The sequence below is a fragment of the Pseudorca crassidens genome, chromosome 10 (assembly GCF_039906515.1).
Source record: "Pseudorca crassidens isolate mPseCra1 chromosome 10, mPseCra1.hap1, whole genome shotgun sequence".
Lineage (NCBI taxonomy): Eukaryota > Metazoa > Chordata > Mammalia > Artiodactyla > Delphinidae > Pseudorca > Pseudorca crassidens.
Window position 1 is genome coordinate 47,351,122 of NC_090305.1, and position 144,179 is coordinate 47,495,300.

Genomic DNA, 144,179 nt, shown 5'->3' on the forward strand with positions numbered 1-144,179 from the left:
GTTGCTTCGCTAAGTCTGTCATGAGAACACCTGGACGTTAGCTTGAGGCTAGAGGCCCCATGTGGTGGGCCCATTCCCTGAAGACTACTGAAGGATGACCACCTACCAAGGGATGGCAACCTCCAAGCTTCTTGCCTAGAAACTCACATCATCACGATGGCAATTGTGTTACGAAGAGAAGCTGTGCAGCAACAGCGTTTCTTGGGGAGAATTGAGCCTGCGGCTCTGTAAATGCCGGTGAGGAAAAGAAAGTTTCACTCGCAGCCTTACTTTCAAAAGGGACCACACAGAGCATTCACCCTGCTGTGTCTTTCTCTAGTTTGTACTCCCAAGGTGCGTTAGAAGGGAGATACTTGAGTTGTTTCACTTACCACATGCTAGATGTTTAGCAAAAGAAGATCTTTACTGCCCTTGTTTCGGCATATGGTTGTCCTCAGCCGAACACTTCTCTCAGCTCCTAGAAGCGACGGGCGGTCCATCGTGTACATCTTGGATCCCAGTGCAGACCTGTTTGTCCTAAGACACCAGAAATGCTTCCTACACTTAAAGCACCGCTTTGACAAACGCTGCCTGGAACCTGTTGCCTGCCTCTCTGTGTGACGAACAAAACAGTACCTTAGCTTGGGGCCAGTCCCCCTATATGTTTGGCTTACTCACCGACGATTGCTGAGGGATGAGCACCTAGCAGGGAGTGCAAGGCCACGTATGCCTCACGGGGTTGGGGGGGGGGAAATCACTTGTCCTCACAAAGGCAATTCTGCAATGAAGAAAAGATAGGCCACTACACTGTTCATCAGTTAACCTTGAGGCCGCGTGTCGTCATTCCAGTGTGGTAAATAAACTTCCCATCACGCTTCAGTTTCCAAGTCGAGGGCACAGCGCCTTATGCTGCAGTGTCTGACTCCCTACTGGACGTTCAGCTGACCAACTACACCCTTTAGTGAGTAAACTTTGTGATACACTTTGTGATATGGGGTCGTGATTGTGGTGAAAGGATGAGCAAGTCATGGGTTAGTGAGGCCGGTTTGTACAATGTATCTCCAGAATACCTGGCTTTCAAGGGAGAGCCCGAAATTTTTCAGGCTACGCTGAAAGTCCAGTGGCCGCCTGGGGTAAATTGCATCACGTGCGAGTTCCCTGAAGGCGGGGTCGAATCACTGTACGTTTTGTGTGCTCTGGGTTCGGCGGAAATGCAGACACGTTTTGCATGAAGGAATGAACAGAACGCTGATAGCTGGCTCTTTCTAAGCTATCCCAACCTAGGTGTTTCTCTGACGCAGCCCTTCACTGCCCATGACTCGGCATCTAGCTGCTGCCAGCGGTGCATTGCTCACAACTCCCTGAAGACACAGGAGGCCCTTTTATCCGTTTCGGATCCTATTGCAGACCGGCGACTCAAGAGAGACCTGATATGCTTCCTAGGGTTCAAGAAACCCAGGGACTTAGGCTGCATGGGGTCTGTTGCATGCCTACCTCGTTCATGAGAAAACCTGAACAGTAGCTTAAGGCCAGAGGCCCCGTGTGCTTCTCCCCTTCCCTGAGGACAACCGAAGTAGGAGCACTTACCGAGGAACGGCAACATCCAATTTCCTTCCAGGAAATTCACTTGTCATCACAAAGGCAACTGTGCAACAACACTGTTTCCCAGGGAGAACTGAGCCCGCAGCTCTCTAAATCCCAATGAGGAAAATAAAGTTTCCCTTCAAGCCTTAGTTTCAAAATGGACCGCAGACCATTCACCCTGTGGTTTCCGTCTCTCCATGGCACGTCCAAGGTGCGCATAGCACGGAGATACTACAGTCGTTTCAACTTGCCGCATCCTAGCATTTGAACCAAAGACGCCCTTCACAGCCCTTCTTTCGGCCTATAGTTGCCCTCAACTGAGCTTCGCTCACAAGGCCCAGAAAGGACGGGCAGTCCGTCGTTTACATCTTGGATCCTAGTGCAGACCCCCGTGTCCTAAGACGCCAGAAACGCTTCCTAGATTTAAAGCACCGCTCTGACAAACGCTGCCGTCAGCCTGCGGCCCGCCTATGTCTGTGACGAGAGAAGTAGAACGTTGGCCTGAGGCGAGTCGTCCAGGGTTGTGGGCGTACTCACGAACAATTTTGGAGGGATGAGGACGTGGCAGGAATTGAAAGCCAAGTGTTCTTTCGTGGAGGATAACTAGTCCTCCCAAAGACGACTGTGCAGCAAAGAGAAGATGGGCAACAACAGTGTTTAGCAGGTAATCCTGGGGCCGCAAACTCTCTACTTTGCAATGAGGAAAATCAACGTTCCCAGGAAGCCTCAATTTCCAGCAGCACAAAGCAGCGTATTAACAAGTCGCATCGCACTCTCTCTTGTACATCCCGTGGACACAGTGGCTCGTGACACTAGAAACCATTGCCATGCTGGGAGTCCTGACTGTGGTGTAAGGATATCAAGGTGAGGGCTTAGTTAGGCCTAGGTGACAGTACTTCTCTAGACTATCTACCAGTTCGGGAAAACCCTGTAGGTTTCGAAGCCGGACTTAAAGTGTAGTTGCCGCTTGAGGTAGACGGACGTCGTGGAGCCGCTCCCAGGAGCAGTGGTAGGCTAACTGTATTTTCTCCTGCAGCTCACGGTTCCTCCAGAGCGCAGACACCCTTTGCATGAAGGAAGGCATGGAACGTTGATAACTGGGTTGCTTTCAAGCTATCGCAATCCAGGTGTCTAACCAACGAAGCCCTTCACTGCCCGTCAGTCGGCATCTAGCTGTTCCCGACGGTAGATGGCTCAAGGCTCCACGAAGACACAGGCAGTCCTTTCTCAGTACGTTTTGGAACCTAACGCTGACAAGTGAGTCCAAAAGAGAGCTGATATGCTTCCTAGAGTTCACGAACCACAGGGACTAAGGCTCTATGCAATCTGTTGCTTCGCTAAGTCTGTCATGAGAACACCTGGACGTTAGCTTGAGGCTAGAGGCCCCATGTGGTGGGCCCATTCCCTGAAGACTACTGAAGGATGACCACCTACCAAGGGATGGCAACCTCCAAGCTTCTTGCCTAGAAACTCACATCATCACGATGGCAATTGTGTTACGAAGAGAAGCTGTGCAGCAACAGCGTTTCTTGGGGAGAATTGAGCCTGCGGCTCTGTAAATGCCGGTGAGGAAAAGAAAGTTTCACTCGCAGCCTTACTTTCAAAAGGGACCACACAGAGCATTCACCCTGCTGTGTCTTTCTCTAGTTTGTACTCCCAAGGTGCGTTAGAAGGGAGATACTTGAGTTGTTTCACTTACCACATGCTAGATGTTTAGCAAAAGAAGATCTTTACTGCCCTTGTTTCGGCATATGGTTGTCCTCAGCCGAACACTTCTCTCAGCTCCTAGAAGCGACGGGCGGTCCCTCGTGTACATCTTGGATCCCAGTGCAGACCTGTTTGTCCTAAGACACCAGAAATGCTTCCTACACTTAAAGCACCGCTTTGACAAACGCTGCCTGGAACCTGTTGCCTGCCTCTCTGTGTGACGAACAAAACAGTACCTTAGCTTGGGGCCAGTCCCCCTATATGTTTGGCTTACTCACCGACGATTGCTGAGGGATGAGCACCTAGCAGGGAGTGCAAGGCCACGTATGCCTCACGGGGTTGGGGGGGGGGAAATCACTTGTCCTCACAAAGGCAATTCTGCAATGAAGAAAAGATAGGCCACTACACTGTTCATCAGTTAACCTTGAGGCCGCGTGTCGTCATTCCAGTGTGGTAAATAAACTTCCCATCACGCTTCAGTTTCCAAGTCGAGGGCACAGCGCCTTATGCTGCAGTGTCTGACTCCCTACTGGACGTTCAGCTGACCAACTACACCCTTTAGTGAGTAAACTTTGTGATACACTTTGTGATATGGGGTCGTGATTGTGGTGAAAGGATGAGCAAGTCATGGGTTAGTGAGGCCGGTTTGTACAATGTATCTCCAGAATACCTGGCTTTCAAGGGAGAGCCCGAAATTTTTCAGGCTACGCTGAAAGTCCAGTGGCCGCCTGGGGTAAATTGCATCACGTGCGAGTTCCCTGAAGGCGGGGTCGAATCACTGTACATTTTGTGTGCTCTGGGTTCAGCGGAAATGCAGACACGTTTTGCATGAAGGAATGAACAGAACGCTGATAGCTGGCTCTTTCTAAGCTATCCCAACCTAGGTGTTTCTCTGACGCAGCCCTTCACTGCCCATGACTCGGCATCTAGCTGCTGCCAGCGGTGCATTGCTCACAACTCCCTGAAGACACAGGAGGCCCTTTTATCCATTTCGGATCCTATTGCAGACCGGCGACTCAAGAGAGACCTGATATGCTTCCTAGGGTTCAAGAAACCCAGGGACTTAGGCTGCATGGGGTCTGTTGCATGCCTACCTCGTTCATGAGAAAACCTGAACAGTAGCTTAAGGCCAGAGGCCCCGTGTGCTTCTCCCCTTCCCTGAGGACAACCGAAGTAGGAGCACTTACCGAGGAACGGCAACATCCAATTTCCTTCCAGGAAATTCACTTGTCATCACAAAGGCAACTGTGCAACAACACTGTTTCCCAGGGAGAACTGAGCCCGCAGCTCTCTAAATCCCAATGAGGAAAATAAAGTTTCCCTTCAAGCCTTAGTTTCAAAATGGACCGCAGATCATTCACCCTGTGGTTTCCGTCTCTCCATGGCACGTCCAAGGTGCGCATAGCACGGAGATACTACAGTCGATTCAACTTGCCGCATCCTAGCATTTGAACCAAAGACGCCCTTCACAGCCCTTCTTTCGGCCTATAGTTGCCCTCAACTGAGCTTCGCTCACAAGGCCCAGAAAGGACGGGCAGTCCGTCGTTCACATCTTGGATCCTAGTGCAGACCCCCGTGTCCTAAGACGCCAGAAACGCTTCCTAGATTTAAAGCACCGCTCTGACAAACGCTGCCGTCAGCCTGCGGCCCGCCTATGTCTGTGACGAGAGAAGTAGAACGTTGGCCTGAGGCGAGTCGTCCAGGGTTGTGGGCGTACTCACGAACAATTTTGGAGGGATGAGGACGTGGCAGGAATTGAAAGCCAAGTGTTCTTTCGTGGAGGATAACTAGTCCTCCCAAAGACGACTGTGCAGCAAAGAGAAGATGGGCAACAACAGTGTTTAGCAGGTAATCCTGGGGCCGCAAACTCTCTACTTTGCAATGAGGAAAATCAACGTTCCCAGGAAGCCTCAATTTCCAGCAGCACAAAGCAGCGTATTAACAAGTCGCATCGCACTCTCTCTTGTACATCCCGTGGACACAGTGGCTCGTGACACTAGAAACCATTGCCATGCTGGGAGTCCTGACTGTGGTGTAAGGATATCAAGGTGAGGGCTTAGTTAGGCCTAGGTGACAGTACTTCTCTAGACTATCTACCAGTTCGGGAAAACCCTGTAGGTTTCGAAGCCGGACTTAAAGTGTAGTTGCCGCTTGAGGTAGACGGACGTCGTGGAGCCGCTCCCAGGAGCAGTGGTAGGCTAACTGTATTTTCTCCTGCAGCTCACGGTTCCTCCAGAGCGCAGACACCCTTTGCATGAAGGAAGGCATGGAACGTTGATAACTGGGTTGCTTTCAAGCTATCGCAATCCAGGTGTCTAACCAACGAAGCCCTTCACTGCCCGTCAGTCGGCATCTAGCTGTTCCCGACGGTAGATGGCTCAAGGCTCCACGAAGACACAGGCAGTCCTTTCTCAGTACGTTTTGGAACCTAACGCTGACAAGTGAGTCCAAAAGAGAGCTGATATGCTTCCTAGAGTTCACGAACCACAGGGACTAAGGCTCTATGCAATCTGTTGCTTCGCTAAGTCTGTCATGAGAACACCTGGACGTTAGCTTGAGGCTAGAGGCCCCATGTGGTGGGCCCATTCCCTGAAGACTACTGAAGGATGACCACCTACCAAGGGATGGCAACCTCCAAGCTTCTTGCCTAGAAACTCACATCATCACGATGGCAATTGTGTTACGAAGAGAAGCTGTGCAGCAACAGCGTTTCTTGGGGAGAATTGAGCCTGCGGCTCTGTAAATGCCGGTGAGGAAAATAAAGTTTCACTCGCAGCCTTACTTTCAAAAGGGACCACACAGAGCATTCACCCTGCTGTGTCTTTCTCTAGTTTGTACTCCCAAGGTGCGTTAGAAGGGAGATACTTGAGTTGTTTCACTTACCACATGCTAGATGTTTAGCAAAAGAAGATCTTTACTGCCCTTGTTTCGGCATATGGTTGTCCTCAGCCGAACACTTCTCTCAGCTCCTAGAAGCGACGGGCGGTCCATCGTGTACATCTTGGATCCCAGTGCAGACCTGTTTGTCCTAAGACACCAGAAATGCTTCCTACACTTAAAACACCGCTTTGACAAACGCTGCCTGGAACCTGTTGCCTGCCTCTCTGTGTGACGAACAAAACAGTACCTTAGCTTGGGGCCAGTCCCCCTATATGTTTGGCTTACTCACCGACGATTGCTGAGGGATGAGCACCTAGCAGGGAGTGCAAGGCCACGTATGCCTCACGGGGTTGGGGGGGGGGGGAAATCACTTGTCCTCACAAAGGCAATTCTGCAATGAAGAAAAGATAGGCCACTACACTGTTCATCAGTTAACCTTGAGGCCGCGTGTCGTCATTCCAGTGTGGTAAATAAACTTCCCATCACGCTTCAGTTTCCAAGTCGAGGGCACAGCACCTTATGCTGCAGTGTCTGACTCCCTACTGGACGTTCAGCTGACCAACTACACCCTTTAGTGAGTAAACTTTGTGATACACTTTGTGATATGGGGTCGTGATTGTGGTGAAAGGATGAGCAAGTCATGGGTTAGTGAGGCCGGTTTGTACAATGTATCTCCAGAATACCTGGCTTTCAAGGGAGAGCCCGAAATTTTTCAGGCTACGCTGAAAGTCCAGTGGCCGCCTGGGGTAAATTGCATCACGTGCGAGTTCCCTGAAGGCGGGGTCGAATCACTGTACGTTTTGTGTGCTCTGGGTTCGGCGGAAATGCAGACACGTTTTGCATGAAGGAATGAACAGAACGCTGATAGCTGGCTCTTTCTAAGCTATCCCAACCTAGGTGTTTCTCTGACGCAGCCCTTCACTGCCCATGACTCGGCATCTAGCTGCTGCCAGCGGTGCATTGCTCACAACTCCCTGAAGACACAGGAGGCCCTTTTATCCGTTTCGGATCCTATTGCAGACCGGCGACTCAAGAGAGACCTGATATGCTTCCTAGGGTTCAAGAAACCCAGGGACTTAGGCTGCATGGGGTCTGTTGCATGCCTACCTCGTTCATGAGAAAACCTGAACAGTAGCTTAAGGCCAGAGGCCCCGTGTGCTTCTCCCCTTCCCTGAGGACAACCGAAGTAGGAGCACTTACCGAGGAACGGCAACATCCAATTTCCTTCCAGGAAATTCACTTGTCATCACAAAGGCAACTGTGCAACAACACTGTTTCCCAGGGAGAACTGAGCCCGCAGCTCTCTAAATCCCAATGAGGAAAATAAAGTTTCCCTTCAAGCCTTAGTTTCAAAATGGACCGCAGACCATTCACCCTGTGGTTTCCGTCTCTCCATGGCACGTCCAAGGTGCGCATAGCACGGAGATACTACAGTCGTTTCAACTTGCCGCATCCTAGCATTTGAACCAAAGACGCCCTTCACAGCCCTTCTTTCGGCCTATAGTTGCCCTCAACTGAGCTTCGCTCACAAGGCCCAGAAAAGACGGGCAGTCCGTCGTTCACATCTTGGATCCTAGTGCAGACCCCCGTGTCCTAAGACGCCAGAAACGCTTCCTAGATTTAAAGCACCGCTCTGACAAACGCTGCCGTCAGCCTGCGGCCCGCCTATGTCTGTGACGAGAGAAGTAGAACGTTGGCCTGAGGCGAGTCGTCCAGGGTTGTGGGCGTACTCACGAACAATTTTGGAGGGATGAGGACGTGGCAGGAATTGAAAGCCAAGTGTTCTTTCGTGGAGGATAACTAGTCCTCCCAAAGACGACTGTGCAGCAAAGAGAAGATGGGCAACAACAGTGTTTAGCAGGTAATCCTGGGGCCGCAAACTCTCTACTTTGCAATGAGGAAAATCAACGTTCCCAGGAAGCCTCAATTTCCAGCAGCACAAAGCAGCGTATTAACAAGTCGCATCGCACTCTCTCTTGTACATCCCGTGGACACAGTGGCTCGTGACACTAGAAACCATTGCCATGCTGGGAGTCCTGACTGTGGTGTAAGGATATCAAGGTGAGGGCTTAGTTAGGCCTAGGTGACAGTACTTCTCTAGACTATCTACCAGTTCGGGAAAACCCTGTAGGTTTCGAAGCCGGACTTAAAGTGTAGTTGCCGCTTGAGGTAGACGGACGTCGTGGAGCCGCTCCCAGGAGCAGTGGTAGGCTAACTGTATTTTCTCCTGCAGCTCACGGTTCCTCCAGAGCGCAGACACCCTTTGCATGAAGGAAGGCATGGAACGTTGATAACTGGGTTGCTTTCAAGCTATCGCAATCCAGGTGTCTAACCAACGAAGCCCTTCACTGCCCGTCAGTCGGCATCTAGCTGTTCCCGACGGTAGATGGCTCAAGGCTCCACGAAGACACAGGCAGTCCTTTCTCAGTACGTTTTGGAACCTAACGCTGACAAGTGAGTCCAAAAGAGAGCTGATATGCTTCCTAGAGTTCACGAACCACAGGGACTAAGGCTCTATGCAATCTGTTGCTTCGCTAAGTCTGTCATGAGAACACCTGGACGTTAGCTTGAGGCTAGAGGCCCCATGTGGTGGGCCCATTCCCTGAAGACTACTGAAGGATGACCACCTACCAAGGGATGGCAACCTCCAAGCTTCTTGCCTAGAAACTCACATCATCACGATGGCAATTGTGTTACGAAGAGAAGCTGTGCAGCAACAGCGTTTCTTGGGGAGAATTGAGCCTGCGGCTCTGTAAATGCCGGTGAGGAAAAGAAAGTTTCACTCGCAGCCTTACTTTCAAAAGGGACCACACAGAGCATTCACCCTGCTGTGTCTTTCTCTAGTTTGTACTCCCAAGGTGCGTTAGAAGGGAGATACTTGAGTTGTTTCACTTACCACATGCTAGATGTTTAGCAAAAGAAGATCTTTACTGCCCTTGTTTCGGCATATGGTTGTCCTCAGCCGAACACTTCTCTCAGCTCCTAGAAGCGACGGGCGGTCCATCGTGTACATCTTGGATCCCAGTGCAGACCTGTTTGTCCTAAGACACCAGAAATGCTTCCTACACTTAAAACACCGCTTTGACAAACGCTGCCTGGAACCTGTTGCCTGCCTCTCTGTGTGACGAACAAAACAGTACCTTAGCTTGGGGCCAGTCCCCCTATATGTTTGGCTTACTCACCGACGATTGCTGAGGGATGAGCACCTAGCAGGGAGTGCAAGGCCACGTATGCCTCACGGGGTTGGGGGGGGGGGGAAATCACTTGTCCTCACAAAGGCAATTCTGCAATGAAGAAAAGATAGGCCACTACACTGTTCATCAGTTAACCTTGAGGCCGCGTGTCGTCATTCCAGTGTGGTAAATAAACTTCCCATCACGCTTCAGTTTCCAAGTCGAGGGCACAGCACCTTATGCTGCAGTGTCTGACTCCCTACTGGACGTTCAGCTGACCAACTACACCCTTTAGTGAGTAAACTTTGTGATACACTTTGTGATATGGGGTCGTGATTGTGGTGAAAGGATGAGCAAGTCATGGGTTAGTGAGGCCGGTTTGTACAATGTATCTCCAGAATACCTGGCTTTCAAGGGAGAGCCCGAAATTTTTCAGGCTACGCTGAAAGTCCAGTGGCCGCCTGGGGTAAATTGCATCACGTGCGAGTTCCCTGAAGGCGGGGTCGAATCACTGTACGTTTTGTGTGCTCTGGGTTCGGCGGAAATGCAGACACGTTTTGCATGAAGGAATGAACAGAACGCTGATAGCTGGCTCTTTCTAAGCTATCCCAACCTAGGTGTTTCTCTGACGCAGCCCTTCACTGCCCATGACTCGGCATCTAGCTGCTGCCAGCGGTGCATTGCTCACAACTCCCTGAAGACACAGGAGGCCCTTTTATCCGTTTCGGATCCTATTGCAGACCGGCGACTCAAGAGAGACCTGATATGCTTCCTAGGGTTCAAGAAACCCAGGGACTTAGGCTGCATGGGGTCTGTTGCATGCCTACCTCGTTCATGAGAAAACCTGAACAGTAGCTTAAGGCCAGAGGCCCCGTGTGCTTCTCCCCTTCCCTGAGGACAACCGAAGTAGGAGCACTTACCGAGGAACGGCAACATCCAATTTCCTTCCAGGAAATTCACTTGTCATCACATAGGCAACTGTGCAACAACACTGTTTCCCAGGGAGAACTGAGCCCGCAGCTCTCTAAATCCCAATGAGGAAAACAAAGTTTCCCTTCAAGCCTTAGTTTCAAAATGGACCGCAGACCATTCACCCTGTGGTTTCCGTCTCTCCATGGCACGTCCAAGGTGCGCATAGCACGGAGATACTACAGTCGTTTCAACTTGCCGCATCCTAGCATTTGAACCAAAGACGCCCTTCACAGCCCTTCTTTCGGCCTATAGTTGCCCTCAACTGAGCTTCGCTCACAAGGCCCAGAAAGGACGGGCAGTCCGTCGTTCACATCTTGGATCCTAGTGCAGACCCCCGTGTCCTAAGACGCCAGAAACGCTTCCTAGATTTAAAGCACCGCTCTGACAAACGCTGCCGTCAGCCTGCGGCCCGCCTATGTCTGTGACGAGAGAAGTAGAACGTTGGCCTGAGGCGAGTCGTCCAGGGTTGTGGGCGTACTCACGAACAATTTTGGAGGGATGAGGACGTGGCAGGAATTGAAAGCCAAGTGTTCTTTCGTGGAGGATAACTAGTCCTCCCAAAGACGACTGTGCAGCAAAGAGAAGATGGGCAACAACAGTGTTTAGCAGGTAATCCTGGGGCCGCAAACTCTCTACTTTGCAATGAGGAAAATCAACGTTCCCAGGAAGCCTCAATTTCCAGCAGCACAAAGCAGCGTATTAACAAGTCGCATCGCACTCTCTCTTGTACATCCCGTGGACACAGTGGCTCGTGACACTAGAAACCATTGCCATGCTGGGAGTCCTGACTGTGGTGTAAGGATATCAAGGTGAGGGCTTAGTTAGGCCTAGGTGACAGTACTTCTCTAGACTATCTACCAGTTCGGGAAAACCCTGTAGGTTTCGAAGCCGGACTTAAAGTGTAGTTGCCGCTTGAGGTAGACGGACGTCGTGGAGCCGCTCCCAGGAGCAGTGGTAGGCTAACTGTATTTTCTCCTGCAGCTCACGGTTCCTCCAGAGCGCAGACACCCTTTGCATGAAGGAAGGCATGGAACGTTGATAACTGGGTTGCTTTCAAGCTATCGCAATCCAGGTGTCTAACCAACGAAGCCCTTCACTGCCCGTCAGTCGGCATCTAGCTGTTCCCGACGGTAGATGGCTCAAGGCTCCACGAAGACACAGGCAGTCCTTTCTCAGTACGTTTTGGAACCTAACGCTGACAAGTGAGTCCAAAAGAGAGCTGATATGCTTCCTAGAGTTCACGAACCACAGGGACTAAGGCTCTATGCAATCTGTTGCTTCGCTAAGTCTGTCATGAGAACACCTGGACGTTAGCTTGAGGCTAGAGGCCCCATGTGGTGGGCCCATTCCCTGAAGACTACTGAAGGATGACCACCTACCAAGGGATGGCAACCTCCAAGCTTCTTGCCTAGAAACTCACATCATCACGATGGCAATTGTGTTACGAAGAGAAGCTGTGCAGCAACAGCGTTTCTTGGGGAGAATTGAGCCTGCGGCTCTGTAAATGCCGGTGAGGAAAAGAAAGTTTCACTCGCAGCCTTACTTTCAAAAGGGACCACACAGAGCATTCACCCTGCTGTGTCTTTCTCTAGTTTGTACTCCCAAGGTGCGTTAGAAGGGAGATACTTGAGTTGTTTCACTTACCACATGCTAGATGTTTAGCAAAAGAAGATCTTTACTGCCCTTGTTTCGGCATATGGTTGTCCTCAGCCGAACACTTCTCTCAGCTCCTAGAAGCGACGGGCGGTCCATCGTGTACATCTTGGATCCCAGTGCAGACCTGTTTGTCCTAAGACACCAGAAATGCTTCCTACACTTAAAGCACCGCTTTGACAAACGCTGCCTGGAACCTGTTGCCTGCCTCTCTGTGTGACGAACAAAACAGTACCTTAGCTTGGGGCCAGTCCCCCTATATGTTTGGCTTACTCACCGACGATTGCTGAGGGATGAGCACCTAGCAGGGAGTGCAAGGCCACGTATGCCTCACGGGGTTGGGGGGGGGGAAATCACTTGTCCTCACAAAGGCAATTCTGCAATGAAGAAAAGATAGGCCACTACACTGTTCATCAGTTAACCTTGAGGCCGCGTGTCGTCATTCCAGTGTGGTAAATAAACTTCCCATCACGCTTCAGTTTCCAAGTCGAGGGCACAGCGCCTTATGCTGCAGTGTCTGACTCCCTACTGGACGTTCAGCTGACCAACTACACCCTTTAGTGAGTAAACTTTGTGATACACTTTGTGATATGGGGTCGTGATTGTGGTGAAAGGATGAGCAAGTCATGGGTTAGTGAGGCCGGTTTGTACAATGTATCTCCAGAATACCTGGCTTTCAAGGGAGAGCCCGAAATTTTTCAGGCTACGCTGAAAGTCCAGTGGCCGCCTGGGGTAAATTGCATCACGTGCGAGTTCCCTGAAGGCGGGGTCGAATCACTGTACGTTTTGTGTGCTCTGGGTTCGGCGGAAATGCAGACACGTTTTGCATGAAGGAATGAACAGAACGCTGATAGCTGGCTCTTTCTAAGCTATCCCAACCTAGGTGTTTCTCTGACGCAGCCCTTCACTGCCCATGACTCGGCATGTAGCTGCTGCCAGCGGTGCATTGCTCACAACTCCCTGAAGACACAGGAGGCCCTTTTATCCGTTTCGGATCCTATTGCAGACCGGCGACTCAAGAGAGACCTGATATGCTTCCTAGGGTTCAAGAAACCCAGGGACTTAGGCTGCATGGGGTCTGTTGCATGCCTACCTCGTTCATGAGAAAACCTGAACAGTAGCTTAAGGCCAGAGGCCCCGTGTGCTTCTCCCCTTCCCTGAGGACAACCGAAGTAGGAGCACTTACCGAGGAACGGCAACATCCAATTTCCTTCCAGGAAATTCACTTGTCATCACAAAGGCAACTGTGCAACAACACTGTTTCCCAGGGAGAACTGAGCCCGCAGCTCTCTAAATCCCAATGAGGAAAACAAAGTTTCCCTTCAAGCCTTAGTTTCAAAATGGACCGCAGACCATTCACCCTGTGGTTTCCGTCTCTCCATGGCACGTCCAAGGTGCGCATAGCACGGAGATACTACAGTCGTTTCAACTTGCCGCATCCTAGCATTTGAACCAAAGACGCCCTTCACAGCCCTTCTTTCGGCCTATAGTTGCCCTCAACTGAGCTTCGCTCACAAGGCCCAGAAAGGACGGGCAGTCCGTCGTTCACATCTTGGATCCTAGTGCAGACCCCCGTGTCCTAAGACGCCAGAAACGCTTCCTAGATTTAAAGCACCGCTCTGACAAACGCTGCCGTCAGCCTGCGGCCCGCCTATGTCTGTGACGAGAGAAGTAGAACGTTGGCCTGAGGCGAGTCGTCCAGGGTTGTGGGCGTACTCACGAACAATTTTGGAGGGATGAGGACGTGGCAGGAATTGAAAGCCAAGTGTTCTTTCGTGGAGGATAACTAGTCCTCCCAAAGACGACTGTGCAGCAAAGAGAAGATGGGCAACAACAGTGTTTAGCAGGTAATCCTGGGGCCGCAAACTCTCTACTTTGCAATGAGGAAAATCAACGTTCCCAGGAAGCCTCAATTTCCAGCAGCACAAAGCAGCGTATTAACAAGTCGCATCGCACTCTCTCTTGTACATCCCGTGGACACAGTGGCTCGTGACACTAGAAACCATTGCCATGCTGGGAGTCCTGACTGTGGTGTAAGGATATCAAGGTGAGGGCTTAGTTAGGCCTAGGTGACAGTACTTCTCTAGACTATCTACCAGTTCGGGAAAACCCTGTAGGTTTCGAAGCCGGACTTAAAGTGTAGTTGCCGCTTGAGGTAGACGGACGTCGTGGAGCCGCTCCCAGGAGCAGTGGTAGGCTAACTGTATTTTCTCCTGCAGCTCACGGTTCCTCCAGAGCGCAGACACCCTTTGCATGAAGGAAGGCATGGAACGTTGATAACTGGGTTGCTTTCAAGCTATCGCAATCCAGGTGTCTAACCAACGAAGCCCTTCACTGCCCGTCAGTCGGCATCTAGCTGTTCCCGACGGTAGATGGCTCAAGGCTCCACGAAGACACAGGCAGTCCTTTCTCAGTACGTTTTGGAACCTAACGCTGACAAGTGAGTCCAAAAGAGAGCTGATATGCTTCCTAGAGTTCACGAACCACAGGGACTAAGGCTCTATGCAATCTGTTGCTTCGCTAAGTCTGTCATGAGAACACCTGGACGTTAGCTTGAGGCTAGAGGCCCCATGTGGTGGGCCCATTCCCTGAAGACTACTGAAGGATGACCACCTACCAAGGGATGGCAACCTCCAAGCTTCTTGCCTAGAAACTCACATCATCACGATGGCAATTGTGTTACGAAGAGAAGCTGTGCAGCAACAGCGTTTCTTGGGGAGAATTGAGCCTGCGGCTCTGTAAATGCCGGTGAGGAAAAGAAAGTTTCACTCGCAGCCTTACTTTCAAAAGGGACCACACAGAGCATTCACCCTGCTGTGTCTTTCTCTAGTTTGTACTCCCAAGGTGCGTTAGAAGGGAGATACTTGAGTTGTTTCACTTACCACATGCTAGATGTTTAGCAAAAGAAGATCTTTACTGCCCTTGTTTCGGCATATGGTTGTCCTCAGCCGAACACTTCTCTCAGCTCCTAGAAGCGACGGGCGGTCCATCGTGTACATCTTGGATCCCAGTGCAGACCTGTTTGTCCTAAGACACCAGAAATGCTTCCTACACTTAAAGCACCGCTTTGACAAACGCTGCCTGGAACCTGTTGCCTGCCTCTCTGTGTGACGAACAAAACAGTACCTTAGCTTGGGGCCAGTCCCCCTATATGTTTGGCTTACTCACCGACGATTGCTGAGGGATGAGCACCTAGCAGGGAGTGCAAGGCCACGTATGCCTCACGGGGTTGGGGGGGGGGAAATCACTTGTCCTCACAAAGGCAATTCTGCAATGAAGAAAAGATAGGCCACTACACTGTTCATCAGTTAACCTTGAGGCCGCGTGTCGTCATTCCAGTGTGGTAAATAAACTTCCCATCACGCTTCAGTTTCCAAGTCGAGGGCACAGCGCCTTATGCTGCAGTGTCTGACTCCCTACTGGACGTTCAGCTGACCAACTACACCCTTTAGTGAGTAAACTTTGTGATACACTTTGTGATATGGGGTCGTGATTGTGGTGAAAGGATGAGCAAGTCATGGGTTAGTGAGGCCGGTTTGTACAATGTATCTCCAGAATACCTGGCTTTCAAGGGAGAGCCCGAAATTTTTCAGGCTACGCTGAAAGTCCAGTGGCCGCCTGGGGTAAATTGCATCACGTGCGAGTTCCCTGAAGGCGGGGTCGAATCACTGTACGTTTTGTGTGCTCTGGGTTCGGCGGAAATGCAGACACGTTTTGCATGAAGGAATGAACAGAACGCTGATAGCTGGCTCTTTCTAAGCTATCCCAACCTAGGTGTTTCTCTGACGCAGCCCTTCACTGCCCATGACTCGGCATGTAGCTGCTGCCAGCGGTGCATTGCTCACAACTCCCTGAAGACACAGGAGGCCCTTTTATCCGTTTCGGATCCTATTGCAGACCGGCGACTCAAGAGAGACCTGATATGCTTCCTAGGGTTCAAGAAACCCAGGGACTTAGGCTGCATGGGGTCTGTTGCATGCCTACCTCGTTCATGAGAAAACCTGAACAGTAGCTTAAGGCCAGAGGCCCCGTGTGCTTCTCCCCTTCCCTGAGGACAACCGAAGTAGGAGCACTTACCGAGGAACGGCAACATCCAATTTCCTTCCAGGAAATTCACTTGTCATCACAAAGGCAACTGTGCAACAACACTGTTTCCCAGGGAGAACTGAGCCCGCAGCTCTCTAAATCCCAATGAGGAAAACAAAGTTTCCCTTCAAGCCTTAGTTTCAAAATGGACCGCAGACCATTCACCCTGTGGTTTCCGTCTCTCCATGGCACGTCCAAGGTGCGCATAGCACGGAGATACTACAGTCGTTTCAACTTGCCGCATCCTAGCATTTGAACCAAAGACGCCCTTCACAGCCCTTCTTTCGGCCTATAGTTGCCCTCAACTGAGCTTCGCTCACAAGGCCCAGAAAGGACGGGCAGTCCGTCGTTCACATCTTGGATCCTAGTGCAGACCCCCGTGTCCTAAGACGCCAGAAACGCTTCCTAGATTTAAAGCACCGCTCTGACAAACGCTGCCGTCAGCCTGCGGCCCGCCTATGTCTGTGACGAGAGAAGTAGAACGTTGGCCTGAGGCGAGTCGTCCAGGGTTGTGGGCGTACTCACGAACAATTTTGGAGGGATGAGGACGTGGCAGGAATTGAAAGCCAAGTGTTCTTTCGTGGAGGATAACTAGTCCTCCCAAAGACGACTGTGCAGCAAAGAGAAGATGGGCAACAACAGTGTTTAGCAGGTAATCCTGGGGCCGCAAACTCTCTACTTTGCAATGAGGAAAATCAACGTTCCCAGGAAGCCTCAATTTCCAGCAGCACAAAGCAGCGTATTAACAAGTCGCATCGCACTCTCTCTTGTACATCCCGTGGACACAGTGGCTCGTGACACTAGAAACCATTGCCATGCTGGGAGTCCTGACTGTGGTGTAAGGATATCAAGGTGAGGGCTTAGTTAGGCCTAGGTGACAGTACTTCTCTAGACTATCTACCAGTTCGGGAAAACCCTGTAGGTTTCGAAGCCGGACTTAAAGTGTAGTTGCCGCTTGAGGTAGACGGACGTCGTGGAGCCGCTCCCAGGAGCAGTGGTAGGCTAACTGTATTTTCTCCTGCAGCTCACGGTTCCTCCAGAGCGCAGACACCCTTTGCATGAAGGAAGGCATGGAACGTTGATAACTGGGTTGCTTTCAAGCTATCGCAATCCAGGTGTCTAACCAACGAAGCCCTTCACTGCCCGTCAGTCGGCATCTAGCTGTTCCCGACGGTAGATGGCTCAAGGCTCCACGAAGACACAGGCAGTCCTTTCTCAGTACGTTTTGGAACCTAACGCTGACAAGTGAGTCCAAAAGAGAGCTGATATGCTTCCTAGAGTTCACGAACCACAGGGACTAAGGCTCTATGCAATCTGTTGCTTCGCTAAGTCTGTCATGAGAACACCTGGACGTTAGCTTGAGGCTAGAGGCCCCATGTGGTGGGCCCATTCCCTGAAGACTACTGAAGGATGACCACCTACCAAGGGATGGCAACCTCCAAGCTTCTTGCCTAGAAACTCACATCATCACGATGGCAATTGTGTTACGAAGAGAAGCTGTGCAGCAACAGCGTTTCTTGGGGAGAATTGAGCCTGCGGCTCTGTAAATGCCGGTGAGGAAAAGAAAGTTTCACTCGCAGCCTTACTTTCAAAAGGGACCACACAGAGCATTCACCCTGCTGTGTCTTTCTCTAGTTTGTACTCCCAAGGTGCGTTAGAAGGGAGATACTTGAGTTGTTTCACTTACCACATGCTAGATGTTTAGCAAAAGAAGATCTTTACTGCCCTTGTTTCGGCATATGGTTGTCCTCAGCCGAACACTTCTCTCAGCTCCTAGAAGCGACGGGCGGTCCATCGTGTACATCTTGGATCCCAGTGCAGACCTGTTTGTCCTAAGACACCAGAAATGCTTCCTACACTTAAAGCACCGCTTTGACAAACGCTGCCTGGAACCTGTTGCCTGCCTCTCTGTGTGACGAACAAAACAGTACCTTAGCTTGGGGCCAGTCCCCCTATATGTTTGGCTTACTCACCGACGATTGCTGAGGGATGAGCACCTAGCAGGGAGTGCAAGGCCACGTATGCCTCACGGGGTTGGGGGGGGGGAAATCACTTGTCCTCACAAAGGCAATTCTGCAATGAAGAAAAGATAGGCCACTACACTGTTCATCAGTTAACCTTGAGGCCGCGTGTCGTCATTCCAGTGTGGTAAATAAACTTCCCATCACGCTTCAGTTTCCAAGTCGAGGGCACAGCGCCTTATGCTGCAGTGTCTGACTCCCTACTGGACGTTCAGCTGACCAACTACACCCTTTAGTGAGTAAACTTTGTGATACACTTTGTGATATGGGGTCGTGATTGTGGTGAAAGGATGAGCAAGTCATGGGTTAGTGAGGCCGGTTTGTACAATGTATCTCCAGAATACCTGGCTTTCAAGGGAGAGCCCGAAATTTTTCAGGCTACGCTGAAAGTCCAGTGGCCGCCTGGGGTAAATTGCATCACGTGCGAGTTCCCTGAAGGCGGGGTCGAATCACTGTACGTTTTGTGTGCTCTGGGTTCGGCGGAAATGCAGACACGTTTTGCATGAAGGAATGAACAGAACGCTGATAGCTGGCTCTTTCTAAGCTATCCCAACCTAGGTGTTTCTCTGACGCAGCCCTTCACTGCCCATGACTCGGCATCTAGCTGCTGCCAGCGGTGCATTGCTCACAACTCCCTGAAGACACAGGAGGCCCTTTTATCCGTTTCGGATCCTATTGCAGACCGGCGACTCAAGAGAGACCTGATATGCTTCCTAGGGTTCAAGAAACCCAGGGACTTAGGCTGCATGGGGTCTGTTGCATGCCTACCTCGTTCATGAGAAAACCTGAACAGTAGCTTAAGGCCAGAGGCCCCGTGTGCTTCTCCCCTTCCCTGAGGACAACCGAAGTAGGAGCACTTACCGAGGAACGGCAACATCCAATTTCCTTCCAGGAAATTCACTTGTCATCACAAAGGCAACTGTGCAACAACACTGTTTCCCAGGGAGAACTGAGCCCGCAGCTCTCTAAATCCCAATGAGGAAAACAAAGTTTCCCTTCAAGCCTTAGTTTCAAAATGGACCGCAGACCATTCACCCTGTGGTTTCCGTCTCTCCATGGCACGTCCAAGGTGCGCATAGCACGGAGATACTACAGTCGTTTCAACTTGCCGCATCCTAGCATTTGAACCAAAGACGCCCTTCACAGCCCTTCTTTCGGCCTATAGTTGCCCTCAACTGAGCTTCGCTCACAAGGCCCAGAAAGGACGGGCAGTCCGTCGTTCACATCTTGGATCCTAGTGCAGACCCCCGTGTCCTAAGACGCCAGAAACGCTTCCTAGATTTAAAGCACCGCTCTGACAAACGCTGCCGTCAGCCTGCGGCCCGCCTATGTCTGTGACGAGAGAAGTAGAACGTTGGCCTGAGGCGAGTCGTCCAGGGTTGTGGGCGTACTCACGAACAATTTTGGAGGGATGAGGACGTGGCAGGAATTGAAAGCCAAGTGTTCTTTCGTGGAGGATAACTAGTCCTCCCAAAGACGACTGTGCAGCAAAGAGAAGATGGGCAACAACAGTGTTTAGCAGGTAATCCTGGGGCCGCAAACTCTCTACTTTGCAATGAGGAAAATCAACGTTCCCAGGAAGCCTCAATTTCCAGCAGCACAAAGCAGCGTATTAACAAGTCGCATCGCACTCTCTCTTGTACATCCCGTGGACACAGTGGCTCGTGACACTAGAAACCATTGCCATGCTGGGAGTCCTGACTGTGGTGTAAGGATATCAAGGTGAGGGCTTAGTTAGGCCTAGGTGACAGTACTTCTCTAGACTATCTACCAGTTCGGGAAAACCCTGTAGGTTTCGAAGCCGGACTTAAAGTGTAGTTGCCGCTTGAGGTAGACGGACGTCGTGGAGCCGCTCCCAGGAGCAGTGGTAGGCTAACTGTATTTTCTCCTGCAGCTCACGGTTCCTCCAGAGCGCAGACACCCTTTGCATGAAGGAAGGCATGGAACGTTGATAACTGGGTTGCTTTCAAGCTATCGCAATCCAGGTGTCTAACCAACGAAGCCCTTCACTGCCCGTCAGTCGGCATCTAGCTGTTCCCGACGGTAGATGGCTCAAGGCTCCACGAAGACACAGGCAGTCCTTTCTCAGTACGTTTTGGAACCTAACGCTGACAAGTGAGTCCAAAAGAGAGCTGATATGCTTCCTAGAGTTCACGAACCACAGGGACTAAGGCTCTATGCAATCTGTTGCTTCGCTAAGTCTGTCATGAGAACACCTGGACGTTAGCTTGAGGCTAGAGGCCCCATGTGGTGGGCCCATTCCCTGAAGACTACTGAAGGATGACCACCTACCAAGGGATGGCAACCTCCAAGCTTCTTGCCTAGAAACTCACATCATCACGATGGCAATTGTGTTACGAAGAGAAGCTGTGCAGCAACAGCGTTTCTTGGGGAGAATTGAGCCTGCGGCTCTGTAAATGCCGGTGAGGAAAAGAAAGTTTCACTCGCAGCCTTACTTTCAAAAGGGACCACACAGAGCATTCACCCTGCTGTGTCTTTCTCTAGTTTGTACTCCCAAGGTGCGTTAGAAGGGAGATACTTGAGTTGTTTCACTTACCACATGCTAGATGTTTAGCAAAAGAAGATCTTTACTGCCCTTGTTTCGGCATATGGTTGTCCTCAGCCGAACACTTCTCTCAGCTCCTAGAAGCGACGGGCGGTCCCTCGTGTACATCTTGGATCCCAGTGCAGACCTGTTTGTCCTAAGACACCAGAAATGCTTCCTACACTTAAAGCACCGCTTTGACAAACGCTGCCTGGAACCTGTTGCCTGCCTCTCTGTGTGACGAACAAAACAGTACCTTAGCTTGGGGCCAGTCCCCCTATATGTTTGGCTTACTCACCGACGATTGCTGAGGGATGAGCACCTAGCAGGGAGTGCAAGGCCACGTATGCCTCACGGGGTTGGGGGGGGGAAATCACTTGTCCTCACAAAGGCAATTCTGCAATGAAGAAAAGATAGGCCACTACACTGTTCATCAGTTAACCTTGAGGCCGCGTGTCGTCATTCCAGTGTGGTAAATAAACTTCCCATCACGCTTCAGTTTCCAAGTCGAGGGCACAGCGCCTTATGCTGCAGTGTCTGACTCCCTACTGGACGTTCAGCTGACCAACTACACCCTTTAGTGAGTAAACTTTGTGATACACTTTGTGATATGGGGTCGTGATTGTGGTGAAAGGATGAGCAAGTCATGGGTTAGTGAGGCCGGTTTGTACAATGTATCTCCAGAATACCTGGCTTTCAAGGGAGAGCCCGAAATTTTTCAGGCTACGCTGAAAGTCCAGTGGCCGCCTGGGGTAAATTGCATCACGTGCGAGTTCCCTGAAGGCGGGGTCGAATCACTGTACGTTTTGTGTGCTCTGGGTTCGGCGGAAATGCAGACACGTTTTGCATGAAGGAATGAACAGAACGCTGATAGCTGGCTCTTTCTAAGCTATCCCAACCTAGGTGTTTCTCTGACGCAGCCCTTCACTGCCCATGACTCGGCATCTAGCTGCTGCCAGCGGTGCATTGCTCACAACTCCCTGAAGACACAGGAGGCCCTTTTATCCGTTTCGGATCCTATTGCAGACCGGCGACTCAAGAGAGACCTGATATGCTTCCTAGGGTTCAAGAAACCCAGGGACTTAGGCTGCATGGGGTCTGTTGCATGCCTACCTCGTTCATGAGAAAACCTGAACAGTAGCTTAAGGCCAGAGGCCCCGTGTGCTTCTCCCCTTCCCTGAGGACAACCGAAGTAGGAGCACTTACCGAGGAACGGCAACATCCAATTTCCTTCCAGGAAATTCACTTGTCATCACAAAGGCAACTGTGCAACAACACTGTTTCCCAGGGAGAACTGAGCCCGCAGCTCTCTAAATCCCAATGAGGAAAACAAAGTTTCCCTTCAAGCCTTAGTTTCAAAATGGACCGCAGACCATTCACCCTGTGGTTTCCGTCTCTCCATGGCACGTCCAAGGTGCGCATAGCACGGAGATACTACAGTCGTTTCAACTTGCCGCATCCTAGCATTTGAACCAAAGACGCCCTTCACAGCCCTTCTTTCGGCCTATAGTTGCCCTCAACTGAGCTTCGCTCACAAGGCCCAGAAAGGACGGGCAGTCCGTCGTTCACATCTTGGATCCTAGTGCAGACCCCCGTGTCCTAAGACGCCAGAAACGCTTCCTAGATTTAAAGCACCGCTCTGACAAACGCTGCCGTCAGCCTGCGGCCCGCCTATGTCTGTGACGAGAGAAGTAGAACGTTGGCCTGAGGCGAGTCGTCCAGGGTTGTGGGCGTACTCACGAACAATTTTGGAGGGATGAGGACGTGGCAGGAATTGAAAGCCAAGTGTTCTTTCGTGGAGGATAACTAGTCCTCCCAAAGACGACTGTGCAGCAAAGAGAAGATGGGCAACAACAGTGTTTAGCAGGTAATCCTGGGGCCGCAAACTCTCTACTTTGCAATGAGGAAAATCAACGTTCCCAGGAAGCCTCAATTTCCAGCAGCACAAAGCAGCGTATTAACAAGTCGCATCGCACTCTCTCTTGTACATCCCGTGGACACAGTGGCTCGTGACACTAGAAACCATTGCCATGCTGGGAGTCCTGACTGTGGTGTAAGGATATCAAGGTGAGGGCTTAGTTAGGCCTAGGTGACAGTACTTCTCTAGACTATCTACCAGTTCGGGAAAACCCTGTAGGTTTCGAAGCCGGACTTAAAGTGTAGTTGCCGCTTGAGGTAGACGGACGTCGTGGAGCCGCTCCCAGGAGCAGTGGTAGGCTAACTGTATTTTCTCCTGCAGCTCACGGTTCCTCCAGAGCGCAGACACCCTTTGCATGAAGGAAGGCATGGAACGTTGATAACTGGGTTGCTTTCAAGCTATCGCAATCCAGGTGTCTAACCAACGAAGCCCTTCACTGCCCGTCAGTCGGCATCTAGCTGTTCCCGACGGTAGATGGCTCAAGGCTCCACGAAGACACAGGCAGTCCTTTCTCAGTACGTTTTGGAACCTAACGCTGACAAGTGAGTCCAAAAGAGAGCTGATATGCTTCCTAGAGTTCACGAACCACAGGGACTAAGGCTCTATGCAATCTGTTGCTTCGCTAAGTCTGTCATGAGAACACCTGGACGTTAGCTTGAGGCTAGAGGCCCCATGTGGTGGGCCCATTCCCTGAAGACTACTGAAGGATGACCACCTACCAAGGGATGACAACCTCCAAGCTTCTGGCCTAGAAACTCACATCATCACGATGGCAATTGTGTTACGAAGAGAAGCTGTGCAGCAACAGCGTTTCTTGGGGAGAATTGAGCCTGCGGCTCTGTAAATGCCGGTGAGGAAAAGAAAGTTTCACTCGCAGCCTTACTTTCAAAAGGGACCACACAGAGCATTCACCCTGCTGTGTCTTTCTCTAGTTTGTACTCCCAAGGTGCGTTAGAAGGGAGATACTTGAGTTGTTTCACTTACCACATGCTAGATGTTTAGCAAAAGAAGATCTTTACTGCCCTTGTTTCGGCATATGGTTGTCCTCAGCCGAACACTTCTCTCAGCTCCTAGAAGCGACGGGCGGTCCCTCGTGTACATCTTGGATCCCAGTGCAGACCTGTTTGTCCTAAGACACCAGAAATGCTTCCTACACTTAAAGCACCGCTTTGACAAACGCTGCCTGGAACCTGTTGCCTGCCTCTCTGTGTGACGAACAAAACAGTACCTTAGCTTGGGGCCAGTCCCCCTATATGTTTGGCTTACTCACCGACGATTGCTGAGGGATGAGCACCTAGCAGGGAGTGCAAGGCCACGTATGCCTCACGGGGTTGGGGGGGGGGAAATCACTTGTCCTCACAAAGGCAATTCTGCAATGAAGAAAAGATAGGCCACTACACTGTTCATCAGTTAACCTTGAGGCCGCGTGTCGTCATTCCAGTGTGGTAAATAAACTTCCCATCACGCTTCAGTTTCCAAGTTGAGGGCACAGCGCCTTATGCTGCAGTGTCTGACTCCCTACTGGACGTTCAGCTGACCAACTACACCCTTTAGTGAGTAAACTTTGTGATACACTTTGTGATATGGGGTCGTGATTGTGGTGAAAGGATGAGCAAGTCATGGGTTAGTGAGGCCGGTTTGTACAATGTATCTCCAGAATACCTGGCTTTCAAGGGAGAGCCCGAAATTTTTCAGGCTACGCTGAAAGTCCAGTGGCCGCCTGGGGTAAATTGCATCACGTGCGAGTTCCCTGAAGGCGGGGTCGAATCACTGTACGTTTTGTGTGCTCTGGGTTCGGCGGAAATGCAGACACGTTTTGCATGAAGGAATGAACAGAACGCTGATAGCTGGCTCTTTCTAAGCTATCCCAACCTAGGTGTTTCTCTGACGCAGCCCTTCACTGCCCATGACTCGGCATCTAGCTGCTGCCAGCGGTGCATTGCTCACAACTCCCTGAAGACACAGGAGGCCCTTTTATCCGTTTCGGATCCTATTGCAGACCGGCGACTCAAGAGAGACCTGATATGCTTCCTAGGGTTCAAGAAACCCAGGGACTTAGGCTGCATGGGGTCTGTTGCATGCCTACCTCGTTCATGAGAAAACCTGAACAGTAGCTTAAGGCCAGAGGCCCCGTGTGCTTCTCCCCTTCCCTGAGGACAACCGAAGTAGGAGCACTTACCGAGGAACGGCAACATCCAATTTCCTTCCAGGAAATTCACTTGTCATCACAAAGGCAACTGTGCAACAACACTGTTTCCCAGGGAGAACTGAGCCCGCAGCTCTCTAAATCCCAATGAGGAAAACAAAGTTTCCCTTCAAGCCTTAGTTTCAAAATGGACCGCAGACCATTCACCCTGTGGTTTCCGTCTCTCCATGGCACGTCCAAGGTGCGCATAGCACGGAGATACTACAGTCGTTTCAACTTGCCGCATCCTAGCATTTGAACCAAAGACGCCCTTCACAGCCCTTCTTTCGGCCTATAGTTGCCCTCAACTGAGCTTCGCTCACAAGGCCCAGAAAGGACGGGCAGTCCGTCGTTCACATCTTGGATCCTAGTGCAGACCCCCGTGTCCTAAGACGCCAGAAACGCTTCCTAGATTTAAAGCACCGCTCTGACAAACGCTGCCGTCAGCCTGCGGCCCGCCTATGTCTGTGACGAGAGAAGTAGAACGTTGGCCTGAGGCGAGTCGTCCAGGGTTGTGGGCGTACTCACGAACAATTTTGGAGGGATGAGGACGTGGCAGGAATTGAAAGCCAAGTGTTCTTTCGTGGAGGATAACTAGTCCTCCCAAAGACGACTGTGCAGCAAAGAGAAGATGGGCAACAACAGTGTTTAGCAGGTAATCCTGGGGCCGCAAACTCTCTACTTTGCAATGAGGAAAATCAACGTTCCCAGGAAGCCTCAATTTCCAGCAGCACAAAGCAGCGTATTAACAAGTCGCATCGCACTCTCTCTTGTACATCCCGTGGACACAGTGGCTCGTGACACTAGAAACCATTGCCATGCTGGGAGTCCTGACTGTGGTGTAAGGATATCAAGGTGAGGGCTTAGTTAGGCCTAGGTGACAGTACTTCTCTAGACTATCTACCAGTTCGGGAAAACCCTGTAGGTTTCGAAGCCGGACTTAAAGTGTAGTTGCTGCTTGAGGTAGACGGACGTCGTGGAGCCGCTCCCAGGAGCAGTGGTAGGCTAACTGTATTTTCTCCTGCAGCTCACGGTTCCTCCAGAGCGCAGACACCCTTTGCATGAAGGAAGGCATGGAACGTTGATAACTGGGTTGCTTTCAAGCTATCGCAATCCAGGTGTCTAACCAACGAAGCCCTTCACTGCCCGTCAGTCGGCATCTAGCTGTTCCCGACGGTAGATGGCTCAAGGCTCCACGAAGACACAGGCAGTCCTTTCTCAGTACGTTTTGGAACCTAACGCTGACAAGTGAGTCCAAAAGAGAGCTGATATGCTTCCTAGAGTTCATGAACCACAGGGACTAAGGCTCTATGCAATCTGTTGCTTCGCTAAGTCTGTCATGAGAACACCTGGACGTTAGCTTGAGGCTAGAGGCCCCATGTGGTGGGCCCATTCCCTGAAGACTACTGAAGGATGACCACCTACCAAGGGATGACAACCTCCAAGCTTCTGGCCTAGAAACTCACATCATCACGATGGCAATTGTGTTACGAAGAGAAGCTGTGCAGCAACAGCGTTTCTTGGGGAGAATTGAGCCTGCGGCTCTGTAAATGCCGGTGAGGAAAAGAAAGTTTCACTCGCAGCCTTACTTTCAAAAGGGACCACACAGAGCATTCACCCTGCTGTGTCTTTCTCTAGTTTGTACTCCCAAGGTGCGTTAGAAGGGAGATACTTGAGTTGTTTCACTTACCACATGCTAGATGTTTAGCAAAAGAAGATCTTTACTGCCCTTGTTTCGGCATATGGTTGTCCTCAGCTGAACACTTCTCTCAGCTCCTAGAAGCGACGGGCGGTCCCTCGTGTACATCTTGGATCCCAGTGCAGACCTGTTTGTCCTAAGACACCAGAAATGCTTCCTACACTTAAAGCACCGCTTTGACAAACGCTGCCTGGAACCTGTTGCCTGCCTCTCTGTGTGACGAACAAAACAGTACCTTAGCTTGGGGCCAGTCCCCCTATATGTTTGGCTTACTCACCGACGATTGCTGAGGGATGAGCACCTAGCAGGGAGTGCAAGGCCACGTATGCCTCACGGGGTTGGGGGGGGGGGGAAATCACTTGTCCTCACAAAGGCAATTCTGCAATGAAGAAAAGATAGGCCACTACACTGTTCATCAGTTAACCTTGAGGCCGCGTGTCGTCATTCCAGTGTGGTAAATAAACTTCCCATCACGCTTCAGGTTCCAAGTCGAGGGCACAGCGCCTTATGCTGCAGTGTCTGACTCCCTACTGGACGTTCAGCTGACCAACTACACCCTTTAGTGAGTAAACTTTGTGATACACTTTGTGATATGGGGTCGTGATTGTGGTGAAAGGATGAGCAAGTCATGGGTTAGTGAGGCCGGTTTGTACAATGTATCTCCAGAATACCTGGCTTTCAAGGGAGAGCCCGAAATTTTTCAGGCTACGCTGAAAGTCCAGTGGCCGCCTGGGGTAAATTGCATCACGTGCGAGTTCCCTGAAGGCGGGGTCGATTCACTGTACGTTTTGTGTGCTCTGGGTTCGGCGGAAATGCAGACACGTTTTGCATGAAGGAATGAACAGAACGCTGATAGCTGGCTCTTTCTAAGCTATCCCAACCTAGGTGTTTCTCTGACGCAGCCCTTCACTGCCCATGACTCGGCATCTAGCTGCTGCCAGCGGTGCATTGCTCACAACTCCCTGAAGACACAGGAGGCCCTTTTATCCGTTTCGGATCCTATTGCAGACCGGCGACTCAAGAGAGACCTGATATGCTTCCTAGGGTTCAAGAAACCCAGGGACTTAGGCTGCATGGGGTCTGTTGCATGCCTACCTCGTTCATGAGAAAACCTGAACAGTAGCTTAAGGCCAGAGGCCCCGTGTGCTTCTCCCCTTCCCTGAGGACAACCGAAGTAGGAGCACTTACCGAGGAACGGCAACATCCAATTTCCTTCCAGGAAATTCACTTGTCATCACAAAGGCAACTGTGCAACAACACTGTTTCCCAGGGAGAACTGAGCCCGCAGCTCTCTAAATCCCAATGAGGAAAATAAAGTTTCCCTTCAAGCCTTAGTTTCAAAATGGACCGCAGACCATTCACCCTGTGGTTTCCGTCTCTCCATGGCACGTCCAAGGTGCGCATAGCACGGAGATACTACAGTCGTTTCAACTTGCCGCATCCTAGCATTTGAACCAAAGACGCCCTTCACAGCCCTTCTTTCGGCCTATAGTTGCCCTCAACTGAGCTTCGCTCACAAGGCCCAGAAAGGACGGGCAGTCCGTCGTTCACATCTTGGATCCTAGTGCAGACCCCCGTGTCCTAAGACGCCAGAAACGCTTCCTAGATTTAAAGCACCGCTCTGACAAATGCTGCCGTCAGCCTGCGGCCCGCCTATGTCTGTGACGAGAGAAGTAGAACGTTGGCCTGAGGCGAGTCGTCCAGGGTTGTGGGCGTACTCACGAACAATTTTGGAGGGATGAGGACGTGGCAGGAATTGAAAGCCAAGTGTTCTTTCGTGGAGGATAACTAGTCCTCCCAAAGACGACTGTGCAGCAAAGAGAAGATGGGCAACAACAGTGTTTAGCAGGTAATCCTGGGGCCGCAAACTCTCTACTTTGCAATGAGGAAAATCAACGTTCCCAGGAAGCCTCAATTTCCAGCAGCACAAAGCAGCGTATTAACAAGTCGCATCGCACTCTCTCTTGTACATCCCGTGGACACAGTGGCTCGTGACACTAGAAACCATTGCCATGCTGGGAGTCCTGACTGTGGTGTAAGGATATCAAGGTGAGGGCTTAGTTAGGCCTAGGTGACAGTACTTCTCTAGACTATCTACCAGTTCGGGAAAACCCTGTAGGTTTCGAAGCCGGACTTAAAGTGTAGTTGCCACTTGAGGTAGACGGACGTCGTGGAGCAGCTCCCAGGAGCAGTGGTAGGCTAATTGTATTTTCTCCTGCAGCTCACGGTTCCTCCAGAGCGCAGACACCCTTTGCATGAAGGAAGGCATGGAACGTTGATAACTGGGTTGCTTTCAAGCTATCGCAATCCAGGTGTCTAACCAACGAAGCCCTTCACTGCCCGTCAGTCGGCATCTAGCTGTTCCCGACGGTAGATGGCTCAAGGCTCCACGAAGACACAGGCAGTCCTTTCTCAGTACGTTTTGGAACCTAACGCTGACAAGTGAGTCCAAAAGAGAGCTGATATGCTTCCTAGAGTTCACGAACCACAGGGACTAAGGCTCTATGCAATCTGTTGCTTCGCTAAGTCTGTCATGAGAACACCTGGACGTTAGCTTGAGGCTAGAGGCCCCATGTGGTGGACCCATTCCCTGAAGACTACTGAAGGATGACCACCTACCAAGGGATGACAACCTCCAAGCTTCTTGCCTAGAAACTCACATCATCACGATGGCAATTGTGTTACGAAGAGAAGCTGTGCAGCAACAGCGTTTCTTGGGGAGAATTGAGCCTGCGGCTCTGTAAATGCCGGTGAGGAAAAGAAAGTTTCACTCGCAGCCTTACTTTCAAAAGGGACCACACAGAGCATTCACCCTGCTGTGTCTTTCTCTAGTTTGTACTCCCAAGGTGCGTTAGAAGGGAGATACTTGAGTTGTTTCACTTACCACATGCTAGATGTTTAGCAAAAGAAGATCTTTACTGCCCTTGTTTCGGCATATGGTTGTCCTCAGCCGAACACTTCTCTCAGCTCCTAGAAGCGACGGGCGGTCCATCGTGTACATCTTGGATCCCAGTGCAGACCTGTTTGTCCTAAGACACCAGAAATGCTTCCTACACTTAAAGCACCGCTTTGACAAACGCTGCCTGGAACCTGTTGCCTGCCTCTCTGTGTGACGAACAAAACAGTACCTTAGCTTGGGGCCAGTCCCCCTATATGTTTGGCTTACTCACCGACGATTGCTGAGGGATGAGCACCTAGCAGGGAGTGCAAGGCCACGTATGCCTCACGGGGTTGGGGGGGGGGAAATCACTTGTCCTCACAAAGGCAATTCTGCAATGAAGAAAAGATAGGCCACTACACTGTTCATCAGTTAACCTTGAGGCCGCGTGTCGTCATTCCAGTGTGGTAAATAAACTTCCCATCACGCTTCAGGTTCCAAGTCGAGGGCACAGCGCCTTATGCTGCAGTGTCTGACTCCCTACTGGACGTTCAGCTGACCAACTACACCCTTTAGTGAGTAAACTTTGTGATACACTTTGTGATATGGGGTCGTGATTGTGGTGAAAGGATGAGCAAGTCATGGGTTAGTGAGGCCGGTTTGTACAATGTATCTCCAGAATACCTGGCTTTCAAGGGAGAGCCCGAAATTTTTCAGGCTACGCTGAAAGTCCAGTGGCCGCCTGGGGTAAATTGCATCACGTGCGAGTTCCCTGAAGGCGGGGTCGAATCACTGTACGTTTTGTGTGCTCTGGGTTCGGCGGAAATGCAGACACGTTTTGCATGAAGGAATGAACAGAACGCTGATAGCTGGCTCTTTCTAAGCTATCCCAACCTAGGTGTTTCTCTGACGCAGCCCTTCACTGCCCATGACTCGGCATCTAGCTGCTGCCAGCGGTGCATTGCTCACAACTCCCTGAAGACACAGGAGGCCCTTTTATCCGTTTCGGATCCTATTGCAGACCGGCGACTCAAGAGAGACCTGATATGCTTCCTAGGGTTCAAGAAACCCAGGGACTTAGGCTGCATGGGGTCTGTTGCATGCCTACCTCGTTCATGAGAAAACCTGAACAGTAGCTTAAGGCCAGAGGCCCCGTGTGCTTCTCCCCTTCCCTGAGGACAACCGAAGTAGGAGCACTTACCGAGGAACGGCAACATCCAATTTCCTTCCAGGAAATTCACTTGTCATCACAAAGGCAACTGTGCAACAACACTGTTTCCCAGGGAGAACTGAGCCCGCAGCTCTCTAAATCCCAATGAGGAAAATAAAGTTTCCCTTCAAGCCTTAGTTTCAAAATGGACCGCAGACCATTCACCCTGTGGTTTCCGTCTCTCCATGGCACGTCCAAGGTGCGCATAGCACGGAGATACTACAGTCGTTTCAACTTGCCGCATCCTAGCATTTGAACCAAAGACGCCCTTCACAGCCCTTCTTTCGGCCTATAGTTGCCCTCAACTGAGCTTCGCTCACAAGGCCCAGAAAGGACGGGCAGTCCGTCGTTCACATCTTGGATCCTAGTGCAGACCCCCGTGTCCTAAGATGCCAGAAACGCTTCCTAGATTTAAAGCACCGCTCTGACAAACGCTGCCGTCAGCCTGCGGCCCGCCTATGTCTGTGACGAGAGAAGTAGAACGTTGGCCTGAGGCGAGTCGTCCAGGGTTGTGGGCGTACTCACGAACAATTTTGGAGGGATGAGGACGTGGCAGGAATTGAAAGCCAAGTGTTCTTTCGTGGAGGATAACTAGTCCTCCCAAAGACGACTGTGCAGCAAAGAGAAGATGGGCAACAACAGTGTTTAGCAGGTAATCCTGGGGCCGCAAACTCTCTACTTTGCAATGAGGAAAATCAACGTTCCCAGGAAGCCTCAATTTCCAGCAGCACAAAGCAGCGTATTAACAAGTCGCATCGCACTCTCTCTTGTACATCCCGTGGACACAGTGGCTCGTGACACTAGAAACCATTGCCATGCTGGGAGTCCTGACTGTGGTGTAAGGATATCAAGGTGAGGGCTTAGTTAGGCCTAGGTGACAGTACTTCTCTAGACTATCTACCAGTTCGGGAAAACCCTGTAGGTTTCGAAGCCGGACTTAAAGTGTAGTTGCCACTTGAGGTAGACGGACGTCGTGGAGCAGCTCCCAGGAGCAGTGGTAGGCTAATTGTATTTTCTCCTGCAGCTCACGGTTCCTCCAGAGCGCAGACACCCTTTGCATGAAGGAAGGCATGGAACGTTGATAACTGGGTTGCTTTCAAGCTATCGCAATCCAGGTGTCTAACCAACGAAGCCCTTCACTGCCCGTCAGTCGGCATCTAGCTGTTCCCGACGGTAGATGGCTCAAGGCTCCACGAAGACACAGGCAGTCTTTTCTCAGTACGTTTTGGAACCTAACGCTGACAAGTGAGTCCAAAAGAGAGCTGATATGCTTCCTAGAGTTCACGAACCACAGGGACTAAGGCTCTATGCAATCTGTTGCTTCGCTAAGTCTGTCATGAGAACACCTGGACGTTAGCTTGAGGCTAGAGGCCCCATGTGGTGGACCCATTCCCTGAAGACTACTGAAGGATGACCACCTACCAAGGGATGACAACCTCCAAGCTTCTTGCCTAGAAACTCACATCATCACGATGGCAATTGTGTTACGAAGAGAAGCTGTGCAGCAACAGCGTTTCTTGGGGAGAATTGAGCCTGCGGCTCTGTAAATGCCGGTGAGGAAAAGAAAGTTTCACTCGCAGCCTTACTTTCAAAAGGGACCACACAGAGCATTCACCCTGCTGTGTCTTTCTCTAGTTTGTACTCCCAAGGTGCGTTAGAAGGGAGATACTTGAGTTGTTTCACTTACCACATGCTAGATGTTTAGCAAAAGAAGATCTTTACTGCCCTTGTTTCGGCATATGGTTGTCCTCAGCCGAACACTTCTCTCAGCTCCTAGAAGCGACGGGCGGTCCATCGTGTACATCTTGGATCCCAGTGCAGACCTGTTTGTCCTAAGACACCAGAAATGCTTCCTACACTTAAAGCACCGCTTTGACAAACGCTGCCTGGAACCTGTTGCCTGCCTCTCTGTGTGACGAACAAAACAGTACCTTAGCTTGGGGCCAGTCCCCCTATATGTTTGGCTTACTCACCGACGATTGCTGAGGGATGAGCACCTAGCAGGGAGTGCAAGGCCACGTATGCCTCACGGGGTTGGGGGGGGGAAATCACTTGTCCTCACAAAGGCAATTCTGCAATGAAGAAAAGATAGGCCACTACACTGTTCATCAGTTAACCTTGAGGCCGCGTGTCGTCATTCCAGTGTGGTAAATAAACTTCCCATCACGCTTCAGTTTCCAAGTCGAGGGCACAGCGCCTTATGCTGCAGTGTCTGACTCCCTACTGGACGTTCAGCTGACCAACTACACCCTTTAGTGAGTAAACTTTGTGATACACTTTGTGATATGGGGTCGTGATTGTGGTGAAAGGATGAGCAAGTCATGGGTTAGTGAGGCCGGTTTGTACAATGTATCTCCAGAATACCTGGCTTTCAAGGGAGAGCCCGAAATTTTTCAGGCTACGCTGAAAGTCCAGTGGCCGCCTGGGGTAAATTGCATCACGTGCGAGTTCCCTGAAGGCGGGGTCGAATCACTGTACGTTTTGTGTGCTCTGGGTTCGGCGGAAATGCAGACACGTTTTGCATGAAGGAATGAACAGAACGCTGATAGCTGGCTCTTTCTAAGCTATCCCAACCTAGGTGTTTCTCTGACGCAGCCCTTCACTGCCCATGACTCGGCATCTAGCTGCTGCCAGCGGTGCATTGCTCACAACTCCCTGAAGACACAGGAGGCCCTTTTATCCGTTTCGGATCCTATTGCAGACCGGCGACTCAAGAGAGACCTGATATGCTTCCTAGGGTTCAAGAAACCCAGGGACTTAGGCTGCATGGGGTCTGTTGCATGCCTACCTCGTTCATGAGAAAACCTGAACAGTAGCTTAAGGCCAGAGGCCCCGTGTGGTTCTCCTCTACCCTGAGGACAACCGAAGTAGGAGCACTTACCGAGGAACGGCAACATCCAATTTCCTTCCAGGAAATTCACTTGTCATCACAGAGGCAACTGTGCAACAACACTGTTTCCCAGGGAGAACTGAGCCCGCAGCTCTCTAAATCCCAATGAGGAAAATAAAGTTTCCCTTCAAGCCTTAGTTTCAAAATGGACCGCAGACCATTCACCCTGTGGTTTCCGTCTCTCCATGGCACGTCCAAGGTGCGCATAGCACGGAGATACTACAGTCGTTTCAACTTGCCGCATCCTAGCATTTGAACCAAAGACGCCCTTCACAGCCCTTCTTTCGGCCTATAGTTGCCCTCAACTGAGCTTCGCTCACAAGGCCCAGAAAGGACGGGCAGTCCGTCATTTACATCTTGGATCCTAGTGCAGACCCCCGTGTCCTAAGACGCCAGAAACGCTTCCTAGATTTAAAGCACCGCTCTGACAAACGCTGCCGTCAGCCTGCGGCCCGCCTATGTCTGTGACGAGAGAAGTAGAACGTTGGCCTGAGGCGAGTCGTCCAGGGTTGTGGACGTACTCACGAACAATTTTGGAGGGATGAGGACGTGGCAGGAATTGAAAGCCAAGTGTTCTTTCGTGGAGGATAACTAGTCCTCCCAAAGACGACTGTGCAGCAAAGAGAAGATGGGCAACAACAGTGTTTAGCAGGTAATCCTGGGGCCGCAAACTCTCTACTTTGCAATGAGGAAAATCAACGTTCCCAGGAAGCCTCAATTTCCAGCAGCACAAAGCAGCGTATTAACAAGTCGCATCGCACTCTCTCTTGTACATCCCGTGGACACAGTGGCTCGTGACACTAGAAACCATTGCCATGCTGGGAGTCCTGACTGTGGTGTAAGGATATCAAGGTGAGGGCTTAGTTAGGCCTAGGTGACAGTACTTCTCTAGACTATCTACCAGTTCGGGAAAACCCTGTAGGTTTCGAAGCCGGACTTAAAGTGTAGTTGCCGCTTGAGGTAGACGGACGTCGTGGAGCAGCTCCCAGGAGCAGTGGTAGGCTAATTGTATTTTCTCCTGCAGCTCACGGTTCCTCCAGAGCGCAGACACCCTTTGCATGAAGGAAGGCATGGAACATTGATAACTGGGTTGCTTTCAAGCTATCGCAATCCAGGTGTCTAAACAACGAAGCCCTTCACTGCCCGTCAGTCGGCATCTAGCTGTTCCCGACGGTAGATGGCTCAAGGCTCCACGAAGACACAGGCAGTCCTTTCTCAGTACGTTTTGGAACCTAACGCTGACAAGTGAGTCCAAAAGAGAGCTGATATGCTTCCTAGAGTTCACGAACCACAGGGACTAAGGCTCTATGCAATCTGTTGCTTCGCTAAGTCTGTCATGAGAACACCTGGACGTTAGCTTGAGGCTAGAGGCCCCATGTGGTGGGCCCATTCCCTGAAGACTACTGAAGGATGACCACCTACCAAGGGATGGCAACCTCCAAGCTTCTTGCCTAGAAACTCACATCATCACGATGGCAATTGTGTTACGAAGAGAAGCTGTGCAGCAACAGCGTTTCTTGGGGAGAATTGAGCCTGCGGCTCTGTAAATGCCGGTGAGGAAAAGAAAGTTTCACTCGCAGCCTTACTTTCAAAAGGGACCACACAGAGCATTCACCCTGCTGTGTCTTTCTCTAGTTTGTACTCCCAAGGTGCGTTAGAAGGGAGATACTTGAGTTGTTTCACTTACCACATGCTAGATGTTTAGCAAAAGAAGATCTTTACTGCCCTTGTTTCGGCATATGGTTGTCCTCAGCCGAACACTTCTCTCAGCTCCTAGAAGCGACGGGCGGTCCATCGTGTACATCTTGGATCCCAGTGCAGACCTGTTTGTCCTAAGACACCAGAAATGCTTCCTACACTTAAAGCACCGCTTTGACAAACGCTGCCTGGAACCTGTTGCCTGCCTCTCTGTGTGACGAACAAAACAGTACCTTAGCTTGGGGCCAGTCCTCCTATATGTTTGGCTTACTCACCGACGATTGCTGAGGGATGAGCACCTAGCAGGGAGTGCAAGGCCACGTATGCCTCACGGGGTTGGGGGGGGGAAATCACTTGTCCTCACAAAGGCAATTCTGCAATGAAGAAAAGATAGGCCACTACACTGTTCATCAGTTAACCTTGAGGCCGCGTGTCATCATTCCAGTGTGGTAAATAAACTTCCCATCACGCTTCAGTTTCCAAGTCGAGGGCACAGCGCCTTATGCTGCAGTGTCTGACTCCCTACTGGACGTTCAGCTGACCAACTACACCCTTTAGTGAGTAAACTTTGTGATACACTTTGTGATATGGGGTCGTGATTGTGGTGAAAGGATGAGCAAGTCATGGGTTAGTGAGGCCGGTTTGTACAATGTATCTCCAGAATACCTGGCTTTCAAGGGAGAGCCCGAAATTTTTCAGGCTACGCTGAAAGTCCAGTGGCCGCCTGGGGTAAATTGCATCACGTGCGAGTTCCCTGAAGGCGGGGTCGATTCACTGTACGTTTTGTGTGCTCTGGGTTCGGCGGAAATGCAGACACGTTTTGCATGAAGGAATGAACAGAACGCTGATAGCTGGCTCTTTCTAAGCTATCCCAACCTAGGTGTTTCTCTGACGCAGCCCTTCACTGCCCATGACTCGGCATCTAGCTGCTGCCAGCGGTGCATTGCTCACAACTCCCTGAAGACACAGGAGGCCCTTTTATCCGTTTCGGATCCTATTGCAGACCGGCGACTCAAGAGAGACCTGATATGCTTCCTAGGGTTCAAGAAACCCAGGGACTTAGGCTGCATGGGGTCTGTTGCATGCCTACCTCGTTCATGAGAAAACCTGAACAGTAGCTTAAGGCCAGAGGCCCCGTGTGCTTCTCCCCTTCCCTGAGGACAACCGAAGTAGGAGCACTTACCGAGGAACGGCAACATCCAATTTCCTTCCAGGAAATTCACTTGTCATCACAAAGGCAACTGTGCAACAACACTGTTTCCCAGGGAGAACTGAGCCCGCAGCTCTCTAAATCCCAATGAGGAAAATAAAGTTTCCCTTCAAGCCTTAGTTTCAAAATGGACCGCAGACCATTCACCCTGTGGTTTCCGTCTCTCCATGGCACGTCCAAGGTGCGCATAGCACGGAGATACTACAGTCGTTTCAACTTGCCGCATCCTAGCATTTGAACCAAAGACGCCCTTCACAGCCCTTCTTTCGGCCTATAGTTGCCCTCAACTGAGCTTCGCTCACAAGGCCCAGAAAGGACGGGCAGTCCGTCGTTCACATCTTGGATCCTAGTGCAGACCCCCGTGTCCTAAGACGCCAGAAACGCTTCCTAGATTTAAAGCACCGCTCTGACAAACGCTGCCGTCAGCCTGCGGCCCGCCTATGTCTGTGACGAGAGAAGTAGAACGTTGGCCTGAGGCGAGTCGTCCAGGGTTGTGGGCGTACTCACGAACAATTTTGGAGGGATGAGGACGTGGCAGGAATTGAAAGCCAAGTGTTCTTTCGTGGAGGATAACTAGTCCTCCCAAAGACGACTGTGCAGCAAAGAGAAGATGGGCAACAACAGTGTTTAGCAGGTAATCCTGGGGCCGCAAACTCTCTACTTTGCAATGAGGAAAATCAACGTTCCCAGGAAGCCTCAATTTCCAGCAGCACAAAGCAGCGTATTAACAAGTCGCATCGCACTCTCTCTTGTACATCCCGTGGACACAGTGGCTCGTGACACTAGAAACCATTGCCATGCTGGGAGTCCTGACTGTGGTGTAAGGATATCAAGGTGAGGGCTTAGTTAGGCCTAGGTGACAGTACTTCTCTAGACTATCTACCAGTTCGGGAAAACCCTGTAGGTTTTGAAGCCGGACTTAAAGTGTAGTTGCCGCTTGAGGTAGACGGACGTCGTGGAGCAGCTCCCAGGAGCAGTGGTAGGCTAATTGTATTTTCTCCTGCAGCTCACGGTTCCTCCAGAGCGCAGACACCCTTTGCATGAAGGAAGGCATGGAACGTTGATAACTGGGTTGCTTTCAAGCTATCGCAATCCAGGTGTCTAACCAACGAAGCCCTTCACTGCCCGTCAGTCGGCATCTAGCTGTTCCCGACGGTAGATGGCTCAAGGCTCCACGAAGACACAGGCAGTCCTTTCTCAGTACGTTTTGGAACCTAACGCTGACAAGTGAGTCCAAAAGAGAGCTGATATGCTTCCTAGAGTTCACGAACCACAGGGACTAAGGCTCTATGCAATCTGTTGCTTCGCTAAGTCTGTCATGAGAACACCTGGACGTTAGCTTGAGGCTAGAGGCCCCATGTGGTGGGCCCATTCCCTGAAGACTACTGAAGGATGACCACCTACCAAGGGATGACAACCTCCAAGCTTCTTGCCTAGAAACTCACATCATCACGATGGCAATTGTGTTACGAAGAGAAGCTGTGCAGCAACAGCGTTTCTTGGGGAGAATTGAGCCTGCGGCTCTGTAAATGCCGGTGAGGAAAAGAAAGTTTCACTCGCAGCCTTACTTTCAAAAGGGACCACACAGAGCATTCACCCTGCTGTGTCTTTCTCTAGTTTGTACTCCCAAGGTGCGTTAGAAGGGAGATACTTGAGTTGTTTCACTTACCACATGCTAGATGTTTAGCAAAAGAAGATCTTTACTGCCCTTGTTTCGGCATATGGTTGTCCTCAGCCGAACACTTCTCTCAGCTCCTAGAAGCGACGGGCGGTCCATCGTGTACATCTTGGATCCCAGTGCAGACCTGTTTGTCCTAAGACACCAGAAATGCTTCCTACACTTAAAGCACCGCTTTGACAAACGCTGCCTGGAACCTGTTGCCTGCCTCTCTGTGTGACGAACAAAACAGTACCTTAGCTTGGGGCCAGTCCCCCTATATGTTTGGCTTACTCACCGACGATTGCTGAGGGATGAGCACCTAGCAGGGAGTGCAAGGCCACGTATGCCTCACAGGGTTGGGGGGGGGGGAAATCACTTGTCATCACAAAGGCAATTCTGCAATGAAGAAAAGATAGGCCACTACACTGTTCATCAGTTAACCTTGAGGCCGCGTGTCGTCATTCCAGTGTGGTAAATAAACTTCCCATCACGCTTCAGTTTCCAAGTCGAGGGCACAGCGCCTTATGCTGCAGTGTCTGACTCCCTACTGGACGTTCAGCTGACCAACTACACCCTTTAGTGAGTAAACTTTGTGATACACTTTGTGATATGGGGTCGTGATTGTGGTGAAAGGATGAGCAAGTCATGGGTTAGTGAGGCCGGTTTGTACAATGTATCTCCAGAATACCTGGCTTTCAAGGGAGAGCCCGAAATTTTTCAGGCTACGCTGAAAGTCCAGTGGCCGCCTGGGGTAAATTGCATCACGTGCGAGTTCCCTGAAGGCGGGGTCGATTCACTGTACGTTTTGTGTGCTCTGGGTTCGGCGGAAATGCAGACACGTTTTGCATGAAGGAATGAACAGAACGCTGATAGCTGGCTCTTTCTAAGCTATCCCAACCTAGGTGTTTCTCTGACGCAGCCCTTCACTGCCCATGACTCGGCATCTAGCTGCTGCCAGCGGTGCATTGCTCACAACTCCCTGAAGACACAGGAGGCCCTTTTATCCGTTTCGGATCCTATTGCAGACCGGCGACTCAAGAGAGACCTGATATGCTTCCTAGGGTTCAAGAAACCCAGGGACTTAGGCTGCATGGGGTCTGTTGCATGCCTACCTCGTTCATGAGAAAACCTGAACAGTAGCTTAAGGCCAGAGGCCCCGTGTGCTTCTCCCCTTCCCTGAGGACAACCGAAGTAGGAGCACTTACCGAGGAACGGCAACATCCAATTTCCTTCCAGGAAATTCACTTGTCATCACAAAGGCAACTGTGCAACAACACTGTTTCCCAGGGAGAACTGAGCCCGCAGCTCTCTAAATCCCAATGAGGAAAATAAAGTTTCCCTTCAAGCCTTAGTTTCAAAATGGACCGCAGACCATTCACCCTGTGGTTTCCGTCTCTCCATGGCACGTCCAAGGTGCGCATAGCACGGAGATACTACAGTCGTTTCAACTTGCCGCATCCTAGCATTTGAACCAAAGACGCCCTTCACAGCCCTTCTTTCGGCCTATAGTTGCCCTCAACTGAGCTTCACTCACAAGGCCCAGAAAGGACGGGCAGTCCGTCGTTCACATCTTGGATCCTAGTGCAGACCCCCGTGTCCTAAGACGCCAGAAACGCTTCCTAGATTTAAAGCACCGCTCTGACAAACGCTGCCGTCAGCCTGCGGCCCGCCTATGTCTGTGACGAGAGAAGTAGAACGTTGGCCTGAGGCGAGTCGTCCAGGGTTGTGGGCGTACTCACGAACAATTTTGGAGGGATGAGGACGTGGCAGGAATTGAAAGCCAAGTGTTCTTTCGTGGAGGATAACTAGTCCTCCCAAAGACGACTGTGCAGCAAAGAGAAGATGGGCAACAACAGTGTTTAGCAGGTAATCCTGGGGCCGCAAACTCTCTACTTTGCAATGAGGAAAATCAACGTTCCCAGGAAGCCTCAATTTCCAGCAGCACAAAGCAGCGTATTAACAAGTCGCATCGCACTCTCTCTTGTACATCCCGTGGACACAGTGGCTCGTGACACTAGAAACCATTGCCATGCTGGGAGTCCTGACTGTGGTGTAAGGATATCAAGGTGAGGGCTTAGTTAGGCCTAGGTGACAGTACTTCTCTAGACTATCTACCAGTTCGGGAAAACCCTGTAGGTTTCGAAGCCGGACTTAAAGTGTAGTTGCCGCTTGAGGTAGACGGACGTCGTGGAGCAGCTCCCAGGAGCAGTGGTAGGCTAATTGTATTTTCTCCTGCAGCTCACGGTTCCTCCAGAGCGCAGACACCCTTTGCATGAAGGAAGGCATGGAACGTTGATAACTGGGTTGCTTTCAAGCTATCGCAATCCAGGTGTCTAACCAACGAAGCCCTTCACTGCCCGTCAGTCGGCATCTAGCTGTTCCCGACGGTAGATGGCTCAAGGCTCCACGAAGACACAGGCAGTCCTTTCTCAGTACGTTTTGGAACCTAACGCTGACAAGTGAGTCCAAAAGAGAGCTGATATGCTTCCTAGAGTTCATGAACCACAGGGACTAAGGCTCTATGCAATCTGTTGCTTCGCTAAGTCTGTCATGAGAACACCTGGACGTTAGCTTGAGGCTAGAGGCCCCATGTGGTGGGCCCATTCCCTGAAGACTACTGAAGGATGACCACCTACCAAGGGATGACAACCTCCAAGCTTCTTGCCTAGAAACTCACATCATCACGATGGCAATTGTGTTACGAAGAGAAGCTGTGCAGCAACAGCGTTTCTTGGGGAGAATTGAGCCTGCGGCTCTGTAAATGCCGGTGAGGAAAATAAAGTTTCACTCGCAGCCTTACTTTCAAAAGGGACCACACAGAGCATTCACCCTGCTGTGTCTTTCTCTAGTTTGTACTCCCAAGGTGCGTTAGAAGGGAGATACTTGAGTTGTTTCACTTACCACATGCTAGATGTTTAGCAAAAGAAGATCTTTACTGCCCTTGTTTCGGCATATGGTTGTCCTCAGCCGAACACTTCTCTCAGCTCCTAGAAGCGACGGGCGGTCCATCGTGTACATCTTGGATCCCAGTGCAGACCTGTTTGTCCTAAGACACCAGAAATGCTTCCTACACTTAAAGCACCGCTTTGACAAACGCTGCCTGGAACCTGTTGCCTGCCTCTCTGTGTGACGAACAAAACAGTACCTTAGCTTGGGGCCAGTCCCCCTATATGTTTGGCTTACTCACCGACGATTGCTGAGGGATGAGCACCTAGCAGGGAGTGCAAGGCCACGTATGCCTCACAGGGTTGGGGGGGGGGAAATCACTTGTCATCACAAAGGCAATTCTGCAATGAAGAAAAGATAGGCCACTACACTGTTCATCAGTTAACCTTGAGGCCGCGTGTCGTCATTCCAGTGTGGTAAATAAACTTCCCATCACGCTTCAGTTTCCAAGTCGAGGGCACAGCGCCTTATGCTGCAGTGTCTGACTCCCTACTGGACGTTCAGCTGACCAACTACACCCTTTAGTGAGTAAACTTTGTGATACACTTTGTGATATGGGGTCGTGATTGTGGTGAAAGGATGAGCAAGTCATGGGTTAGTGAGGCCGGTTTGTACAATGTATCTCCAGAATACCTGGCTTTCAAGGGAGAGCCCGAAATTTTTCAGGCTACGCTGAAAGTCCAGTGGCCGCCTGGGGTAAATTGCATCACGTGCGAGTTCCCTGAAGGCGGGGTCGATTCACTGTACGTTTTGTGTGCTCTGGGTTCGGCGGAAATGCAGACACGTTTTGCATGAAGGAATGAACAGAACGCTGATAGCTGGCTCTTTCTAAGCTATCCCAACCTAGGTGTTTCTCTGACGCAGCCCTTCACTGCCCATGACTCGGCATCTAGCTGCTGCCAGCGGTGCATTGCTCACAACTCCCTGAAGACACAGGAGGCCCTTTTATCCGTTTCAGATCCTATTGCAGACCGGCGACTCAAGAGAGACCTGATATGCTTCCTAGGGTTCAAGAAACCCAGGGACTTAGGCTGCATGGGGTCTGTTGCATGCCTACCTCGTTCATGAGAAAACCTGAACAGTAGCTTAAGGCCAGAGGCCCCGTGTGCTTCTCCCCTTCCCTGAGGACAACCGAAGTAGGAGCACTTACCGAGGAACGGCAACATCCAATTTCCTTCCAGGAAATTCACTTGTCATCACAAAGGCAACTGTGCAACAACACTGTTTCCCAGGGAGAACTGAGCCCGCAGCTCTCTAAATCCCAATGAGGAAAATAAAGTTTCCCTTCAAGCCTTAGTTTCAAAATGGACCGCAGACCATTCACCCTGTGGTTTCCGTCTCTCCATGGCACGTCCAAGGTGCGCATAGCACGGAGATACTACAGTCGTTTCAACTTGCCGCATCCTAGCATTTGAACCAAAGACGCCCTTCACAGCCCTTCTTTCGGCCTATAGTTGCCCTCAACTGAGCTTCGCTCACAAGGCCCAGAAAGGACGGGCAGTCCGTCGTTCACATCTTGGATCCTAGTGCAGACCCCCGTGTCCTAAGACGCCAGAAACGCTTCCTAGATTTAAAGCACCGCTCTGACAAACGCTGCCGTCAGCCTGCGGCCCGCCTATGTCTGTGACGAGAGAAGTAGAACGTTGGCCTGAGGCGAGTCGTCCAGGGTTGTGGGCGTACTCACGAACAATTTTGGAGGGATGAGGACGTGGCAGGAATTGAAAGCCAAGTGTTCTTTCGTGGAGGATAACTAGTCCTCCCAAAGACGACTGTGCAGCAAAGAGAAGATGGGCAACAACAGTGTTTAGCAGGTAATCCTGGGGCCGCAAACTCTCTACTTTGCAATGAGGAAAATCAACGTTCCCAGGAAGCCTCAATTTCCAGCAGCACAAAGCAGCGTATTAACAAGTCGCATCGCACTCTCTCTTGTACATCCCGTGGACACAGTGGCTCGTGACACTAGAAACCATTGCCATGCTGGGAGTCCTGACTGTGGTGTAAGGATATCAAGGTGAGGGCTTAGTTAGGCCTAGGTGACAGTACTTCTCTAGACTATCTACCAGTTCGGGAAAACCCTGTAGGTTTCGAAGCCGGACTTAAAGTGTAGTTGCCGCTTGAGGTAGACGGACGTCGTGGAGCAGCTCCCAGGAGCAGTGGTAGGCTAATTGTATTTTCTCCTGCAGCTCACGGTTCCTCCAGAGCGCAGACACCCTTTGCATGAAGGAAGGCATGGAACGTTGATAACTGGGTTGCTTTCAAGCTATCGCAATCCAGGTGTCTAACCAACGAAGCCCTTCACTGCCCGTCAGTCGGCATCTAGCTGTTCCCGACGGTAGATGGCTCAAGGCTCCACGAAGACACAGGCAGTCCTTTCTCAGTACGTTTTGGAACCTAACGCTGACAAGTGAGTCCAAAAGAGAGCTGATATGCTTCCTAGAGTTCACGAACCACAGGGACTAAGGCTCTATGCAATCTGTTGCTTCGCTAAGTCTGTCATGAGAACACCTGGACGTTAGCTTGAGGCTAGAGGCCCCATGTGGTGGGCCCATTCCCTGAAGACTACTGAAGGATGACCACCTACCAAGGGATGACAACCTCCAAGCTTCTTGCCTAGAAACTCACATCATCACGATGGCAATTGTGTTACGAAGAGAAGCTGTGCAGCAACAGCGTTTCTTGGGGAGAATTGAGCCTGCGGCTCTGTAAATGCCGGTGAGGAAAAGAAAGTTTCACTCGCAGCCTTACTTTCAAAAGGGACCACACAGAGCATTCACCCTGCTGTGTCTTTCTCTAGTTTGTACTCCCAAGGTGCGTTAGAAGGGAGATACTTGAGTTGTTTCACTTACCACATGCTAGATGTTTAGCAAAAGAAGATCTTTACTGCCCTTGTTTCGGCATATGGTTGTCCTCAGCCGAACACTTCTCTCAGCTCCTAGAAGCGACGGGCGGTCCATCGTGTACATCTTGGATCCCAGTGCAGACCTGTTTGTCCTAAGACACCAGAAATGCTTCCTACACTTAAAGCACCGCTTTGACAAACGCTGCCTGGAACCTGTTGCCTGCCTCTCTGTGTGACGAACAAAACAGTACCTTAGCTTGGGGCCAGTCCCCCTATATGTTTGGCTTACTCACCGACGATTGCTGAGGGATGAGCACCTAGCAGGGAGTGCAAGGCCACGTATGCCTCACGGGGTTGGCGGGGGTGGAAATCACTTGTCCTCACAAAGGCAATTCTGCAATGAAGAAAAGATAGGCCACTACACTGTTCATCAGTTAACCTTGAGGCCGCGTGTCGTCATTCCAGTGTGGTAAATAAACTTCCCATCACGCTTCAGTTTCCAAGTCGAGGGCACAGCGCCTTATGCTGCAGTGTCTGACTCCCTACTGGACGTTCAGCTGACCAACTACACCCTTTAGTGAGTAAACTTTGTGATACACTTTGTGATATGGGGTCGTGATTGTGGTGAAAGGATGAGCAAGTCATGGGTTAGTGAGGCCGGTTTGTACAATGTATCTCCAGAATACCTGGCTTTCAAGGGAGAGCCCGAAATTTTTCAGGCTACGCTGAAAGTCCAGTGGCCGCCTGGGGTAAATTGCATCACGTGCGAGTTCCCTGAAGGCGGGGTCGATTCACTGTACGTTTTGTGTGCTCTGGGTTCGGCGGAAATGCAGACACGTTTTGCATGAAGGAATGAACAGAACGCTGATAGCTGGCTCTTTCTAAGCTATCCCAACCTAGGTGTTTCTCTGACGCAGCCCTTCACTGCCCATGACTCGGCATCTAGCTGCTGCCAGCGGTGCATTGCTCACAACTCCCTGAAGACACAGGAGGCCCTTTTATCTGTTTCGGATCCTATTGCAGACCGGCGACTCAAGAGAGACCTGATATGCTTCCTAGGGTTCAAGAAACCCAGGGACTTAGGCTGCATGGGGTCTGTTGCATGCCTACCTCGTTCATGAGAAAACCTGAACAGTAGCTTAAGGCCAGAGGCCCCGTGTGCTTCTCCCCTTCCCTGAGGACAACCGAAGTAGGAGCACTTACCGAGGAACGGCAACATCCAATTTCCTTCCAGGAAATTCACTTGTCATCACAAAGGCAACTGTGCAACAACACTGTTTCCCAGGGAGAACTGAGCCCGCAGCTCTCTAAATCCCAATGAGGAAAATAAAGTTTCCCTTCAAGCCTTAGTTTCAAAATGGACCGCAGACCATTCACCCTGTGGTTTCCGTCTCTCCATGGCACGTCCAAGGTGCGCATAGCACGGAGATACTACAGTCGTTTCAACTTGCCGCATCCTAGCATTTGAACCAAAGACGCCCTTCACAGCCCTTCTTTCGGCCTATAGTTGCCCTCAACTGAGCTTCGCTCACAAGGCCCAGAAAGGACGGGCAGTCCGTCGTTCACATCTTGGATCCTAGTGCAGACCCCCGTGTCCTAAGACGCCAGAAACGCTTCCTAGATTTAAAGCACCGCTCTGACAAACGCTGCCGTGAGCCTGCGGCCCGCCTATGTCTGTGACGAGAGAAGTAGAACGTTGGCCTGAGGCGAGTCGTCCAGGGTTGTGGGCGTACTCACGAACAATTTTGGAGGGATGAGGACGTGGCAGGAATTGAAAGCCAAGTGTTCTTTCGTGGAGGATAACTAGTCCTCCCAAAGACGACTGTGCAGCAAAGAGAAGATGGGCAACAACAGTGTTTAGCAGGTAATCCTGGGGCCGCAAACTCTCTACTTTGCAATGAGGAAAATCAACGTTCCCAGGAAGCCTCAATTTCCAGCAGCACAAAGCAGCGTATTAACAAGTCGCATCGCACTCTCTCTTGTACATCCCGTGGACACAGTGGCTCGTGACACTAGAAACCATTGCCATGCTGGGAGTCCTGACTGTGGTGTAAGGATATCAAGGTGAGGGCTTAGTTAGGCCTAGGTGACAGTACTTCTCTAGACTATCTACCAGTTCGGGAAAACCCTGTAGGTTTCGAAGCCGGACTTAAAGTGTAGTTGCCGCTTGAGGTAGACGGACGTCGTGGAGCAGCTCCCAGGAGCAGTGGTAGGCTAATTGTATTTTCTCCTGCAGCTCACGGTTCCTCCAGAGCGCAGACACCCTTTGCATGAAGGAAGGCATGGAACGTTGATAACTGGGTTGCTTTCAAGCTATCGCAATCCAGGTGTCTAACCAACGAAGCCCTTCACTGCCCGTCAGTCGGCATCTAGCTGTTCCCGACGGTAGATGGCTCAAGGCTCCACGAAGACACAGGCAGTCCTTTCTCAGTACGTTTTGGAACCTAACGCTGACAAGTGAGTCCAAAAGAGAGCTGATATGCTTCCTAGAGTTCACGAACCACAGGGACTAAGGCTCTATGCAATCTGTTGCTTCGCTACGTCTGTCATGAGAACACCTGGACGTTAGCTTGAGGCTAGAGGCCCCATGTGGTGGGCCCATTCCCTGAAGACTACTGAAGGATGACCACCTACCAAGGGATGACAACCTCCAAGCTTCTTGCCTAGAAACTCACATCATCACGATGGCAATTGTGTTACGAAGAGAAGCTGTGCAGCAACAGTGTTTCTTGGGGAGAATTGAGCCTGCGGCTCTGTAAATGCCGGTGAGGAAAACAAAGTTTCACTCGCAGCCTTACTTTCAAAAGGGACCACACAGAGCATTCACCCTGCTGTGTCTTTCTCTAGTTTGTACTCCCAAGGTGCGTTAGAAGGGAGATACTTGAGTTGTTTCACTTACCACATGCTAGATGTTTAGCAAAAGAAGATCTTTACTGCCCTTGTTTCGGCATATGGTTGTCCTCAGCCGAACACTTCTCTCAGCTCCTAGAAGCGACGGGCGGTCCATCGTGTACATCTTGGATCCCAGTGCAGACCTGTTTGTCCTAAGACACCAGAAATGCTTCCTACACTTAAAGCACCGCTTTGACAAACGCTGCCTGGAACCTGTTGCCTGCCTCTCTGTGTGACGAACAAAACAGTACCTTAGCTTGGGGCCAGTCCCCCTATATGTTTGGCTTACTCACCGACGATTGCTGAGGGATGAGCACCTAGCAGGGAGTGCAAGGCCACGTATGCCTCACAGGGTTGGGGGGGGGGGAAATCACTTGTCATCACAAAGGCAATTCTGCAATGAAGAAAAGATAGGCCACTACACTGTTCATCAGTTAACCTTGAGGCCGCGTGTCGTCATTCCAGTGTGGTAAATAAACTTCCCATCACGCTTCAGTTTCCAAGTCGAGGGCACAGCGCCTTATGCTGCAGTGTCTGACTCCCTACTGGACGTTCAGCTGACCAACTACACCCTTTAGTGAGTAAACTTTGTGATACACTTTGTGATATGGGGTCGTGATTGTGGTGAAAGGATGAGCAAGTCATGGGTTAGTGAGGCCGGTTTGTACAATGTATCTCCAGAATACCTGGCTTTCAAGGGAGAGCCCGAAATTTTTCAGGCTACGCTGAAAGTCCAGTGGCCGCCTGGGGTAAATTGCATCACGTGCGAGTTCCCTGAAGGCGGGGTCGATTCACTGTACGTTTTGTGTGCTCTGGGTTCGGCGGAAATGCAGACACGTTTTGCATGAAGGAATGAACAGAACGCTGATAGCTGGCTCTTTCTAAGCTATCCCAACCTAGGTGTTTCTCTGACGCAGCCCTTCACTGCCCATGACTCGGCATCTAGCTGCTGCCAGCGGTGCATTGCTCACAACTCCCTGAAGACACAGGAGGCCCTTTTATCCGTTTCGGATCCTATTGCAGACCGGCGACTCAAGAGAGACCTGATATGCTTCCTAGGGTTCAAGAAACCCAGGGACTTAGGCTGCATGGGGTCTGTTGCATGCCTACCTCGTTCATGAGAAAACCTGAACAGTAGCTTAAGGCCAGAGGCCCCGTGTGCTTCTCCCCTTCCCTGAGGACAACCGAAGTAGGAGCACTTACCGAGGAACGGCAACATCCAATTTCCTTCCAGGAAATTCACTTGTCATCACAAAGGCAACTGTGCAACAACACTGTTTCCCAGGGAGAACTGAGCCCGCAGCTCTCTAAATCCCAATGAGGAAAATAAAGTTTCCCTTCAAGCCTTAGTTTCAAAACGGACCGCAGACCATTCACCCTGTGGTTTCCGTCTCTCCATGGCACGTCCAAGGTGCGCATAGCACGGAGATACTACAGTCGTTTCAACTTGCCGCATCCTAGCATTTGAACCAAAGACGCCCTTCACAGCCCTTCTTTCGGCCTATAGTTGCCCTCAACTGAGCTTCGCTCACAAGGCCCAGAAAGGACGGGCAGTCCGTCGTTCACATCTTGGATCCTAGTGCAGACCCCCGTGTCCTAAGACGCCAGAAACGCTTCCTAGATTTAAAGCACCGCTCTGACAAACGCTGCCGTCAGCCTGCGGCCCGCCTATGTCTGTGACGAGAGAAGTAGAACGTTGGCCTGAGGCGAGTCGTCCAGGGTTGTGGGCGTACTCACGAACAATTTTGGAGGGATGAGGACGTGGCAGGAATTGAAAGCCAAGTGTTCTTTCGTGGAGGATAACTAGTCCTCCCAAAGACGACTGTGCAGCAAAGAGAAGATGGGCAACAACAGTGTTTAGCAGGTAATCCTGGGGCCGCAAACTCTCTACTTTGCAATGAGGAAAATCAACGTTCCCAGGAAGCCTCAATTTCCAGCAGCACAAAGCAGCGTATTAACAAGTCGCATCGCACTCTCTCTTGTACATCCCGTGGACACAGTGGCTCGTGACACTAGAAACCATTGCCATGCTGGGAGTCCTGACTGTGGTGTAAGGATATCAAGGTGACGGCTTAGTTAGGCCTAGGTGACAGTACTTCTCTAGACTATCTACCAGTTCGGGAAAACCCTGTAGGTTTCGAAGCCGGACTTAAAGTGTAGTTGCCGCTTGAGGTAGACGGACGTCGTGGAGCAGCTCCCAGGAGCAGTGGTAGGCTAATTGTATTTTCTCCTGCAGCTCACGGTTCCTCCAGAGCGCAGACACCCTTTGCATGAAGGAAGGCATGGAACGTTGATAACTGGGTTGCTTTCAAGCTATCGCAATCCAGGTGTCTAACCAACGAAGCCCTTCACTGCCCGTCAGTCGGCATCTAGCTGTTCCCGACGGTAGATGGCTCAAGGCTCCACGAAGACACAGGCAGTCCTTTCTCAGTACGTTTTGGAACCTAACGCTGACAAGTGAGTCCAAAAGAGAGCTGATATGCTTCCTAGAGTTCACGAACCACAGGGACTAAGGCTCTATGCAATCTGTTGCTTCGCTAAGTCTGTCATGAGAACACCTGGACGTTAGCTTGAGGCTAGAGGCCCCATGTGGTGGGCCCATTCCCTGAAGACTACTGAAGGATGACCACCTACCAAGGGATGACAACCTCCAAGCTTCTTGCCTAGAAACTCACATCATCACGATGGCAATTGTGTTACGAAGAGAAGCTGTGCAGCAACAGCGTTTCTTGGGGAGAATTGAGCCTGCGGCTCTGTAAATGCCGGTGAGGAAAATAAAGTTTCACTCGCAGCCTTACTTTCAAAAGGGACCACACAGAGCATTCACCCTGCTGTGTCTTTCTCTAGTTTGTACTCCCAAGGTGCGTTAGAAGGGAGATACTTGAGTTGTTTCACTTACCACATGCTAGATGTTTAGCAAAAGAAGATCTTTACTGCCCTTGTTTCGGCATATGGTTGTCCTCAGCCGAACACTTCTCTCAGCTCCTAGAAGCGACGGGCGGTCCATCGTGTACATCTTGGATCCCAGTGCAGACCTGTTTGTCCTAAGACACCAGAAATGCTTCCTACACTTAAAGCACCGCTTTGACAAACGCTGCCTGGAACCTGTTGCCTGCCTCTCTGTGTGACGAACAAAACAGTACCTTAGCTTGGGGCCAGTCCCCCTATATGTTTGGCTTACTCACCGACGATTGCTGAGGGATGAGCACCTAGCAGGGAGTGCAAGGCCACGTATGCCTCACGGGGTTGGCGGGGGTGGAAATCACTTGTCCTCACAAAGGCAATTCTGCAATGAAGAAAAGATAGGCCACTACACTGTTCATCAGTTAACCTTGAGGCCGCGTGTCGTCATTCCAGTGTGGTAAATAAACTTCCCATCACGCTTCAGTTTCCAAGTCGAGGGCACAGCGCCTTATGCTGCAGTGTCTGACTCCCTACTGGACGTTCAGCTGACCAACTACACCCTTTAGTGAGTAAACTTTGTGATACACTTTGTGATATGGGGTCGTGATTGTGGTGAAAGGATGAGCAAGTCATGGGTTAGTGAGGCCGGTTTGTACAATGTATCTCCAGAATACCTGGCTTTCAAGGGAGAGCCCGAAATTTTTCAGGCTACGCTGAAAGTCCAGTGGCCGCCTGGGGTAAATTGCATCACGTGCGAGTTCCCTGAAGGCGGGGTCGAATCACTGTACGTTTTGTGTGCTCTGGGTTCGGCGGAAATGCAGACACGTTTTGCATGAAGGAATGAACAGAACGCTGATAGCTGGCTCTTTCTAAGCTATCCCAACCTAGGTGTTTCTCTGACGCAGCCCTTCACTGCCCATGACTCGGCATCTAGCTGCTGCCAGCGGTGCATTGCTCACAACTCCCTGAAGACACAGGAGGCCCTTTTATCCGTTTCGGATCCTATTGCAGACCGGCGACTCAAGAGAGACCTGATATGCTTCCTAGGGTTCAAGAAACCCAGGGACTTAGGCTGCATGGGGTCTGTTGCATGCCTACCTCGTTCATGAGAAAACCTGAACAGTAGCTTAAGGCCAGAGGCCCCGTGTGCTTCTCCCCTTCCCTGAGGACAACCGAAGTAGGAGCACTTACCGAGGAACGGCAACATCCAATTTCCTTCCAGGAAATTCACTTGTCATCACAAAGGCAACTGTGCAACAACACTGTTTCCCAGGGAGAACTGAGCCCGCAGCTCTCTAAATCCCAATGAGGAAAATAAAGTTTCCCTTCAAGCCTTAGTTTCAAAATGGACCGCAGACCATTCACCCTGTGGTTTCCATCTCTCCATGGCACGTCCAAGGTGCGCATAGCACGGAGATACTACAGTCGTTTCAACTTGCCGCATCCTAGCATTTGAACCAAAGACGCCCTTCACAGCCCTTCTTTCGGCCTATAGTTGCCCTCAACTGAGCTTCGCTCACAAGGCCCAGAAAGGACGGGCAGTCCGTCGTTCATATCTTGGATCCTAGTGCAGACCCCCGTGTCCTAAGAGGCCAGAAACGCTTCCTAGATTTAAAGCACCGCTCTGACAAACGCTGCCGTCAGCCTGCGGCCCGCCTATGTCTGTGACGAGAGAAGTAGAACGTTGGCCTGAGGCGAGTCGTCCAGGGTTGTGGGCGTACTCACGAACAATTTTGGAGGGATGAGGACGTGGCAGGAATTGAAAGCCAAGTGTTCTTTCGTGGAGGATAACTAGTCCTCCCAAAGACGACTGTGCAGCAAAGAGAAGATGGGCAACAACAGTGTTTAGCAGGTAATCCTGGGGCCGCAAACTCTCTACTTTGTAATGAGGAAAATCAACGTTCCCAGGAAGCTTCAATTTCCAGCAGCACAAAGCAGCGTATTAACAAGTCGCATCGCACTCTCTCTTGTACATCCCGTGGACACAGTGGCTCGTGACACTAGAAACCATTGCCATGCTGGGAGTCCTGACTGTGGTGTAAGGATATCAAGGTGAGGGCTTAGTTAGGCCTAGGTGACAGTACTTCTCTAGACTATCTACCAGTTCGGGAAAACCCTGTAGGTTTCGAAGCCGGACTTAAAGTGTAGTTGCCGCTTGAGGTAGACGGACGTCGTGGAGCCGCTCCCAGGAGCAGTGGTAGGCTAACTGTATTTTCTCCTGCAGCTCACGGTTCCTCCAGAGCGCAGACACCCTTTGCATGAAGGAAGGCATGGAACGTTGATAACTGGGTTGCTTTCAAGCTATCGCAATCCAGGTGTCTAACCAACGAAGCCCTTCACTGCCCGTCAGTCGGCATCTAGCTGTTCCCGACGGTAGATGGCTCAAGGCTCCACGAAGACACAGGCAGTCCTTTCTCAGTACGTTTTGGAACCTAACGCTGACAAGTGAGTCCAAAAGAGAGCTGATATGCTTCCTAGAGTTCATGAACCACAGGGACTAAGGCTCTATGCAATCTGTTGCTTCGCTAAGTCTGTCATGAGAACACCTGGACGTTAGCTTGAGGCTAGAGGCCCCATGTGGTGGGCCCATTCCCTGAAGACTACTGAAGGATGACCACCTACCAAGGGATGACAACCTCCAAGCTTCTGGCCTAGAAACTCACATCATCACGATGGCAATTGTGTTACGAAGAGAAGCTGTGCAGCAACAGCGTTTCTTGGGGAGAATTTAGCCTGCGGCTCTGTAAATGCCGGTGAGGAAAAGAAAGTTTCACTCGCAGCCTTACTTTCAAAAGGGACCACACAGAGCATTCACCCTGCTGTGTCTTTCTCTAGTTTGTACTCCCAAGGTGCGTTAGAAGGGAGATACTTGAGTTGTTTCACTTACCACATGCTAGATGTTTAGCAAAAGAAGATCTTTACTGCCCTTGTTTCGGCATATGGTTGTCCTCAGCCGAACACTTCTCTCAGCTCCTAGAAGCGACGGGCGGTCCCTCGTGTACATCTTGGATCCCAGTGCAGACCTGTTTGTCCTAAGACACCAGAAATGCTTCCTACACTTAAAGCACCGCTTTGACAAACGCTGCCTGGAACCTGTTGCCTGCTTCTCTGTGTGACGAACAAAACAGTACCTTAGCTTGGGGCCAGTCCTCCTATATGTTTGGCTTACTCACCGACGATTGCTGAGGGATGAGCACCTAGCAGGGAGTGCAAGGCCACGTATGCCTCACGGGGTTGGGGGGGGGGGAAATCACTTGTCCTCACAAAGGCAATTCTGCAATGAAGAAAAGATAGGCCACTACACTGTTCATCAGTTAACCTTGAGGCCGCGTGTCGTCATTCCAGTGTGGTAAATAAACTTCCCATCACGCTTCAGTTTCCAAGTCGAGGGCACAGCGCCTTATGCTGCAGTGTCTGACTCCCTACTGGACGTTCAGCTGACCAACTACACCCTTTAGTGAGTAAACTTTGTGATACACTTTGTGATATGGGGTCGTGATTGTGGTGAAAGGATGAGCAAGTCATGGGTTAGTGAGGCCGGTTTGTACAATGTATCTCCAGAATACCTGGCTTTCAAGGGAGAGCCCGAAATTTTTCAGGCTACGCTGAAAGTCCAGTGGCCGCCTGGGGTAAATTGCATCACGTGCGAGTTCCCTGAAGGCGGGGTCGATTCACTGTACGTTTTGTGTGCTCTGGGTTCGGCGGAAATGCAGACACGTTTTGCATGAAGGAATGAACAGAACGCTGATAGCTGGCTCTTTCTAAGCTATCCCAACCTAGGTGTTTCTCTGACGCAGCCCTTCACTGCCCATGACTCGGCATCTAGCTGCTGCCAGCGGTGCATTGCTCACAACTCCCTGAAGACACAGGAGGCCCTTTTATCCGTTTCGGATCCTATTGCAGACCGGCGACTCAAGAGAGACCTGATATGCTTCCTAGGGTTCAAGAAACCCAGGGACTTAGGCTGCATGGGGTCTGTTGCATGCCTACCTCGTTCATGAGAAAACCTGAACAGTAGCTTAAGGCCAGAGGCCCCGTGTGCTTCTCCCCTTCCCTGAGGACAACCGAAGTAGGAGCACTTACCGAGGAACGGCAACATCCAATTTCCTTCCAGGAAATTCACTTGTCATCACAAAGGCAACTGTGCAACAACACTGTTTCCCAGGGAGAACTGAGCCCGCAGCTCTCTAAATCCCAATGAGGAAAATAAAGTTTCCCTTCAAGCCTTAGTTTCAAAATGGACCGCAGACCATTCACCCTGTGGTTTCCATCTCTCCATGGCACGTCCAAGGTGCGCATAGCACAGAGATACTACAGTCGTTTCAACTTGCCGCATCCTAGCATTTGAACCAAAGACGCCCTTCACAGCCCTTCTTTCGGCCTATAGTTGCCCTCAACTGAGCTTCGCTCACAAGGCCCAGAAAGGACGGGCAGTCCGTCGTTCACATCTTGGATCCTAGTGCAGACCCCCGTGTCCTAAGACGCCAGAAACGCTTCCTAGATTTAAAGCACCGCTCTGACAAACGCTGCCGTCAGCCTGCGGCCCGCCTATGTCTGTGACGAGAGAAGTAGAACGTTGGCCTGAGGCGAGTCATCCAGGGTTGTGGGCGTACTCACGAACAATTTTGGAGGGATGAGGACGTGGCAGGAATTGAAAGCCAAGTGTTCTTTCGTGGAGGATAACTAGTCCTCCCAAAGACGACTGTGCAGCAAAGAGAAGATGGACAACAACAGTGTTTAGCAGGTAATCCTGGGGCCGCAAACTCTCTACTTTGTAATGAGGAAAATCAACGTTCCCAGGAAGCCTCAATTTCCAGCAGCACAAAGCAGCGTATTAACAAGTCGCATCGCACTCTCTCTTGTACATCCCGTGGACACAGTGGCTCGTGACACTAGAAACCATTGCCATGCTGGGAGTCCTGACTGTGGTGTAAGGATATCAAGGTGAGGGCTTAGTTAGGCCTAGGTGACAGTACTTCTCTAGACTATCTACCAGTTCGGGAAAACCCTGTAGGTTTCGAAGCCGGACTTAAAGTGTAGTTGCCACTTGAGGTAGACGGACGTCGTGGAGCCGCTCCCAGGAGCAGTGGTAGGCTAACTGTATTTTCTCCTGCAGCTCACGGTTCCTCCAGAGCGCAGACACCCTTTGCATGAAGGAAGGCATGGAACGTTGATAACTGGGTTGCTTTCAAGCTATCGCAATCCAGGTGTCTAACCAACGAAGCCCTTCACTGCCCGTCAGTCGGCATCTAGCTGTTCCCGACGGTAGATGGCTCAAGGCTCCACGAAGACACAGGCAGTCCTTTCTCAGTACGTTTTGGAACCTAACGCTGACAAGTGAGTCCAAAAGAGAGCTGATATGCTTCCTAGAGTTCACGAACCACAGGGACTAAGGCTCTATGCAATCTGTTGCTTCGCTAAGTCTGTCATGAGAACACCTGGACGTTAGCTTGAGGCTAGAGGCCCCATGTGGTGGGCCCATTCCCTGAAGACTACTGAAGGATGACCACCTACCAAGGGATGACAACCTCCAAGCTTCTGGCCTAGAAACTCACATCATCACGATGGCAATTGTGTTACGAAGAGAAGCTGAGCAGCAACAGCGTTTCTTGGGGAGAATTGAGCCTGCGGCTCTGTAAATGCCGGTGAGGAAAAGAAAGTTTCACTCGCAGCCTTACTTTCAAAAGGGACCACACAGAGCATTCACCCTGCTGTGTCTTTCTCTAGTTTGTACTCCCAAGGTGCGTTAGAAGGGAGATACTTGAGTTGTTTCACTTACCACATGCTAGATGTTTAGCAAAAGAAGATCTTTACTGCCCTTGTTTCGGCATATGGTTGTCCTCAGCCGAACACTTCTCTCAGCTCCTAGAAGCGACGGGCGGTCCCTCGTGTACATCTTGGATCCCAGTGCAGACCTGTTTGTCCTAAGACACCAGAAATGCTTCCTACACTTAAAGCACCGCTTTGACAAACGCTGCCTGGAACCTGTTGCCTGCCTCTCTGTGTGACGAACAAAACAGTACCTTAGCTTGGGGCCAGTCCCCCTATATGTTTGGCTTACTCACCGACGATTGCTGAGGGATGAGCACCTAGCAGGGAGTGCAAGGCCACGTATGCCTCACGGGGTTGGGGGGGGGGGAAATCACTTGTCCTCACAAAGGCAATTCTGCAATGAAGAAAAGATAGGCCACTACACTGTTCATCAGTTAACCTTGAGGCCGCGTGTCGTCATTCCAGTGTGGTAAATAAACTTCCCATCACGCTTCAGTTTCCAAGTCGAGGGCACAGCGCCTTATGCTGCAGTGTCTGACTCCCTACTGGACGTTCAGCTGACCAACTACACCCTTTAGTGAGTAAACTTTGTGATACACTTTGTGATATGGGGTCGTGATTGTGGTGAAAGGATGAGCAAGTCATGGGTTAGTGAGGCCGGTTTGTACAATGTATCTCCAGAATACCTGGCTTTCAAGGGAGAGCCCGAAATTTTTCAGGCTACGCTGAAAGTCCAGTGGCCGCCTGGGGTAAATTGCATCACGTGCGAGTTCCCTGAAGGCGGGGTCGAATCACTGTACGTTTTGTGTGCTCTGGGTTCGGCGGAAATGCAGACACGTTTTGCATGAAGGAATGAACAGAACGCTGATAGCTGGCTCTTTCTAAGCTATCCCAACCTAGGTGTTTCTCTGACGCAGCCCTTCACTGCCCATGACTCGGCATCTAGCTGCTGCCAGCGGTGCATTGCTCACAACTCCCTGAAGACACAGGAGGCCCTTTTATCCGTTTCGGATCCTATTGCAGACCGGCGACTCAAGAGAGACCTGATATGCTTCCTAGGGTTCAAGAAACCCAGGGACTTAGGCTGCATGGGGTCTGTTGCATGCCTACCTCGTTCATGAGAAAACCTGAACAGTAGCTTAAGGCCAGAGGCCCCGTGTGCTTCTCCCCTTCCCTGAGGACAACCGAAGTAGGAGCACTTACCGAGGAACGGCAACATCCAATTTCCTTCCAGGAAATTCACTTGTCATCACAAAGGCAACTGTGCAACAACACTGTTTCCCAGGGAGAACTGAGCCCGCAGCTCTCTAAATCCCAATGAGGAAAACAAAGTTTCCCTTCAAGCCTTAGTTTCAAAATGGACCGCAGACCATTCACCCTGTGGTTTCCGTCTCTCCATGGCACGTCCAAGGTGCGCATAGCACGGAGATACTACAGTCGTTTCAACTTGCCGCATCCTAGCATTTGAACCAAAGACGCCCTTCACAGCCCTTCTTTCGGCCTATAGTTGCCCTCAACTGAGCTTCGCTCACAAGGCCCAGAAAGGACGGGCAGTCCGTCGTTCACATCTTGGATCCTAGTGCAGACCCCCGTGTCCTAAGACGCCAGAAACGCTTCCTAGATTTAAAGCACCGCTCTGACAAACGCTGCCGTCAGCCTGCGGCCCGCCTATGTCTGTGACGAGAGAAGTAGAACGTTGGCCTGAGGCGAGTCGTCCAGGGTTGTGGGCGTACTCACGAACAATTTTGGAGGGATGAGGACGTGGCAGGAATTGAAAGCCAAGTGTTCTTTCGTGGAGGATAACTAGTCCTCCCAAAGACGACTGTGCAGCAAAGAGAAGATGGGCAACAACAGTGTTTAGCAGGTAATCCTGGGGCCGCAAACTCTCTACTTTGCAATGAGGAAAATCAACGTTCCCAGGAAGCCTCAATTTCCAGCAGCACAAAGCAGCGTATTAACAAGTCGCATCGCACTCTCTCTTGTACATCCCGTGGACACAGTGGCTCGTGACACTAGAAACCATTGCCATGCTGGGAGTCCTGACTGTGGTGTAAGGATATCAAGGTGAGGGCTTAGTTAGGCCTAGGTGACAGTACTTCTCTAGACTATCTACCAGTTCGGGAAAACCCTGTAGGTTTCGAAGCCGGACTTAAAGTGTAGTTGCCACTTGAGGTAGACGGACGTCGTGGAGCAGCTCCCAGGAGCAGTGGTAGGCTAATTGTATTTTCTCCTGCAGCTCACGGTTCCTCCAGAGCGCAGACACCCTTTGCATGAAGGAAGGCATGGAACGTTGATAACTGGGTTGCTTTCAAGCTATCGCAATCCAGGTGTCTAACCAACGAAGCCCTTCACTGCCCGTCAGTCGGCATCTAGCTGTTCCCGACGGTAGATGGCTCAAGGCTCCACGAAGACACAGGCAGTCCTTTCTCAGTACGTTTTGGAACCTAACGCTGACAAGTGAGTCCAAAAGAGAGCTGATATGCTTCCTAGAGTTCACGAACCACAGGGACTAAGGCTCTATGCAATCTGTTGCTTCGCTAAGTCTGTCATGAGAACACCTGGACGTTAGCTTGAGGCTAGAGGCCCCATGTGGTGGACCCATTCCCTGAAGACTACTGAAGGATGACCACCTACCAAGGGATGACAACCTCCAAGCTTCTTGCCTAGAAACTCACATCATCACGATGGCAATTGTGTTACGAAGAGAAGCTGTGCAGCAACAGCGTTTCTTGGGGAGAATTGAGCCTGCGGCTCTGTAAATGCCGGTGAGGAAAATAAAGTTTCACTCGCAGCCTTACTTTCAAAAGGGACCACACAGAGCATTCACCCTGCTGTGTCTTTCTCTAGTTTGTACTCCCAAGGTGCGTTAGAAGGGAGATACTTGAGTTGTTTCACTTACCACATGCTAGATGTTTAGCAAAAGAAGATCTTTACTGCCCTTGTTTCGGCATATGGTTGTCCTCAGCCGAACACTTCTCTCAGCTCCTAGAAGCGACGGGCGGTCCATCGTGTACATCTTGGATCCCAGTGCAGACCTGTTTGTCCTAAGACACCAGAAATGCTTCCTACACTTAAAGCACCGCTTTGACAAACGCTGCCTGGAACCTGTTGCCTGCCTCTCTGTGTGACGAACAAAACAGTACCTTAGCTTGGGGCCAGTCCCCCTATATGTTTGGCTTACTCACCGACGATTGCTGAGGGATGAGCACCTAGCAGGGAGTGCAAGGCCACGTATGCCTCACGGGGTTGGGGGGGGAATCACTTGTCCTCACAAAGGCAATTCTGCAATGAAGAAAAGATAGGCCACTACACTGTTCATCAGTTAACCTTGAGGCCGCGTGTCGTCATTCCAGTGTGGTAAATAAACTTCCCATCACGCTTCAGTTTCCAAGTCGAGGGCACAGCGCCTTATGCTGCAGTGTCTGACTCCCTACTGGACGTTCAGCTGACCAACTACACCCTTTAGTGAGTAAACTTTGTGATACACTTTGTGATATGGGGTCGTGATTGTGGTGAAAGGATGAGCAAGTCATGGGTTAGTGAGGCCGGTTTGTACAATGTATCTCCAGAATACCTGGCTTTCAAGGGAGAGCCCGAAATTTTTCAGGCTACGCTGAAAGTCCAGTGGCCGCCTGGGGTAAATTGCATCACGTGCGAGTTCCCTGAAGGCGGGGTCGAATCACTGTACGTTTTGTGTGCTCTGGGTTCGGCGGAAATGCAGACACGTTTTGCATGAAGGAATGAACAGAACGCTGATAGCTGGCTCTTTCTAAGCTATCCCAACCTAGGTGTTTCTCTGACGCAGCCCTTCACTGCCCATGACTCGGCATCTAGCTGCTGCCAGCGGTGCATTGCTCACAACTCCCTGAAGACACAGGAGGCCCTTTTATCCGTTTCGGATCCTATTGCAGACCGGCGACTCAAGAGAGACCTGATATGCTTCCTAGGGTTCAAGAAACCCAGGGACTTAGGCTGCATGGGGTCTGTTGCATGCCTACCTCGTTCATGAGAAAACCTGAACAGTAGCTTAAGGCCAGAGGCCCCGTGTGGTTCTCCTCTACCCTGAGGACAACCGAAGTAGGAGCACTTACCGAGGAACGGCAACATCCAATTTCCTTCCAGGAAATTCACTTGTCATCACAAAGGCAACTGTGCAACAACACTGTTTCCCAGGGAGAACTGAGCCCGCAGCTCTCTAAATCCCAATGAGGAAAATAAAGTTTCCCTTCAAGCCTTAGTTTCAAAATGGACCGCAGACCATTCACCCTGTGGTTTCCGTCTCTCCATGGCACGTCCAAGGTGCGCATAGCACGGAGATACTACAGTCGTTTCAACTTGCCGCATCCTAGCATTTGAACCAAAGACGCCCTTCACAGCCCTTCTTTCGGCCTATAGTTGCCCTCAACTGAGCTTCGCTCACAAGGCCCAGAAAGGACGGGCAGTCCGTCGTTCACATCTTGGATCCTAGTGCAGACCCCCGTGTCCTAAGACGCCAGAAACGCTTCCTAGATTTAAAGCACCGCTCTGACAAACGCTGCCGTGAGCCTGCGGCCCGCCTATGTCTGTGACGAGAGAAGTAGAACGTTGGCCTGAGGCGAGTCGTCCAGGGTTGTGGGCGTACTCACGAACAATTTTGGAGGGATGAGGACGTGGCAGGAATTGAAAGCCAAGTGTTCTTTCGTGGAGGATAACTAGTCCTCCCAAAGACGACTGTGCAGCAAAGAGAAGATGGGCAACAACAGTGTTTAGCAGGTAATCCTGGGGCCGCAAACTCTCTACTTTGCAATGAGGAAAATCAACGTTCCCAGGAAGCCTCAATTTCCAGCAGCACAAAGCAGCGTATTAACAAGTCGCATCGCACTCTCTCTTGTACATCCCGTGGACACAGTGGCTCGTGACACTAGAAACCATTGCCATGCTGGGAGTCCTGACTGTGGTGTAAGGATATCAAGGTGAGGGCTTAGTTAGGCCTAGGTGACAGTACTTCTCTAGACTATCTACCAGTTCGGGAAAACCCTGTAGGTTTCGAAGCCGGACTTAAAGTGTAGTTGCCGCTTGAGGTAGACGGACGTCGTGGAGCAGCTCCCAGGAGCAGTGGTAGGCTAATTGTATTTTCTCCTGCAGCTCACGGTTCCTCCAGAGCGCAGACACCCTTTGCATGAAGGAAGGCATGGAACGTTGATAACTGGGTTGCTTTCAAGCTATCGCAATCCAGGTGTCTAACCAACGAAGCCCTTCACTGCCCGTCAGTCGGCATCTAGCTGTTCCCGACGGTAGATGGCTCAAGGCTCCACGAAGACACAGGCAGTCCTTTCTCAGTACGTTTTGGAACCTAACGCTGACAAGTGAGTCCAAAAGAGAGCTGATATGCTTCCTAGAGTTCACGAACCACAGGGACTAAGGCTCTATGCAATCTGTTGCTTCGCTAAGTCTGTCATGAGAACACCTGGACGTTAGCTTGAGGCTAGAGGCCCCATGTGGTGGGCCCATTCCCTGAAGACTACTGAAGGATGACCACCTACCAAGGGATGACAACCTCCAAGCTTCTTGCCTAGAAACTCACATCATCACGATGGCAATTGTGTTACGAAGAGAAGCTGTGCAGCAACAGCGTTTCTTGGGGAGAATTGAGCCTGCGGCTCTGTAAATGCCGGTGAGGAAAAGAAAGTTTCACTCGCAGCCTTACTTTCAAAAGGGACCACACAGAGCATTCACCCTGCTGTGTCTTTCTCTAGTTTGTACTCCCAAGGTGCGTTAGAAGGGAGATACTTGAGTTGTTTCACTTACCACATGCTAGATGTTTAGCAAAAGAAGATCTTTACTGCCCTTGTTTCGGCATATGGTTGTCCTCAGCCGAACACTTCTCTCAGCTCCTAGAAGCGACGGGCGGTCCATCGTGTACATCTTGGATCCCAGTGCAGACCTGTTTGTCCTAAGACACCAGAAATGCTTCCTGCACTTAAAGCACCGCTTTGACAAACGCTGCCTGGAACCTGTTGCCTGCCTCTCTGTGTGACGAACAAAACAGTACCTTAGCTTGGGGCCAGTCCCCCTATATGTTTGGCTTACTCACCGACGATTGCTGAGGGATGAGCACCTAGCAGGGAGTGCAAGGCCACGTATGCCTCACAGGGTTGGGGGGGGGGAAATCACTTGTCATCACAAAGGCAATTCTGCAATGAAGAAAAGATAGGCCACTACACTGTTCATCAGTTAACCTTGAGGCCGCGTGTCGTCATTCCAGTGTGGTAAATAAACTTCCCATCACGCTTCAGTTTCCAAGTCGAGGGCACAGCGCCTTATGCTGCAGTGTCTGACTCCCTACTGGACGTTCAGCTGACCAACTACACCCTTTAGTGAGTAAACTTTGTGATACACTTTGTGATATGGGGTCGTGATTGTGGTGAAAGGATGAGCAAGTCATGGGTTAGTGAGGCCGGTTTGTACAATGTATCTCCAGAATACCTGGCTTTCAAGGGAGAGCCCGAAATTTTTCAGGCTACGCTGAAAGTCCAGTGGCCGCCTGGGGTAAATTGCATCACGTGCGAGTTCCCTGAAGGCGGGGTCGATTCACTGTACGTTTTGTGTGCTCTGGGTTCGGCGGAAATGCAGACACGTTTTGCATGAAGGAATGAACAGAACGCTGATAGCTGGCTCTTTCTAAGCTATCCCAACCTAGGTGTTTCTCTGACGCAGCCCTTCACTGCCCATGACTCGGCATCTAGCTGCTGCCAGCGGTGCATTGCTCACAACTCCCTGAAGACACAGGAGGCCCTTTTATCCGTTTCGGATCCTATTGCAGACCGGCGACTCAAGAGAGACCTGATATGCTTCCTAGGGTTCAAGAAACCCAGGGACTTAGGCTGCATGGGGTCTGTTGCATGCCTACCTCGTTCATGAGAAAACCTGAACAGTAGCTTAAGGCCAGAGGCCCCGTGTGCTTCTCCCCTTCCCTGAGGACAACCGAAGTAGGAGCACTTACCGAGGAACGGCAACATCCAATTTCCTTCCAGGAAATTCACTTGTCATCACAAAGGCAACTGTGCAACAACACTGTTTCCCAGGGAGAACTGAGCCCGCAGCTCTCTAAATCCCAATGAGGAAAATAAAGTTTCCCTTCAAGCCTTAGTTTCAAAATGGACCGCAGACCATTCACCCTGTGGTTTCCGTCTCTCCATGGCACGTCCAAGGTGCGCATAGCACGGAGATACTACAGTCGTTTCAACTTGCCGCATCCTAGCATTTGAACCAAAGACGCCCTTCACAGCCCTTCTTTCGGCCTATAGTTGCCCTCAACTGAGCTTCGCTCACAAGGCCCAGAAAGGACGGGCAGTCCGTCGTTCACATCTTGGATCCTAGTGCAGACCCCCGTGTCCTAAGACGCCAGAAACGCTTCCTAGATTTAAAGCACCGCTCTGACAAACGCTGCCGTGAGCCTGCGGCCCGCCTATGTCTGTGACGAGAGAAGTAGAACGTTGGCCTGAGGCGAGTCGTCCAGGGTTGTGGGCGTACTCACGAACAATTTTGGAGGGATGAGGACATGGCAGGAATTGAAAGCCAAGTGTTCTTTCGTGGAGGATAACTAGTCCTCCCAAAGACGACTGTGCAGCAAAGAGAAGATGGGCAACAACAGTGTTTAGCAGGTAATCCTGGGGCCGCAAACTCTCTACTTTGCAATGAGGAAAATCAACGTTCCCAGGAAGCCTCAATTTCCAGCAGCACAAAGCAACATATTAACAAGTCGCATCGCACTCTCTCTTGTACATCCCGTGGACACAGTGGCTCGTGACACTAGAAACCATTGCCATGCTGGGAGTCCTGACTGTGGTGTAAGGATATCAAGGTGAGGGCTTAGTTAGGCCTAGGTGACAGTACTTCTCTAGACTATCTACCAGTTCGGGAAAACCCTGTAGGTTTCGAAGCCGGACTTAAAGTGTAGTTGCCGCTTGAGGTAGACGGACGTCGTGGAGCAGCTCCCAGGAGCAGTGGTAGGCTAATTGTATTTTCTCCTGCAGCTCACGGTTCCTCCAGAGCGCAGACACCCTTTGCATGAAGGAAGGCATGGAACGTTGATAACTGGGTTGCTTTCAAGCTATCGCAATCCAGGTGTCTAACCAACGAAGCCCTTCACTGCCCGTCAGTCGGCATCTAGCTGTTCCCGACGGTAGATGGCTCAAGGCTCCACGAAGACACAGGCAGTCCTTTCTCAGTACGTTTTGGAACCTAACGCTGACAAGTGAGTCCAAAAGAGAGCTGATATGCTTCCTAGAGTTCACGAACCACAGGGACTAAGGCTCTATGCAATCTGTTGCTTCGCTAAGTCTGTCATGAGAACACCTGGACGTTAGCTTGAGGCTAGAGGCCCCATGTGGTGGGCCCATTCCCTGAAGACTACTGAAGGATGACCACCTACCAAGGGATGACAACCTCCAAGCTTCTTGCCTAGAAACTCACATCATCACGATGGCAATTGTGTTACGAAGAGAAGCTGTGCAGCAACAGCGTTTCTTGGGGAGAATTGAGCCTGCGGCTCTGTAAATGCCGGTGAGGAAAAGAAAGTTTCACTCGCAGCCTTACTTTCAAAAGGGACCACACAGAGCATTCACCCTGCTGTGTCTTTCTCTAGTTTGTACTCCCAAGGTGCGTTAGAAGGGAGATACTTGAGTTGTTTCACTTACCACATGCTAGATGTTTAGCAAAAGAAGATCTTTACTGCCCTTGTTTCGGCATATGGTTGTCCTCAGCCGAACACTTCTCTCAGCTCCTAGAAGCGACGGGCGGTCCATCGTGTACATCTTGGATCCCAGTGCAGACCTGTTTGTCCTAAGACACCAGAAATGCTTCCTACACTTAAAGCACCGCTTTGACAAACGCTGCCTGGAACCTGTTGCCTGCCTCTCTGTGTGACGAACAAAACAGTACCTTAGCTTGGGGCCAGTCCCCCTATATGTTTGGCTTACTCACCGACGATTGCTGAGGGATGAGCACCTAGCAGGGAGTGCAAGGCCACGTATGCCTCACGGGGTTGGGGGGGGGTGGAAATCACTTGTCCTCACAAAGGCAATTCTGCAATGAAGAAAAGATAGGCCACTACACTGTTCATCAGTTAACCTTGAGGCCGCGTGTCGTCATTCCAGTGTGGTAAATAAACTTCCCATCACACTTCAGTTTCCAAGTCGAGGGCACAGCGCCTTATGCTGCAGTGTCTGACTCCCTACTGGATGTTCAGCTGACCAACTACACCCTTTAGTGAGTAAACTTTGTGATACACTTTGTGATATGGGGTCGTGATTGTGGTGAAAGGATGAGCAAGTCATGGGTTAGTGAGGCCGGTTTGTACAATGTATCTCCAGAATACCTGGCTTTCAAGGGAGAGCCCGAAATTTTTCAGGCTACGCTGAAAGTCCAGTGGCCCCCTGGGGTAAATTGCATCACGTGCGAGTTCCCTGAAGGCGGGGTCGAATCACTGTACGTTTTGTGTGCTCTGCGTTCGGCGGAAATGCAGACACGTTTTGCATGAAGGAATGAACAGAACGCTGATAGCTGGCTCTTTCTAAGCTATCCCAACCTAGGTGTTTCTCTGACGCAGCCCTTCACTGCCCATGACTCGGCATCTAGCTGCTGCCAGCGGTGCATTGCTCACAACTCCCTGAAGACACAGGAGGCCCTTTTATCCATTTCGGATCCTATTGCAGACCGGCGACTCAAGAGAGACCTGATATGCTTCCTAGGGTTCAAGAAACCCAGGGACTTAGGCTGCATGGGGTCTGTTGCATGCCTACCTCGTTCATGAGAAAACCTGAACAGTAGCTTAAGGCCAGAGGCCCCGTGTGCTTCTCCCCTTCCCTGAGGACAACCGAAGTAGGAGCACTTACCGAGGAACGGCAACATCCAATTTCCTTCCAGGAAATTCACTTGTCATCACAAAGGCAACTGTGCAACAACACTGTTTCCCAGGGAGAACTGAGCCCGCAGCTCTCTAAATCCCAATGAGGAAAATAAAGTTTCCCTTCAAGCCTTAGTTTCAAAACGGACCGCAGACCATTCACCCTGTGGTTTCCGTCTCTCCATGGCACGTCCAAGGTGCGCATAGCACGGAGATACTACAGTCGTTTCAACTTGCCGCATCCTAGCATTTGAACCAAAGACGCCCTTCACAGCCCTTCTTTCGGCCTATAGTTGCCCTCAACTGAGCTTCGCTCACAAGGCCCAGAAAGGACGGGCAGTCCGTCGTTCACATCTTGGATCCTAGTGCAGACCCCCGTGTCCTAAGACGCCAGAAACGCTTCCTAGATTTAAAGCACCGCTCTGACAAACGCTGCCGTGAGCCTGCGGCCCGCCTATGTCTGTGACGAGAGAAGTAGAACGTTGGCCTGAGGCGAGTCGTCCAGGGTTGTGGGCGTACTCACGAACAATTTTGGAGGGATGAGGACGTGGCAGGAATTGAAAGCCAAGTGTTCTTTCGTGGAGGATAACTAGTCCTCCCAAAGACGACTGTGCAGCAAAGAGAAGATGGGCAACAACAGTGTTTAGCAGGTAATCCTGGGGCCGCAAACTCTCTACTTTGCAATGAGGAAAATCAACGTTCCCAGGAAGCCTCAATTTCCAGCAGCACAAAGCAGCGTATTAACAAGTCGCATCGCACTCTCTCTTGTACATCCCGTGGACACAGTGGCTCGTGACACTAGAAACCATTGCCATGCTGGGAGTCCTGACTGTGGTGTAAGGATATCAAGGTGAGGGCTTAGTTAGGCCTAGGTGACAGTACTTCTCTAGACTATCTACCAGTTCGGGAAAACCCTGTAGGTTTCGAAGCCGGACTTAAAGTGTAGTTGCCGCTTGAGGTAGACGGACGTCGTGGAGCAGCTCCCAGGAGCAGTGGTAGGCTAATTGTATTTTCTCCTGCAGCTCACGGTTCCTCCAGAGCGCAGACACCCTTTGCATGAAGGAAGGCATGGAACGTTGATAACTGGGTTGCTTTCAAGCTATCGCAATCCAGGTGTCTAACCAACGAAGCCCTTCACTGCCCGTCAGTCGGCATCTAGCTGTTCCCGACGGTAGATGGCTCAAGGCTCCACGAAGACACAGGCAGTCCTTTCTCAGTACGTTTTGGAACCTAACGCTGACAAGTGAGTCCAAAAGAGAGCTGATATGCTTCCTAGAGTTCACGAACCACAGGGACTAAGGCTCTATGCAATCTGTTGCTTCGCTAAGTCTGTCATGAGAACACCTGGACGTTAGCTTGAGGCTAGAGGCCCCATGTCGTGGGCCCATTCCCTGAAGACTACTGAAGGATGACCACCTACCAAGGGATGGCAACCTCCAAGCTTCTTGCCTAGAAACTCACATCATCACGATGGCAATTGTGTTACGAAGAGAAGCTGTGCAGCAACAGCGTTTCTTGGGGAGAATTGAGCCTGCGGCTCTGTAAATGCCGGTGAGGAAAAGAAAGTTTCACTCGCAGCCTTACTTTCAAAAGGGACCACACAGAGCATTCACCCTGCTGTGTCTTTCTCTAGTTTGTACTCCCAAGGTGCGTTAGAAGGGAGATACTTGAGTTGTTTCACTTACCACATGCTAGATGTTTAGCAAAAGAAGATCTTTACTGCCCTTGTTTCGGCATATGGTTGTCCTCAGCCGAACACTTCTCTCAGCTCCTAGAAGCGACGGGCGGTCCATCGTGTACATCTTGGATCCCAGTGCAGACCTGTTTGTCCTAAGACACCAGAAATGCTTCCTACACTTAAAGCACCGCTTTGACAAACGCTGCCTGGAACCTGTTGCCTGCCTCTCTGTGTGACGAACAAAACAGTACCTTAGCTTGGGGCCAGTCCTCCTATATGTTTGGCTTACTCACCGACGATTGCTGAGGGATGAGCACCTAGCAGGGAGTGCAAGGCCACGTATGCCTCACGGGGTTGGGGGGGTGGAAATCACTTGTCCTCACAAAGGCAATTCTGCAATGAAGAAAAGATAGGCCACTACACTGTTCATCAGTTAACCTTGAGGCCGCGTGTCGTCATTCCAGTGTGGTAAATAAACTTCCCATCACGCTTCAGTTTCCAAGTCGAGGGCACAGCGCCTTATGCTGCAGTGTCTGACTCCCTACTGGACGTTCAGCTGACCAACTACACCCTTTAGTGAGTAAACTTTGTGATACACTTTGTGATATGGGGTCGTGATTGTGGTGAAAGGATGAGCAAGTCATGGGTTAGTGAGGCCGGTTTGTACAATGTATCTCCAGAATACCTGGCTTTCAAGGGAGAGCCCGAAATTTTTCAGGCTACGCTGAAAGTCCAGTGGCCGCCTGGGGTAAATTGCATCACGTGCGAGTTCCCTGAAGGCGGGGTCGAATCACTGTACGTTTTGTGTGCTCTGGGTTCGGCGGAAATGCAGACACGTTTTGCATGAAGGAATGAACAGAACGCTGATAGCTGGCTCTTTCTAAGCTATCCCAACCTAGGTGTTTCTCTGACGCAGCCCTTCACTGCCCATGACTCGGCATCTAGCTGCTGCCAGCGGTGCATTGCTCACAACTCCCTGAAGACACAGGAGGCCCTTTTATCCGTTTCGGATCCTATTTCAGACCGGCGACTCAAGAGAGACCTGATATGCTTCCTAGGGTTCAAGAAACCCAGGGACTTAGGCTGCATGGGGTCTGTTGCATGCCTACCTCGTTCATGAGAAAACCTGAACAGTAGCTTAAGGCCAGAGGCCCCGTGTGCTTCTCCCCTTCCCTGAGGACAACCGAAGTAGGAGCACTTACCGAGGAACGGCAACATCCAATTTCCTTCCAGGAAATTCACTTGTCATCACAAAGGCAACTGTGCAACAACACTGTTTCCCAGGGAGAACTGAGCCCGCAGCTCTCTAAATCCCAATGAGGAAAACAAAGTTTCCCTTCAAGCCTTAGTTTCAAAATGGACCGCAGACCATTCACCCTGTGGCTTCCGTCTCTCCATGGCACGTCCAAGGTGCGCATAGCACAGAGATACTACAGTCGTTTCAACTTGCTGCATCCTAGCATTTGAACCAAAGACGCCCTTCACAGCCCTTCTTTCGGCCTATAGTTGCCCTCAACTGAGCTTCGCTCACAAGGCCCAGAAAGGACGGGCAGTCCGTCGTTCACATCTTGGATCCTAGTGCAGACCCCCGTGTCCTAAGACGCCAGAAACGCTTCCTAGATTTAAAGCACCGCTCTGACAAACGCTGCCGTGAGCCTGCGGCCCGCCTATGTCTGTGACGAGAGAAGTAGAACGTTGGCCTGAGGCGAGTCGTCCAGGGTTGTGGGCGTACTCACGAACAATTTTGGAGGGATGAGGACGTGGCAGGAATTGAAAGCCAAGTGTTCTTTCGTGGAGGATAACTAGTCCTCCCAAAGACGACTGTGCAGCAAAGAGAAGATGGGCAACAACAGTGTTTAGCAGGTAATCCTGGGGCCGCAAACTCTCTACTTTGCAATGAGGAAAATCAACTTTCCCAGGAAGCCTCAATTTCCAGCAGCACAAAGCAGCGTATTAACAAGTCGCATCGCACTCTCTCTTGTACATCCCGTGGACACAGTGGCTCGTGACACTAGAAACCATTGCCATGCTGGGAGTCCTGACTGTGGTGTAAGGATATCAAGGTGAGGGCTTAGTTAGGCCTAGGTGACAGTACTTCTCTAGACTATCTACCAGTTCGGGAAAACCCTGTAGGTTTCGAAGCCGGACTTAAAGTGTAGTTGCCGCTTGAGGTAGACGGACGTCGTGGAGCAGCTCCCAGGAGCAGTGGTAGGCTAATTGTATTTTCTCCTGCAGCTCACGGTTCCTCCAGAGCGCAGACACCCTTTGCATGAAGGAAGGCATGGAACGTTGATAACTGGGTTGCTTTCAAGCTATCGCAATCCAGGTGTCTAACCAACGAAGCCCTTCACTGCCCGTCAGTCGGCATCTAGCTGTTCCCGACGGTAGATGGCTCAAGGCTCCACGAAGACACAGGCAGTCCTTTCTCAGTACGTTTTGGAACCTAACGCTGACAAGTGAGTCCAAAAGAGAGCTGATATGCTTCCTAGAGTTCACGAACCACAGGGACTAAGTCTCTATGCAATCTGTTGCTTCGCTAAGTCTGTCATGAGAACACCTGGACGTTAGCTTGAGGCTAGAGGCCCCATGTGGTGGGCCCATTCCCTGAAGACTACTGAAGGATGACCACCTACCAAGGGATGGCAACCTCCAAGCTTCTTGCCTAGAAACTCACATCATCACGATGGCAATTGTGTTACGAAGAGAAGCTGTGCAGCAACAGCGTTTCTCGGGGAGAATTGAGCCTGCGGCGCTGTAAATGTCGGTGAGGAAAAGAAAGTTTCACTCGCAGCCTTACTTTCAAAAGGGACCACACAGAGCATTCACCCTGCTGTGTCTTTCTCTAGTTTGTACTCCCAAGGTGCGTTAGAAGGGAGATACTTGAGTTGTTTCACTTACCACATGCTAGATGTTTAGCAAAAGAAGATCTTTACTGCCCTTGTTTCGGCATATGGTTGTCCTCAGCCGAACACTTCTCTCAGCTCCTAGAAGCGACGGGCGGTCCATCGTGTACATCTTGGATCCCAGTGCAGACCTGTTTGTCCTAAGACACCAGAAATGCTTCCTACACTTAAAGCACCGCTTTGACAAACGCTGCCTGGAACCTGTTGCCTGCCTCTCTGTGTGACGAACAAAACAGTACCTTAGCTTGGGGCCAGTCCCCCTATATGTTTGGCTTACTCACCGACGATTGCTGAGGGATGAGCACCTAGCAGGGAGTGCAAGGCCACGTATGCCTCACGGGGTTGGGGGGGGGAAATCACTTGTCCTCACAAAGGCAATTCTGCAATGAAGAAAAGATAGGCCACTACACTGTTCATCAGTTAACCTTGAGGCCGCGTGTCGTCATTCCAGTGTGGTAAATAAACTTCCCATCACGCTTCAGTTTCCAAGTCGTGGGCACAGCGCCTTATGCTGCAGTGTCTGACTCCCTACTGGACGTTCAGCTGACCAACTACACCCTTTAGTGAGTAAACTTTGTGATACACTTTGTGATATGGGGTCGTGATTGTGGTGAAAGGATGAGCAAGTCATGGGTTAGTGAGGCCGGTTTGTACAATGTATCTCCAGAATACCTGGCTTTCAAGGGAGAGCCCGAAATTTTTCAGGCTACGCTGAAAGTCCAGTGGCCGCCTGGGGTAAATTGCATCACGTGCGAGTTCCCTGAAGGCGGGGTCGAATCACTGTACGTTTTGTGTGCTCTGGGTTCGGCGGAAATGCAGACACGTTTTGCATGAAGGAATGAACAGAACGCTGATAGCTGGCTCTTTCTAAGCTATCCCAACCTAGGTGTTTCTCTGACGCAGCCCTTCACTGCCCATGACTCGGCATCTAGCTGCTGCCAGCGGTGCATTGCTCACAACTCCCTGAAGACACAGGAGGCCCTTTTATCCGTTTCGGATCCTATTGCAGACCGGCGACTCAAGAGAGACCTGATATGCTTCCTAGGGTTCAAGAAACCCAGGGACTTAGGCTGCATGTGGTCTGTTGCATGCCTACCTCGTTCATGAGAAAACCTGAACAGTAGCTTAAGGCCAGAGGCCCCGTGTGCTTCTCCCCTTCCCTGAGGACAACCGAAGTAGGAGCACTTACCGAGGAACGGCAACATCCAATTTCCTTCCAGGAAATTCACTTGTCATCACAAAGGCAACTGTGCAACAACACTGTTTCCCAGGGAGAACTGAGCCCGCAGCTCTCTAAATCCCAATGAGGAAAATAAAGTTTCCCTTCAAGCCTTAGTTTCAAAATGGACCACAGACCATTCACCCTGTGGTTTCCGTCTCTCCATGGCACGTCCAAGGTGCGCATAGCACGGAGATACTACAGTCGTTTCAACCTGCCGCATCCTAGCATTTGAACCAAAGACGCCCTTCACAGCCCTTCTTTCGGCCTATAGTTGCCCTCAACTGAGCTTCGCTCACAAGGCCCAGAAAGGACGGGCAGTCCGTCGTTCACATCTTGGATCCTAGTGCAGACCCCCGTGTCCTAAGACGCCAGAAACACTTCCTAGATTTAAAGCACCGCTCTGACAAACGCTGCCGTCAGCCTGCGGCCCGCCTATGTCTGTGACGAGAGAAGTAGAACGTTGGCCTGAGGCGAGTCGTCCAGGGTTGTGGGCGTACTCACGAACAATTTTGGAGGGATGAGGACGTGGCAGGAATTGAAAGCCAAGTGTTCTTTCGTGGAGGATAACTAGTCCTCCCAAAGACGACTGTGCAGCAAAGAGAAGATGGGCAACAACAGTGTTTAGCAGGTAATCCTGGGGCCGCAAACTCTCTACTTTGCAATGAGGAAAATCAACGTTCCCAGGAAGCCTCAATTTCCAGCAGCACAAAGCAGCGTATTAACAAGTCGCATCGCACTCTCTCTTCTACATCCCGTGGACACAGTGGCTCGTGACACTAGAAACCATTGCCATGCTGGGAGTCCTGACTGTGGTGTAAGGATATCAAGGTGAGGGCTTAGTTAGGCCTAGGTGACAGTACTTCTCTAGACTATCTACCAGTTCGGGAAAACCCTGTAGGTTTCGAAGCCGGACTTAAAGTGTAGTTGCCGCTTGAGGTAGACGGACGTCGTGGAGCAGCTCCCAGGAGCAGTGGTAGGCTAATTGTATTTTCTCCTGCAGCTCACGGTTCCTCCAGAGCGCAGACACCCTTTGCATGAAGGAAGGCATGGAACGTTGATAACTGGGTTGCTTTCAAGCTATCGCAATCCAGGTGTCTAACCAACGAAGCCCTTCACTGCCCGTCAGTCGGCATCTAGCTGTTCCCGACGGTAGATGGCTCAAGGCTCCACGAAGACACAGGCAGTCCTTTCTCAGTACGTTTTGGAACCTAACGCTGACAAGTGAGTCCAAAAGAGAGCTGATATGCTTCCTAGAGTTCACGAACCACAGGGACTAAGGCTCTATGCAATCTGTTGCTTCGCTAAGTCTGTCATGAGAACACCTGGACGTTAGCTTGAGGCTAGAGGCCCCATGTGGTGGGCCCATTCCCTGAAGACTACTGAAGGATGACCACCTACCAAGGGATGGCAACCTCCAAGCTTCTTGCCTAGAAACTCACATCATCACGATGGCAATTGTGTTACGAAGAGAAGCTGTGCAGCAACAGCGTTTCTTGGGGAGAATTGAGCCTGCGGCTCTGTAAATGCCGGTGAGGAAAAGAAAGTTTCACTCGCAGCCTTACTTTCAAAAGGGACCACACAGAGCATTCACCCTGCTGTGTCTTTCTCTAGTTTGTACTCCCAAGGTGCGTTAGAAGGGAGATACTTGAGTTGTTTCACTTACCACATGCTAGATGTTTAGCAAAAGAAGATGTTTACTGCCCTTGTTTCGGCATATGGTTGTCCTCAGCCGAACACTTCTCTCAGCTCCTAGAAGCGACGGGCGGTCCCTCGTGTACATCTTGGATCCCAGTGCAGACCTGTTTGTCCTAAGACACCAGAAATGCTTCCTACACTTAAAGCACCGCTTTGACAAACGCTGCCTGGAACCTGTTGCCTGCCTCTCTGTGTGACGAACAAAACAGTACCTTAGCTTGGGGCCAGTCCCCCTATATGTTTGGCTTACTCACCGACGATTGCTGAGGGATGAGCACCTAGCAGGGAGTGCAAGGCCACGTATGCCTCACGGGGTTGGGGGGGGGAAATCACTTGTCCTCACAAAGGCAATTCTGCAATGAAGAAAAGATAGGCCACTACACTGTTCATCAGTTAACCTTGAGGCCGCGTGTCGTCATTCCAGTGTGGTAAATAAACTTCCCATCACGCTTCAGTTTCCAAGTTGAGGGCTCAGCGCCTTATGCTGCAGTGTCTGACTCCCTACTGGACGTTCAGCTGACCAACTACACCCTTTAGTGAGTAAACTTTGTGATACACTTTGTGATATGGGGTCGTGATTGTGGTGAAAGGATGAGCAAGTCATGGGTTAGTGAGGCCGGTTTGTACAATGTATCTCCAGAATACCTGGCTTTCAAGGGAGAGCCCGAAATTTTTCAGGCTACGCTGAAAGTCCAGTGGCCGCCTGGGGTAAATTGCATCACGTGCGAGTTCCCTGAAGGCGGGGTCGAATCACTGTACGTTTTGTGTGCTCTGGGTTCGGCGGAAATGCAGACACGTTTTGCATGAAGGAATGAACAGAACGCTGATAGCTGGCTCTTTCTAAGCTATCCCAACCTAGGTGTTTCTCTGACGCAGCCCTTCACTGCCCATGACTCGGCATCTAGCTGCTGCCAGCGGTGCATTGCTCACAACTCCCTGAAGACACAGGAGGCCCTTTTATCCGTTTCGGATCCTATTGCAGACCGGCGACTCAAGAGAGACCTGATATGCTTCCTAGGGTTCAAGAAACCCAGGGACTTAGGCTGCATGGGGTCTGTTGCATGCCTACCTCGTTCATGAGAAAACCTGAACAGTAGCTTAAGGCCAGAGGCCCCGTGTGCTTCTCCCCTTCCCTGAGGACAACCGAAGTAGGAGCACTTACCGAGGAACGGCAACATCCAATTTCCTTCCAGGAAATTCACTTGTCATCACAAAGGCAACTGTGCAACAACACTGTTTCCCAGGGAGAACTGAGCCCGCAGCTCTCTAAATCCCAATGAGGAAAATAAAGTTTCCCTTCAAGCCTTAGTTTCAAAATGGACCGCAGACCATTCACCCTGTGGTTTCCGTCTCTCCATGGCACGTCCAAGGTGCGCATAGCACGGAGATACTACAGTCGTTTCAACTTGCCGCATCCTAGCATTTGAACCAAAGACGCCCTTCACAGCCCTTCTTTCGGCCTATAGTTGCCCTCAACTGAGCTTCGCTCACAAGGCCCAGAAAGGACGGGCAGTCCGTCGTTCACATCTTGGATCCTAGTGCAGACCCCCGTGTCCTAAGACGCCAGAAACACTTCCTAGATTTAAAGCACCGCTCTGACAAACGCTGCCGTGAGCCTGCGGCCCGCCTATGTCTGTGACGAGAGAAGTAGAACGTTGGCCTGAGGTGAGTCGTCCAGGGTTGTGGGCGTACTCACGAACAATTTTGGAGGGATGAGGACGTGGCAGGAATTGAAAGCCAAGTGTTCTTTCGTGGAGGATAACTAGTCCTCCCAAAGACGACTGTGCAGCAAAGAGAAGATGGGCAACAACAGTGTTTAGCAGGTAATCCTGGGGCCGCAAACTCTCTACTTTGCAATGAGGAAAATCAACGTTCCCAGGAAGCCTCAATTTCCAGCAGCACAAAGCAGCGTATTAACAAGTCGCATCGCACTCTCTCTTGTACATCCCGTGGACACAGTGGCTCGTGACACTAGAAACCATTGCCATGCTGGGAGTCCTGACTGTGGTGTAAGGATATCAAGGTGAGGGCTTAGTTAGGCCTAGGTGACAGTACTTCTCTAGACTATCTACCAGTTCGGGAAAACCCTGTAGGTTTCGAAGCCGGACTTAAAGTGTAGTTGCCGCTTGAGGTAGACGGACGTCGTGGAGCAGCTCCCAGGAGCAGTGGTAGGCTAATTGTATTTTCTCCTGCAGCTCACGGTTCCTCCAGAGCGCAGACACCCTTTGCATGAAGGAAGGCATGGAACGTTGATAACTGGGTTGCTTTCAAGCTATCGCAATCCAGGTGTCTAACCAATGAAACCCTTCACTGCCCGTCAGTCGGCATCTAGCTGTTCCCGACGGTAGATGGCTCAAGGCTCCACGAAGACACAGGCAGTCCTTTCTCAGTACGTTTTGGAACCTAACGCTGACAAGTGAGTCCAAAAGAGAGCTGATATGCTTCCTAGAGTTCACGAACCACAGGGACTAAGGCTCTATGCAATCTGTTGCTTCGCTAAGTCTGTCATGAGAACACCTGGACGTTAGCTTGAGGCTAGAGGCCCCATGTGGTGGGCCCATTCCCTGAAGACTACTGAAGGATGACCACCTACCAAGGGATGGCAACCTCCAAGCTTCTTGCCTAGAAACGCACATCATCACGATGGCAATTGTGTTACAAAGAGAAGCTGTGCAGCAACAGCGTTTCTTGGGGAGAATTGAGCCTGCGGCTCTGTAAATGCCGGTGAGGAAAAGAAAGTTTCACTCGCAGCCTTACTTTCAAAAGGGACCACACAGAGCATTCACCCTGCTGTGTCTTTCTCTAGTTTGTACTCCCAAGGTGCGTTAGAAGGGAGATACTTGAGTTGTTTCACTTACCACATGCTAGATGTTTAGCAAAAGAAGATCTTTACTGCCCTTGTTTCGGCATATGATTGTTCTCAGCCGAACACTTCTCTCAGCTCCTAGAAGCGACGGGCGGTCCATCGTGTACATCTTGGATCCCAGTGCAGACCTGTTTGTCCTAAGACACCAGAAATGCTTCCTACACTTAAAACACCGCTTTGACAAACGCTGCCTGGAACCTGTTGCCTGCCTCTCTGTGTGACGAACAAAACAGTACCTTAGCTTGGGGCCAGTCCTCCTATATGTTTGGCTTACTCACCGACGATTGCTGAGGGATGAGCACCTAGCAGGGAGTGCAAGGCCACGTATGCCTCACGGGGTTGGGGGGGGGAAATCACTTGTCCTCACAAAGGCAATTCTGCAATGAAGAAAAGATAGGCCACTACACTGTTCATCAGTTAACCTTGAGGCCGCGTGTCGTCATTCCAGTGTGGTAAATAAACTTCCCATCACGCTTCAGTTTCCAAGTCGAGGGCACAGCGCCTTATGCTGCAGTGTCTGACTCCCTACTGGACGTTCAGCTGACCAACTACACCCTTTAGTGAGTAAACTTTGTGATACACTTTGTGATATGGGGTCGTGATTGTGGTGAAAGGATGAGCAAGTCATGGGTTAGTGAGGCCGGTTTGTACAATGTATCTCCAGAATACCTGGCTTTCAAGGGAGAGCCCGAAATTTTTCAGGCTACGCTGAAAGTCCAGTGGCCGCCTGGGGTAAATTGCATCACGTGCGAGTTCCCTGAAGGCGGGGTCGATTCACTGTACGTTTTGTGTGCTCTGGGTTCGGCGGAAATGCAGACACGTTTTGCATGAAGGAATGAACAGAACGCTGATAGCTGGCTCTTTCTAAGCTATCCCAACCTAGGTGTTTCTCTGACGCAGCCCTTCACTGCCCATGACTCGGCATCTAGCTGCTGCCAGCGGTGCATTGCTCACAACTCCCTGAAGACACAGGAGGCCCTTTTATCCGTTTCGGATCCTATTGCAGACCGGCGACTCAAGAGAGACCTGATATGCTTCCTAGGGTTCAAGAAACCCAGGGACTTAGGCTGCATGGGGTCTGTTGCATGCCTACCTCGTTCATGAGAAAACCTGAACAGTAGCTTAAGGCGAGAGGCCCCGTGTGCTTCTCCCCTTCCCTGAGGACAACCGAAGTAGGAGCACTTACCGAGGAACGGCAACATCCAATTTCCTTCCAGGAAATTCACTTGTCATCACAAAGGCAACTGTGCAACAACACTGTTTCCCAGGGAGAACTGAGCCCGCAGCTCTCTAAATCCCAATGAGGAAAATAAAGTTTCCCTTCAAGCCTTAGTTTCAAAATGGACCGCAGACCATTCACCCTGTGGTTTCCATCTCTCCATGGCACGTCCAAGGTGCGCATAGCACAGAGATACTACAGTCGTTTCAACTTGCCGCATCCTAGCATTTGAACCAAAGACGCCCTTCACAGCCCTTCTTTCGGCCTATAGTTGCCCTCAACTGAGCTTCGCTCACAAGGCCCAGAAAGGACGGGCAGTCTGTCGTTTACATCTTGGATCCTAGTGCAGACCCCCGTGTCCTAAGACGCCAGAAACGCTTCCTAGATTTAAAGCACCGCTCTGACAAACGCTGCCGTGAGCCTGCGGCCCGCCTATGTCTGTGACGAGAGAAGTAGAACGTTGGCCTGAGGCGAGTCGTCCAGGGTTGTGGGCGTACTCACGAACAATTTTGGAGGGATGAGGACGTGGCAGGAATTGAAAGCCAAGTGTTCTTTCGTGGAGGATAACTAGTCCTCCCAAAGACGACTGTGCAGCAAAGAGAAGATGGGCAACAACAGTGTTTAGCAGGTAATCCTGGGGCCGCAAACTCTCTACTTTGCAATGAGGAAAATCAACGTTCCCAGGAAGCCTCAATTTCCAGCAGCACAAAGCAGCGTATTAACAAGTCGCATCGCACTCTCTCTTGTACATCCCGTGGACACAGTGGCTCATGACACTAGAAACCATTGCCATGCTGGGAGTCCTGACTGTGGTGTAAGGATATCAAGGTGAGGGCTTAGTTAGGCCTAGGTGACAGTACTTCTCTAGACTATCTACCAGTTCGGGAAAACCCTGTAGGTTTCGAAGCCGGACTTAAAGTGTAGTTGCCGCTTGAGGTAGACGGACGTCGTGGAGCAGCTCCCAGGAGCAGTGGTAGGCTAATTGTATTTTCTCCTGCAGCTCACGGTTCCTCCAGAGCGCAGACACCCTTTGCATGAAGGAAGGCATGGAACGTTGATAACTGGGTTGCTTTCAAGCTATCGCAATCCAGGTGTCTAACCAACGAAGCCCTTCACTGCCCGTCAGTCGGCATCTAGCTGTTCCCGACGGTAGATGGCTCAAGGCTCCACGAAGACACAGGCAGTCCTTTCTCAGTACGTTTTGGAACCTAACGCTGACAAGTGAGTCCAAAAGAGAGCTGATATGCTTCCTAGAGTTCACGAACCACAGGGACTAAGGCTCTCTGCAATCTGTTGCTTCCCTAAGTCTGTCATGAGAATACCTGGACGTTAGCTTGAGGCTAGAGGCCCCATGTGGTGGGCCCATTCCCTGAAGACTACTGAAGGATGACCACCTACCAAGGGATGGCAACCTCCAAGCTTCTTGCCTAGAAACGCACATCATCACGATGGCAATTGTGTTACAAAGAGAAGCTGTGCAGCAACAGCGTTTCTTGGGGAGAATTGAGCCTGCGGCTCTGTAAATGCCGTTGAGGAAAAGAAAGTTTCACTCGCAGACTTACTTTCAAAAGGGACCACACAGAGCATTCACCCTGCTGTGTCTTTCTCTAGTTTGTACTCCCAAGGTGCGTTAGAAGGGAGATACTTGAGTTGTTTCACTTACCACATGCTAGATGTTTAGCAAAAGAAGATCTTTACTGCCCTTGTTTCGGCATATGGTTGTCCTCAGCCGAACACTTCTCTCAGCTCCTAGAAGCGACGGGCGGTCCATCGTGTACATCTTGGATCCCAGTGCAGACCTGTTTGTCCTAAGACACCAGAAATGCTTCCTACACTTAAAGCACCGCTTTGACAAACGCTGCCTGGAACCTGTTGCCTGCCTCTCTGTGTGACGAACAAAACAGTACCTTAGCTTGGGGCCAGTCCTCCTATATGTTTGGCTTACTCACCGACGATTGCTGAGGGATGAGCACCTAGCAGGGAGTGCAAGGCCACGTATGCCTCACGGGGTTGGGGGGTGGGAAATCACTTGTCATCACAAAGGCAATTCTGCAATGAAGAAAAGATAGGCCACTACACTGTTCATCAGTTAACCTTGAGGCCGCGTGTCGTCATTCCAGTGTGGTAAATAAACTTCCCATCACGCTTCAGTTTCCAAGTCGAGGGCACAGCGCCTTATGCTGCAGTGTCTGACTCCCTACTGGACGTTCAGCTGACCAACTACACCCTTTAGTGAGTAAACTTTGTGATACACTTTGTGATATGGGGTCGTGATTGTGGTGAAAGGATGAGCAAGTCATGGGTTAGTGAGGCCGGTTTGTACAATGTATCTCCAGAATACCTGGCTTTCAAGGGAGAGCCCGAAATTTTTCAGGCTACGCTGAAAGTCCAGTGGCCGCCTGGGGTAAATTGCATCACGTGCGAGTTCCCTGAAGGCGGGGTCGAATCACTGTACGTTTTGTGTGCTCTGGGTTCGGCGGAAATGCAGACACGTTTTGCATGAAGGAATGAACAGAACGCTGATAGCTGGCTCTTTCTAAGCTATCCCAACCTAGGTGTTTCTCTGACGCAGCCCTTCACTGCCCATGACTCGGCATCTAGCTGCTGCCAGCGGTGCATTGCTCACAACTCCCTGAAGACACAGGAGGCCCTTTTATCCGTTTCGGATCCTATTGCAGACCGGCGACTCAAGAGAGACCTGATATGCTTCCTAGGGTTCAAGAAACCCAGGGACTTAGGCTGCATGGGGTCTGTTGCATGCCTACCTCGTTCATGAGAAAACCTGAACAGTAGCTTAAGGCCAGAGGCCCCGTGTGCTTCTCCCCTTCCCTGAGGACAACCGAAGTAGGAGCACTTACCGAGGAACGGCAACATCCAATTTCCTTCCAGGAAATTCACTTGTCATCACAGAGGCAACTGTGCAACAACACTGTTTCCCAGGGAGAACTGAGCCCGCAGCTCTCTAAATCCCAATGAAGAAAACAAAGTTTCCCTTCAAGCCTTAGTTTCAAAATGGACCGCAGACCATTCACCCTGTGGTTTCCGTCTCTCCATGGCACGTCCAAGGTGCGCATAGCACGGAGATACTACAGTCGTTTCAACTTGCCGCATCCTAGCATTTGAACCAAAGACGCCCTTCACAGCCCTTCTTTCGGCCTATAGTTGCCCTCAACTGAGCTTCGCTCACAAGGCCCAGAAAGGACGGGCAGTCCGTCGTTCACATCTTGGATCCTAGTGCAGACCCCCGTGTCCTAAGACGCCAGAAACGCTTCCTAGATTTAAAGCACCGCTCTGACAAACGCTGCCGTGAGCCTGCGGCCCGCCTATGTCTGTGACGAGAGAAGTAGAACGTTGGCCTGAGGCGAGTCGTCCAGGGTTGTGGGCGTACTCACGAACAATTTTGGAGGGATGAGGACGTGGCAGGAATTGAAAGCCAAGTGTTCTTTCGTGGAGGATAACTAGTCCTCCCAAAGACGACTGTGCAGCAAAGAGAAGATGGGCAACAACAGTGTTTAGCAGGTAATCCTGGGGCCGCAAACTCTCTACTTTGCAATGAGGAAAATCAACGTTCCCAAGAAACCTCAATTTCCAGCAGCACAAAGCAGCGTATTAACAAGTCGCATCGCACTCTCTCTTGTACATCCCGTGGACACAGTGGCTCGTGACACTAGAAACCATTGCCATGCTGGGAGTCCTGACTGTGGTGTAAGGATATCAAGGTGAGGGCTTAGTTAGGCCTAGGTGACAGTACTTCTCTAGACTATCTACCAGTTCGGGAAAACCCTGTAGGTTTCGAAGCCGGACTTAAAGTGTAGTTGCCGCTTGAGGTAGACGGACGTCGTGGAGCAGCTCCCAGGAGCAGTGGTAGGCTAATTGTATTTTCTCCTGCAGCTCACGGTTCCTCCAGAGCGCAGACACCCTTTGCATGAAGGAAGGCATGGAACGTTGATAACTGGGTTGCTTTCAAGCTATCGCAATCCAGGTGTCTAACCAACGAAGCCCTTCACTGCCCGTCAGTCGGCATCTAGCTGTTCCCGACGGTAGATGGCTCAAGGCTCCACGAAGACACAGGCAGTCCTTTCTCAGTACGTTTTGGAACCTAACGCTGACAAGTGAGTCCAAAAGAGAGCTGATATGCTTCCTAGAGTTCACGAACCACAGGGACTAAGGCACTATGCAATCTGTTGCTTCCCTAAGTCTGTCATGAGAACACCTGGACGTTAGCTTGAGGCTAGAGGCCCCATGTGGTGGGCCCATTCCCTGAAGACTACTGAAGGATGACCACCTACCAAGGGATGGCAACCTCCAAGCTTCTTGCCTAGAAACTCACATCATCACGATGGCAATTGTGTTACGAAGAGAAGCTGTGCAGCAACAGCGTTTCTTGGGGAGAATTGAGCCTGTGGCTCTGTAAATGCCGGTGAGGAAAAGAAAGTTTCACTCGCAGCCTTACCTTCAAAAGGGACCACACAGAGCATTCACCCTGCTGTGTCTTTCTCTAGTTTGTACTCCCAAGGTGCGTTAGAAGGGAGATACTTGAGTTGTTTCACTTACCACATGCTAGATGTTTAGCAAAAGAAGATCTTTACTGCCCTTGTTTCGGCATATGGTTGTCCTCAGCCGAACACTTCTCTCAGCTCCTAGAAGCGACGGGCGGTCCATCGTGTACATCTTGGATCCCAGTGCAGACCTGTTTGTCCTAAGACACCAGAAATGCTTCCTACACTTAAAGCACCGCTTTGACAAACGCTGCCTGGAACCTGTTGCCTGCCTCTCTGTGTGACGAACAAAACAGTACCTTAGCTTGGGGCCAGTCCTCCTATATGTTTGGCTTACTCACCGACGATTGCTGAGGGATGAGCACCTAGCAGGGAGTGCAAGGCCACGTATGCCTCACGGGGTTGGGGGGGGGAAATCACTTGTCCTCACAAAGGCAATTCTGCAATGAAGAAAAGATAGGCCACTACACTGTTCATCAGTTAACCTTGAGGCCGCGTGTCGTCATTCCAGTGTGGTAAATAAACTTCCCATCACGCTTCAGTTTCCAAGTCGAGGGCACAGCGCCTTATGCTGCAGTGTCTGACTCCCTACTGGACGTTCAGCTGACCAACTACACCCTTTAGTGAGTAAACTTTGTGATACACTTTGTGATATGGGGTCGTGATTGTGGTGAAAGGATGAGCAAGTCATGGGTTAGTGAGGCCGGTTTGTACAATGTATCTCCAGAATACCTGGCTTTCAAGGGAGAGCCCGAAATTTTTCAGGCTACGCTGAAAGTCCAGTGGCCGCCTGGGGTAAATTGCATCACGTGCGAGTTCCCTGAAGGCGGGGTCGAATCACTGTACGTTTTGTGTGCTCTGGGTTCGGCGGAAATGCAGACACGTTTTGCATGAAGGAATGAACAGAACGCTGATAGCTGGCTCTTTCTAAGCTATCCCAACCTAGGTGTTTCTCTGACGCAGCCCTTCACTGCCCATGACTCGGCATCTAGCTGCTGCCAGCGGTGCATTGCTCACAACTCCCTGAAGACACAGGAGGCCCTTTTATCCGTTTCGGATCCTATTGCAGACCGGCGACTCAAGAGAGACCTGATATGCTTCCTAGGGTTCAAGAAACCCAGGGACTTAGGCTGCATGGGGTCTGTTGCATGCCTACCTCGTTCATGAGAAAACCTGAACAGTAGCTTAAGGCCAGAGGCCCCGTGTGCTTCTCCCCTTCCCTGAGGACAACCGAAGTAGGAGCACTTACCGAGGAACGGCAACATCCAATTTCCTTCCAGGAAATTCACTTGTCATCACAGAGGCAACTGTGCAACAACACTGTTTCCCAGGGAGAACTGAGCCCGCAGCTCTCTAAATCCCAATGAGGAAAACAAAGTTTCCCTTCAAGCCTTAGTTTCAAAATGGACCGCAGACCATTCACCCTGTGGTTTCCGTCTCTCCATGGCACGTCCAAGGTGCGCATAGCACGGAGATACTACAGTCGTTTCAACTTGCCGCATCCTAGCATTTGAACCAAAGACGCCCTTCACAGCCCTTCTTTCGGCCTATAGTTGCCCTCAACTGAGCTTCGCTCACAAGGCCCAGAAAGGACGGGCAGTCCGTCGTTCACATCTTGGATCCTAGTGCAGACCCCCGTGTCCTAAGACGCCAGAAACGCTTCCTAGATTTAAAGCACCGCTCTGACAAACGCTGCCGTGAGCCTGCGGCCCACCTATGTCTGTGACGAGAGAAGTAGAACGTTGGCCTGAGGCGAGTCGTCCAGGGTTGTGGGCGTACTCACGAACAATTTTGGAGGGATGAGGACGTGGCAGGAATTGAAAGCCAAGTGTTCTTTCGTGGAGGATAACTAGTCCTCCCAAAGACGACTGTGCAGCAAAGAGAAGATGGGCAACAACAGTGTTTAGCAGGTAATCCTGGGGCCACAAACTCTCTACTTTGCAATGAGGAAAATCTACGTTCCCAGGAAGCCTCAATTTCCAGCAGCACAAAGCAGCGTATTAACAAGTCGCATCGCACTCTCTCTTGTACATCCCGTGGACACAGTGGCTCGTGACACTAGAAACCATTGCCATGCTGGGAGTCCTGACTGTGGTGTAAGGATATCAAGGTGAGGGCTTAGTTAGGCCTAGGTGACAGTACTTCTCTAGACTATCTACCAGTTCGGGAAAACCCTGTAGGTTTTGAAGCCGGACTTAAAGTGTAGTTGCCGCTTGAGGTAGACGGACGTCGTGGAGCAGCTCCCAGGAGCAGTGGTAGGCTAATTGTATTTTCTCCTGCAGCTCACGGTTCCTCCAGAGCGCAGACACCCTTTGCATGAAGGAAGGCATGGAACGTTGATAACTGGGTTGCTTTCAAGCTATCGCAATCCAGGTGTCTAACCAACGAAGCCCTTCACTGCCCGTCAGTCGGCATCTAGCTGTTCCCGACGGTAGATGGCTCAAGGCTCCACGAAGACACAGGCAGTCCTTTCTCAGTACGTTTTGGAACCTAACGCTGACAAGTGAGTCCAAAAGAGAGCTGATATGCTTCCTAGAGTTCACGAACCACAGGGACTAAGGCACTATGCAATCTGTTGCTTCCCTAAGTCTGTCATGAGAACACCTGGACGTTAGCTTGAGGCTAGAGGCCCCATGTGGTGGGCCCATTCCCTGAAGACTACTGAAGGATGACCACCTACCAAGGGATGGCAACCTCCAAGCTTCTTGCCTAGAAACTCACATCATCACGATGGCAATTGTGTTACGAAGAGAAGCTGTGCAGCAACAGCATTTCTTGGGGAGAATTGAGCCTGCGGCTCTGTAAATGCCGGTGAGGAAAAGAAAGTTTCACTCGCAGCCTTACTTTCAAAAGGGACCACACAGAGCATTCACCCTGCTGTGTCTTTCTCTAGTTTGTACTCCCAAGGTGCGTTAGAAGGGAGATACTTGAGTTGTTTCACTTACCACATGCTAGATGTTTAGCAAAAGAAGATCTTTACTGCCCTTGTTTCAGCATATGGTTGTCCTCAGCCGAACACTTCTCTCAGCTCCTAGAAGCGACGGGCGGTCCATCGTGTACATCTTGGATCCCAGTGCAGACCTGTTTGTCCTAAGACACCAGAAATGCTTCCTACACTTAAAGCACCGCTTTGACAAACGCTGCCTGGAACCTGTTGCCTCCCTCTCTGTGTGACGAACAAAACAGTACCTTAGCTTGGGGCCAGTCCTCCTATATGTTTGGCTTACTCACCGACGATTGCTGAGGGATGAGCACCTAGCAGGGAGTGCAAGGCCACGTATGCCTCACGGGGTTGGGGGGGGAAATCACTTGTCCTCACAAAGGCAATTCTGCAATGAAGAAAAGATAGGCCACTACACTGTTCATCAGTTAACCTTGAGGCCGCGTGTCGTCATTCCAGTGTGGTAAATAAACTTCCCATCACGCTTCAGTTTCCAAGTCGAGGGCACAGCGCCTTATGCTGCAGTGTCTGACTCCCTACTGGACGTTCAGCTGACCAACTACACCCTTTAGTGAGTAAACTTTGTGATACACTTTGTGATATGGGGTCGTGATTGTGGTGAAAGGATGAGCAAGTCATGGGTTAGTGAGGCCGGTTTGTACAATGTATCTCCAGAATACCTGGCTTTCAAGGGAGAGCCCGAAATTTTTCAGGCTACGCTGAAAGTCCAGTGGCCGCCTGGGGTAAATTGCATCACGTGCGAGTTCCCTGAAGGCGGGGTCGAATCACTGTACGTTTTGTGTGCTCTGGGTTCGGCGGAAATGCAGACACGTTTTGCATGAAGGAATGAACAGAACGCTGATAGCTGGCTCTTTCTAAGCTATCCCAACCTAGGTGTTTTTCTGACGCAGCCCTTCACTGCCCATGACTCGGCATCTAGCTGCTGCCAGCGGTGCATTGCTCACAACTCCCTGAAGACACAGGAGGCCCTTTTATCCGTTTCGGATCCTATTGCAGACCGGCGACTCAAGAGAGACCTGATATGCTTCCTAGGGTTCAAGAAACCCAGGGACTTAGGCTGCATGGGGTCTGTTGCATGCCTACCTCGTTCATGAGAAAACCTGAACAGTAGCTTAAGGCCAGAGGCCCCATGTGGTTCTCCCCTTCCCTGAGGACAACCGAAGTAGGAGCACTTACCGAGGAACGGCAACATCCAATTTCCTTCCAGGAAATTCACTTGTCATCACAAAGGCAACTGTGCAACAACACTGTTTCCCAGGGAGAACTGAGCCCGCAGCTCTCTAAATCCCAATGAGGAAAACAAAGTTTCCCTTCAAGCCTTAGTTTCAAAATGGACCGCAGACCATTCACCCTGTGGTTTCCGTCTCTCCATGCACGTCCAAGGTGCGCATAGCACGGAGATACTACAGTCGTTTCAACTTGCCGCATCCTAGCATTTGAACCAAAGATGCCCTTCACAGCCCTTCTTTCGGCCTATAGTTGCCCTCAACTGAGCTTCGCTCACAAGGCCCAGAAAGGACGGGCAGTCCGTCGTTCACATCTTGGATCCTAGTGCAGACCCCCGTGTCCTAAGACGCCAGAAACGCTTCCTAGATTTAAAGCACCGCTCTGACAAACGCTGCCGTGAGCCTGCGGCCCGCCTATGTCTGTGACGAGAGAAGTAGAACGTTGGCCTGAGGCGAGTCGTCCAGGGTTGTGGGCGTACTCACGAACAATTTTGGAGGGATGAGGACGTGGCAGGAATTGAAAGCCAAGTGTTCTTTCGTGGAGGATAACTAGTCCTCCCAAAGACGACTGTGCAGCAAAGAGAAGATGGGCAACAACAGTGTTTAGCAGGTAATCCTGGGGCCGCAAACTCTCTACTTTGCAATGAGGAAAATCAACGTTCCCAGGAAGCCTCAATTTCCAGCAGCACAAAGCAGCGTATTAACAAGTCGCATCGCACTCTCTCTTGTACATCCCGTGGACACAGTGGCTCGTGACACTAGAAACCATTGCCATGCTGGGAGTCCTGACTGTGGTGTAAGGATATCAAGGTGAGGGCTTAGTTAGGCCTAGGTGACAGTACTTCTCTAGACTATCTACCAGTTCGGGAAAACCCTGTAGGTTTCGAAGCCGGACTTAAAGTGTAGTTGCCGCTTGAGGTAGACGGACGTCGTGGAGCAGCTCCCAGGAGCAGTGGTAGGCTAATTGTATTTTCTCCTGCAGCTCACGGTTCCTCCAGAGCGCAGACACCCTTTGCATGAAGGAAGGCATGGAACGTTGATAACTGGGTTGCTTTCAAGCTATCGCAATCCAGGTGTCTAACCAACGAAGCCCTTCACTGCCCGTCAGTCGGCATCTAGCTGTTCCCGACGGTAGATGGCTCAAGGCTCCACGAAGACACAGGCAGTCCTTTCTCAGTACGTTTTGGAACCTAACGCTGACAAGTGAGTCCAAAAGAGAGCTGATATGCTTCCTAGAGTTCACGAACCACAGGGACTAAGGCACTATGCAATCTTTTGCTTCCCTAAGTCTGTCATGAGAACACCTGGACGTTAGCTTGAGGCTAGAGGCCCCATGTGGTGGGCCCATTCCCTGAAGACTACTGAAGGATGACCACCTACCAAGGGATGGCAACCTCCAAGCTTCTTGCCTAGAAACTCACATCATCACGATGGCAATTGTGTTACGAAGAGAAGCTGTGCAGCAACAGCGTTTCTTGGGGAGAATTGAGCCTGCGGCTCTGTAAATGCCGGTGAGGAAAAGAAAGTTTCACTCGCAGCCTTACTTTCAAAAGGGACCACACAGAGCATTCACCCTGCTGTGCCTTTCTCTAGTTTGTACTCCCAAGGTGCGTTAGAAGGGAGATACTTGAGTTGTTTCACTTACCACATGCTAGATGTTTAGCAAAAGAAGATCTTTACTGCCCTTGTTTCGGCATATGGTTGTCCTCAGCCGAACACTTCTCTCAGCTCCTAGAAGCGATGGGCGGTCCATCGTGTACATCTTGGATCCCAGTGCAGACCTGTTTGTCCTAAGACACCAGAAATGCTTCCTACACTTAAAGCACCGCTTTGACAAACGCTGCCTGGAACCTGTTGCCTGCCTCTCTGTGTGACGAACAAAACAGTACCTTAGCTTGGGGCCAGTCCTCCTATATGTTTGGCTTACTCACCGACGATTGCTGAGGGATGAGCACCTAGCAGGGAGTGCAAGGCCACGTATGCCTCACGGGGTTGGGGGGGGGGGAAATCACTTGTCCTCACAAAGGCAATTCTGCAATGAAGAAAAGATAGGCCACTACACTGTTCATCAGTTAAACTTGAGGCCGCGTGTCGTCATTCCAGTGTGGTAAATAAACTTCCCATCACGCTTCAGTTTCCAAGTCGAGGGCACAGCGCCTTATGCTGCAGTGTCTGACTCCCTACTGGACGTTCAGCTGACCAACTACACCCTTTAGTGAGTAAACTTTGTGATACACTTTGTGATATGGGGTCGTGATTGTGGTGAAAGGATGAGCAAGTCATGGGTTAGTGAGGCCGGTTTGTACAATGTATCTCCAGAATACCTGGCTTTCAAGGGAGAGCCCGAAATTTTTCAGGCTACGCTGAAAGTCCAGTGGCCGCCTGGGGTAAATTGCATCACGTGCGAGTTCCCTGAAGGTGGGGTCGAATCACTGTACGTTTTGTGTGCTCTGGGTTCGGCGCAAATGCAGACACGTTTTGCATGAAGGAATGAACAGAACGCTGATAGCTGGCTCTTTCTAAGCTATCCCAACCTAGGTGTTTCTCTGACGCAGCCCTTCACTGCCCATGACTCGGCATCTAGCTGCTGCCAGCGGTGCATTGCTCACAACTCCCTGAAGACACAGGAGGCCCTTTTATCCGTTTCGGATCCTATTGCAGACCGGCGACTCAAGAGAGACCTGATATGCTTCCTAGGGTTCAAGAAACCCAGGGACTTAGGCTGCATGGGGTCTGTTGCATGCCTACCTCGTTCATGAGAAAACCTGAACAGTAGCTTAAGGCCAGAGGCCCCATGTGCTTCTCCCCTTCCCTGAGGACAACCGAAGTAGGAGCACTTACCGAGGAACGGCAACATCCAATTTCTTTCCAGGAAATTCACTTGTCATCACAGAGGCAACTGTGCAACAACACTGTTTCCCAGGGAGAACTGAGCCCGCAGCTCTCTAAATCCCAATGAGGAAAACAAAGTTTCCCTTCAAGCCTTAGTTTCAAAATGGACCGCAGACCATTCACCCTGTGGTTTCCGTCTCTGCATGGCACATCCAAGGTGCGCATAGCACGGAGATACTACAGTCGTTTCAACTTGCCGCATCCTAGCATTTGAACCAAAGACGCCCTTCACAGCCCTTCTTTCGGCCTATAGTTGCCCTCAACTGAGCTTCGCTCACAAGGCCCAGAAAGGACGGGCAGTCCGTCGTTCACATCTTGGATCCTAGTGCAGACCCCCGTGTCCTAAGACGCCAGAAACGCTTCCTAGATTTAAAGCACCGCTCTGACAAACGCTGCCGTCAGCCTGCGGCCCGCCTATGTCTGTGACGAGAGAAGTAGAACGTTGGCCTGAGGCGAGTCGTCCAGGGTTGTGGGCGTACTCACGAACAATTTTGGAGGGATGAGGACGTGGCAGGAATTGAATGCCAAGTGTTCTTTCGTGGAGGATAACTAGTCCTCCCAAAGACGACTGTGCAGCAAAGAGAAGATGGGCAACAACAGTGTTTAGCAGGTAATCCTGGGGCCGCAAACTCTCTACTTTGCAATGAGGAAAATCAACGTTCCCAGGAAGCCTCAATTTCCAGCAGCACAAAGCAGCGTATTAACAAGTCGCATCGCACTCTCTCTTGTACATCCCGTGGACACAGTGGCTCGTGACACTAGAAACCATTGCCATGCTGGGAGTCCTGACTGTGGTGTAAGGATATCAAGGTGAGGGCTTAGTTAGGCCTAGGTGACAGTACTTCTCTAGACTATCTACCAGTTCGGGAAAACCCTGTAGGTTTCGAAGCCGGACTTAAAGTGTAGTTGCCGCTTGAGGTAGACGGACGTCGTGGAGCAGCTCCCAGGAGCAGTGGTAGGCTAATTGTATTTTCTCCTGCAGCTCACGGTTCCTCCAGAGCGCAGACACCCTTTGCATGAAGGAAGGCATGGAACGTTGATAACTGGGTTGCTTTCAAGCTATCGCAATCCAGGTGTCTAACCAACGAAGCCCTTCACTGCCCGTCAGTCGGCATCTAGCTGTTCCCGACGGTAGATGGCTCAAGGCTCCACGAAGACACAGGCAGTCCTTTCTCAGTACGTTTTGGAACCTAACGCTGACAAGTGAGTCCAAAAGAGAGCTGATATGCTTCCTAGAGTTCACGAACCACAGGGACTAAGGCTCTATGCAATCTGTTGCTTCGCTAAGTCTGTCATGAGAACACCTGGACGTTAGCTTGAGGCTAGAGGCCCCATGTGGTGGGCCCATTCCCTGAAGACTACTGAAGGATGACCACCTACCAAGGGATGGCAACCTCCAAGCTTCTTGCCTAGAAACTCACATCATCACGATGGCAATTGTGTTACGAAGAGAAGCTGTGCAGCAACAGCGTTTCTTGGGGAGAATTGAGCCTGCGGCTCTGTAAATGCCGGTGAGGAAAAGAAAGTTTCACTCGCAGCCTTACTTTCAAAAGGGACCACACAGAGCATTCACCCTGCTGTGTCTTTCTCTAGTTTGTACTCCCAAGGTGCGTTAGAAGGGAGATACTTGAGTTGTTTCACTTACCACATGCTAGATGTTTAGCAAAAGAAGATCTTTACTGCCCTTGTTTCAGCATATGGTTGTCCTCAGCCGAACACTTCTCTCAGCTCCTAGAAGCGATGGGCGGTCCATCGTGTACATCTTGGATCCCAGTGCAGACCTGTTTGTCCTAAGACACCAGAAATGCTTCCTACACTTAAAGCACCGCTTTGACAAACGCTGCCTGGAACCTGTTGCCTGCCTCTCTGTGTGACGAACAAAACAGTACCTTAGCTTGGGGCCAGTCCTCCTATATGTTTGGCTTACTCACCGACGATTGCTGAGGGATGAGCACCTAGCAGGGAGTGCAAGGCCACGTATGCCTCACAGGGTTGGGGGGGGGAAAATCACTTGTCATCACAAAGGCAATTCTGCAATGAAGAAAAGATAGGCCACTACACTGTTCATCAGTTAAACTTGAGGCCGCGTGTCGTCATTCCAGTGTGGTAAATAAACTTCCCATCACGCTTCAGTTTCCAAGTCGAGGGCACAGCGCCTTATGCTGCAGTGTCTGACTCCCTACTGGACGTTCAGCTGACCAACTACACCCTTTAGTGAGTAAACTTTGTGATACACTTTGTGATATGGGGTCGTGATTGTGGTGAAAGGATGAGCAAGTCATGGGTTAGTGAGGCCGGTTTGTACAATGTATCTCCAGAATACCTGGCTTTCAAGGGAGAGCCCGAAATTTTTCAGGCTTCGCTGAAAGTCCAGTGGCTGCCTGGGGTAAATTGCATCACGTGCGAGTTCCCTGAAGGTGGGGTCGAATCACTGTACGTTTTGTGTGCTCTGGGTTCGGCGGAAATGCAGACACGTTTTGCATGAAGGAATGAACAGAACGCTGATAGCTGGCTCTTTCTAAGCTATCCCAACCTAGGTGTTTCTCTGACGCAGCCCTTCACTGCCCATGACTCGGCATCTAGCTGCTGCCAGCGGTGCATTGCTCACAACTCCCTGAAGACACAGGAGGCCCTTTTATCCGTTTCGGATCCTATTGCAGACCGGCGACTCAAGAGAGACCTGATATGCTTCCTAGGGTTCAAGAAACCCAGGGACTTAGGCTGCATGGGGTCTGTTGCATGCCTACCTCGTTCATGAGAAAACCTGAACAGTAGCTTAAGGCCAGAGGCCCCGTGTGCTTCTCCCCTTCTCTGAGGACAACCGAAGTAGGAGCACTTACCGAGGAACGGCAACATCCAATTTCCTTCCAGGAAATTCACTTGTCATCACAGAGGCAACTGTGCAACAACACTGTTTCCCAGGGAGAACTGAGCCCGCAGCTCTCTAAATCCCAATGAGGAAAACAAAGTTTCCCTTCAAGCCTTAGTTTCAAAATGGACCGCAGACCATTCACCCTGTGGTTTCCGTCTCTCCATGGCACGTCCAAGGTGCGCATAGCACGGAGATACTACAGTCGTTTCAACTTGCCGCATCCTAGCATTTGAACCAAAGACGCCCTTCACAGCCCTTCTTTCGGCCTATAGTTGCCCTCAACTGAGCTTCGCTCACAAGGCCCAGAAAGGACGGGCAGTCCGTCGTTCACATCTTGGATCCTAGTGCAGACCCCCGTGTCCTAAGACGCCAGAAACGCTTCCTAGATTTAAAGCACCGCTCTGACAAATGCTGCCGTGAGCCTGCGGCCCGCCTATGTCTGTGACGAGAGAAGTAGAACGTTGGCCTGAGGCGAGTCGTCCAGGGTTGTGGGCGTACTCACGAACAATTTTGGAGGGATGAGGACGTGGCAGGAATTGAAAGCCAAGTGTTCTTTCGTGGAGGATAACTAGTCCTCCCAAAGACGACTGTGCAGCAAAGAGAAGATGGGCAACAACAGTGTTTAGCAGGTAATCCTGGGGCCGCAAACTCTCTACTTTGCAATGAGGAAAATCAACGTTCCCAGGAAGCCTCAATTTCCAGCAGCACAAAGCAGCGTATTAACAAGTCGCATCGCACTCTCTCTTGTACATCCCGTGGACACAGTGGCTCGTGACACTAGAAACCATTGCCATGCTGGGAGTCCTGACTGTGGTGTAAGGATATCAAGGTGAGGGCTTAGTTAGGCCTAGGTGACAGTACTTCTCTAGACTATCTACCAGTTCGGGAAAACCCTGTAGGTTTCGAAGCCGGACTTAAAGTGTAGTTGCCGCTTGAGGTAGACGGACGTCGTGGAGCAGCTCCCAGGAGCAGTGGTAGGCTAATTGTATTTTCTCCTGCAGCTCACGGTTCCTCCAGAGCGCAGACACCCTTTGCATGAAGGAAGGCATGGAATGTTGATAACTGGGTTGCTTTCAAGCTATCGCAATCCAGGTGTCTAACCAACGAAGCCCTTCACTGCCCGTCAGTCGGCATCTAGCTGTTCCCGACGGTAGATGGCTCAAGGCTCCACGAAGACACAGGCAGTCCTTTCTCAGTACGTTTTGGAACCTAACGCTGACAAGTGAGTCCAAAAGAGAGCTGATATGCTTCCTAGAGTTCACGAACCACAGGGACTAAGGCTCTATGCAATCTGTTGCTTCGCTAAGTCTGTCATGAGAACACCTGGACGTTAGCTTGAGGCTAGAGGCCCCATGTGGTGGGCCCATTCCCTGAAGACTACTGAAGGATGACCACCTACCAAGGGATGGCAACCTCCAAGCTTCTTGCCTAGAAACTCACATCATCACGATGGCAATTGTGTTACGAAGAGAAGCTGTGCAGCAACAGCGTTTCTTGGGGAGAATTGAGCCTGCGGCTCTGTAAATGCCGGTGAGGAAAAGAAAGTTTCACTCGCAGCCTTACTTTCAAAAGGGACCACACAGAGCATTCACCCTGCTGTGTCTTTCTCTAGTTTGTACTCCCAAGGTGCGTTAGAAGGGAGATACTTGAGTTGTTTCACTTACCACATGCTAGATGTTTAGCAAAAGAAGATCTTTACTGCCCTTGTTTCGGCATATGGTTGTCCTCAGCCGAACACTTCTCTCAGCTCCTAGAAGCGAGGGGCGGTCCATCATGTACATCTTGGATCCCAGTGCAGACCTGTTTGTCCTAAGACACCAGAAATGCTTCCTACACTTAAAGCACCGCTTTGACAAACGCTGCCTGGAACCTGTTGCCTGCCTCTCTGTGTGACGAACAAAACAGTACCTTAGCTTGGGGCCAGTCCTCCTATATGTTTGGCTTACTCACCGACGATTGCTGAGGGATGAGCACCTAGCAGGGAGTGCAAGGCCACGTATGCCTCACGGGGTTGGGGGGGTGTAATCTCTTGTCCTCACAAAGGCAATTCTGCAATGAAGAAAAGATATTCCACTACACTGTTCATCAGTTAAACTTGAGGCCGCGTGTCGTCATTCCAGTGTGGTAAATAAACTTCCCATCACGCTTCAGTTTCCAAGTCGAGGGCACAGCGCCTTATGCTGCAGTGTCTGACTCCCTACTGGACATTCAGCTGACCAACTACACCCTTTAGTGAGTAAACTTTGTGATACACTTTGTGATATGGGGTCGTGATTGTGGTGAAAGGATGAGCAAGTCATGGGTTAGTGAGGCCGGTTTGTACAATGTATCTCCAGAATACCTGGCTTTCAAGGGAGAGCCCGAAATTTTTCAGGCTACGCTGAAAGTCCAGTGGCCGCCTGGGGTAAATTGCATCACGTGCGAGTTCCCTGAAGGCGGGGTCGAATCACTGTACGTTTTGTGTGCTCTGGGTTCGGCGGAAATGCAGACACGTTTTGCATGAAGGAATGAACAGAACGCTGATAGCTGGCTCTTTCTAAGCTATCCCAACCTAGGTGTTTCTCTGACGCAGCCCTTCACTGCCCATGACTCGGCATCTAGCTGCTGCCAGCGGTGCATTGCTCACAACTCCCTGAAGACACAGGAGGCCCTTTTATCCGTTTCGGATCCTATTGCAGACCGGCGACTCAAGAGAGACCTGATATGCTTCCTAGGGTTCAAGAAACCCAGGGACTTAGGCTGCATGGGGTCTGTTGCATGCCTACCTCGTTCATGAGAAAACCTGAACAGTAGCTTAAGGCCAGAGGCCCCGTGTGCTTCTCCCCTTCCCTGAGGACAACCGAAGTAGGAGCACTTACCGAGGAACGGCAACATCCAATTTCCTTCCAGGAAATTCACTTGTCATCACAGAGGCAACTGTGCAACAACACTGTTTCCCAGGGAGAACTGAGCCCGCAGCTCTCTAAATCCCAATGAGGAAAACAAAGTTTCCCTTCAAGCCTTAGTTTCAAAATGGACCGCAGACCATTCACCCTGTGGTTTCCGTCTCTGCATGGCACATCCAAGGTGCGCATAGCACGGAGATACTACAGTCGTTTCAACTTGCCGCATCCTAGCATTTGAACCAAAGACGCCCTTCACAGCCCTTCTTTCGGCCTATAGTTGCCCTCAACTGAGCTTCGCTCACAAGGCCCAGAAAGGACGGGCAGTCCGTCGTTCACATCTTGGATCCTAGTGCAGACCCCCGTGTCCTAAGACGCCAGAAACGCTTCCTAGATTTAAAGCACCGCTCTGACAAACGCTGCCGTGAGCCTGCGGCCCGCCTATGTCTGTGACGAGAGAAGTAGAACGTTGGCCTGAGGCGAGTCGTCCAGGGTTGTGGGCGTACTCACGAACAATTTTGGAGGGATGAGGACGTGGCAGGAATTGAAAGCCAAGTGTTCTTTCGTGGAGGATAACTAGTCCTCCCAAAGACGACTGTGCAGCAAAGAGAAGATGGGCAACAACAGTGTTTAGCAGGTAATCCTGGGGCCGCAAACTCTCTACTTTGCAATGAGGAAAATCAACGTTCCCAGGAAGCCTCAATTTCCAGCAGCACAAAGCAGCGTATTAACAAGTCGCATCGCACTCTCTCTTGTACATCCCGTGGACACAGTGGCTCGTGACACTAGAAACCATTGCCATGCTGGGAGTCCTGACTGTGGTGTAAGGATATCAAGGTGAGGGCTTAGTTAGGCCTAGGTGACAGTACTTCTCTAGACTATCTACCAGTTCGGGAAAACCCTGTAGGTTTCGAAGCCGGACTTAAAGTGTAGTTGCCGCTTGAGGTAGACGGACGTCGTGGAGCAGCTCCCAGGAGCAGTGGTAGGCTAATTGTATTTTCTCCTGCAGCTCACGGTTCCTCCAGAGCGCAGACACCCTTTGCATGAAGGAAGGCATGGAACGTTGATAACTGGGTTGCTTTCAAGCTATCGCAATCCAGGTGTCTAACCAACGAAGCCCTTCACTGCCCGTCAGTCGGCATCTAGCTGTTCCCGACGGTAGATGGCTCAAGGCTCCACGAAGACACAGGCAGTCCTTTCTCAGTACGTTTTGGAACCTAACGCTGACAAGTGAGTCCAAAAGAGAGCTGATATGCTTCCTAGAGTTCACGAACCACAGGGACTAAGGCTCTATGCAATCTGTTGCTTCGCTAAGTCTGTCATGAGAACACCTGGACGTTAGCTTGAGGCTAGAGGCCCCATGTGGTGGGCCCATTCCCTGAAGACTACTGAAGGATGACCACCTACCAAGGGATGGCAACCTCCAAGCTTCTTGCCTAGAAACTCACATCATCACGATGGCAATTGTGTTACGAAGAGAAGCTGTGCAGCAACAGCGTTTCTTGGGGAGAATTGAGCCTGCGGCTCTGTAAATGCCGGTGAGGAAAAGAAAGTTTCACTCGCAGCCTTACTTTCAAAAGGGACCACACAGAGCATTCACCCTGCTGTGTCTTTCTCTAGTTTGTACTCCCAAGGTGCGTTAGAAGGGAGATACTTGAGTTGTTTCACTTACCACATGCTAGATGTTTAGCAAAAGAAGATCTTTACTGCCCTTGTTTCGGCATATGGTTGTCCTCAGCCGAACACTTCTCTCAGCTCCTAGAAGCGAGGGGCGGTCCATCGTGTACATCTTGGATCCCAGTGCAGACCTGTTTGTCCTAAGACACCAGAAATGCTTCCTACACTTAAAGCACTGCTTTGACAAACGCTGCCTGGAACCTGTTGCCTGCCTCTCTGTGTGACGAACAAAACAGTACCTTAGCTTGGGGCCAGTCCTCCTATATGTTTGGCTTACTCACCGACGATTGCTGAGGGATGAGCACCTAGCAGGGAGTGCAAGGCCACGTATGCCTCACGGGGTTGGGGGGGGGAAATCACTTGTCCTCACAAAGGCAATTCTGCAATGAAGAAAAGATAGGCCACTACACTGTTCATCAGTTAACCTTGAGGCCGCGTGTCGTCATTCCAGTGTGGTAAATAAACTTCCCATCACGCTTCAGTTTCCAAGTCGAGGGCACAGCGCCTTATGCTGCAGTGTCTGACTCCCTACTGGACGTTCAGCTGACCAACTACACCCTTTAGTGAGTAAAGTTTGTGATACACTTTGTGATATGGGGTCGTGATTGTGGTGAAAGGATGAGCAAGTCATGGGTTAGTGAGGCCGGTTTGTACAATGTATCTCCAGAATACCTGGCTTTCAAGGGAGAGCCCGAAATTTTTCAGGCTACGCTGAAAGTCCAGTGGCCGCCTGGGGTAAATTGCATCACGTGCGAGTTCCCTGAAGGCGGGGTCGAATCACTGTACGTTTTGTGTGCTCTGGGTTCGGCGGAAATGCAGACACGTTTTGCATGAAGGAATGAACAGAACGCTGATAGCTGGCTCTTTCTAAGCTATCCCAACCTAGGTGTTTCTCTGACGCAGCCCTTCACTGCCCATGACTCGGCATCTAGCTGCTGCCAGCGGTGCATTGCTCACAACTCCCTGAAGACACAGGAGGCCCTTTTATCCGTTTCGGATCCTATTGCAGACCGGCGACTCAAGAGAGACCTGATATGCTTCCTAGGGTTCAAGAAACCCAGGGACTTAGGCTGCATGGGGTCTGTTGCATGCCTACCTCGTTCATGAGAAAACCTGAACAGTAGCTTAAGGCCAGAGGCCCCGTGTGCTTCTCCCCTTCCCTGAGGACAACCGAAGTAGGAGCACTTACCGAGGAACGGCAACATCCAATTTCCTTCCAGGAAATTCACTTGTCATCACAAAGGCAACTGTGCAACAACACTGTTTCCCAGGGAGAACTGAGCCCGCAGCTCTCTAAATCCCAATGAGGAAAACAAAGTTTCCCTTCAAGCCTTAGTTTCAAAATGGACCGCAGACCATTCACCCTGTGGTTTCCGTCTCTCCATGGCACGTCCAAGGTGCGCATAGCACGGAGATACTACAGTCGTTTCAACTTGCCGCATCCTAACATTTGAACCAAAGACGCCCTTCACAGCCCTTCTTTCGGCCTATAGTTGCCCTCAACTGAGCTTCGCTCACAAGGCCCAGAAAGGACAGGCAGTCCGTCGTTCACATCTTGGATCCTAGTGCAGACCCCCGTGTCCTAAGACGCCAGAAACGCTTCCTAGATTTAAAGCACCGCTCTGACAAACGCTGCCGTGAGCCTGCGGCCCGCCTATGTCTGTGATGAGAGAAGTAGAACGTTGGCCTGAGGCGAGTCGTCCAGGGTTGTGGGCGTACTCACGAACAATTTTGGAGGGATGAGGACGTGGCAGGAATTGAAAGCCAAGTGTTCTTTCGTGGAGGATAACTAGTCCTCCCAAAGACGACTGTGCAGCAAAGAGAAGATGGGCAACAACAGTGTTTAGCAGGTAATCCTGGGGCCGCAATCTCTCTACTTTGCAATGAGGAAAATCAACGTTCCCAGGAAGCCTCAATTTCCAGCAGCACAAAGCAGCGTATTAACAAGTCGCATCGCACTCTCTCTTGTACATCCCGTGGACACAGTGGCTCGTGACACTAGAAACCATTGCCATGCTGGGAGTCCTGACTGTGGTGTAAGGATATCAAGGTGAGGGCTTAGTTAGGCCTAGGTGACAGTACTTCTCTAGACTATCTACCAGTTCGGGAAAACCCTGTAGGTTTCGAAGCCGGACTTAAAGTGTAGTTGCCGCTTGAGGTAGACGGACGTCGTGGAGCAGCTCCCAGGAGCAGTGGTAGGCTAATTGTATTTTCTCCTGCAGCTCACGGTTCCTCCAGAGCGCAGACACCCTTTGCATGAAGGAAGGCATGGAACGTTGATAACTGGGTTGCTTTCAAGCTATCGCAATCCAGGTGTCTAACCAACGAAGCCCTTCACTGCCCGTCAGTCGGCATCTAGCTGTTCCCGACGGTAGATGGCTCAAGGCTCCACGAAGACACAGGCAGTCCTTTCTCAGTACGTTTCGGAACCTAACGCTGACAAGTGAGTCCAAAAGAGAGCTGATATGCTTCCTAGAGTTCACGAACCACAGGGACTAAGGCACTATGCAATCTGTTGCTTCCCTAAGTCTGTCATGAGAACACCTGGACGTTAGCTTGAGGCTAGAGGTCCCATGTGGTGGGCCCATTCCCTGAAGACTACTGAAGGATGACCACCTACCAAGGGATGGCAACCTCCAAGCTTCTTGCCTAGAAACTCACATCATCACGATGGCAATTGTGTTACGAAGAGAAGCTGTGCAGCAACAGCGTTTCTTGGGGAGAATTGAGCCTGCGGCTCTGTAAATGCCGGTGAGGAAAAGAAAGTTTCACTCGCAGCCTTACTTTCAAAAGGGACCACACAGAGCATTCACCCTGCTGTGTCTTTCTCTAGTTTGTACTCCCAAGGTGCGTTAGAAGGGAGATACTTGAGTTGTTTCACTTACCACATGCTAGATGTTTAGCAAAAGAAGATCTTTACTGCCCTTGTTTCGGCATATGGTTGTCCTCAGCCGAACACTTCTCTCAGCTCCTAGAAGCGACGGGCGGTCCATCGTGTACATCTTGGATCCCAGTGCAGACCTGTTTGTCCTAAGACACCAGAAATGCTTCCTACACTTAAAGCACCGCTTTGACAAACGCTGCCTGGAACCTGTTGCCTGCCTCTCTGTGTGACGAACAAAACAGTACCTTAGCTTGGGGCCAGTCCTCCTATATGTTTGGCTTACTCACCAACGATTGCTGAGGGATGAGCACCTAGCAGGGAGTGCAAGGCCACGTATGCCTCACGGGGTTGGGGGGGGGGAAATCACTTGTCCTCACAAAGGCAATTCTGCAATGAAGAAAAGATAGGCCACTACACTGTTCATCAGTTAACCTTGAGGCCGCGTGTCGTCATTCCAGTGTGGTAAATAAACTTCCCATCACGCTTCAGTTTCCAAGTCGAGGGCACAGCGCCTTATGCTGCAGTGTCTGACTCCCTACTGGACGTTCAGCTGACCAACTACACCCTTTAGTGAGTAAACTTTGTGATACACTTTGTGATATGGGGTCGTGATTGTGGTGAAAGGATGAGCAAGTCATGGGTTAGTGAGGCCGGTTTGTACAATGTATCTCCAGAATACCTGGCTTTCAAGGGAGAGCCCGAAATTTTTCAGGCTACGCTGAAAGTCCAGTGGCCGCCTGGGGTAAATTGCATCACGTGCGAGTTCCCTGAAGGCGGGGTCGAATCACTGTACGTTTTGTGTGCTCTGGGTTCGGCGGAAATGCAGACACGTTTTGCATGAAGGAATGAACAGAACGCTGATAGCTGGCTCTTTCTAAGCTATCCCAACCTAGGTGTTTCTCTGACGCAGCCCTTCACTGCCCATGACTCGGCATCTAGCTGCTGCCAGCGGTGCATTGCTCACAACTCCCTGAAGACACAGGAGGCCCTTTTATCCGTTTCGGATCCTATTGCAGACCGGCGACTCAAGAGAGACCTGATATGCTTCCTAGGGTTCAAGAAACCCAGGGACTTAGGCTGCATGGGGTCTGTTGCATGCCTACCTCGTTCATGAGAAAACCTGAACAGTAGCTTAAGGCCAGAGGCCCCGTGTGGTTCTCCCCTTCCCTGAGGACAACCGAAGTAGGAGCACTTACCGAGGAACGGCAACATCCAATTTCCTTCCAGGAAATTCACTTGTCATCACAGAGGCAACTGTGCAACAACACTGTTTCCCAGGGAGAGCTGAGCCCGCAGCTCTCTAAATCCCAATGAGGAAAACAAAGTTTCCCTTCAAGCCTTAGTTTCAAAGTGGATCGCAGACCATTCACCCTGTGGTTTCCGTCTCTCCATGGCACGTCCAAGGTGCGCATAGCACGGAGATACTACAGTCGTTTCAACTTGCCGCATCCTAGCATTTGAACCAAAGACGCCCTTCACAGCCCTTCTTTCGGCCTATAGTTGCCCTCAACTGAGCTTCGCTCACAAGGCCCAGAAAGGACGGGCAGTCCGTCATTTACATCTTGGATCCTAGTGCAGACCCCCGTGTCCTAAGACGCCAGAAACGCTTCCTAGATTTAAAGCACCGCTCTGACAAACGCTGCCGTGAGCCTGCGGCCCGCCTATGTCTGTGACGAGAGAAGTAGAACGTTGGCCTGAGGCGAGTCATCCAGGGTTGTGGGCGTACTCACGAACAATTTTGGAGGGATGAGGACGTGGCAGGAATTGAAAGCCAAGTGTTCTTTCGTGGAGGATAACTAGTCCTCCCAAAGACGACTGTGCAGCAAAGAGAAGATGGGCAACAACAGTGTTTAGCAGGTAATCCTGGGGCCGCAAACTCTCTACTTTGCAATGAGGAAAATCAACGTTCCCAGGAAGCCTCAATTTCCAGCAGCACAAAGCAGCGTATTAACAAGTCGCATCGCACTCTCTCTTGTACATCCCGTGGACACAGTGGCTTGTGACACTAGAAACCATTGCCATGCTGGGAGTCCTGACTGTGGTGTAAGGATATCAAGGTGAGGGCTTAGTTAGGCCTAGGTGACAGTACTTCTCTAGACTATCTACCAGTTCGGGAAAACCCTGTAGGTTTCGAAGCCGGACTTAAAGTGTAGTTGCCGCTTGAGGTAGACGGACGTCGTGGAGCAGCTCCCAGGAGCAGTGGTAGGCTAATTGTATTTTCTCCTGCAGCTCACGGTTCCTCCAGAGCGCAGACACCCTTTGCATGAAGGAAGGCATGGAACGTTGATAACTGGGTTGCTTTCAAGCTATCGCAATCCAGGTGTCTAACCAACGAAGCCCTTCACTGCCCGTCAGTCGGCATCTAGCTGTTCCCGACGGTAGATGGCTCAAGGCTCCACGAAGACACAGGCAGTCCTTTCTCAGTACGTTTTGGAACCTAACGCTGACAAGTGAGTCCAAAAGAGAGCTGATATGCTTCCTAGAGTTCACGAACCACAGGGACTAAGGCACTATGCAATCTGTTGCTTCCCTAAGTCTGTCATGAGAACACCTGGACGTTAGCTTGAGGCTAGAGGCCCCATGTGGTGGACCCATTCCCTGAAGACTACTGAAGGATGACCACCTACCAAGGGATGGCAACCTCCAAGCTTCTTGCCTAGAAACTCACATCATCACAATGGCAATTGTGTTACGAAGAGAAGCTGTGCAGCAACAGCGTTTCTTGGGGAGAATTGAGCCTGCGGCTCTGTAAATGCCGGTGAGGAAAATAAAGTTTCACTCGCAGCCTTACTTTCAAAAGGGACCACACAGAGCATTCACCCTGCTGTGTCTTTCTCTAGTTTGTACTCCCAAGGTGCGTTAGAAGGGAGATACTTGAGTTGTTTCACTTACCACATGCTAGATGTTTAGCAAAAGAAGATCTTTACTGCCCTTGTTTCGGCATATGGTTGTCCTCAGCCAAACACTTCTCTCAGCTCCTAGAAGTGACGGGCGGTCCATCGTGTACATCTTGGATCCCAGTGCAGACCTGTTTGTCCTAAGACACCAGAAATGCTTCCTACACTTAAAGCACCGCTTTGACAAACGCTGCCTGGAACCTGTTGCCTGCCTCTCTGTGTGACGAACAAAACAGTACCTTAGCTTGGGGCCAGTCCTCCTATATGTTTGGCTTACTCACCGACGATTGCTGAGGGATGAGCACCTAGCAGGGAGTGCAAGGCCACGTATGCCTCACGGGGTTGGGGGGGGGGAAATCACTTGTCCTCACAAAGGCAATTCTGCAATGAAGAAAAGATAGGCCACTACACTGTTCATCAGTTAACCTTGAGGCCGCGTGTCGTCATTCCAGTGTGGTAAATAAACTTCCCATCACGCTTCAGTTTCCAAGTCGAGGGCACAGCGCCTTATGCTGCAGTGTCTGACTCCCTACTGGACGTTCAGCTGACCAACTACACCCTTTAGTGAGTAAACTTTGTGATACACTTTGTGATATGGGGTCGTGATTGTGGTGAAAGGATGAGCAAGTCATGGGTTAGTGAGGCCGGTTTGTACAATGTATCTCCAGAATACCTGGCTTTCAAGGGAGAGCCCGAAATTTTTCAGGCTACGCTGAAAGTCCAGTGGCCGCCTGGGGTAAATTGCATCACGTGCGAGTTCCCTGAAGGCGGGGTCGATTCACTGTACGTTTTGTGTGCTCTGGGTTCGGCGGAAATGCAGACACGTTTTGCATGAAGGAATGAACAGAACGCTGATAGCTGGCTCTTTCTAAGCTATCCCAACCTAGGTGTTTCTCTGACGCAGCCCTTCACTGCCCATGACTCGGCATCTAGCTGCTGCCAGTGGTGCATTGCTCACAACTCCCTGAAGACACAGGAGGCCCTTTTATCCGTTTCGGATCCTATTGCAGACCAGCGACTCAAGAGAGACCTGATATGCTTCCTAGGGTTCAAGAAACCCAGGGACTTAGGCTGCATGGGGTCTGTTGCATGCCTACCTCGTTCATGAGAAAACCTGAACAGTAGCTTAAGGCCAGAGGCCCCGTGTGCTTCTCCCCTTCCCTGAGGACAACCGAAGTAGGAGCACTTACCGAGGAATGGCAACATCTAATTTCCTTCCAGGAAATTCACTTGTCATCACAGAGGCAACTGTGCAACAACACTGTTTCCCAGGGAGAGCTGAGCCCGCAGCTCTCTAAATCCCAATGAGGAAAACAAAGTTTCCCTTCAAGCCTTAGTTTCAAAATGGACCGCAGACCATTCACCCTGTGGTTTCCGTCTCTCCATGGCACGTCCAAGGTGCGCATAGCACGGAGATACTACAGTCGTTTCAACTTGCCGCATCCTAGCATTTGAACCAAAGACGCCCTTCACAGCCCTTCTTTCGGCCTATAGTTGCCCTCAACTGAGCTTCGCTCACAAGGCCCAGAAAGGACGGGCAGTCCGTCGTTCACATCTTGGATCCTAGTGCAGACCCCCGTGTCCTAAGACGCCAGAAACGCTTCCTAGATTTAAAGCACCGCTCTGACAAACGCTGCCGTGAGCCTGCGGCCCGCCTATGTCTGTGACGAGAGAAGTAGAACGTTGGCCTGAGGCGAGTCGTCCAGGGTTGTGGGCGTACTCACGAACAATTTTGGAGGGATGAGGACGTGGCAGGAATTGAAAGCCAAGTGTTCTTTCGTGGAGGATAACTAGTCCTCCCAAAGACGACTGTGCAGCAAAGAGAAGATGGGCAACAACAGTGTTTAGCAGGTAATCCTGGGGCCGCAAACTCTCTACTTTGCAATGAGGAAAATCAACGTTCCCAGGAAGCCTCAATTTCCAGCAGCACAAAGCAGCGTATTAACAAGTCGCATCGCACTCTCTCTTGTACATCCCGTGGACACAGTGGCTCGTGACACTAGAAACCATTGCCATGCTGGGAGTCCTGACTGTGGTGTAAGGATATCAAGGTGAGGGCTTAGTTAGGCCTAGGTGACAGTACTTCTCTAGACTATCTACCAGTTCGGGAAAACCCTGTAGGTTTCGAAGCCGGACTTAAAGTGTAGTTGCCGCTTGAGGTAGACGGACGTCGTGGAGCAGCTCCCAGGAGCAGTGGTAGGCTAATTGTATTTTCTCCTGCAGCTCACGGTTCCTCCAGAGCGCAGACACCCTTTGCATGAAGGAAGGCATGGAACGTTGATAACTGGGTTGCTTTCAAGCTATCGCAATCCAGGTGTCTAACCAACGAAGCCCTTCACTGCCCGTCAGTCGGCATCTAGCTGTTCCCGACGGTAGATGGCTCAAGACTCCACGAAGACACAGGCAGTCCTTTCTCAGTACGTTTTGGAACCTAACACTGACAAGTGAGTCCAAAAGAGAGCTGATATGCTTCCTAGAGTTCACGAACCACAGGGACTAAGGCACTATGCAATCTGTTGCTTCCCTAAGTCTGTCATGAGAACACCTGGACGTTAGCTTGAGGCTAGAGGCCCCATGTGGTGGGCCCATTCCCTGAAGACTACTGAAGGATGACCACCTACCAAGGGATGGCAACCTCCAAGCTTCTTGCCTAGAAACTCACATCATCACGATGGCAATTGTGTTACGAAGAGAAGCTGTGCAGCAACAGCGTTTCTTGGGGAGAATTGAGCCTGCGGCTCTGTAAATGCCGGTGAGGAAAAGAAAGTTTCACTCGCAGCCTTACTTTCAAAAGGGACCACACAGAGCATTCACCCTGCTGTGTCTTTCTCTAGTTTGTACTCCCAAGGTGCGTTAGAAGGGAGATACTTGAGTTGTTTCACTTACCACATGCTAGATGTTTAGCAAAAGAAGATCTTTACTGCCCTTGTTTCGGCATATGGTTGTCCTCAGCCGAACACTTCTCTCAGCTCCTAGAAGCGACGGGCGGTCCATCGTGTACATCTTGGATCCCAGTGCAGACCTGTTTGTCCTAAGACACCAGAAATGCTTCCTACACTTAAAGCACCGCTTTGACAAACGCTGCCTGGAACCTGTTGCCTGCCTCTCTGTGTGACGAACAAAACAGTACCTTAGCTTGGGGCCAGTCCTCCTATATGTTTGGCTTACTCACCGACGATTGCTGAGGGATGAGCACCTAGCAGGGAGTGCAAGGCCACGTATGCCTCACGGGGTTGGGGGGGGAAATCACTTGTCCTCACAAAGGCAATTCTGCAATGAAGAAAAGATAGGCCACTACACTGTTCATCAGTTAACCTTGAGGCCGCGTGTCGTCATTCCAGTGTGGTAAATAAACTTCCCATCACGCTTCAGTTTCCAAGTCGAGGGCACAGCGCCTTATGCTGCAGTGTCTGACTCCCTACTGGACGTTCAGCTGACCAACTACACCCTTTATTGAGTAAACTTTGTGATACACTTTGTGATATGGGGTCGTGATTGTGGTGAAAGGATGAGCAAGTCATGGGTTAGTGAGGCCGGTTTGTACAATGTATCTCCAGAATACCTGGCTTTCAAGGGAGAGCCCGAAATTTTTCAGGCTACACTGAAAGTACAGTGGCCGCCTGGGGTAAATTGCATCACGTGCGAGTTCCCTGAAGGCGGGGTCGAATCACTGTACGTTTTGTGTGCTCTGGGTTCGGCGAAAATGCAGACACGTTTTGCATGAAGGAATGAACAGAACGCTGATAGCTGGCTCTTTCTAAGCTATCCCAACCTAGGTGTTTCTCTGACGCAGCCCTTCACTGCCCATGACTCGGCATCTAGCTGCTGCCAGCGGTGCATTGCTCACAACTCCCTGAAGACACAGGAGGCCCTTTTATCCGTTTCGGATCCTATTGCAGACCGGCGACTCAAGAGAGACCTGATATGCTTCCTAGGGTTCAAGAAACCCAGGGACTTAGGCTGCATGGGGTCTGTTGCATGCCTACCTCGTTCATGAGAAAACCTGAACAGTAGCTTAAGGCCAGAGGCCCCATGTGGTTCTCCCCTTCCCTGAGGACAACCGAAGTAGGAGCACTTACCGAGGAACGGCAACATCCAATTTCCTTCCAGGAAATTCACTTGTCATCACAGAGGCAACTGTGCAACAACACTGTTTCCCAGGGAGAACTGAGCCCGCAGCTCTCTAAATCCCAATGAGGAAAATAAAGTTTCCCTTCAAGCCTTAGTTTCAAAATGGACCGCAGACCATTCACCCTGTGGTTTCCGTCTCTCCATGGCACGTCCAAGGTGCGCATAGCACGGAGATACTACATTCGTTTCAACTTGCCGCATCCTAGCATTTGAACCAAAGACGCCCTTCACAGCCCTTCTTTCGGCCTATAGTTACCCTCAACTGAGCTTCGCTCACAAGGCCCAGGAAGGACGGGCAGTCCGTCGTTCACATCTTGGATCCTAGTGCAGACCCCCGTGTCCTAAGACGCCAGAAACGCTTCCTAGATTTAAAGCACCGCTCTGACAAACGCTGCCGTGAGCCTGCGGCCCGCCTATGTCTGTGACGAGAGAAGTAGAACGTTGGCCTGAGGCGAGTCGTCCAGGGTTGTGGGCGTACTCACGAACAATTTTGGAGGGATGAGGACGTGGCAGGAATTGAAAGCCAAGTGTTCTTTCGTGGAGGATAACTAGTCCTCCCAAAGACGACTGTGCAGCAAAGAGAAGATGGGCAACAACAGTGTTTAGCAGGTAATCCTGGGGCCGCAAACTCTCTACTTTGCAATGAGGAAAATCAACGTTCCCAGGAAGCCTCAATTTCCAGCAGCACAAAGCAGCGTATTAACAAGTCGCATCGCACTCTCTCTTGTACATCCCGTGGACACAGTGGCTCGTGACACTAGAAACCATTGCCATGCTGGGAGTCCTGACTGTGGTGTAAGGATATCAAGGTGAGGGCTTAGTTAGGCCTAGGTGACAGTACTTCTCTAGACTATCTACCAGTTCGGGAAAACCCTGTAGGTTTCGAAGCCGGACTTAAAGTGTAGTTGCCGCTTGAGGTAGACGGACGTCGTGGAGCAGCTCCCAGGAGCAGTGGTAGGCTAATTGTATTTTCTCCTGCAGCTCACGGTTCCTCCAGAGCGCAGACACCCTTTGCATGAAGGAAGGCATGGAACGTTGATAACTGGGTTGCTTTCAAGCTATCGCAATCCAGGTGTCTAACCAACGAAGCCCTTCACTGCCCGTCAGTCGGCATCTAGCTGTTCCCGACGGTAGATGGCTCAAGACTCCACGAAGACACAGGCAGTCCTTTCTCAGTACGTTTTGGAACCTAACACTGACAAGTGAGTCCAAAAGAGAGCTGATATGCTTCCTAGAGTTCACGAACCACAGGGACTAAGGCACTATGCAATCTGTTGCTTCCCTAAGTCTGTCATGAGAACACCTGGACGTTAGCTTGAGGCTAGAGGCCCCATGTGGTGGGCCCATTCCCTGAAGACTACTGAAGGATGACCACCTACCAAGGGATGGCAACCTCCAAGCTTCTTGCCTAGAAACTCACATCATCACGATGGCAATTGTGTTACGAAGAGAAGCTGTGCAGCAACAGCGTTTCTTGGGGAGAATTGAGCCTGCGGCTCTGTAAATGCCGGTGAGGAAAAGAAAGTTTCACTCGCAGCCTTACTTTCAAAAGGGACCACACAGAGCATTCACCCTGCTGTGTCTTTCTCTAGTTTGTACTCCCAAGGTGCGTTAGAAGGGAGATACTTGAGTTGTTTCACTTACCACATGCTAGATGTTTAGCAAAAGAAGATCTTTACTGCCCTTGTTTCGGCATATGGTTGTCCTCAGCCGAACACTTCTCTCAGCTCCTAGAAGCGACGGGCGGTCCATCGTGTACATCTTGGATCCCAGTGCAGACCTGTTTGTCCTAAGACACCAGAAATGCTTCCTACACTTAAAGCACCGCTTTGACAAACGCTGCCTGGAACCTGTTGCCTGCCTCTCTGTGTGACGAACAAAACAGTACCTTAGCTTGGGGCCAGTCCTCCTATATGTTTGGCTTACTCACCGACGATTGCTGAGGGATGAGCACCTAGCAGGGAGTGCAAGGCCACGTATGCCTCACGGGGTTGGGGGGGGAAATCACTTGTCCTCACAAAGGCAATTCTGCAATGAAGAAAAGATAGGCCACTACACTGTTCATCAGTTAACCTTGAGGCCGCGTGTCGTCATTCCAGTGTGGTAAATAAACTTCCCATCACGCTTCAGTTTCCAAGTCGAGGGCACAGCGCCTTATGCTGCAGTGTCTGACTCCCTACTGGACGTTCAGCTGACCAACTACACCCTTTATTGAGTAAACTTTGTGATACACTTTGTGATATGGGGTCGTGATTGTGGTGAAAGGATGAGCAAGTCATGGGTTAGTGAGGCCGGTTTGTACAATGTATCTCCAGAATACCTGGCTTTCAAGGGAGAGCCCGAAATTTTTCAGGCTACACTGAAAGTACAGTGGCCGCCTGGGGTAAATTGCATCACGTGCGAGTTCCCTGAAGGCGGGGTCGAATCACTGTACGTTTTGTGTGCTCTGGGTTCGGCGAAAATGCAGACACGTTTTGCATGAAGGAATGAACAGAACGCTGATAGCTGGCTCTTTCTAAGCTATCCCAACCTAGGTGTTTCTCTGACGCAGCCCTTCACTGCCCATGACTCGGCATCTAGCTGCTGCCAGCGGTGCATTGCTCACAACTCCCTGAAGACACAGGAGGCCCTTTTATCCGTTTCGGATCCTATTGCAGACCGGCGACTCAAGAGAGACCTGATATGCTTCCTAGGGTTCAAGAAACCCAGGGACTTAGGCTGCATGGGGTCTGTTGCATGCCTACCTCGTTCATGAGAAAACCTGAACAGTAGCTTAAGGCCAGAGGCCCCATGTGGTTCTCCCCTTCCCTGAGGACAACCGAAGTAGGAGCACTTACCGAGGAACGGCAACATCCAATTTCCTTCCAGGAAATTCACTTGTCATCACAGAGGCAACTGTGCAACAACACTGTTTCCCAGGGAGAACTGAGCCCGCAGCTCTCTAAATCCCAATGAGGAAAATAAAGTTTCCCTTCAAGCCTTAGTTTCAAAATGGACCGCAGACCATTCACCCTGTGGTTTCCGTCTCTCCATGGCACGTCCAAGGTGCGCATAGCACGGAGATACTACATTCGTTTCAACTTGCCGCATCCTAGCATTTGAACCAAAGACGCCCTTCACAGCCCTTCTTTCGGCCTATAGTTACCCTCAACTGAGCTTCGCTCACAAGGCCCAGGAAGGACGGGCAGTCCGTCGTTCACATCTTGGATCCTAGTGCAGACCCCCGTGTCCTAAGACGCCAGAAACGCTTCCTAGATTTAAAGCACCGCTCTGACAAACGCTGCCGTGAGCCTGCGGCCCGCCTATGTCTGTGACGAGAGAAGTAGAACGTTGGCCTGAGGCGAGTCGTCCAGGGTTGTGGGCGTACTCACGAACAATTTTGGAGGGATGAGGACGTGGCAGGAATTGAAAGCCAAGTGTTCTTTCGTGGAGGATAACTAGTCCTCCCAAAGACGACTGTGCAGCAAAGAGAAGATGGGCAACAACAGTGTTTAGCAGGTAATCCTGGGGCCGCAAACTCTCTACTTTGCAATGAGGAAAATCAACGTTCCCAGGAAGCCTCAATTTCCAGCAGCACAAAGCAGCGTATTAACAAGTCGCATCGCACTCTCTCTTGTACATCCCGTGGACACAGTGGCTCGTGACACTAGAAACCATTGCCATGCTGGGAGTCCTGACTGTGGTGTAAGGATATCAAGGTGAGGGCTTAGTTAGGCCTAGGTGACAGTACTTCTCTAGACTATCTACCAGTTCGGGAAAACCCTGTAGGTTTCGAAGCCGGACTTAAAGTGTAGTTGCCGCTTGAGGTAGACGGACGTCGTGGAGCAGCTCCCAGGAGCAGTGGTAGGCTAATTGTATTTTCTCCTGCAGCTCACGGTTCCTCCAGAGCGCAGACACCCTTTGCATGAAGGAAGGCATGGAACGTTGATAACTGGGTTGCTTTCAAGCTATCGCAATCCAGGTGTCTAACCAACGAAGCCCTTCACTGCCCGTCAGTCGGCATCTAGCTGTTCCCGACGGTAGATGGCTCAAGGCTCCACGAAGACACAGGCAGTCTTTTCTCAGTACGTTTTGGAACCTAACGCTGACAAGTGAGTCCAAAAGAGAGCTGATATGCTTCCTAGAGTTCACGAACCACAGGGACTAAGGCACTATGCAATCTGTTGCTTCCCTAAGTCTGTCATGAGAACACCTGGACGTTAGCTTGAGGCTAGAGGCCCCATGTGGTGGGCCCATTCCCTGAAGACTACTGAAGGATGACCACCTACCAAGGGATGGCAACCTCCAAGCTTCTTGCCTAGAAACTCACATCATCACGATGGCAATTGTGTTACGAAGAGAAGCTGTGCAGCAACAGCGTTTCTTGGGGAGAATTGAGCCTGCGGCTCTGTAAATGCCGGTGAGGAAAATAAAGTTTCACTCGCAGCCTTACTTTCAAAAGGGACCACACAGAGCATTCACCCTGCTGTGTCTTTCTCTAGTTTGTACTCCCAAGGTGCGTTAGAAGGGAGATACTTGAGTTGTTTCACTTACCACATGCTAGATGTTTAGCAAAAGAAGATCTTTACTGCCCTTGTTTCGGCATATGGTTGTCCTCAGCCGAACACTTCTCTCAGCTCCTAGAAGCGACGGGCGGTCCATCGTGTACATCTTGGATCCCAGTGCAGACCTGTTTGTCCTAAGACACCAGAAATGCTTCCTACACTTAAAGCACCGCTTTGACAAACGCTGCCTGGAACCTGTTGCCTGCCTCTCTGTGTGACGAACAAAACAGTACCTTAGCTTGGGGCCAGTCCCCCTATATGTTTGGCTTACTCACCGACGATTGCTGAGGGATGAGCACCTAGCAGGGAGTGCAAGGCCACGTATGCCTCACGGGGTTGGGGGGGGGAAATCACTTGTCCTCACAAAGGCAATTCTGCAATGAAGAAAAGATAGGCCACTACACTGTTCATCAGTTAACCTTGAGGCCGCGTGTCGTCATTCCAGTGTGGTAAATAAACTTCCCATCACGCTTCAGTTTCCAAGTCGAGGGCACAGCGCCTTATGCTGCAGTGTCTGACTCCCTACTGGACGTTCAGCTGACCAACTACACCCTTTAGTGAGTAAACTTTGTGATACACTTTGTGATATGGGGTCGTGATTGTGGTGAAAGGATGAGCAAGTCATGGGTTAGTGAGGCCGGTTTGTACAATGTATCTCCAGAATACCTGGCTTTCAAGGGAGAGCCCGAAATTTTTCAGGCTACGCTGAAAGTCCAGTGGCCGCCTGGGGTAAATTGCATCACGTGCGAGTTCCCTGAAGGCGGGGTCGAATCACTGTACGTTTTGTGTGCTCTGGGTTCGGCGGAAATGCAGACACGTTTTGCATGAAGGAATGAACAGAACGCTGATAGCTGGCTCTTTCTAAGCTATCCCAACCTAGGTGTTTCTCTGACGCAGCCCTTCACTGCCCATGACTCGGCATCTAGCTGCTGCCAGCGGTGCATTGCTCACAACTCCCTGAAGACACAGGAGGCCCTTTTATCCGTTTCGGATCCTATTGCAGACCGGCGACTCAAGAGAGACCTGATATGCTTCCTAGGGTTCAAGAAACCCAGGGACTTAGGCTGCATGGGGTCTGTTGCATGCCTACCTCGTTCATGAGAAAACCTGAACAGTAGCTTAAGGCCAGAGGCCCCGTGTGCTTCTCCCCTTCCCTGAGGACAACCGAAGTAGGAGCACTTACCGAGGAACGGCAACATCCAATTTCCTTCCAGGAAATTCACTTGTCATCACAAAGGCAACTGTGCAACAACACTGTTTCCCAGGGAGAACTGAGCCCGCAGCTCTCTAAATCCCAATGAGGAAAATAAAGTTTCCCTTCAAGCCTTAGTTTCAAAATGGACCGCAGACCATTCACCCTGTGGTTTCCGTCTCTCCATGGCACGTCCAAGGTGCGCATAGCACGGAGATACTACAGTCGTTTCAACTTGCCGCATCCTAGCATTTGAACCAAAGACGCCCTTCACAGCCCTTCTTTCGGCCTATAGTTGCCCTCAACTGAGCTTCGCTCACAAGGCCCAGAAAGGACGGGCAGTCCGTCGTTCACATCTTGGATCCTAGTGCAGACCCCCGTGTCCTAAGACGCCAGAAACGCTTCCTAGATTTAAAGCACCGCTCTGACAAACGCTGCCGTGAGCCTGCGGCCCGCCTATGTCTGTGACGAGAGAAGTAGAACGTTGGCCTGAGGCGAGTCGTCCAGGGTTGTGGGCGTACTCACGAACAATTTTGGAGGGATGAGGACGTGGCAGGAATTGAAAGCCAAGTGTTCTTTTGTGGAGGATAACTAGTCCTCCCAAAGACGACTGTGCAGCAAAGAGAAGATGGGCAACAACAGTGTTTAGCAGGTAATCCTGGGGCCGCAAACTCTCTACTTTGCAATGAGGAAAATCAACGTTCCCAGGAAGCCTCAATTTCCAGCAGCACAAAGCAGCGTATTAACAAGTCGCATCGCACTCTCTCTTGTACATCCCGTGGACACAGTGGCTCGTGACACTAGAAACCATTGCCATGCTGGGAGTCCTGACTGTGGTGTAAGGATATCAAGGTGAGGGCTTAGTTAGGCCTAGGTGACAGTACTTCTCTAGACTATCTACCAGTTCGGGAAAACCCTGTAGGTTTCGAAGCCGGACTTAAAGTGTAGTTGCCGCTTGAGGTAGACGGACGTCGTGGAGCAGCTCCCAGGAGCAGTGGTAGGCTAATTGTATTTTCTCCTGCAGCTCACGGTTCCTCCAGAGCGCAGACACCCTTTGCATGAAGGAAGGCATGGAACGTTGATAACTGGGTTGCTTTCAAGCTATCGCAATCCAGGTGTCTAACCAACGAAGCCCTTCACTGCCCGTCAGTCGGCATCTAGCTGTTCCCGACGGTAGATGGCTCAAGGCTCCACGAAGACACAGGCAGTCCTTTCTCAGTACGTTTTGGAACCTAACGCTGACAAGTGAGTCCAAAAGAGAGCTGATATGCTTCCTAGAGTTCACGAACCACAGGGACTAAGGCTCTATGCAATCTGTTGCTTCGCTAAGTCTGTCATGAGAACACCTGGACGTTAGCTTGAGGCTAGAGGCCCCATGTGGTGGGCCCATTCCCTGAAGACTACTGAAGGATGACCACCTACCAAGGGATGGCAACCTCCAAGCTTCTTGCCTAGAAACTCACATCATCACGATGGCAATTGTGTTACGAAGAGAAGCTGTGCAGCAACAGCGTTTCTTGGGGAGAATTGAGCCTGCGGCTCTGTAAATGCCGGTGAGGAAAAGAAAGTTTCACTCGCAGCCTTACTTTCAAAAGGGACCACACAGAGCATTCACCCTGCTGTGTCTTTCTCTAGTTTGTACTCCCAAGGTGCGTTAGAAGGGAGATACTTGAGTTGTTTCACTTACCACATGCTAGATGTTTAGCAAAAGAAGATCTTTACTGCCCTTGTTTCGGCATATGGTTGTCCTCAGCCGAACACTTCTCTCAGCTCCTAGAAGCGATGGGCGGTCCCTCGTGTACATCTTGGATCCCAGTGCAGACCTGTTTGTCCTAAGACACCAGAAATGCTTCCTACACTTAAAGCACCGCTTTGACAAACGCTGCCTGGAACCTGTTGCCTGCCTCTCTGTGTGACGAACAAAACAGTACCTTAGCTTGGGGCCAGTCCCCCTATATGTTTGGCTTACTCACCGACGATTGCTGAGGGATGAGCACCTAGCAGGGAGTGCAAGGCCACGTATGCCTCACGGGGTTGGGGGGGGGGGAAATCACTTGTCCTCACAAAGGCAATTCTGCAATGAAGAAAAGATAGGCCACTACACTGTTCATCAGTTAACCTTGAGGCCGCGTGTCGTCATTCCAGTGTGGTAAATAAACTTCCCATCACGCTTCAGTTTCCAAGTCGAGGGCACAGCGCCTTATGCTGCAGTGTCTGACTCCCTACTGGACGTTCAGCTGACCAACTACACCCTTTAGTGAGTAAACTTTGTGATACACTTTGTGATATGGGGTCGTGATTGTGGTGAAAGGATGAGCAAGTCATGGGTTAGTGAGGCCGGTTTGTACAATGTATCTCCAGAATACCTGGCTTTCAAGGGAGAGCCCGAAATTTTTCAGGCTACGCTGAAAGTCCAGTGGCCGCCTGGGGTAAATTGCATCACGTGCGAGTTCCCTGAAGGCGGGGTCGAATCACTGTACGTTTTGTGTGCTCTGGGTTCGGCGGAAATGCAGACACGTTTTGCATGAAGGAATGAACAGAACGCTGATAGCTGGCTCTTTCTAAGCTATCCCAACCTAGGTGTTTCTCTGACGCAGCCCTTCACTGCCCATGACTCGGCATCTAGCTGCTGCCAGCGGTGCATTGCTCACAACTCCCTGAAGACACAGGAGGCCCTTTTATCCGTTTCGGATCCTATTGCAGACCGGCGACTCAAGAGAGACCTGATATGCTTCCTAGGGTTCAAGAAACCCAGGGACTTAGGCTGCATGGGGTCTGTTGCATGCCTACCTCGTTCATGAGAAAACCTGAACAGTAGCTTAAGGCCAGAGGCCCCGTGTGCTTCTCCCCTTCCCTGAGGACAACCGAAGTAGGAGCACTTACCGAGGAACGGCAACATCCAATTTCCTTCCAGGAAATTCACTTGTCATCACAAAGGCAACTGTGCAACAACACTGTTTCCCAGGGAGAACTGAGCCCGCAGCTCTCTAAATCCCAATGAGGAAAATAAAGTTTCCCTTCAAGCCTTAGTTTCAAAATGGACCGCAGACCATTCACCCTGTGGTTTCCGTCTCTCCATGGCACGTCCAAGGTGCGCATAGCACGGAGATACTACAGTCGTTTCAACTTGCCGCATCCTAGCATTTGAACCAAAGACGCCCTTCACAGCCCTTCTTTCGGCCTATAGTTGCCCTCAACTGAGCTTCGCTCACAAGGCCCAGAAAGGACGGGCAGTCCGTCGTTCACATCTTGGATCCTAGTGCAGACCCCCGTGTCCTAAGACGCCAGAAACGCTTCCTAGATTTAAAGCACCGCTCTGACAAACGCTGCCGTCAGCCTGCGGCCCGCCTATGTCTGTGACGAGAGAAGTAGAACGTTGGCCTGAGGCGAGTCGTCCAGGGTTGTGGGCGTACTCACGAACAATTTTGGAGGGATGAGGACGTGGCAGGAATTGAAAGCCAAGTGTTCTTTCGTGGAGGATAACTAGTCCTCCCAAAGACGACTGTGCAGCAAAGAGAAGATGGGCAACAACAGTGTTTAGCAGGTAATCCTGGGGCCGCAAACTCTCTACTTTGCAATGAGGAAAATCAACGTTCCCAGGAAGCCTCAATTTCCAGCAGCACAAAGCAGCGTATTAACAAGTCGCATCGCACTCTCTCTTGTACATCCCGTGGACACAGTGGCTCGTGACACTAGAAACCATTGCCATGCTGGGAGTCCTGACTGTGGTGTAAGGATATCAAGGTGAGGGCTTAGTTAGGCCTAGGTGACAGTACTTCTCTAGACTATCTACCAGTTCGGGAAAACCCTGTAGGTTTCGAAGCCGGACTTAAAGTGTAGTTGCCGCTTGAGGTAGACGGACGTCGTGGAGCAGCTCCCAGGAGCAGTGGTAGGCTAATTGTATTTTCTCCTGCAGCTCACGGTTCCTCCAGAGCGCAGACACCCTTTGCATGAAGGAAGGCATGGAACGTTGATAACTGGGTTGCTTTCAAGCTATCGCAATCCAGGTGTCTAACCAACGAAGCCCTTCACTGCCCGTCAGTCGGCATCTAGCTGTTCCCGACGGTAGATGGCTCAAGGCTCCACGAAGACACAGGCAGTCCTTTCTCAGTACGTTTTGGAACCTAACGCTGACAAGTGAGTCCAAAAGAGAGCTGATATGCTTCCTAGAGTTCACGAACCACAGGGACTAAGGCTCTATGCAATCTGTTGCTTCGCTAAGTCTGTCATGAGAACACCTGGACGTTAGCTTGAGGCTAGAGGCCCCATGTGGTGGGCCCATTCCCTGAAGACTACTGAAGGATGACCACCTACCAAGGGATGGCAACCTCCAAGCTTCTTGCCTAGAAACTCACATCATCACGATGGCAATTGTGTTACGAAGAGAAGCTGTGCAGCAACAGCGTTTCTTGGGGAGAATTGAGCCTGCGGCTCTGTAAATGCCGGTGAGGAAAATAAAGTTTCACTCGCAGGCTTACTTTCAAAAGGGACCACACAGAGCATTCACCCTGCTGTGTCTTTCTCTAGTTTGTACTCCCAAGGTGCGTTAGAAGGGAGATACTTGAGTTGTTTCACTTACCACATGCTAGATGTTTAGCAAAAGAAGATCTTTACTGCCCTTGTTTCGGCATATGGTTGTCCTCAGCCGAACACTTCTCTCAGCTCCTAGAAGCGACGGGCGGTCCATCGTGTACATCTTGGATCCCAGTGCAGACCTGTTTGTCCTAAGACACCAGAAATGCTTCCTACACTTAAAACACCGCTTTGACAAACGCTGCCTGGAACCTGTTGCCTGCCTCTCTGTGTGACGAACAAAACAGTACCTTAGCTTGGGGCCAGTCCCCCTATATGTTTGGCTTACTCACCGACGATTGCTGAGGGATGAGCACCTAGCAGGGAGTGCAAGGCCACGTATGCCTCATGGGGTTGGGGGGGGGGAAATCACTTGTCCTCACAAAGGCAATTCTGCAATGAAGAAAAGATAGGCCACTACACTGTTCATCAGTTAACCTTGAGGCCGCGTGTCGTCATTCCAGTGTGGTAAATAAACTTCCCATCACGCTTCAGTTTCCAAGTCGAGGGCACAGCACCTTATGCTGCAGTGTCTGACTCCCTACTGGACGTTCAGCTGACCAACTACACCCTTTAGTGAGTAAACTTTGTGATACACTTTGTGATATGGGGTCGTGATTGTGGTGAAAGGATGAGCAAGTCATGGGTTAGTGAGGCCGGTTTGTACAATGTATCTCCAGAATACCTGGCTTTCAAGGGAGAGCCCGAAATTTTTCAGGCTACGCTGAAAGTCCAGTGGCCGCCTGGGGTAAATTGCATCACGTGCGAGTTCCCTGAAGGCGGGGTCGAATCACTGTACGTTTTGTGTGCTCTGGGTTCAGCGGAAATGCAGACACGTTTTGCATGAAGGAATGAACAGAACGCTGATAGCTGGCTCTTTCTAAGCTATCCCAACCTAGGTGTTTCTCTGACGCAGCCCTTCACTGCCCATGACTCGGCATCTAGCTGCTGCCAGCGGTGCATTGCTCACAACTCCCTGAAGACACAGGAGGCCCTTTTATCCGTTTCGGATCCTATTGCAGACCGGCGACTCAAGAGAGACCTGATATGCTTCCTAGGGTTCAAGAAACCCAGGGACTTAGGCTGCATGGGGTCTGTTGCATGCCTACCTCGTTCATGAGAAAACCTGAACAGTAGCTTAAGGCCAGAGGCCCCGTGTGCTTCTCCCCTTCCCTGAGGACAACCGAAGTAGGAGCACTTACCGAGGAACGGCAACATCCAATTTCCTTCCAGGAAATTCACTTGTCATCACAAAGGCAACTGTGCAACAACACTGTTTCCCAGGGAGAACTGAGCCCGCAGCTCTCTAAATCCCAATGAGGAAAATAAAGTTTCCCTTCAAGCCTTAGTTTCAAAATGGACCGCAGACCATTCACCCTGTGGTTTCCGTCTCTCCATGGCACGTCCAAGGTGCGCATAGCACGGAGATACTACAGTCGTTTCAACTTGCCGCATCCTAGCATTTGAACCAAAGACGCCCTTCACAGCCCTTCTTTCGGCCTATAGTTGCCCTCAACTGAGCTTCGCTCACAAGGCCCAGAAAGGACGGGCAGTCCGTCGTTCACATCTTGGATCCTAGTGCAGACCCCCGTGTCCTAAGACGCCAGAAACGCTTCCTAGATTTAAAGCACCGCTCTGACAAACGCTGCCGTCAGCCTGCGGCCCGCCTATGTCTGTGACGAGAGAAGTAGAACGTTGGCCTGAGGCGAGTCGTCCAGGGTTGTGGGCGTACTCACGAACAATTTTGGAGGGATGAGGACGTGGCAGGAATTGAAAGCCAAGTGTTCTTTCGTGGAGGATAACTAGTCCTCCCAAAGACGACTGTGCAGCAAAGAGAAGATGGGCAACAACAGTGTTTAGCAGGTAATCCTGGGGCCGCAAACTCTCTACTTTGCAATGAGGAAAATCAACGTTCCCAGGAAGCCTCAATTTCCAGCAGCACAAAGCAGCGTATTAACAAGTCGCATCGCACTCTCTCTTGTACATCCCGTGGACACAGTGGCTCGTGACACTAGAAACCATTGCCATGCTGGGAGTCCTGACTGTGGTGTAAGGATATCAAGGTGAGGGCTTAGTTAGGCCTAGGTGACAGTACTTCTCTAGACTATCTACCAGTTCGGGAAAACCCTGTAGGTTTCGAAGCCGGACTTAAAGTGTAGTTGCCGCTTGAGGTAGACGGACGTCGTGGAGCAGCTCCCAGGAGCAGTGGTAGGCTAATTGTATTTTCTCCTGCAGCTCACGGTTCCTCCAGAGCGCAGACACCCTTTGCATGAAGGAAGGCATGGAACGTTGATAACTGGGTTGCTTTCAAGCTATCGCAATCCAGGTGTCTAACCAACGAAGCCCTTCACTGCCCGTCAGTCGGCATCTAGCTGTTCCCGACGGTAGATGGCTCAAGGCTCCACGAAGACACAGGCAGTCCTTTCTCAGTACGTTTTGGAACCTAACGCTGACAAGTGAGTCCAAAAGAGAGCTGATATGCTTCCTAGAGTTCACGAACCACAGGGACTAAGGCTCTATGCAATCTGTTGCTTCGCTAAGTCTGTCATGAGAACACCTGGACGTTAGCTTGAGGCTAGAGGCCCCATGTGGTGGGCCCATTCCCTGAAGACTACTGAAGGATGACCACCTACCAAGGGATGGCAACCTCCAAGCTTCTTGCCTAGAAACTCACATCATCACGATGGCAATTGTGTTACGAAGAGAAGCTGTGCAGCAACAGCGTTTCTTGGGGAGAATTGAGCCTGCGGCTCTGTAAATGCCGGTGAGGAAAATAAAGTTTCACTCGCAGCCTTACTTTCAAAAGGGACCACACAGAGCATTCACCCTGCTGTGTCTTTCTCTAGTTTGTACTCCCAAGGTGCGTTAGAAGGGAGATACTTGAGTTGTTTCACTTACCACATGCTAGATGTTTAGCAAAAGAAGATCTTTACTGCCCTTGTTTCGGCATATGGTTGTCCTCAGCCGAACACTTCTCTCAGGTCCTAGAAGCGACGGGCGGTCCCTCGTGTACATCTTGGATCCCAGTGCAGACCTGTTTGTCCTAAGACACCAGAAATGCTTCCTACACTTAAAGCACCGCTTTGACAAACGCTGCCTGGAACCTGTTGCCTGCCTCTCTGTGTGACGAACAAAACAGTACCTTAGCTTGGGGCCAGTCCCCCTATATGTTTGGCTTACTCACCGACGATTGCTGAGGGATGAGCACCTAGCAGGGAGTGCAAGGCCACGTATGCCTCACGGGGTTGGGGGGGGGAAATCACTTGTCCTCACAAAGGCAATTCTGCAATGAAGAAAAGATAGGCCACTACACTGTTCATCAGTTAACCTTGAGGCCGCGTGTCGTCATTCCAGTGTGGTAAATAAACTTCCCATCACGCTTCAGTTTCCAAGTCGAGGGCACAGCGCCTTATGCTGCAGTGTCTGACTCCCTACTGGACGTTCAGCTGACCAACTACACCCTTTAGTGAGTAAACTTTGTGATACACTTTGTGATATGGGGTCGTGATTGTGGTGAAAGGATGAGCAAGTCATGGGTTAGTGAGGCCGGTTTGTACAATGTATCTCCAGAATACCTGGCTTTCAAGGGAGAGCCCGAAATTTTTCAGGCTACGCTGAAAGTCCAGTGGCCGCCTGGGGTAAATTGCATCACGTGCGAGTTCCCTGAAGGCGGGGTCGAATCACTGTACGTTTTGTGTGCTCTGGGTTCGGCGGAAATGCAGACACGTTTTGCATGAAGGAATGAACAGAACGCTGATAGCTGGCTCTTTCTAAGCTATCCCAACCTAGGTGTTTCTCTGACGCAGCCCTTCACTGCCCATGACTCGGCATCTAGCTGCTGCCAGCGGTGCATTGCTCACAACTCCCTGAAGACACAGGAGGCCCTTTTATCCGTTTCGGATCCTATTGCAGACCGGCGACTCAAGAGAGACCTGATATGCTTCCTAGGGTTCAAGAAACCCAGGGACTTAGGCTGCATGGGGTCTGTTGCATGCCTACCTCGTTCATGAGAAAACCTGAACAGTAGCTTAAGGCCAGAGGCCCCGTGTGCTTCTCCCCTTCCCTGAGGACAACCGAAGTAGGAGCACTTACCGAGGAACGGCAACATCCAATTTCCTTCCAGGAAATTCACTTGTCATCACAAAGGCAACTGTGCAACAACACTGTTTCCCAGGGAGAACTGAGCCCGCAGCTCTCTAAATCCCAATGAGGAAAATAAAGTTTCCCTTCAAGCCTTAGTTTCAAAATGGACCGCAGACCATTCACCCTGTGGTTTCCGTCTCTCCATGGCACGTCCAAGGTGCGCATAGCACGGAGATACTACAGTCGTTTCAACTTGCCGCATCCTAGCATTTGAACCAAAGACGCCCTTCACAGCCCTTCTTTCGGCCTATAGTTGCCCTCAACTGAGCTTCGCTCACAAGGCCCAGAAAGGACGGGCAGTCCGTCGTTCACATCTTGGATCCTAGTGCAGACCCCCGTGTCCTAAGACGCCAGAAACGCTTCCTAGATTTAAAGCACCGCTCTGACAAACGCTGCCGTGAGCCTGCGGCCCGCCTATGTCTGTGACGAGAGAAGTAGAACGTTGGCCTGAGGCGAGTCGTCCAGGGTTGTGGGCGTACTCACGAACAATTTTGGAGGGATGAGGACGTGGCAGGAATTGAAAGCCAAGTGTTCTTTCGTGGAGGATAACTAGTCCTCCCAAAGACGACTGTGCAGCAAAGAGAAGATGGGCAACAACAGTGTTTAGCAGGTAATCCTGGGGCCGCAAACTCTCTACTTTGCAATGAGGAAAATCAACGTTCCCAGGAAGCCTCAATTTCCAGCAGCACAAAGCAGCGTATTAACAAGTCGCATCGCACTCTCTCTTGTACATCCCGTGGACACAGTGGCTCGTGACACTAGAAACCATTGCCATGCTGGGAGTCCTGACTGTGGTGTAAGGATATCAAGGTGAGGGCTTAGTTAGGCCTAGGTGACAGTACTTCTCTAGACTATCTACCAGTTCGGGAAAACCCTGTAGGTTTCGAAGCCGGACTTAAAGTGTAGTTGCCGCTTGAGGTAGACGGACGTCGTGGAGCAGCTCCCAGGAGCAGTGGTAGGCTAATTGTATTTTCTCCTGCAGCTCACGGTTCCTCCAGAGCGCAGACACCCTTTGCATGAAGGAAGGCATGGAACGTTGATAACTGGGTTGCTTTCAAGCTATCGCAATCCAGGTGTCTAACCAACGAAGCCCTTCACTGCCCGTCAGTCGGCATCTAGCTGTTCCCGACGGTAGATGGCTCAAGGCTCCACGAAGACACAGGCAGTCCTTTCTCAGTACGTTTTGGAACCTAACGCTGACAAGTGAGTCCAAAAGAGAGCTGATATGCTTCCTAGAGTTCACGAACCACAGGGACTAAGGCTCTATGCAATCTGTTGCTTCGCTAAGTCTGTCATGAGAACACCTGGACGTTAGCTTGAGGCTAGAGGCCCCATGTGGTGGGCCCATTCCCTGAAGACTACTGAAGGATGACCACCTACCAAGGGATGGCAACCTCCAAGCTTCTTGCCTAGAAACTCACATCATCACGATGGCAATTGTGTTACGAAGAGAAGCTGTGCAGCAACAGCGTTTCTTGGGGAGAATTGAGCCTGCGGCTCTGTAAATGCCGGTGAGGAAAAGAAAGTTTCACTCGCAGCCTTACTTTCAAAAGGGACCACACAGAGCATTCACCCTGCTGTGTCTTTCTCTAGTTTGTACTCCCAAGGTGCGTTAGAAGGGAGATACTTGAGTTGTTTCACTTACCACATGCTAGATGTTTAGCAAAAGAAGATCTTTACTGCCCTTGTTTCGGCATATGGTTGTCCTCAGCCGAACACTTCTCTCAGCTCCTAGAAGCGACGGGCGGTCCATCGTGTACATCTTGGATCCCAGTGCAGACCTGTTTGTCCTAAGACACCAGAAATGCTTCCTACACTTAAAACACCGCTTTGACAAACGCTGCCTGGAACCTGTTGCCTGCCTCTCTGTGTGACGAACAAAACAGTACCTTAGCTTGGGGCCAGTCCCCCTATATGTTTGGCTTACTCACCGACGATTGCTGAGGGATGAGCACCTAGCAGGGAGTGCAAGGCCACGTATGCCTCACGGGGTTGGGGGGGGGGAAATCACTTGTCCTCACAAAGGCAATTCTGCAATGAAGAAAAGATAGGCCACTACACTGTTCATCAGTTAACCTTGAGGCCGCGTGTCGTCATTCCAGTGTGGTAAATAAACTTCCCATCACGCTTCAGTTTCCAAGTCGAGGGCACAGCACCTTATGCTGCAGTGTCTGACTCCCTACTGGACGTTCAGCTGACCAACTACACCCTTTAGTGAGTAAACTTTGTGATACACTTTGTGATATGGGGTCGTGATTGTGGTGAAAGGATGAGCAAGTCATGGGTTAGTGAGGCCGGTTTGTACAATGTATCTCCAGAATACCTGGCTTTCAAGGGAGAGCCCGAAATTTTTCAGGCTACGCTGAAAGTCCAGTGGCCGCCTGGGGTAAATTGCATCACGTGCGAGTTCCCTGAAGGCGGGGTCGAATCACTGTACGTTTTGTGTGCTCTGGGTTCGGCGGAAATGCAGACACGTTTTGCATGAAGGAATGAACAGAACGCTGATAGCTGGCTCTTTCTAAGCTATCCCAACCTAGGTGTTTCTCTGACGCATCCCTTCACTGCCCATGACTCGGCATGTAGCTGCTGCCAGCGGTGCATTGCTCACAACTCCCTGAAGACACAGGAGGCCCTTTTATCCGTTTCGGATCCTATTGCAGACCGGCGACTCAAGAGAGACCTGATATGCTTCCTAGGGTTCAAGAAACCCAGGGACTTAGGCTGCATGGGGTCTGTTGCATGCCTATCTCGTTCATGAGAAAACCTGAACAGTAGCTTAAGGCCAGAGGCCCCGTGTGCTTCTCCCCTTCCCTGAGGACAACCGAAGTAGGAGCACTTACCGAGGAACGGCAACATCCAATTTCCTTCCAGGAAATTCACTTGTCATCACAAAGGCAACTGTGCAACAACACTGTTTCCCAGGGAGAACTGAGCCCGCAGCTCTCTAAATCCCAATGAGGAAAACAAAGTTTCCCTTCAAGCCTTAGTTTCAAAATGGACCGCAGACCATTCACCCTGTGGTTTCCGTCTCTCCATGGCACGTCCAAGGTGCGCATAGCACGGAGATACTACAGTCGTTTCAACTTGCCGCATCCTAGCATTTGAACCAAAGACGCCCTTCACAGCCCTTCTTTCGGCCTATAGTTGCCCTCAACTGAGCTTCGCTCACAAGGCCCAGAAAGGACGGGCAGTCCGTCGTTCACATCTTGGATCCTAGTGCAGACCCCCGTGTCCTAAGACGCCAGAAACGCTTCCTAGATTTAAAGCACCGCTCTGACAAACGCTGCCGTCAGCCTGCGGCCCGCCTATGTCTGTGACGAGAGAAGTAGAACGTTGGCCTGAGGCGAGTCGTCCAGGGTTGTGGGCGTACTCACGAACAATTTTGGAGGGATGAGGACGTGGCAGGAATTGAAAGCCAAGTGTTCTTTCGTGGAGGATAACTAGTCCTCCCAAAGACGACTGTGCAGCAAAGAGAAGATGGGCAACAACAGTGTTTAGCAGGTAATCCTGGGGCCGCAAACTCTCTACTTTGCAATGAGGAAAATCAACGTTCCCAGGAAGCCTCAATTTCCAGCAGCACAAAGCAGCGTATTAACAAGTCGCATCGCACTCTCTCTTGTACATCCCGTGGACACAGTGGCTCGTGACACTAGAAACCATTGCCATGCTGGGAGTCCTGACTGTGGTGTAAGGATATCAAGGTGAGGGCTTAGTTAGGCCTAGGTGACAGTACTTCTCTAGACTATCTACCAGTTCGGGAAAACCCTGTAGGTTTCGAAGCCGGACTTAAAGTGTAGTTGCCGCTTGAGGTAGACGGACGTCGTGGAGCAGCTCCCAGGAGCAGTGGTAGGCTAATTGTATTTTCTCCTGCAGCTCACGGTTCCTCCAGAGCGCAGACACCCTTTGCATGAAGGAAGGCATGGAACGTTGATAACTGGGTTGCTTTCAAGCTATCGCAATCCAGGTGTCTAACCAACGAAGCCCTTCACTGCCCGTCAGTCGGCATCTAGCTGTTCCCGACGGTAGATGGCTCAAGGCTCCACGAAGACACAGGCAGTCCTTTCTCAGTACGTTTTGGAACCTAACGCTGACAAGTGAGTCCAAAAGAGAGCTGATATGCTTCCTAGAGTTCACGAACCACAGGGACTAAGGCTCTATGCAATCTGTTGCTTCGCTAAGTCTGTCATGAGAACACCTGGACGTTAGCTTGAGGCTAGAGGCCCCATGTGGTGGGCCCATTCCCTGAAGACTACTGAAGGATGACCACCTACCAAGGGATGGCAACCTCCAAGCTTCTTGCCTAGAAACTCACATCATCACGATGGCAATTGTGTTACGAAGAGAAGCTGTGCAGCAACAGCGTTTCTTGGGGAGAATTGAGCCTGCGGCTCTGTAAATGCCGGTGAGGAAAAGAAAGTTTCACTCGCAGCCTTACTTTCAAAAGGGACCACACAGAGCATTCACCCTGCTGTGTCTTTCTCTAGTTTGTACTCCCAAGGTGCGTTAGAAGGGAGATACTTGAGTTGTTTCACTTACCACATGCTAGATGTTTAGCAAAAGAAGATCTTTACTGCCCTTGTTTCGGCATATGGTTGTCCTCAGCCGAACACTTCTCTCAGCTCCTAGAAGCGACGGGCGGTCCATCGTGTACATCTTGGATCCCAGTGCAGACCTGTTTGTCCTAAGACACCAGAAATGCTTCCTACACTTAAAACACCACTTTGACAAACGCTGCCTGGAACCTGTTGCCTGCCTCTCTGTGTGACGAACAAAACAGTACCTTAGCTTGGGGCCAGTCCCCCTATATGTTTGGCTTACTCACCGACGATTGCTGAGGGATGAGCACCTAGCAGGGAGTGCAAGGCCACGTATGCCTCACGGGGTTGGGGGGGGGGGAATCACTTGTCCTCACAAAGGCAATTCTGCAATGAAGAAAAGATAGGCCACTACACTGTTCATCAGTTAACCTTGAGGCCGCGTGTCGTCATTCCAGTGTGGTAAATAAACTTCCCATCACGCTTCAGTTTCCAAGTCGAGGGCACAGCGCCTTATGCTGCAGTGTCTGACTCCCTACTGGACGTTCAGCTGACCAACTACACCCTTTAGTGAGTAAACTTTGTGATACACTTTGTGATATGGGGTCGTGATTGTGGTGAAAGGATGAGCAAGTCATGGGTTAGTGAGGCCGGTTTGTACAATGTATCTCCAGAATACCTGGCTTTCAAGGGAGAGCCCGAAATTTTTCAGGCTACGCTGAAAGTCCAGTGGCCGCCTGGGGTAAATTGCATCACGTGCGAGTTCCCTGAAGGCGGGGTCGATTCACTGTACGTTTTGTGTGCTCTGGGTTCGGCGGAAATGCAGACACGTTTTGCATGAAGGAATGAACAGAACGCTGATAGCTGGCTCTTTCTAAGCTATCCCAACCTAGGTGTTTCTCTGACGCAGCCCTTCACTGCCCATGACTCGGCATCTAGCTGCTGCCAGCGGTGCATTGCTCACAACTCCCTGAAGACACAGGAGGCCCTTTTATCCGTTTCGGATCCTATTGCAGACCGGCGACTCAAGAGAGACCTGATATGCTTCCTAGGGTTCAAGAAACCCAGGGACTTAGGCTGCATGGGGTCTGTTGCATGCCTACCTCGTTCATGAGAAAACCTGAACAGTAGCTTAAGGCCAGAGGCCCCGTGTGCTTCTCCCCTTCCCTGAGGACAACCGAAGTAGGAGCACTTACCGAGGAACGGCAACATCCAATTTCCTTCCAGGAAATTCACTTGTCATCACAGAGGCAACTGTGCAACAACACTGTTTCCCAGGGAGAACTGAGCCCGCAGCTCTCTAAATCCCAATGAGGAAAACAAAGTTTCCCTTCAAGCCTTAGTTTCAAAATGGACCGCAGACCATTCACCCTGTGGTTTCCGTCTCTCCATGGCACGTCCAAGGTGCGCATAGCACGGAGATACTACAGTCGTTTCAACTTGCCGCATCCTAGCATTTGAACCAAAGACGCCCTTCACAGCCCTTCTTTCGGCCTATAGTTGCCCTCAACTGAGCTTCGCTCACAAGGCCCAGAAAGGACGGGCAGTCCGTCGTTCACATCTTGGATCCTAGTGCAGACCCCCGTGTCCTAAGACGCCAGAAACGCTTCCTAGATTTAAAGCACCGCTCTGACAAACGCTGCCGTGAGCCTGCGGCCCGCCTATGTCTGTGACGAGAGAAGTAGAACGTTGGCCTGAGGCGAGTCGTCCAGGGTTGTGGGCGTACTCACGAACAATTTTGGAGGGATGAGGACGTGGCAGGAATTGAAAGCCAAGTGTTCTTTCGTGGAGGATAACTAGTCCTCCCAAAGACGACTGTGCAGCAAAGAGAAGATGGGCAACAACAGTGTTTAGCAGGTAATCCTGGGGCCGCAAACTCTCTACTTTGCAATGAGGAAAATCAACGTTCCCAGGAAGCCTCAATTTCCAGCAGCACAAAGCAGCGTATTAACAAGTCGCATCGCACTCTCTCTTGTACATCCCGTGGACACAGTGGCTCGTGACACTAGAAACCATTGCCATGCTGGGAGTCCTGACTGTGGTGTAAGGATATCAAGGTGAGGGCTTAGTTAGGCCTAGGTGACAGTACTTCTCTAGACTATCTACCAGTTCGGGAAAACCCTGTAGGTTTCGAAGCCGGACTTAAAGTGTAGTTGCCGCTTGAGGTAGACGGACGTCGTGGAGCAGCTCCCAGGAGCAGTGGTAGGCTAATTGTATTTTCTCCTGCAGCTCACGGTTCCTCCAGAGCGCAGACACCCTTTGCATGAAGGAAGGCATGGAACGTTGATAACTGGGTTGCTTTCAAGCTATCGCAATCCAGGTGTCTAACCAACGAAGCCCTTCACTGCCCGTCAGTCGGCATCTAGCTGTTCCCGACGGTAGATGGCTCAAGGCTCCACGAAGACACAGGCAGTCCTTTCTCAGTACGTTTTGGAACCTAACGCTGACAAGTGAGTCCAAAAGAGAGCTGATATGCTTCCTAGAGTTCACGAACCACAGGGACTAAGGCTCTATGCAATCTGTTGCTTCGCTAAGTCTGTCATGAGAACACCTGGACGTTAGCTTGAGGCTAGAGGCCCCATGTGGTGGGCCCATTCCCTGAAGACTACTGAAGGATGACCACCTACCAAGGGATGGCAACCTCCAAGCTTCTTGCCTAGAAACTCACATCATCACGATGGCAATTGTGTTACGAAGAGAAGCTGTGCAGCAACAGCGTTTCTTGGGGAGAATTGAGCCTGCGGCTCTGTAAATGCCGGTGAGGAAAAGAAAGTTTCACTCGCAGCCTTACTTTCAAAAGGGACCACACAGAGCATTCACCCTGCTGTGTCTTTCTCTAGTTTGTACTCCCAAGGTGCGTTAGAAGGGAGATACTTGAGTTGTTTCACTTACCACATGCTAGATGTTTAGCAAAAGAAGATCTTTACTGCCCTTGTTTCGGCATATGGTTGTCCTCAGCCGAACACTTCTCTCAGCTCCTAGAAGCGACGGGCGGTCCATCGTGTACATCTTGGATCCCAGTGCAGACCTGTTTGTCCTAAGACACCAGAAATGCTTCCTACACTTAAAACACCGCTTTGACAAACGCTGCCTGGAACCTGTTGCCTGCCTCTCTGTGTGACGAACAAAACAGTACCTTAGCTTGGGGCCAGTCCCCCTATATGTTTGGCTTACTCACCGACGATTGCTGAGGGATGAGCACCTAGCAGGGAGTGCAAGGCCACGTATGCCTCACGGGGTTGGGGGGGGGGAAATCACTTGTCCTCACAAAGGCAATTCTGCAATGAAGAAAAGATAGGCCACTACACTGTTCATCAGTTAACCTTGAGGCCGCGTGTCGTCATTCCAGTGTGGTAAATAAACTTCCCATCACGCTTCAGTTTCCAAGTCGAGGGCACAGCACCTTATGCTGCAGTGTCTGACTCCCTACTGGACGTTCAGCTGACCAACTACACCCTTTAGTGAGTAAACTTTGTGATACACTTTGTGATATGGGGTCGTGATTGTGGTGAAAGGATGAGCAAGTCATGGGTTAGTGAGGCCGGTTTGTACAATGTATCTCCAGAATACCTGGCTTTCAAGGGAGAGCCCGAAATTTTTCAGGCTACGCTGAAAGTCCAGTGGCCGCCTGGGGTAAATTGCATCACGTGCGAGTTCCCTGAAGGCGGGGTCGAATCACTGTACGTTTTGTGTGCTCTGGGTTCGGCGGAAATGCAGACACGTTTTGCATGAAGGAATGAACAGAACGCTGATAGCTGGCTCTTTCTAAGCTATCCCAACCTAGGTGTTTCTCTGACGCATCCCTTCACTGCCCATGACTCGGCATGTAGCTGCTGCCAGCGGTGCATTGCTCACAACTCCCTGAAGACACAGGAGGCCCTTTTATCCGTTTCGGATCCTATTGCAGACCGGCGACTCAAGAGAGACCTGATATGCTTCCTAGGGTTCAAGAAACCCAGGGACTTAGGCTGCATGGGGTCTGTTGCATGCCTATCTCGTTCATGAGAAAACCTGAACAGTAGCTTAAGGCCAGAGGCCCCGTGTGCTTCTCCCCTTCCCTGAGGACAACCGAAGTAGGAGCACTTACCGAGGAACGGCAACATCCAATTTCCTTCCAGGAAATTCACTTGTCATCACAAAGGCAACTGTGCAACAACACTGTTTCCCAGGGAGAACTGAGCCCGCAGCTCTCTAAATCCCAATGAGGAAAACAAAGTTTCCCTTCAAGCCTTAGTTTCAAAATGGACCGCAGACCATTCACCCTGTGGTTTCCGTCTCTCCATGGCACGTCCAAGGTGCGCATAGCACGGAGATACTACAGTCGTTTCAACTTGCCGCATCCTAGCATTTGAACCAAAGACGCCCTTCACAGCCCTTCTTTCGGCCTATAGTTGCCCTCAACTGAGCTTCGCTCACAAGGCCCAGAAAGGACGGGCAGTCCGTCGTTTACATCTTGGATCCTAGTGCAGACCCCCGTGTCCTAAGACGCCAGAAACGCTTCCTAGATTTAAAGCACCGCTCTGACAAACGCTGCCGTCAGCCTGCGGCCCGCCTATGTCTGTGACGAGAGAAGTAGAACGTTGGCCTGAGGCGAGTCGTCCAGGGTTGTGGGCGTACTCACGAACAATTTTGGAGGGATGAGGACGTGGCAGGAATTGAAAGCCAAGTGTTCTTTCGTGGAGGATAACTAGTCCTCCCAAAGACGACTGTGCAGCAAAGAGAAGATGGGCAACAACAGTGTTTACCAGGTAATCCTGGGGCCGCAAACTCTCTACTTTGCAATGAGGAAAATCAACGTTCCCAGGAAGCCTCAATTTCCAGCAGCACAAAGCAGCGTATTAACAAGTCGCATCGCACTCTCTCTTGTACATCCCGTGGACACAGTGGCTCGTGACACTAGAAACCATTGCCATGCTGGGAGTCCTGACTGTGGTGTAAGGATATCAAGGTGAGGGCTTAGTTAGGCCTAGGTGACAGTACTTCTCTAGACTATCTACCAGTTCGGGAAAACCCTGTAGGTTTCGAAGCCGGACTTAAAGTGTAGTTGCCGCTTGAGGTAGACGGACGTTGTGGAGCCGCTCCCAGGAGCAGTGGTAGGCTAACTGTATTTTCTCCTGCAGCTCACGGTTCCTCCAGAGCGCAGACACCCTTTGCATGAAGGAAGGCATGGAACGTTGATAACTGGGTTGCTTTCAAGCTATCGCAATCCAGGTGTCTAACCAACGAAGCCCTTCACTGCCCGTCAGTCGGCATCTAGCTGTTCCCGACGGTAGATGGCTCAAGGCTCCACGAAGACACAGGCAGTCCTTTCTCAGTACGTTTTGGAACCTAGCGCTGACAAGTGAGTCCAAAAGAGAGCTGATATGTTTCCTAGAGTTCACGAACCACAGGGACTAAGGCTCTATGCAATCTGTTGCTTCGCTAAGTCTGTCATGAGAACACCTGGACGTTAGCTTGAGGCTAGAGGCCCCATGTGGTGGGCCCATTCCCTGAAGACTACTGAAGGATGACCACCTACCAAGGGATGGCAACCTCCAAGCTTCTTGCCTAGAAACTCACATCATCACGATGGCAATTGTGTTACGAAGAGAAGCTGTGCAGCAACAGCGTTTCTTGGGGAGAATTGAGCCTGCGGCTCTGTAAATGCCGGTGAGGAAAAGAAAGTTTCACTCGCAGCCTTACTTTCAAAAGGGACCACACAGAGCATTCACCCTGCTGTGTCTTTCTCTAGTTTGTACTCCCAAGGTGCGTTAGAAGGGAGATACTTGAGTTGTTTCACTTACCACATGCTAGATGTTTAGCAAAAGAAGATCTTTACTGCCCTTGTTTCGGCATATGGTTGTCCTCAGCCGAACACTTCTCTCAGCTCCTAGAAGCGACGGGCGGTCCATCGTGTACATCTTGGATCCCAGTGCAGACCTGTTTGTCCTAAGACACCAGAAATGCTTCCTACACTTAAAACACCGCTTTGACAAACGCTGCCTGGAACCTGTTGCCTGCCTCTCTGTGTGACGAACAAAACAGTACCTTAGCTTGGGGCCAGTCCCCCTATATGTTTGGCTTACTCACCGACGATTGCTGAGGGATGAGCACCTAGCAGGGAGTGCAAGGCCACGTATGCCTCACGGGGTTGGGGGGGGGGAAATCACTTGTCCTCACAAAGGCAATTCTGCAATGAAGAAAAGATAGGCCACTACACTGTTCATCAGTTAACCTTGAGGCCGCGTGTCGTCATTCCAGTGTGGTAAATAAACTTCCCATCACGCTTCAGTTTCCAAGTCGAGGGCACAGCACCTTATGCTGCAGTGTCTGACTCCCTACTGGACGTTCAGCTGACCAACTACACCCTTTAGTGAGTAAACTTTGTGATACACTTTGTGATATGGGGTCGTGATTGTGGTGAAAGGATGAGCAAGTCATGGGTTAGTGAGGCCGGTTTGTACAATGTATCTCCAGAATACCTGGCTTTCAAGGGAGAGCCCGAAATTTTTCAGGCTACGCTGAAAGTCCAGTGGCCGCCTGGGGTAAATTGCATCACGTGCGAGTTCCCTGAAGGCGGGGTCGAATCACTGTACGTTTTGTGTGCTCTGGGTTCGGCGGAAATGCAGACACGTTTTGCATGAAGGAATGAACAGAACGCTGATAGCTGGCTCTTTCTAAGCTATCCCAACCTAGGTGTTTCTCTGACGCATCCCATCACTGCCCATGACTCGGCATGTAGCTGCTCCCAGCGGTGCATTGCTCACAACTCCCTGAAGACACAGGAGGCCCTTTTATCCGTTTCGGATCCTATTGCAGACCGGCGACTCAAGAGAGACCTGATATGCTTCCTAGGGTTCAAGAAACCCAGGGACTTAGGCTGCATGGGGTCTGTTGCATGCCTACCTCGTTCATGAGAAAACCTGAACAGTAGCTTAAGGCCAGAGGCCCCGTGTGCTTCTCCCCTTCCCTGAGGACAACCGAAGTAGGAGCACTTACCGAGGAACGGCAACATCCAATTTCCTTCCAGGAAATTCACTTGTCATCACAAAGGCAACTGTGCAACAACACTGTTTCCCAGGGAGAACTGAGCCCGCAGCTCTCTAAATCCCAATGAGGAAAACAAAGTTTCCCTTCAAGCCTTAGTTTCAAAATGGACCGCAGACCATTCACCCTGTGGTTTCCGTCTCTCCATGGCACGTCCAAGGTGCGCATAGCACGGAGATACTACAGTCGTTTCAACTTGCCGCATCCTAGCATTTGAACCAAAGACGCCCTTCACAGCCCTTCTTTCGGCCTATAGTTGCCCTCAACTGAGCTTCGCTCACAAGGCCCAGAAAGGACGGGCAGTCCGTCGTTTACATCTTGGATCCTAGTGCAGACCCCCGTGTCCTAAGACGCCAGAAACGCTTCCTAGATTTAAAGCACCGCTCTGACAAACGCTGCCGTCAGCCTGCGGCCCGCCTATGTCTGTGACGAGAGAAGTAGAACGTTGGCCTGAGGCGAGTCGTCCAGGGTTGTGGGCGTACTCACGAACAATTTTGGAGGGATGAGGACGTGGCAGGAATTGAAAGCCAAGTGTTCTTTCGTGGAGGATAACTAGTCCTCCCAAAGACGACTGTGCAGCAAAGAGAAGATGGGCAACAACAGTGTTTAGCAGGTAATCCTGGGGCCGCAAACTCTCTACTTTGCAATGAGGAAAATCAACGTTCCCAGGAAGCCTCAATTTCCAGCAGCACAAAGCAGCGTATTAACAAGTCGCATCGCACTCTCTCTTGTACATCCCGTGGACACAGTGGCTCGTGACACTAGAAACCATTGCCATGCTGGGAGTCCTGACTGTGGTGTAAGGATATCAAGGTGAGGGCTTAGTTAGGCCTAGGTGACAGTACTTCTCTAGACTATCTACCAGTTCGGGAAAACCCTGTAGGTTTCGAAGCCGGACTTAAAGTGTAGTTGCCGCTTGAGGTAGACGGACGTCGTGGAGCCGCTCCCAGGAGCAGTGGTAGGCTAACTGTATTTTCTCCTGCAGCTCACGGTTCCTCCAGAGCGCAGACACCCTTTGCATGAAGGAAGGCATGGAACGTTGATAACTGGGTTGCTTTCAAGCTATCGCAATCCAGGTGTCTAACCAACGAAGCCCTTCACTGCCCGTCAGTCGGCATCTAGCTGTTCCCGACGGTAGATGGCTCAAGGCTCCACGAAGACACAGGCAGTCCTTTCTCAGTACGTTTTGGAACCTAGCGCTGACAAGTGAGTCCAAAAGAGAGCTGATATGTTTCCTAGAGTTCACGAACCACAGGGACTAAGGCTCTATGCAATCTGTTGCTTCGCTAAGTCTGTCATGAGAACACCTGGACGTTAGCTTGAGGCTAGAGGCCCCATGTGGTGGGCCCATTCCCTGAAGACTACTGAAGGATGACCACCTACCAAGGGATGGCAACCTCCAAGTTTCTTGCCTAGAAACTCACATCATCACGATGGCAATTGTGTTACGAAGAGAAGCTGTGCAGCAACAGTGTTTTTGGGGAGAATTGAGCCTGTGGCTCTGTAAATGCCGGTGAGGAAAATAAAGTTTCACTCGCAGCCTTACTTTCAAAAGGGACCACACAGAGCATTCACCCTGCTGTGTCTTTCTCTAGTTTGTACTCCCAAGGTGCGTTAGAAGGGAGATACTTGAGTTGTTTCACTTACCACATGCTAGATGTTTAGCAAAAGAAGATCTTTACTGCCCTTGTTTCGGCATATGGTTGTCCTCAGCCGAACACTTCTCTCAGCTCCTAGAAGCGACGGGCGGTCCATCGTGTACATCTTGGATCCCAGTGCAGACCTGTTTGTCCTAAGACACCAGAAATGCTTCCTACACTTAAAGCACCGCTTTGACAAATGCTGCCTGGAACCTGTTGCCTGCCTCTCTGTGTGACGAACAAAACAGTACCTTAGCTTGGGGCCAGTCCCCCTATATGTTTGGCTTACTCACCGACGATTGCTGAGGGATGAGCACCTAGCAGGGATTGAAAGGCCACGTATGCTTCACGGGGTTGGGGGGGGGGGAATCACTTGTCCTCACAAAGGCAATTCTGCAATGAAGAAAAGATAGGCCACTACACTGTTCATCAGTTAACCTTGAGGCCGCGTGTCGTCATTCCAGTGTGGTAAATAAACTTCCCATCACGCTTCAGTTTCCAAGTCGAGGGCACAGCGCCTTATGCTGCAGTGTCTGACTCCCTACTGGACGTTCAGCTGACCAACTACACCCTTTAGTGGTAAACTTTGTGATACACTTTGTGATACGGGGTCGTGATTGTGGTGAAAGGATGAGCAAGTCATGGGTTAGTGAGGCCGGTTTGTACAATGTATCTCCAGAATACCTGGCTTTCAAGGGAGAGCCCGAAATTTTTCAGGCTACGCTGAAAGTCCAGTGGCCGCCTGGGGTAAATTGCATCACGTGCGAGTTCCCTGAAGGCGGGGTCGAATCACTGTACGTTTTGTGTGCTCTGGGTTCGGCGGAAATGCAGACACGTTTTGCATGAAGGAATGAACAGAACGCTGATAGCTGGCTCTTTCTAAGCTATCCCAACCTAGGTGTTTCTCCGACGCAGCCCTTCACTGCCCATGACTCGGCATCTAGCTGCTGCCAGCGGTGCATTGCTCACAACTCCCTGAAGACACAGGAGGCCCTTTTATCCGTTTCGGATCCTATTGCAGACCGGCGACTCAAGAGAGACCTGATATGCTTCCTAGGGTTCAAGAAACCCAGGGACTTAGGCTGCATGGGGTCTGTTGCATGCCTACCTCGTTCATGAGAAAACCTGAACAGTAGCTTAAGGCCAGAGGCCCCGTGTGCTTCTCCCCTTCCCTGAGGACAACCGAAGTAGGAGCACTTACCGAGGAACGGCAACATCCAATTTCCTTCCAGGAAATTCACTTGTCATCACAAAGGCAACTGTGCAACAACACTGTTTCCCAGGGAGAACTGAGCCCGCAGCTCTCTAAATCCCAATGAGGAAAATAAAGTTTCCCTTCAAGCCTTAGTTTCAAAATGGACCGCAGACCATTCACCCTGTGGTTTCCGTCTCTCCATGGCACGTCCAAGGTGCGCATAGCACGGAGATACTACAGTCGTTTCAACTTGCCGCATCCTAGCATTTGAACCAAAGACGCCCTTCACAGCCCTTCTTTCGGCCTATAGTTGCCCTCAACTGAGCTTCGCTCACAAGGCCCAGAAAGGACGGGCAGTCCGTCATTTACATCTTGGATCCTAGTGCAGACCCCCGTGTCCTAAGACGCCAGAAATGCTTCCTAGATTTAAAGCACCGCTCTAACAAACGCTGCCGTGAGCCTGCGGCCCGCCTATGTCTGTGACGAGAGAAGTAGAACGTTGGCCTGAGGCGAGTCGTCCAGGGTTGTGGGCGTACTCACGAACAATTTTGGAGGGATGAGGACGTGGCAGGAATTGAAAACCAAGTGTTCTTTCGTGGAAGATAACTAGACCTCCCAAAGACGACTGTGCAGCAAAGAGAAGATGGGCAACAACAGTGTTTAGCAGGTAATCCTGGGGCCGCAAACTCTCTACTTTGCAATGAGGAAAATCAACGTTCCCAGGAAGCCTCAATTTCCAGCAGCACAAAGCAGCGTATTAACAAGTCGCATCGCACTCTCTCTTGTACATCCCGTGGACACAGTGGCTCGTGACACTAGAAACCATTGCCATGCTGGGAGTCCTGACTGTGGTGTAAGGATATCAAGGTGAGGGCTTAGTTAGGCCTAGGTGACAGTACTTCTCTAGACTATCTACCAGTTCGGGAAAACCCTGTAGGTTTCGAAGCTGGACTTAAAGTGTAGTTGCCGCTTGAGGTAGACGGACGTCGTGGAGCAGCTCCCAGGAGCAGTGGTAGGCTAATTGTATTTTCTCCTGCAGCTCACGGTTCCTCCAGAGCGCAGACACCCTTTGCATGAAGGAAGGCATGGAACGTTGATAACTGGGTTGCTTTCAAGCTATCGCAATCCAGGTGTCTAACCAACGAAGCCCTTCACTGCCCGTCAGTCGGCATCTAGCTGTTCCCGACGGTAGATGGCTCAAGGCTCCACGAAGACACAGGCAGTCCTTTCTCAGTACGTTTTGGAACCTAACGCTGACAAGTGAGTCCAAAAGAGAGCTGATATGCTTCCTAGAGTTCACGAACCACAGGGACTAAGGCTCTATGCAATCTGTTGCTTCCCTAAGTCAGTCATGAGAACACCTGGACGTTAGCTTGAGGCTAGAGGCCCCATGTGGTGGGCCCATTCCCTGAAGACTACTGAAGGATGACCACCTACCAAGGGATGGCAACCTCCAAGCTTCTTGCCTAGAAACTCACATCATCACGATGGCAATTGTGTTACGAAGAGAAGCTGTGCAGCAACAGCGTTTCTTGGGGAGAATTGAGCCTGCGGCTCTGTAAATGCCGGTGAGGAAAAGAAAGTTTCACTCGCAGCCTTACTTTCAAAAGGGACCACACAGAGCATTCACCCTGCTGTGTCTTTCTCTAGTTTGTACTCCCAAGGTGCGTTAGAAGGGAGATACTTGAGTTGTTTCACTTACCACATGCTAGATGTTTAGCAAAAGAAGATCTTTACTGCCCTTGTTTCGGCATATGGTTGTCCTCAGCCGAACACTTCTCTCAGCTCCTAGAAGCGACGGGCGGTCCATCGTGTACATCTTGGATCCCAGTGCAGACCTGTTTGTCCTAAGACACCAGAAATGCTTCCTACACTTAAAGCACCGCTTTGACAAACGCTGCCTGGAACCTGTTGCCTGCCTCTCTGTGTGACGAACAAAACAGTACCTTAGCTTGGGGCCAGTCCTCCTATATGTTTGGCTTACTCACCGACGATTGCTGAGGGATGAGCACCTAGCAGGGAGTGCAAGGCCACGTATGCCTCACGGGGTTGTGGGGGGGGGGGAATCACTTGTCCTCACAAAGGCAATTCTGCCATGAAGAAAAGATAGGCCACTACACTGTTCATCAGTTAACCTTGAGGCCGCGTATCGTCATTCCAGTGTGGTAAATAAACTTCCCATCACGCTTCAGTTTCCAAGGCGAGGGCACAGTGCCTTATGCTGCAGTGTCTGACTCCCTACTGGACGTTCAGCTGACCAACTACCCTTTAGTGAGTAAACTTTGTGATACACTTTGTGATATGGGGTCGTGATTGTGGTGAAAGGATGAGCAAGTCATGGGTTAGTGAGGCCGGTTTGTACAATGTATCTCCAGAATACCTGGCTTTCAAGGGAGAGCCCGAAATTTTTCAGGCTACGCTGAAAGTCCAGTGGCCGCCTGGGGTAAATTGCATCACGTGCGAGTTCCCTGAAGGCGGGGTCGAATCACTGTACGTTTTGTGTGCTCTGGGTTCGGCGGAAATGCAGACACGTTTTGCATGAAGGAATGAACAGAACGCTGATAGCTGGCTCTTTCTAAGCTATCCCAACCTAGGTGTTTCTCTGACGCAGCCCTTCACTGCCCATGACTCGGCATCTAGCTGCTGCCAGCGGTGCATTGCTCACAACTCCCTGAAGACACAGGAGGCCCTTTTATCCGTTTCGGATCCTATTGCAGACCGGCGACTCAAGAGAGACCTGATATGCTTCCTAGGGTTCAAGAAACCCAGGGACTTAGGCTGCATGGGGTCTGTTGCATGCCTACCTCGTTCATGAGAAAACCTGAACAGTAGCTTAAGGCCAGAGGCCCCGTGTGCTTCTCCCCTTCCCTGAGGACAACCGAAGTAGGAGCACTTACCGAGGAACGGCAACATCCAATTTCCTTCCAGGAAATTCACTTGTCATCACAAAGGCAACTGTGCAACAACACTGTTTCCCAGGGAGAACTGAGCCCGCAGCTCTCTAAATCCCAATGAGGAAAATAAAGTTTCCCTTCAAGCCTTAGTTTCAAAATGGACCGCAGACCATTCACCCTGTGGTTTCCGTCTCTCCATGGCACGTCCAAGGTGCGCATAGCACGGAGATACTACAGTCGTTTCAACTTGCCGCATCCTAGCATTTGAACCAAAGACGCCCTTCACAGCCCTTCTTTCGGCCTATAGTTGCCCTCAACTGAGCTTCGCTCACAAGGCCCAGAAAGGACGGGCAGTCCGTCGTTTACATCTTGGATCCTAGTGCAGACCCCCGTATCCTAAGACGCCAGAAACGCTTCCTAGATTTAAAGCACCGCTCTGACAAACGCTGCCGTGAGCCTGCGGCCCGCCTATGTCTGTGACGAGAGAAGTAGAACGTTGGCCTGAGGCGAGTCGTCCAGGGTTGTGGGCGTACTCACGAACAATTTTGGAGGGATGAGGACGTGGCAGGAATTGAAAGCCAAGTGTTCTTTCGTGGAAGATAACTAGTCCTCCCAAAGACGACTGTGCAGCAAAGAGAAGATGGGCAACAACAGTGTTTAGCAGGTAATCCTGGGGCCGCAAACTCTCTACTTTGCAATGAGGAAAATCAACGTTCCCAGGAAGCCTCAATTTCCAGCAGCACAAAGCAGCGTATTAACAAGTCGCATCGCACTCTCTCTTGTACATCCCGTGGACACAGTGGCTCGTGACACTAGAAACCATTGCCATGCTGGGAGTCCTGACTGTGGTGTAAGGATATCAAGGTGAGGGCTTAGTTAGGCCTAGGTGACAGTACTTCTCTAGACTATCTACCAGTTCGGGAAAACCCTGTAGGTTTCGAAGCCGGACTTAAAGTGTAGTTGCCGCTTGAGGTAGACGGACGTCGTGGAGCAGCTCCCAGGAGCAGTGGTAGGCTAACTGTATTTTCTCCTGCAGCTCACGGTTCCTCCAGAGCGCAGACACCCTTTGCATGAAGGAAGGCATGGAACGTTGATAACTGGGTTGCTTTCAAGCTATCGCAATCCAGGTGTCTAACCAACGAAGCCCTTCACTGCCCGTCAGTCGGCATCTAGCTGTTCCCGACGGTAGATGGCTCAAGGCTCCACGAAGACACAGGCAGTCCTTTCTCAGTACGTTTTGGAACCTAACGCTGACAAGTGAGTCCAAAAGAGAGCTGATATGCTTCCTAGAGTTCACGAACCACAGGGACTAAGGCTCTATGCAATCTGTTGCTTCGCTAAGTCTGTCATGAGAACACCTGGACGTTAGCTTGAGGCTAGAGGCCCCATGTGGTGGGCCCATTCCCTGAAGACTACTGAAGGATGACCACCTACCAAGGGATGGCAACCTCCAAGTTTCTTGCCTAGAAACTCACATCATCACGATGGCAATTGTGTTACGAAGAGAAGCTGTGCAGCAACAGCGTTTCTTGGGGAGAATTGAGCCTGCGGCTCTGTAAATGCCGGTGAGGAAAAGAAAGTTTCACTCGCAGCCTTACTTTCAAAAGGGACCACACAGAGCATTCACCCTGCTGTGTCTTTCTCTAGTTTGTACTCCCAAGGTGCGTTAGAAGGGAGATACTTGAGTTGTTTCACTTACCACATGCTAGATGTTTAGCAAAAGAAGATCTTTACTGCCCTTGTTTCGGCATATGGTTGTCCTCAGCCGAACACTTCTCTCAGCTCCTAGAAGCGACGGGCGGTCCATCGTGTACATCTTGGATCCCAGTGCAGACCTGTTTGTCCTAAGACACCAGAAATGCTTCCTACACTTAAAGCACCGCTTTGACAAACGCTGCCTGGAACCTGTTGCCTGCCTCTCTGTGTGACGAACAAAACAGTACCTTAGCTTGGGGCCAGTCCTCCTATATGTTTGGCTTACTCACCGACGATTGCTGAGGGATGAGCACCTAGCAGGGAGTGCAAGGCCACGTATGCCTCACGGGGTTGGGGGGGGGAAATCACTTGTCATCACAAAGGCAATTCTGCAATGAAGAAAAGATAGGCCACTACACTGTTCATCAGTTAACCTTGAGGCCGCGTGTCGTCATTCCAGTGTGGTAAATAAACTTCCCATCACGCTTCAGTTTCCAAGTCGAGGGCACAGCGCCTTATGCTGCAGTGTCTGACTCCCTACTGGACGTTCAGCTGACCAACTACACCCTTTAGTGAGTAAACTTTGTGATACACTTTGTGATATGGGGTCGTGATTGTGGTGAAAGGATGAGCAAGTCATGGGTTAGTGAGGCCGGTTTGTACAATGTATCTCCAGAATACCTGGCTTTCAAGGGAGAGCCCGAAATTTTTCAGGCTACGCTGAAAGTCCAGTGGCCGCCTGGGGTAAATTGCATCACGTGCGAGTTCCCTGAAGGCGGGGTCGAATCACTGTACGTTTTGTGTGCTCTGGGTTCGGCGCAAATGCAGACACGTTTTGCATGAAGGAATGAACAGAACGCTGATAGCTGGCTCTTTCTAAGCTATCCCAACCTAGGTGTTTCTCTGACGCAGCCCTTCACTGCCCATGACTCGGCATCTAGCTGCTGCCAGCGGTGCATTGCTCACAACTCCCTGAAGACACAGGAGGCCCTTTTATCCGTTTCGGATCCTATTGCAGACCGGCGACTCAAGAGAGACCTGATATGCTTCCTAGGGTTCAAGAAACCCAGGGACTTAGGCTGCATGGGGTCTGTTGCATGCCTACCTCGTTCATGAGAAAACCTGAACAGTAGCTTAAGGCCAGAGGCCCCGTGTGCTTCTCCCCTTCCCTGAGGACAACCGAAGTAGGAGCACTTACCGAGGAACGGCAACATCCAATTTCCTTCCAGGAAATTCACTTGTCATCACAAAGGCAACTGTGCAACAACACTGTTTCCCAGGGAGAACTGAGCCCGCAGCTCTCTAAATTCCAATGAGGAAAATAAAGTTTCCCTTCAAGCCTTAGTTTCAAAATGGACCGCAGACCATTCACCCTGTGGTTTCCGTCTCTCCATGGCACGTCCAAGGTGCGCATAGCACGGAGATACTACAGTCGTTTCAACTTGCCGCATCCTAGCATTTGAACCAAAGACGCCCTTCACAGCCCTTCTTTCGGCCTATAGTTGCCCTCAACTGAGCTTCGCTCACAAGGCCCAGAAAGGACGGGCAGTCCGTCGTTTACATCTTGGATCCTAGTGCAGACCCCCGTATCCTAAGACGCCAGAAACGCTTCCTAGATTTAAAGCACCGCTTTGACAAACGCTGCCGTGAGCCTGCGGCCCGCCTATGTCTGTGACGAGAGAAGTAGAACGTTGGCCTGAGGCGAGTCGTCCAGGGTTGTGGGCGTACTCACGAACAATTTTGGAGGGATGAGGACGTGGCAGGAATTGAAAGCCAAGTGTTCTTTCGTGGAAGATAACTAGTCCTCCCAAAGACGACTGTGCAGCAAAGAGAAGATGGGCAACAACAGTGTTTACCAGGTAATCCTGGGGCCGCAAACTCTCTACTTTGCAATGAGGAAAATCAACTTTCCCAGGAAGCCTCAATTTCCAGCAGGACAAAGCAGCGTATTAACAAGTCGCATCGGACTCTCTCTTGTACATCCCGTGGACACAGTGGCTCGTGACCCTAGAAACCATTGCCATGCTGGGAGTCCTGACTGTGGTGTAAGGATATCAAGGTGAGGGCTTAGTTAGGCCTAGGTGACAGTACTTCTCTAGACTATCTACCAGTTCGGGAAAGCCCTGAAAGTTTTGAAGCCGGACTTAAAGTGTAGTTGCCGCTTGAGGTAGACGGACGTCGTGGAGCAGCTCCCAGGAGCAGTGGTAGGCTAACTGTATTTTCTCCTGCAGCTCACTGTTCCTCCAGAGCGCAGACACCCTTTGCATGAAGGAAGGCATGGAACGTTGATAACTGGGTTGCTTTCAAGCTATCGCAATCCAGGTGTCTAACCAACGAAGCCCTTCACTGCCCGTCAGTCGGCATCTAGCTGTTCCCGACGGTAGATGGCTCAAGGCTCCACGAAGACACAGGCAGTCCTTTCTCAGTACGTTTTGGAACCTAGCGCTGACAAGTGAGTCCAAAAGAGAGCTGATATGTTTCCTAGAGTTCACGAACCACAGGGACTAAGGCTCTATGCAATCTGTTGCTTCCCTAAGTCTGTCATGAGAACACCTGGACGTTAGCTTGAGGCTAGAGGCCCCATGTGGTGGGCCCATTCCCTGAAGACTACTGAAGGATGACCACCTACCAAGGGATGGCAACCTCCAAGTTTCTTGCCTAAAAACTCACATCATCACGATGGCAATTGTGTTACGAAGAGAAGCTGTGCAGCAACAGTGTTTTTGGGGAGAATTTAGCCTGTGGCTCTGTAAATGCCGGTGAGGAAAATAAAGTTTCACTCGCAGCCTTACTTTCAAAAGGGACCACACAGAGCATTCACCCTGCTGTGTCTTTCTCTAGTTTGTACTCCCAAGGTGCGTTAGAAGGGAGATACTTGAGTTGTTTCACTTACCACATGCTAGATGTTTAGCAAAAGAAGATCTTTACTGCCCTTGTTTCGGCATATGGTTGTCCTCAGCCGAACACTTCTCTCAGCTCCTAGAAGCGACGGGCGGTCCATCGTGTACATCTTGGATCCCAGTGCAGACCTGTTTGTCCTAAGACACCAGAAATGCTTCCTACACTTAAAGCACCGCTTTGACAAACGCTGCCTGGAACCTGTTGCCTGCCTCTCTGTGTGACGAACAAAACAGTACCTTAGCTTGGGACCAGTCCTCCTATATGTTTGGCTTACTCACCGACGATTGCTGAGGGATGAGCACCTAGCAGGGATTGAAAGGCCACGTATGCCTCACGGGGTTGGGGGGGGAAATCACTTGTCATCACAAAGGCAATTCTGCAATGAAGAAAAGATAGGCCACTACACTGTTCATCAGTTAACCTTGAGGCCGCGTGTCGTCATTCCAGTGTGGTAAATAAACTTCCCATCACGCTTCAGTTTCCAAGTCGAGGGCACAGCGCCTTATGCTGCAGTGTCTGACTCCCTACTGGACGTTCAGCTGACCAACTACACCCTTTACTGAGTAAACTTTGTGATACACTTTGTGATATGGGGTCGTGATTGTGGTGAAAGGATGAGCAAGTCATGGGTTAGTGAGGCCGGTTTGTACAATGTATCTCCAGAATACCTGGCTTTCAAGGGAGAGCCCGAAATTTTTCAGGCTACGCTGAAAGTCCAGTGGCCGCCTGGGGTAAATTGCATCACGTGCGAGTTCCCTGAAGGCGGGGTCGAATCACTGTACGTTTTGTGTGCTCTGGGTTCGGCGGAAATGCAGACACGTTTTGCATGAAGGAATGAACAGAACGCTGATAGCTGGCTCTTTCTAAGCTATCCCAACCTAGGTGTTTCTCTGACGCAGCTCTTCACTGCCCATGACTCGGCATCTAGCTGCTGCCAGCGGTGCATTGCTCACAACTCCCTGAAGACACAGGAGGCCCTTTTATCCGTTTCGGATCCTATTGCAGACTGGCGACTCAAGAGAGACCTGATATGCTTCCTAGGGTTCAAGAAACCCAGGGACTTAGGCTGCATGGGGTCTGTTGCATGCCTACCTCGTTCATGAGAAAACCTGAACAGTAGCTTAAGGCGAGAGGCCCCGTGTGCTTCTCCCCTTCCCTGAGGACAACCGAAGTAGGAGCACTTACCGAGGAACGGCAACATCCAATTTCCTTCCAGGAAATTCACTTGTCATCACAGAGGCAACTGTGCAACAACACTGTTTCCCAGGGAGAACTGAGCCCGCAGCTCTCTAAATCCCAATGAGGAAAACAAAGTTTCCCTTCAAGCCTTAGTTTCAAAATGGACCGCAGACCATTCACCCTGTGGTTTCCGTCTCTCCATGGCACGTCCAAGGTGCGCATAGCACGGAGATACTACAGTCATTTCAACTTGCCGCATCCTAGCATTTGAACCAAAGACGCCCTTCACAGCCCTTCTTTCGGCCTATAGTTGCCCTCAACTGAGCTTCGCTCACAAGGCCCAGAAAGGACGGGCAGTCCGTCGTTCACATCTTGGATCCTAGTGCAGACCCCCGTGTCCTAAGACGCCAGAAACGCTTCCTAGATTTAAAGCACCGCTCTGACAAACGCTGCCGTGAGCCTGCGGCCCACCTATGTCTGTGACGAGAGAAGTAGAACGTTGGCCTGAGGCGAGTCGTCCAGGGTTGTGGGCGTACTCACGAACAATTTTGGAGGGATGAGGACGTGGCAGGAATTGAAAGCCAAGTGTTCTTTCGTGGAGGATAACTAGTCCTCCCAAAGACGACTGTGCAGCAAAGAGAAGATGGGCAACAACAGTGTTTACCAGGTAATCCTGGGGCCGCAAACTCTCTACTTTGCAATGAGGAAAATCAACGTTCCCAGGAAGCCTCAATTTCCAGCAGCACAAAGCAGCGTATTAACAAGTCGCATCGCACTCTCTCTTGTACATCCCGTGGACACAGTGGCTCGTGACACTAGAAACCATTGCCATGCTGGGAGTCCTGACTGTGGTGTAAGGATATCAAGGTGAGGGCTTAGTTAGGCCTAGGTGACAGTACTTCTCTAGACTATCTACCAGTTCGGGAAAACCCTGTAGGTTTCGAAGCCGGACTTAAAGTGTAGTTGCCGCT